This window comes from Scomber japonicus, chromosome 10 (genome assembly GCF_027409825.1).
Source record: "Scomber japonicus isolate fScoJap1 chromosome 10, fScoJap1.pri, whole genome shotgun sequence".
In the NCBI taxonomy this organism is placed as follows: domain Eukaryota; kingdom Metazoa; phylum Chordata; class Actinopteri; order Scombriformes; family Scombridae; genus Scomber; species Scomber japonicus.
In genome coordinates this window covers 29,700,861-29,831,199 of record NC_070587.1, presented here as the reverse complement: position 1 = coordinate 29,831,199, position 130,339 = coordinate 29,700,861, and the positions used below count along the sequence as shown (strand labels likewise).

The window sequence follows — 130,339 nt, the reverse complement described above, 5'->3', positions numbered from 1 at the left end:
CAGTGGAAGAATCTTCACAGCTATTTATCTTCCTTTGATCAATTCAGAACAACTCTGCCTTTGTGTGTTTTACCTTTTTTAGTAGAAAGCTCTGTTTTGGCACTCTTGAAACTGGGACCTCTTCTTTTGACAAGTCTAACAGAAATAAGCAGGAGGCCTCCTCGTTGCATCACAGTGAAATGAAAGACTTTCACGCTGAGTGAAGGCAGCAGTGATCGGATCGGTGCAGGAAACCAGGTATCTTATCCCTTCAGCGCTCGTAAAGTTCCCTCATATGAATGAGCCAAACTTTACAGATATGTCACTCATAATTCACTTCCCGTCGAGAGGGAATAAAAGTTCCGGTAGATTGATAATTCATGCAGAATATCTTTCAGAATAGGAAGCAACGAGTTTGAAATGCAAACGGTGCAGCAAGCTAATTGGTACCACAGGGGAGATAGAGATCAAAGAGCCTCTGTGTTAATAGAGAAGTCTCACTTCTTTTTGTGTGCCACTGAGTGAATGGACACAAAGCCACCATGAAGTCCTTAAAATGGTGATCCTCAGCCGAAGCATCCAAGGCAACAGCAAAGACAAACTTGCATGTATTTCCAATCACCTGTGATAGGTTTGTGTTAATTGGTTCGGACTGAGTCAAATTTAAATGAAACCTATGAAGAGTTGCTTGTCAAGGTGCTTGCCTGTGCACCTGTACGGTAACCTAGCCGACCAATACTGGACTTTTGAGGCCAATGCTGATTTTCGATATTTGGAGTTTCTGAATAGTGTATGTCAGGTAAAAACCCTGGAAACATAAGATAAACAACAGACTTGATACATTTCCCTTTTGTTTTGCTTTTGTTTTGTTTTGTTTTTTTGTTTTGCTTGTTTGTTGTTGTTTTTTAAAATTAACATCAAGATGCATATTAGGCAGGATACTTTACTGACAAATCAACTTGTTAGTGCTCTCTAGTGGACAAATGATGCAATGGTGACATTGTTTATAAATTACACAAAACACAGTTCGTCATCTCTACACTACAATTTCTTGCAAGCCGACATAAACCAATATGATATCTTCAATTAGTTATTAGCAGCTGATATATTGGTCTGGCTGTCTAATTCAATACTGTATGTACTGTTTATCTTATTGGCCAGTGTTGTACAAGTTCAAGCTCATTTCCCTTTGGAGTCTTCGCTGCCTTGTTTTCTCATTTGATGTGGTACCTCTTTTTCTTTCCACTCCATACTCAGGCACCATTAACAGCATCAATAGCATTACAAGCGTCAAACTTGCACTTCAAGGTAACTTATTAGGTCAATGTCCTGTGTTGGCTTTTGGACAACTTTACATCAGGTCTAATTGTTGTTGTCATTCTGTCCAGCCTGGCTGATGTATGAGGTCTCCTTTTTCTTTTTTTTAGCCCAGGATTTATTTTGAGTGGTTTCTGCCTTTTATATTGACAGCTGAATGAGGACTTGCCAAGCCAAGCGTCTAGAAAACCTTATACACAGTGCCTGATCAGACTATTAATTAGGTATATTGCTTAAGTACCACATACATGTGCAGGCACACTTACAAAACCACATCAGATCAAAGGAAGGCAGACAAACCACTTAGCTCTGTGCTCTTCACTTCCCTTGAGTTTGTATCGGCACCTGGGGCGATGCAGGAGACTAACAAACATCGCCAAAGCCTTTAACCACCTGCTTTGCTTTGACTCAGAGCCCAAAACGATAGAAGTGTCTAAGCCTCAGTTTGGTCTTAATGTCCATCTCTTGGCAACAGGGAGGATTCACTTTCTCTCTCCTGCCTTTCCCTACTCAGTATATTATTTTCCCCTCCTATCCTAACTGGTTTTGTTGAAGTATCTGCTAAATATGACTAGCTTGTTCCTGTCTTTGTGCCCTTGTTGGGGTCAGCAGTTCTGTGGGAATCATGATAGACTCAGGCAGCACAATAGTGTGTAAAGCGTGCTGGGACAGGAGATTATATCTGCTCTTTGCTGCTTTATATTAGCCACTTTCTCCATTGTTTTAGTGTCACAGCAGATGAAAGTGTGCAGCATCAGAACTACAGGGTGTTGTTTTTCTATGTTGTGCATACAGAGTGTCAGAGTACAGGGGAGGAAGCTGATTTTAGTTTCAAAATTGTGTCTTGGAAATATCTCTTTACTATATAGTATTAATGCTTTGTAAATATCCTTTCTGATGTTTTTCTTTTAATTCCACAGACTGCTTCTTCCTTCTTTTTTCATGGGCATTAGAGCTGCATGACATGAGATTATGTGATGTTGATTTTAATGTTAGTGTAATCAAGTAAAGTACCATTGCCAATTAATGGAATAATACGGTTGCCCTTTGCTGAGTGATTGCCATTACAACTGCACTCTGTAAAGTTAGGACACTCATTTTCTTACTCACCTCTAAACGTTACTGAGGGATTGTCTTCAAGTCGATAAGTTGGCTGACTTCGACTGTTGGGTCAGATTGGAATCCCTTAAAATAGAAAGGTAAAAATGGAAACACACAAAATACAGAAAACAACAACACTCAGCCTGCTTTCCCCTCTTGCTCTGCATTTCACAGCAGTAGCCTCTGGGGGTATCCAATTATGACGCCCTTGAGGGAATGACAGTGCTTGGATTTCTGTCAATACAGGGTTCAGGTAGTGTTTCTCAATAACATTGTGAATTATTGATGACGGAGAGATTGAGAGGAGAAGGGGGTAGTTAACATTCATTTTTATGTATGAAGAGGAGACAGAGAGATGAGGGAGATGGGTTTGCAGAAATGCCGCCCAGCATATTTTAAACTGATCTGTTTGATTAGGTGACCTGAGGTAAGGCTCGTTTGAAAATGTCATAAAGACCCCAGAAGATTGAAGGTGGATCTTGACTGACAGGGAGCACAGAATAGTCAGGGAATTATAGGCCTTTCTGAAGATGAATCTAAATAATTAACAGCAGACTGAGGGATGAAGAGTATTCCACTGGTGCAAGTCTGATCCCTCTTCCACTGATAGCCCTCTGGGCTTTTTTTCACCCATTGCAAATAGACATGAAGACGATGGATGATGCCTGCAGCAGTTTTTCAGATCGATCAGAGAACTGTCTCACTGTCTGAGTCCTGCATAGATCCCTCTGATGTCTGGCCAACTCGCCCTCTGTGGAAAGAAGTCCTGAGAGTAGGCCCGACTGGAGGCAGTGGTGTTTTATTTTCAGAGAGTGATACCCACAAATCAGTGGGTGTCGAGCAACAATTTCCACTCTAACTGAATTCTAGGTGTTCACAGAGACACCGATATTTGTATCCTTGCTCTCAAAACTGATGGCGTATGTCATATCAGTGCAGTGCTGAATTTCTAATTTCCAGAACTTTTGCTGGCTCTTGCTGTCAGCTTGGTTTTACTTTGACACCGATCCTCTAAAGATTCGCCACGGAAGCTCAAGTATAAACCGAGCTCTAATCTGTGGGGACTCTTTGATGAGGACAGAGTAGAGTAGTCTGACATGGGGTGACAATCGATGGCCTCTGCGACAGGACAACCCGTCAGTTGTCTGAACTCTGTGGGCGCTGAGGTTAAGACAGCATTCCTCTGGGAGCAGGCTGAGTGGCATTGATGGCAAGGAGGTCCCAACCTCCCCTGACAGACAGAACTCATCCTGGATGCCATCTTGCCCTCTCTCTGCTATGGCACAACGCAGCCTCTGTGAGAATCAGAGTACATTATACCAACATACTAATTCAAGAGCTAAAGGACTTTGGGGACCATTGATTTTCTATTCTTGGTCAAAGGGAAGAAGCTAGCCATCACTCCACTTTGACCAGGGATGCTAATGGACTTTTTAAAAATGTTGCCACAGGATCCCCCTGAGCCATGCTGGTTTTTTTGCCACTGCAGGGCCTTTGAAGTATACTGAAATCCCCAGCTCCTTCATCTGAAATGTTTGTATTCAACAGCCCAGCTTCGATGTCTCTCAGCTCTGTCAAGTGTTAATACACAGCATCTGCCCGGTCAGCCACAGGTAAACTGGAAGTCTAAACTCTATCTCTGATTTAAGAATGAAAGTAGAGCACCAAGTAATGTTACGAAGCACTGTTTGTGTATGTGGGTGTAAAAGTGCTCAAGCTCCAATTTGGGTGTGTTGTGCCAGTATCAAACCATGTAATTTTCATACACACAAGCAATGATTTTCTAAACCATATTTTTGTCTTCAGTATACACAAGAAAATCGTCGCTGAAAAGGCCTGAGGCAGTGATTTCAAAGACCATTTCATGGGTATTTTTTTATTAGAGCCTCATCAAGGTAGAAAAGTAAAATTAACTTCTTGATCCAAATGTTGAACCCTTATCATTTCAGTGTACTCTGTACTAAAAAAGCAAAAAGCGCCACAGGCAGCTCTACAGTCTACAGATCTTGATAAACTGTAGTGATCTTTTCTAAAGGCATTCTTAATTGGAGCTCGGTTGTAACTACACTGGAATGAACTCATTTGCGCCACTTGTAACACCCATCTGAAAACTAGCCCACAGAATCCACCTCTGTGTCCTGTGGGGGTTGTTCTCTCAATTATTGCCCAATGCTCCTTGATCCCAATTCCAATTTGCCGCGACGACGTCTACGTGGTTAGCCATTGGAAATCTAATTAGCAAAGTTTCTCCTGTCTGAGAGGGTTTGAGTGCAGAGTTGAAACAACTGCCGGGTAAGGGGGAAGAATTTCAGCAGAGAGACTAAAACATCTTAAGCTGATATTTTTTGTGGAAACAATATTGATGTTCAATATTCACTATCAAATACGTACCTCCCTCTGGAGATTGGGTTTTTTTTACAATGCCTGCTATGATGACTGTTTGTGCAGTGAACTCCGGGAAATGATGTGAGCACTAAGAGAAAAACAGCTCTGTGCAGATGGCAATGTGCTGTGTGATTCGTGTCATGGGACTGCAATGAGACCGGTGGTCTGATGAACCTTCCAAGAAGAGTTTGGGGAGGGACAAAAGGCCTTAACAATGAAATGTTTGTCTCACCGTGCACCGTTCATATCATGTGTTGTTTTGCCTCCTGTCACATTAAAATTCTCATGAGGTTGTTTTGACAAAAACAAAAAGGCAGGTTTTTATATACTAGTCTGGCAAAACAAAGAAAGCTGGGAAACTTGACACACTGATATTATTTCCTGATGTAAATGGAAAATGAAAGTTTAGTGATCAGAATCCTTGTTATTTCAAAGGTAAGAGGTTATGTAAAGAAATCTATACAACACAGCTAGGAAGAGTAATTGTTATTGAAGAGTTGAAGTTGTTTGAGGTATGAAGGGCATTATGGAAACATGTATTTATAAACTACATTAGCACCACCATAATACTCCATATGTTGAATATTATTTTATTCTACAATCAGTTTCTGTCATTTTTGTCCCCTTTTTGCTCATATACTATATCTGTCTCATTAAATACAGTCGCTTTAATAAAGTTGCAGAAAACTTCAATAATGCGTCCTCCTCCCACCTTGTTGTCTTGGTTTCCATCATCATACTGTAATGATGCCGCCAAACAACATAGGAACCTGATTGCCTGCTGAGAGCCAAGAGCTAATGTGGCTAATTGTGTCTGAGATGATGGAGGAGACCGGGGATGTGCTCACTCATTATGCAGGGCCAGTGTGTATCACAAACATGTCAGAGTCGAGTATGGCGGGGCTTAAAAAATGTCCACAGCCCAAGGTGCTTAGAGATATCCAAGTGCACAGAGGTGGGAGGTGAGAAGTATACTCGTCTATTCTATGGCTATCAAAAAATGAGTGGATTAGCCTCACTGCCACTGAAGTACTGGTGAGGTCTGGGAATATTGGAGGGGGTGATTTTGCATTAGGCTTTAGCTCTGCGGTTTAGTTGTTTTCAGCAGGTGTTGGCAGAAAATAGACGTCCCTGGAGTAGACAGGTGCATATAGTGCGATGCAGTTGATTGAGGATAAAATTGAGATTTTAAGAGTGGCTTTTTATGGGACCATTATCTCTGGCCAGGTGGGGACTGTGAAACCTAAAATTTAACTTGTGAGACTTTATGTATGTAATTTAAACGACTCCACGGCTTCATCCTTGCCAACCAATAAAGGCAAAGATTCTCTGATTATTTTAAGTTTCATTTCTGCATCAACACCCAGTTAAAAGGCCTCGAGACTTCTACACAGATGTGGTGCTTGCTGGTTAATTCGAATGAATGGCAGATAATCAATGGAGTGCACTGGTGTCCCAAAACCCCTATCATTCAAAGCGGGCCACCTGCCAATGTCTCTCAGATGGCTTAACAAGTCCAGTTCATTAAAAACAAAATGATCCGAGCCCTTCCGTCTAAACCCCTCGAACACAGAGAGCAAACATGAGATGGGATAATTGAGGGGCTTATTTCCCTTGGACACCTGTGAGCTCATCAGCGGTCCACTACGGTCATCAAGACTTCATAGAAAGTCATTAACTGATTAGACTTTGTGTTGAAGTTCAATTAAGAAAGTTCAGAAATCAACAGGGGAGTTTCATTGTTGATGATTTTACATGGGAGGTAAATATGAGGATCTCAGAGACTGAATATGTGTTCCTGCTGCTTCCATTTGTGCTGAAAAGGTCAAATTGGATACGCAGCCATTTTACTGCGGTTGTCCTCCCAGGACGATGCCAGAGCTGGAACAGAGCCGAATTAGTCTTACTTTTTTTAATATGTGTATTGCAAAGTCTGTCAAACAACTCTATTTATTGCTTATGTGAGCCTAATTAAAATGGTCAATAAGTGTTTTAACAGCAGCTCCAAAACAAGAACAGACCTGATGTTCCTGGGATGTCATGTGACCTTTCTTACTTACTTCATGTCCCTTGTTAGCAATACCTACATAAACCACAGCTAACACAGCTTGAGCACAGATGTTTCATATTTTAGTGCACTAAATAAATGACATTAAAGCAGAATGAATGCATGCAGTTTATTTCAGGTACTCCATGAATTGAGTGAGCCTTTTTTTTGGAGTCTCATTTAATAACCTCCGTCCCTTAAACAGTTTATAAATATAGATTTTGTTTCTGTAAACTGTATTTGGGTCAAACAGGAAGGGATATGATACCGATCAAGCATTTCTCCTCACTGTTAAAGGAATAGAGACTGTAGGCTTGTTAGTTTACATCATTATAGACCTTTATCCTTACTTAGCCAATCCCCCTTTTTTTTCCGTCTGGAAAATTGCTTAAGGCCATGACAGTTCAGACTAACTGGTACTGCATCAACAGGCAGCCAGAGGATGTTTTTTTTTGTTTTTGTTTATAGCATTGCATCAGTGATGGTGTGTACTTCTGTCAGCATCTGTTTAGTGTGCTGCCTACTTGACACAGTTTTCTAAGTGTTGTAATCTATGGCAATCAATTCTTTTAATCCTGAATTTGATATGGCCTAGAGGCAAGGCTGTCCTCTCTCGTCTTTGTCATTGTGCAGTTCCTCACACAGCTTTTTAAGTGCTTTACTTTCACCACTAAATGCGGTAGAAATGTCTCAGCAGCAGCTTCTGGGTAATGATAAAGTCATCAAGTGGCTTCCTGTCTTTTGGTGGAAGTGTTAGTTTGAGTTTCAGCGCATATAGCTGGTCTTTCATAGACTCTGTACTATGGTTGTCTTGTTTTGCATGCATCATCATCACACTCTGCTGGCTGCCTTCCTTTGGCTAAGTACCCTGTAGTTTGTCAATAAATAATGCCTGCCTTCCTTCACTCATCTCAAGAATATAATGTTCCCTCGATGTGCTGCTTATGTTTTTGGGTAACAGTTTGCTCATATTTGTCACAAAAGTGAATAAATGCATGGGGTTGTTTTTCCATCTCTTTCCATTGAGTTTAATAGTAGTTTTGTGGGTAATAAAAGCATTTATATGACCCAGGTTCATTCAAACCTCTTGCTTGCCCTGAATGTTGTTTTTTTTTTTTTTTTTTTACATTGTTAGGGATTTCTCTCATGGATTTGTCTCTTGGAGCTGTACCACTATAACATAATTTGTTCATTCAAATGGCTGTCGTTCTTGGCAGGAAGAAAACTGCCAAATCATGGCATATGAGGCTAATCCATCAGGTATATTGTCCTCGTATATTGCCTAAGGCTGGCCGCACAAGCTGTTGTAATTCACAAAGTAAACACAAGCAGACACCCACCCACTCTGCTCGATTTATGGCATTGTGATCATCGCTTGACCTCATTGCTAAATGCAGCTTTCTCCCCTGCATTTAAATGAAGCAGACTATTATCAATATTGATGACAGTTCATGTTTCTGTTGACTTAATTTTCTTGCTCCCACTTAAAACCATGTGGCCCGAGTCTCATTGCCAAGCGGTGCAGTACATAAACTTAGGAGGGCTTGTAAGAACCCCTGCGGAGGACACATTGTCCTTAATAAGTTGGCGTTCAGCACGGGTCATCACAGTTAGAAATGTGTTTAGACGATTTCCCTGCCATCCATCTGTCTCTGTCGCTTCCCTCAGATATCAAACAGATGTGAAAATTAACATTTCCTGCAGCTTTGTGCTCTTTCCACACCGACTCCAACATTTATCATAACTTTTTGCTTGTTTTCTTCTGCTTTTCTCTGAGATCACTTGTCAAATACAGTCTGCCGTGTTGTTACATGTTTGTCTTTGACGTTTGAGTTGATAAGATGTTTCTTTATTGCTACTAGCCTTTGTATGTATTCAGCTATTGAGTTGCTTTGTCTCAACTCAATCAATTAATCACTTCCTGTTTATCCACCAACCTTTTATTTTTTTCTGTGACTATATTGTGTTGTACATCTGTGTATTTGCCACCAGATGTCAAGAACAACAAATGCAGCAAATATAATTGGTATAATAACGCGTGAAATGATGATGCAGTGTTCTCATATTGTCTTAAATATATTTTATTTTCATGGTCATTAATTGTTTTCTGTCCTGTTTTTGTTGGTTGGTTTGATAGTTGACGGTCATTTCATTATCAGTAATTGAAAGTCTGGCTTTGGTGCAACAAATAAGTGATTCGATTTTGGTGGAGTTTTTTTTTTTTAAATCAGTGGACTCCACTTGCTCGAATTAAAAGAATCTGTTCCACGTGTATCTCATATTATTGCTGTATTTTCATGTGTATTCAGATGCAGATAGAAATAAGCATTTTCTAATATTAAAATAACAAATTAACAGCATGCAGCCTTCTTAGTTTCATTCTTTTTCATTTACCTTTTCTTCATTTCTGTACCTTAGTCTTCAATACTACACTTTCTTCTTCTTTTTCATTGCCAATTTATCACACAGCTAATACATATGGACAGAATAACACATTTCAATGGCCAATTTCCATTTTCCACCTTTACTTGCACGTCTTTGAGCTGTGGGCTGAATTTAAACCCTGAGACTTCTTGCTGTGTGTCGTGAAAGTGCTAACCAGCGAGTCACCTTGTCACCTTTGATTATTTTTGTCAAATTGTTTTGAATGAACTTGGAAAAGTAGCTTGAAAGAAAGGTGCTGGTTAAAGGTAATGCTCAGTGTCAGTGCAGGTTGGAGAGAGAGGTGTTGTCCTTGGCGTAGGCGAAGATTTAATTGTGCTAAGTCACTTGTGAAAGGTGTTGGATGGCAGTAAATGACGCCGCCCCCCCCCCCCCCCCTCCTTTGTGCTCACCCACCACCACCACCACCCCTCATGCCCTCGTTTCCTCCTTGTGTCTTGTCCCCTTCTCTGGCTCCATTTACCTCGTTTTTTAATGTCTGTCTGGAAGGTGTGCAGGGGGACACATGTTTAGCACACACTCCATCACATTGCCGCATTGACGTAAGACACTGAATGCAAATAAGGACTCAGCTGCTTGATGTATAGAGAATATGATTGCACAACGCTGTTATATGCTCAAACTTTCAGTGTTAGTTCCCATTTTTTTGTTCACAGCTGAGATTCATAATGCTAACCCTTTCCTAATCCTGAAAACTTGTCTCATTCTAGGTGGGAAGGTGAATCTGCTGTGGGCCATGTGTTTCTGGTGAGGTCTCATCTTCTGCCAAAATGAGGCTGACGCTCGGCTCGCCTCGACCCGTCCCGCTAGCCGTCCTGGCTCTCACCTTAATCGCCTTCTTACCTCAGCTGTCCTCAGGAGCCACGCCGTTCCCCCAAGACCTGGAACCAATCAGCGTTGTGGGCAGAGAGTGTAAGTAAAAAAAAAACAAAAGGAAAAAATCTGTTGTGTTGCCACGGTGATCTTTTGTTGCAGGAGTACATGTAAAAGTAAAAGGAGGGGTCACTAAGGCATTTTATCTCATCACAGGGAAACACAGCTTAGTGAGATGGGTGTGTTTTTAAGGGCATGTTCACACAAAGCAGATTTGTAGAGGTTTATTCTGCTGCTGGAATATTTATTCCTTTTTAGTTCCTTTCAACTCAGACCCGAGGGGTTCATGGATTGTTAGAAAAGTTGCAATGTAATATGAAGCAATACTGAGAAATCATTCTGACATATATAATTCCTACCTTTTTCAACATATCATTGACTTTTACTCACAGTGGTCATAAGACAGAGGATACAGCAAGAACCTTTTTAATTTGGATCAGAGAAAACAAACAGCGATTCAACAGTGACTCAATTTGTCCACTGACCCCTTTTGGTTCAGTTCAAAGCTACTCTCTATGTGTGTGTTTGCCCATTTGGTTTTAGTTTGCTTGGGCTTGTTTAAGTTTTATAAGCTGTCAATCAAATCCTGCTGCGGGCCAAAGAGTCACAACTACTTTATTTTCTTCTGCGGTGATGATACAAGATGACAGTCACCAAAACTATCAAGAATGAGTTAACTCTGACTTCATATGACTTCACGTGTATTCTTCTCGGTTTGTTGGTAACAAGTCAACGAGAACATGACACGAACCAGAATTAAAAGAGCAGCGATTCATCATTACATCATTTTTTCCTTGGTGTGGACCAACTTAACTCATCAGATATTGATATATAGACCACAAAATGCATCCAAAATGGCTTTTTTTCACTCATGTATAAAACAAGAAACATCAGCAACTAATTTTTGTTAACTTTTAATTATAATTTGGAATAATTCAGAATAATTGATTCAAACAAAATAATTTAGTAAAAAGATAGTTTTGAATATTTTTTTTGGAAAAATTTGTTTATTGGCATAAATGTTCACATTAAACCCCCCCCCCCCCCCACACACACACACACACCCACACACACCACCCCATTGTCCCAAATCCTCTAAGGGAAAAGAAAATACAACCAAGAAAATAGTGCGATAAGGAAGAAAAAATACAAAAAAGAAAAGGGAAAAAAAAGACAGCAATGGTTTAAGTTACCCGTTTTCACCTACATATCCAAAGATATCCTGAATTATACCCAGCCCTCTGCATGTGACTCCGGCACGAGTAAAAGTAAAACCCCGGAGTCGAGCACCAGCTGTTAAGATTAGATTTTGACTGAGAAGGATCCTCAACATCTGTGACACTCTCAAGACACTTCTTCATCGGACCACCCTAGGGACCCATCAATGGCACCCAATCACTGGGGAGGTCTACAGAAGAGGTCCTGTCTGCTAAATGTAATGGCCCATAATTGATTTAAGAGGTGGCTGAGACCATGGCCCACACACTGTAATTGATCTATCTGGAACAGTGTAACGCAACCATTAGCAGAAATAGCTGCGCTAATAGTGCTATATGTGGAGCGCCGTCCCAGGTGTAATGAGAGCAATTTGTCACCTCTGGCTCCAGCAGGTGACAGCATGGCAGAAGGTCTCACACAACTCAGTGCAACGTCCGTTATGAATCTTAATATTTCGTCAGGCTGAAGTCAATGAGATCCTACCAGAGTACTTTTCTTCTTCTTCTTTTTTTTTTCTTTTTTTAAGGGGAAGTGGGCAGCCAGCTTGCCTCAGTGTCTTGTCTTTTTGTATGAAAGGCTGCATGCTGAGGAGAAGGGTTTGTTTGACCAATTTAGAGTTTGAGAGCCCAATTTTAAAATTCAAGCTGCTTATACACAGAGCTGTCACTGTTTTGTTTTTTTTAGCTTATTAACCCTCCTGTCGTCCTCCCGGGTCAAATTGACCCCATCTCTTTTGACTGTTCCTTCTTTCCTTCCCTCTTTCTTTGCTCCCTCCTCCTTCCATCCTCGCTTCCTTCCTTCTTTCCTTCCTCCCTCCCTCCTTACTCCTTTCCTTCCTTTCTTCCTTCCTTTCTCCTTTCCTCCCTCCGTTCTTACTCCTTTCCTTCCTTTCTTCCTTCCTTCCTCCTTTCCTCCCTTCCTCCCTCCCTCCCTCCTTACTCCTTTCTTTCCTTCCTTCCTTCATTCCTCCTTTCCTTCCTCCCTTCCTTCTCTCCTAAATTCCTTCCTTCTTTCCTTCCTCCCTTCCTTTTCTCCTAAATTCATTCCTCTTTTCATCCTTACTCATTCCTTTCTTTCTTTCTTTCTTTCTTTCTTTCCTTCCTTCCTTCCTTCCTTCCTTCCTTCCTTCCTTCCTTCCTTCCTTCCTCTTTTCCTCCTTACTCCTTTCCTTTCTTCCTCCTATCCTTCCTTGACCTGAGGACAACAGGAGGGTTAAAGGCGCTGTATTTAAGGTTTTTTATTGCTAATGCCTGACTTTCTCTGTTACTATAACAGCTTGTGGACTAATTTTTATGCGAAAAGACTCCAAATGATAATGTCATCGTCTTGTCGAGATGCCGTTCACTTCACAAAATCCACTTGCACATATTAGCCAACAAAGTGCAATGCGACATGTTGTTTTCATTATGCATTAAACGGATTGTGTCACATTAAGATAGTTTCAAATTTTGAGCTTTTTGGCCCAAGCACTCATTCAGTATGCAGGGTGTGCCAGTTCAGCGGGCTTAAAATAAATGAAGAGGCTCAGTTTTATGATGTAATGCCAATGCTGGTCTGAATTCAGCCCGAGGATGTAAGAATCTGGTTTCAGCTCTTGGCCCAGCAGCATTACATGTGCTTCTGGAGGCAGAGATCTTCACTAACTCTGCGCATCATCACTTTTTCCTGTTAACAGTCGTGATCTATGGAGCGTTTCGCCCTTAGCCGTGTCCTGACTGCCCCCTCCAACCTTTAAAGGATGTAAAAGTGCTGAAGAGTAATTAGAAATCCTCCTTCGCCCAGGGGGGAGGATAGTGGGGGTGGGCCGTCGAGCCACTGGGAGTCTTCTTCACCAGACAAACACAGCAAGGTCCAGGGCTCAGCTAGACATTAGGCGTTTAAATCTTTAAACAGTCGATTCCAGACGAGCAGTTAGGGGAACGTACGGCTCCCTGCAGAGAGACTCATTTCAAATTGTGGTGTATTTCTAGCGGGGATTGCTAATTCAGCAGCAGCCCAGGTCAGATGGGAGGCTGGAGGGCACTTAATACAGTACTTTAAGGATGCAGAGTGCCGTGGCCTTGAGCTGAATCTTTGCTCGGTTATGAAAAAAAGAAAAAAAAGAAAAAGGAAACAGCCTGGAACGTCTCTGATGTGGAAAACAGTCCGGTGTCAGTATTGAGCAGGCTAATTTTATATCTGCCAGGAGAGTCCTCTTTTATCAAGCGCTTGGAGGGCACGTCCATCCACTGACTGACTGTCATTCTGTTATTTAATGTACTGGACACCAGCTCTCATTGTTTAAATTAAAGTATCTCTCTGGTGACTTATTGCAGCGGGGGGGGGGGGTGGAATTAAAAAGCAGAAGATGCAGAGTGGATATTACAATTACACTCCTTCTCTTTGCACCACTTCTCTCAGTTCATCTTATCTTGCAGTTTTTGTGCCACTGCATGCTGCACGAACTAATCTTTTATTATGCATGAATAGACTTGATTTCCATTGAATTGTATACTTAATGTATATACTCCCCTGCAGTGTCACAGATTCTATATTTTTAAACCTAAGCCTTTTTTTTTAAGCCACATGATATCATCTTCTTATCTAAAAGGGCAGCGTGGGGAGTTGGAGTCTTTTAAAAGGCACTCATGACAACGCTAACCTTGCCTTTTGTGATCTCTGAGACGGGTGAATGCCATTTGAATGTGTTGACCAGACAAGACAGACTGAGCACTGCAGTTGCTTTTGATTTATTTCCTCGTCCTCACTTGGCACCGTCTTCAGACATGTCTGTTAAGAAATGCTTACCAGAAGCCATTTATTTAAATCAGTCCGACTTCTATGACTCCACCATCTCATTTGCAACTTAAGATGCTGTTTTTTTTCTCTCCTGCTCGTCCACCTCCACAAGTACAAATTAGCATACAGGGTATTCTTTGAGTTTTCAGCACAATAGGCCAAATTGTTACCTCGGTTTAGTGTTTCTTAAACTGTAACCGTTTAAAGATACTTTGCGGTGAATAAATGCCTCGCTGTGTTTGTCCTACGGTCTCTTCACAGCTGTTAAACTGATGAACTGAGCTGTTTGACATACTGACAACTCAAATTGAATTACATTTATTGGAAACCTGGTGGAACTTTATTATTTCTCACTGAACTCATTTCAGCATCTGAGTTTTGGAACATGAAAAGCTTTTTTTTTTCTTGTTTTTTTTTATCTCGTCCTTTCAAAGCTGCAGAAATATTGGTCTTTACATTCAGCAAGCAAAACTTTTCTTATATATAAGTTTGAAGTTTTATTCTTTTTTGCTTTGGGATATCTGTTATATGTGTGTTTTCTAGCCTTTTCTGAGAAGACAGTAGCTGATATCTTCCAGTATTACAAGTACATAAACATCTTCTCTGTCTGTATCATTCCTCCAAACAGCCTCCTACCTCTACCCCAGCTTCCAGGGACTTATGTCGGACAATGACACCGTCCGTCTGGGCCTGGACTTCCAGAGGATGCTGAGGATCAACCACATGCTCTACATCGCTGCTCGGTCAGTCAAACCTTTTATCTATGGAGCTTTACATAACTTGATCAGAACCCAGAATAATTTTAAATATTTGAAAGAAAGCCTGCAGTCTTTTGTTTCACATATATATTAGCAAGGTCAACTGAGCATATGGTAATTTCAATCCTTATTTAAACTGATAGCTGCGTGAGAGGCAAATGGGCTTTTAAAGGGAGACAAACTGACAAAATGTCCAACAGCATAATTAGGGAGGTAAAAAATGAAAGAAGTCAAGACAGTTAGCATAACGTCAACATAGATCTTTAAAAAATATACAGTATTCAGAGGCATTGCAAGCAAAAGGAAGAAGGAAGAGGAACACCAACACCAAGTAATTTCCAATAAAAACCTGTGACAGCGTTGACAGTGAAATTAGTACTTTCACTGAGAAGCGTTTCTATGAGTTATGTGTAAGTGATGGGCCTTGAAGAAAGAGTGAATTTAGTCAGTCATTTCGGAATCTAAAGCTTCCAGAAGGCTCGACAGGAAAGGCTCAGCAGAAATCATTTTTATTGTTGTGAGCAGTTCACACCTGAATCTACCCAAACTTAAACTTTTATGAGTGTGTAACACATCCCAGGCACAACCTCCGCACCATGCCGCTTTCATGTTTGCAGTTTTGGCAGCGCATCCTCTGTTTTTCTAGTGCATCTCTCAGCCTAATTACACGTTCCTCCCCTCTTGATCAAGATGTCGTAGGTTAATTATCTAAAGAGTATGAGGTTGTACCTCCTCTGCCGGTTTTCATTGTGCAGAATAAATTGTGCTCCAGTTTTTGGCTCTGTCCCAAAACGCAGTACTGTCACTGCCAAGAACCCCATCCAAAAAGGTATGGAAAATCTTAATGTACCTAAATGGATTTATATTTTCCACAGCTGCATACAACAAAGTGCATGCCTCACTTCACAAAGTGATTCATATGGGTAGTGTCGATACTTGGGAAAACTCCTTGGTGTTGGAAAGTTTTTTTTTTCTGAAGTTGAAAAGCCAATAAACTTTTGCCTGGTAATCCACCTCACACACTCTCAGTTGCTGAACAGTTTCAATCGATCCTATTTGAACGAAATAGAAGTTTCGTATTTTGGAAAGCAGGTTTTGGTGAAATGGTTGAGTCAGATCCTTCTGGAGTCTTGAATTAGCAGAAACTTTAAAGGCTGACAAGTAGAGACGGCTCCACTAATGGTGTCTTGACTCTTTATCTCTTGCAGGGACCATGTGTTTGCCATCAATCTTGCCTCTTCATCGGAGCAGATAATCCCACAACAGGTAAGAAAGTCTACCTGCAGTGTTGACTGAGTATCTTCACAGTCTAACATATAACCTTTCTTTATACATGTTTGAGTCAATGTCCATTTATTTAATGTGTGGCTTGTACATGCCATCTGCTCTCAGAACTGCACCATAGTCTGTTGATTTCCTCAATTCAAAGACTCACATCCAGGATGAATTCTTACTCTAAGAGTCTGGCGTTTAAGGAGTTTTTGATTCCTCTTGATCCTTTGAAATCAATACCAATAATCTGTAAGTTACCAGCAGAGATTTTAAAGTACCCAGTCTTGACATTTCTCTGCGATTAAGGCTGAAATAGGTTCTAGGATTTGGTGGTCATTAAATATACGCTATGAGAAAATGATCAAATCTTTCACATAACGGGTCGGGGCTTTGCATGTCAACAGTGATATTCTGGATAATATATCACTAGTACCAATAGGCCTGTACCTGCTCTAAAGAAGGGTTAAATGCATGGCAGTGCTGTCTAGACTTTAGATGGCAATTCTGTCCTCTTTTTTTTTTTTTTTTTAAGTACCCTGCCTGCTTTTACAGAAAAAAATCTCTTGAAATGTTTCTATCTCATTATTTTCCTCTCTTACCCTTTGTCTGTCTTTCCATTCAAGGATTAAGCAATCTCTCTTTGTCACATATCCAATAGAAGTGGAACTGGGCTCTTGTGGCTTTTGAAGTGCTATGCTCCCTCCTATCTGAATCTCATTTGTCAAACATGATTGCACTTAAATAACAGCCCTCAGGGGCCTGGACTTTTGTTTGTTTGTATTTAGATTAGCTGCAAATACGGATATTCATTCTGATAAGGCCACCACTCCATGTCGAGGAGATCTAAACTTATTGATTTGTGTAGAATGTGCTGCAAAGAAATGAAAACTTCTGAGCACTACAATGCTAGTCCATCTTTTTTCCCTCAGTTATGTTCTGTGAGAACTTGGATATTGAATGTTTGTATATGATGCATTTTTTAGTCATTCAGCCAAAACTCTGCCGCCTCCAGTGTGACAGCGGGAGCTGAGTGCAAAATTATTGAAGGCTGTACTCTTATTCTGCTATCGCATTCTCACTCCCCTTATTCCTGTTATCCATCTGAGCGTGATCGTTAGTGTGCGACTGCCTCATATCACTAGAAAATGATGCGTCCTGATCATCACAGATCCGTTCCTTCACTCTGATTCATTTTTAACGCAGCTTCATTTTTCACACCGCGCGCTCATTCACATTCTCCCCTTCACTGATCTCCCTGGGCCTGGGTGGCTATAAGTAATTATTAGTAAACCAAATTGAGCGTGGACAAGGCAGGGGCTATTACCATAATGCTGACTCCTGCTGAATCATGTCAGATCTTCACGAAATTGCACCAGAGACGTCCTACGCAAGGACCTGTGCTGGCTTTAAAGTCAGAGACGACACATCATTGATACATTCTTCCTAAGCATTCGGCAGAAGCTTATTGAAAGTAATATGTTTGCATGATCAGAATATGACCATCAAACAGACAGTGGATTTGCAAAACTAAAGCCACCCCCCCCCCCTTAAAGGACAAAGCAATATTCCAAAAGACCAAAAACTTGTTACAACAATGTAACAAGTATTACAGCCTCATATAGCTGATGTCTCTGTTCCATACAGCTGCATCACTGTCCAAAAATATCCCAAACACAGTGAGCCACACTGTTACACTGGCTGACGTGAACCTTCATTACCATGAACACGCACACTGTAGTGTTTGAATCATTCCCACTGCTGAAAATAGTCTCTAACAAATGTACTACTCACTGTTTGAGTAATTTTGACCATAAAACTAAATGTCCAACTGTTCAGTCACTCATTTTTAAAAATGAGACCATACATGTGTGACCTGGTTTCAGAGACAGCTGCTCACAGTAAGAACCATCGGCCAATTTGAGGCTAAGAGCCACAGACAAGTTAACGAAGTCCGAAATTTTTGAGAAAGGACTAATCTCCTTTCATGGGATTTGTTGATAATAAAAAAACAATAAAAATACAGAATAACACCAACCTATATTACTGTGTCTCTAGATATAAAGCAGAAGGGCCTTTAGCAGGTAGAATGTATTCACCTGTCTCTGATTTAACTGCTAGACATAAAGTTAACCAACACATTGGAAAATCAGCAGAGTACAAGAGCATCCGGCTGGACAAATTGTATTTCAGGGACCTTTGGTCCAAGAGGAGAGACTCCTCAACTCTAATGAGGGATCAAAATGTATTACAGCACAAGGTGGCTTATTTTATTTTTTTTCTATTTTGTGGTAACGGAGAGGCCTCGAGAATAAAGGAGAGAGAAGTTACAGCACATTCAGAATTAAATATCTCATTATCATTTACAAAAAGTGCAAATATCTTGGATTTGGTTTCTCTATGGACCCAGTGTCCCGAAAATAAATAAAAATACGCTTAGCCTTTTACCTATTGCACATTTATAATTAAAAACAAAAAAAAACAAAAGTGGTTTGTCTGAAGAAAAGTCTTCAGGTGTATTTGAAACTCTTTAGCTATACAGGAGAAACTCGAGTCAATATTCAAAACTGTCTAAAAGCAAGACCTGTCTGAGATGCACTCGGCGTTACGGCACGATGAGCCTGAAACATCAGAGGAGTCGCCTCCAGCTCAGACTACAGACTAAAAAACAAAGAGCAGATAAGTCTGCTGCATTGGTTTTGCTTGAAGAGGCCGACATAGACGGACCGACATCAAGCTCCTGTCTGCTCACACACAAAAACGATCTTCTGAACGACTTGGAACCGAAACAGGAGTGTAGAGGAACGTCCTCAGTGGTATTGATGAGCTCTGAGAAAATTTGGGTCAGTAAATTATCTGACTGCAGATGAGAGCGTATTAAACCTTCAGCTGCAGAGCTTGTTAACAAATTGATGGATCATTTTGGCCGGACTGCAGGGACCAGTCCTATAAACACCAATGTCTGTCCCTGAGTCACTGACTGAGAGATGAAGTTATACCTCTGGTTGGCCGAAGCTCGGGACAGCCAAATATCCCAGAATGCAATTCGCTCCAACCAACAGCGATGGTGCAGATATCGAGCCAGGCTAAAAACTGCTGTAATCTCTGATATAGGACTGGTAATGTCACTTTATCAACTTGTATTAGATTTTATTTTAGATGTGAAAGTTATCATTTACAGTAGATTCAGTTTATCCAAATAATGCTTGTTTGTGAATCTGCTGAGAGATCTTTTTTAGAGATGTGAGCAGCTGGCGGCCGGCTGGTCATACCAGGTTTTGTTAATGTTTGTCAAACACTGAAGACGACTGAGTGCACACACACATTCATATAGAGCATGCGAGGGCAGGACTGGTACTGACATACAGGCACATTTCTTTATTATCATGCTCTCATTGATCGACTGTTTTATTAGAATAAAAAATGATTTACAATAAAGTAGCCGGCTGGACTTGAATGAGTAGTCGGCTCTTTGTCCTGCAGCCGCCGGTGCTAATGGAAAGCTCTGTACATGAAATCTAACAACTGTAGCTGCTACATTAGTTAGAGTGAATGTCAGGTGAAGCTTCATGTCTTCTCTGGGGCTCTATATGTACAGATATCACCACATTTACATCAACACAAATGTATTAAAATGAGAATATCAATCTATATTAAATGTTGCCTTGTCTTATTAAGCTGCATAACAGTCTGGATGTTTGGATTTATAGCAACATTACAGACTGAAGAACATCATCTACTGCATCTCTCATTGTGATTAGACGTTTTGTGAGAAGCTCTGAGTTGAGATTTTGTCACATTACAGTCGGAAGTTGTGTTAAAGCTGAGCTGCTGCTGGCCGTATAGCATCCTCCTGAAATTTGTACTACTCTATCGCCAGAGTCAAACTTGAGCTAGGATGTACGTAAGGTTGCAAAGGGGTGGAACATTTCCGGAAAGTTTCCGGTAAATTTCCATGGGAAGTTAAGCTGGGGAATTTTGGAAATATTCCAAATTGGAAACTTTCCATGGGAATTACGGGAATTAAATGGGAAACAAACAAAACAACAAAAACAACTGGCAGTCCACAGGCTCAAAAGTCTGGCTTCAAGTTGTGTGCTCTGGGCTCAAAAGTGTGGTCCAGAACTGTAGAAATCATCTGTTCATGTGATGGAGGAATGCACAGTGCATGTAGGGGGCGTGGTCTCAGTATGCACAGTGCATGTAGGGGGCGTGGTCTCAGTATGCACAGTGCATGTAGGGGGCGTGGCCTCAGTATGCACAGTGCATGTGGGGGCATGTGCAGTAAACAGTGTGCTATGTGAGCATGTGATAGCATAGATATTCAACTGTACTGCATGATATCTGGTTGTTTTAGTCAGGATTATGCTAAAATATTATTTTACACAACTATATTTAAGTTCCCTAATAAGAAGATACCTTCAGTTTAGTAAATTCCCGGTGTATTCCCGTTAATTCCCGTTAATTCCCATGGAAAGTTTCCAAGTTTGAAAATTCCCAGAATTTTGCAAACCTAGATGTACATAAACCCAAACTTGGAGTACTTGGTATTGATAGAGGCTCTAATTGGAGTCACAGCCCGATGCACCTCTCTGACAAGGCTCGGACATTTTGACCTAGTCTTGTTCTGTAACAGCTCAGTGGACAACTAGATTGCCGATTGACTTCTTGTCATATAGACAACGAAGCAACGCAAACAATCTTTATGGCTCTTTGATTCCCGTGTCTGTGTTCACAAATCCAGACTTATCTTTCAGTGATTTTATTTTTTGTTTGTTTTTTTTTTTTAAATCATTGGAACCACTTTTTTTTTGCTGCCCTCTGCTGAAGGCTTTCCTGATATTTCTCTATTTATTTGTTTTTCTCCACGGCAGTTTATTGAAGTTAATGAGATTTTCATCACAGCTGTCTCGTAATAGTACTTGACCGATTTGGAGCAACAAAAGCTGCGATGGTGAGAAACAGCTTGTCTTTGAGCTGACAGTTGGCTGTCTGTTCATTTTTCAGAAATTGACTTGGAAGACGAAGGATGTGGAGAAGTGCACTGTGAGAGGAAAAAACAGCGTGAGTATTATCTTACAGACACATACACATCTCTCTCTTTCTGTTTTTACTCTTGGTTTTTACTTCTCTCCCCGTCCCCCACTCTCTTCTTTTGCCTCTCCTCTATTTAGTTTCCTGCACAGTGAAGTTTTGTAATAAGCGAAGGTGGCGTGCAGGTAGCTTATCAGAATCAGTGACACAGCCATCAGGGGACAATAGACGATAGCTTTTTTTTTTTTTTTGCAACATTTTCCTCCCCAGAGCCACAGCGAAGCCACAAGAATCAGCCTGGGGATTACGATAATGAGTGTAAAACAGAGAAAATGTGTGTTTCTGTTTGTCAGCTGGTAAAACATATTGCATTCCTGCTTTGATTGTGTCGCTAGCGTGCCAGGAGCCAACACGGACCTTGTCCCTGATGCACAATAACATCAAGCTGTTTTCCTCCTGACAGGACGAATGTTACAACTACATCAAAGTGCTGGTGCCACGCAATGACGAGACACTGTTCGCCTGCGGCACCAACGCCTTCAACCCCACCTGCCGTAACTATAAGGTAAGATACTATGCTGCCGTTTCCCTTCTGGCCTCAATTACAGATAAGGGATATTATCTGTGTCCCTATCATCCATATCCCACTGTCCATATTACAGTTATTATGAGATGTGTTTGGCCTTGTCCTTGTGTGCCGTTTCAGTTGTACCCCATTATTTAAGTCGCTAATGGAAATGACAAACTGCAGACAAAACTGGTATCACATTAGCACCACGCTGGCTTTATGTGAAGTGAAAGTGCCATCGCCAGGGATATCATGTCATAAACACACACATAAACACAGGTCACAGACGTTGACACAGAACAGATGTTTTATATATCAGTGAAAACAGCTAAATGCTGCATGAAGTCACAGTTTTACACTTTCAGTCAGGGCCAGATGCCCTGCAAGACAGACATGCAACCTGCAGGGGTGCAGACTGTGGAGCCAGAGGGATACCAGAATTTTGAGGCCGATATTGGTTTTGAGAAGGCAAGACAAGGTAGTTTTATTTATATAGCGCATTTCATACACAATGGCAACTCAATATGCTTTACATAAAACAGGAAAACATGTAATTTGAGAAACATTAAAACATACAATTAACCCCCCCCCCCCACCCTAATAATAAAAACAAAGTACAGAAAAATAGAAAGAGAGAAATAAAATGCTAGAATAGAGCATTAAATATAAGATTGCAGCATAAAATTATAAATTAGCTTTAAAATCATTAAAAGGACAGAGTGCAAATGAAAGATTAAAATGTATGTGACGTCCTCCCGGGTCAAATTGACCCTGTCTGTTTTGACTGTTCCTTCCTTCCTTCCTTCCTTCCTTCTTTTCCTTCTTTTCCTTCCTTTCCTTCTTTTCCTTCCTTTCCTTCCTTTCCTTCCTTCCTTCCTTCCTTCCCTTCCTTCTTTCCTTCCTTCCTTCCTTCCTTGACTCAAGGACAACAGGAGGGTTAAAAGAGCTCAATCATAAGCACAGGAGAAGAGAAGTGTTTTTAACCTGGATTTAAAAATGATTTCAGTTCTGCTGCTAGTTTGTTCCAGTTGTGTAAAAGCTGCTTCACCATGTTTAGTTTGAACTCTGGGCTCAACTATCTGACCTGAGTCAGTAGATCTCAGAGCTCTACTGGGTTTATATTCTACTAACATGTCATTCATGTATTCTGGACCTAAACCATTCAGTGATTTGTAGACCAGTAGCAGAACTTTAAAATCTATTCTATAGCTGACTGGGAGCCAGTGTAAAGACTTTAGAACTGAAGTTATGTGCTGAGAATATAAAAAAAAATCACATAATCATTCTTATGTGGCAACGATGCCTTTTAAGTTGTTTTTATAAAGGTTATGCTGATTTTTTCACAATATTACAATAAAACGATGGGCGTTAAATGTCATTTTTAACCAGAAAAAAACAGGTTAGAAAAGCATGAAATAAAACTTGATGTTGCAATGTCTCAGTACTCTCAATACAGTACATAAGTGATAGGTTACTAGAGCCTGACAATAGATGACATAATGTTAACACCACTTGGGAAAGGACATCCACTATGAATAACACCTACACAAGCTCTGCTACAAAGAAAGGGTCATACCAGGTTGAATGCAGCATTTGTCAGCTATAAAAGAAGTCTGGCAGCCAGCACTCCTGTTTGTGTTTTCAATGATGACACGACACAAGCTAAGCTGTCTGAGTTTAAACTGCAGGTGGCCATGTGGAAAAATAAAATACATCAAAGGGGGACAGTTTAAAAAGTCGTGAGAATATCGACCAAAGTCAGAAACAGTGGAACTTTAATACATGTAATATACTTTATTGACCTATAACAGACATGTGTAGTATTTTGGACTGTGTGAATCTGATATGTTAAATCCTTGACTAGACATCAGGCAAATATCCAGATAATCAGATATGAGCAGCTGACCTGTCCTGAGCACATACTGTACTGTTCGCTATTTGTTTTATCGCCTGAACAGCTGACTTCAAATGCTTAAATGTTGGTTGGAATAAAACGTTGGCTGGAGGAGACAGGCAGGGAGCAATCTGTTGACAGAGCATGCGATAATGCTGATAATAGCAGTAACACCAACAGCTCCTTTCACATGTCTGAATGAAAAATAAAGAGAAATCTGAGGGAGGAGATGGAATGAGAGGAAGTGGGAAGGTGAGGAAGACGATGAAGGGGGGGGGGGGGCGGGGGGGGTAGACCAGACCACAGTCAAGAGTCAAGAGACGAATCAACACCAGTAGACCAGGTTCACATCTGTACCTCGTCTCCATGGTTATCCCATTGCTCTTGTCATAAATAACGGCGCGGACAGAGAGATGCCTGCCAAGTGAAAACATTATACTCGATAAAAACACATAAGACACTGCACAGATAGGAAAAGCTCCCACAGTTTGAAGCCTGTCAAGTAAAACCTGACATGACGTTGCGGTGGAGCCTCATAGGTGACATCACAGGTTTGGACTGTGATTCACAGCAGGCCATTAGAGGAGGAGGAAGAGGAGGAAGGGGGTTCAGAGCCCACGGCACAGACTGTAAATCTAACAGTGGTGGTGTGGGGGGGGGGGGGGGTTTGAAGTCCAAAGGGAAGCTGAATAACTCAAGACTTTATATTTCAATGGAATTTGCTTTTTCCAGCGTACTGACCTATGAATAAATCCAATGGTCAATATCAAGGGGTCAAAGTAGGTTAGAACTCAGGATCCTTCGGGGGGTTTAATATTAAGTACATAGAGCAAAATTTGGAAATTATTTTAAAGGTTTAAAAGTGAAGCCAATGCAGAAGTGACTTAAACATGCATTTTTTCTCCACTGGCTCCAAAAAGAAGTCTGATTACATGGTACTGTAGTCTTTAAGAGAAATGATGCTACTTCTCACTTGATTTATTACCTCAGTAAATGGTTTTCTAATGAGTTTATGGCCTCAATCGATAGTTGCAAGTCTTCTTTAATTCAGCAAATTGTGGTCCTATTTAGAGTCAAAGAAACAATAAAAGCAGGGTACAGTATGCTTCAGGGTGTGGCTGTTTTGTTATTGGCAAAGTCGCTACCACGGTAACCATTACGTAACATACTGTAACCATGGCCTAACCTTTAACATTTTGGTCACCTAAAGTCTTGTTCAGTGTTCAGTTTCATTAAAAGACTTTTGTTGAATGTTCAGTTTTTCTATTAAGTACATTTTGTTGCAATGGTTTTGAGCCAGTTTTTCACTAGCAACAATTAGCTTTAGCATTATTCCAGTTAATCATAGGCCGTAAGTGGATTGTGCTAAAAAAGCTAGCAGCTAGTGTTATGGTTAGCCTCACCTTCTTGTCCAAATATGGTCCCTTCTGGCTCCAAAAGGCCCAAGATGGTGACGGTCAAAACGCTGAGCTTAAGGCTTCAAAACAGGAGTTCACAAACCAATGGCTGACATCTAGGCTTGAGCAGTATCAAGGTATTACAGTATAAATCATGAAAGCATTGTTTACAATACCACCAAAAATATGAATGCTCCTCTTTCTATAAAACTGATACAGAGATCCAAGCCATGTATTTTGAATTTAGTCCTGATGATAAAGATGAACCAAAAGCAGTTTTTTAGTCACATGATTTTATTCTATTACCAATCTGCCTCCGCCACAGTCACACATCGTCTCTGCTCAGCCCACAGATGTGTCGGTATGCACTGCAGCAACAAATATCATCGGGTCCTTCAGTGAATATTAGACACATAACAATGTCATACATGCTATAATGACTTCAATCACCAGCAGCTCAGCTTTTACTTGTTTTCTTGTGGTGGTTTTTAAACACTAATAACATCATATACCGTATACCCAGTGAAATGTCATTGTGTTTTTGAGCTTGAGGTAGAACCAGATTGTTTCTATAATATTACACACATATATGAGTGATATCAGAATGTAAAATTGAACTAAAAGCTGCTTTGCTTTGAGTAATATTTAACTATTGCCCTAAATTATTACATATTAGGATCAAATCATTTAGACAGGTGTTGTTAAAGGACCCATACAGTATCATTAGTCATCTACACAGTAAGTCTGTCCTAGTGTGAATATAGTAAGGTTTGTGTAAAATGTCCAGAGGAACTGTACACTGACGCACATCACGCTCATGTCATTGCTTCCCTTTGGTAGAGAGTGGCTGATTTCATCAAAATACATCTATACACATTTTATTCTCTCTGTATCCTCCCAGCTGTGTACCCCCCCCCCCCCCCTTCCTCCTCCTCCTCCTCCTCTTCCTCCTCCAACCCTCCCCTCATCTCTCCCCAGTCTGGAAAAAAAAATACAAGCGATGACTATCCAGACAGCTGGGGAGAGAGGGAGCAAGTGTAAATCATATCAAGGAATCTGTCTCTTGGACTCCACAAAAAAATTCTGTGGAGGACAAGGGAGGATTGAGAAAGTGTGTGTGTGTGTGTCTGTCTGTGTGTGTCTGTCTGTGTGTGTCTGTCTGTCTGTGTGTCTGTATGTTGGTCGTAGACATGAATGGATGCCCAGACTGCTGAGACAGCTGGTCTGTAGACAACAGAGAGGGCTGTCTTCAACACACGTTTGCGATACAACAAAAAACCTTGAAGCGTCAAATCCATCTGTCTTCATCTGCCCGCTGGGGTAACGATCCTGCAGTCACCACCCAGCTTTGTTCAATCCTCAATTCCCTCCGACATCTGAGGTCTGTTTCTGTGATTAACAGACCGCTGTTTCACTTCAAATCATGTCACTCTGTAGGCGAGAAGTTTGGTCAATACCGTTGATTTCTAATCAGATTAGGAGCAGAATTTAATTTTATTTGAAGAGCACACATCTTGTGGTTACTGATTAGAGACTGAACGGTTTATTTAACCATGTTTATTTCTGTTTCTAGGGACGCTGCTGATTATATCATGTATTTTCATTTGTCACTTAAATCTACCTAACTTTTCTGGGTACAAAAATACTTCTCCTCCTGTCGTCCTCCCGGGTCAAATTGACCCCGTCTCTTTTGACTGTTCCTTCTTTCCTTCCTTCTTCCCTCTTTAATTTTTCCTTCCTTCTTCCTTTCCTCCCTCCCTCCCTCCTTCCCTCCTTACTCCTTTACTTCCTTCCTTCCTTCCTTCTCTCCTAAATTCGTTCCTCTTTTCATCCTTACTCCTGTCCTTCCTTCCTCCCTCCCTCCCTCCTTCCTTCCCTCCTTACTCCTTTCCTTCCTTCCTTCCTTCCTTCCTTCGCTCCTAAATTCCTTCCTCTTTTCATCCTTACTCCTTTCCTTCCTCCCACCCTCCTTCCTTCCTTCCATCCTAAATTCCTTCCTCTTTTCATCCTTACTCCTTTCCTTCCTCCCACCCTCCTTCCTTCCTTCCATCCTAAATTCCTTCCTCTTTTCATCCTTACTCCTTTCCTTCCTTCCTTCCTCCTGTCCTTCCTTGACCTGAGGACAACAGGAGGGTTAATACATAACAAACAAGCTTTCTAGTTAGCAGAAGGCACGTAGCATCTTGCGAACGTTGATATGGGGGAAAAAATCTGACTTTTTGGCCTTTTTGCAGTGGTTTGTTTTTTTAAGGAAAACAGCAAGACACAAAAAATGGAGTAAAAAATGACAACCATTCAGAATTGGTGGGTGTCCCATTGAAATAAAAAAAAAAAACTTTTGGGACTTAAATCTGAGTGAATTCCCTGCTGTCCTATAGACTCTTGGTCACATGTTGTTTTTCTTCTTTTGGACAAGTTCCCTTTCTCTGCTTCTTGCTGTGTATCTGCTCAATGTGGTAAAAGCAAACCTGGAAAAGCACTTAGTCAGTGCCACTATGTGAACTTATCCATTTTTTTGTGTGAAATGTAATTTTTTTTCACGAAATCCAACTAAAGCTAACATTTGATGCAGAGGTGCGGATATGATTCAGGGGGAAAAAATGCAATTGTTCCTTTTTATATATTGCAAATCATTACAACAACAATATCAACACAACCTGGAGGCTCAGTCTGAACAATAAGTGAACTCTTCAAACCTTGCAGGCGTGATATTTAGGACAGTGCTGTTGTGTTGGATTGCATCAGGTTCAGGGGTGTAACGGAGTATAAACATGTCCCGCCTGCACAATCTGACATGTGTGTGTGTGTGTATATATACGGATCCCTCGAGGCATCTATGCCAAGTTTATGTGCCAAACTTCTATTTTAAGGTCCTGAATTGAATTATTTTCTCCTCCAGAGGGAAGATCGTATTGTCATAAACAGATAGAGCAGAGCGGCCATTAACCAAGCACTCACTTTGGGCCAGGTGGAAATAAAAAACAAATAAATCCCCCTCTCGACACTGACATGTGACTCGTCTGTCTCTGCTGTAGGACTGACTTAAACATCAGACACTATTTAAAACATGTGGCCTCAAAATACTAATTAGCTGAATATCACTCCTCATTTGTTACTAAAGTTTCCCACCCAATGTTGTTTCATCTCATCAACTTCTGAACAGTAACAAGTAAGAAACCAAAACTAATTAAAACAGCTGCTCGGAGGCTTTTTTTGTTGTACTTATTGGAGCGTGTGAGACAAACTGGCGGTTTTAAGATATATGATTTTAGCTTTACTTGATGTATTAAAATAGAGAACTTAATGTACTATGCATATAAATAAATGTAAATGTTTCCATTTGATGTATTTTGTAATAAAGTTAGACATTTTAACGGGAGGAGATAATGGTATTACGAAACCTTTTTGGAAGATTAATTTGACATTTGATGCTGCAGCAGTGGTAGCTATGGATTTTTTCTCAACCCACATGGATTTATGACACAAACGACACAACTCACACTCCTTATATAAAACATTACATTACATTACAAACAAAGAACGCCTCTCTCCCAAGCTCAGCAAATACAATCTGCGAGGCTCCACACTGGTAATTTAAGTCTGAATTCTTTCCGTCTTACATAAAGAACTATTTGACAAATATAAATAATAGAGATTTCACAATAAAAGTCCAGCAATGTCCGATGTACAAAATGTCCCACCAATTAAAAAATCTGCCTTGTGATTGTTGTTTAAAAAAGCTCCAATCATCTCGTGTTTATGTCTGACATTTGGAGATTCCCGTCCCACATTACAGCTAAATAAACAGGACAGGACTGACACAAGATTACGACCATCGTGGACAAACTGCCAACAATAATAACAAGATTAGTGATAATCCTCATTTTGAAATAATTAACTCTGTGGAACTTCTTTTTACTTTTTTTTTTTACCGCTGCAGCAATGATTAGGCGTTTGCATTGAAGGTGCAGAATGAGTTTTCTAACAGAATAACAACTGAGCAGCAGCTACACACACACACACACACACACACGCACACACACACACACACACAGAAGAGGCGATGCAACTGTGTGTGTGTGTGTGTGTGTGTGTGTGTGTGTGTGTGTGTGTCTTTGCCTTGCATTGTGTCTTTGTTGATACAGTGTGTTGAAGCTGCTCTGCATGCATTCGACCTCCATTCCCCCCATATACACACACACACACACGCAGGTATACACACCACTGGAGCAATGATTAGGCGTTTGCATTGAAGGTGCAGAATGAGTTTTCTAACAGAATAACAACTGAGCAGCAGTTACTTACACACACATACACACACAGAAGAGGCGATGCAGCGTGTGTGTGTGTGTCTTTGACTTACATTGACTTAACATTGTGTCTTTGTTGATACAGTGTGTTGAAGCTGCTCTGCATGCGTTCGACCTCCATTCCCCACACACACTCACACACACACACACACACACACACATACGCAGGTATATACACACCGCTGGGTTTTGTTTATTGTTGTATCTGAGCTTTACAACCTTGTTAACAGCAGGTTGGAAAATAGCAGCTAAATATCTGCGGCGGAGAGATAAACTGTCTTCTCTCGGTCCTGACTGCACGACTCCAAACTTCACACACATCTTTTTATGGACATGACGCACACACACAATTCATCAAATAAAACTAATCTTTATTATGCATGTGTGTGTTTCCTTTCATTATCACAGACTGATTCGGTGTGCCATCCTCTGCATTTGACCGTAATACTTACATTAAAGACTTCTGTAGGTTTGAGGCGGATTGATTTAGCAGTTGGAGAAGCGCCGACCTTGTGGGTTTACAAGTGTAAACAATAAAGCTGGGTTTTTGTGTGTGTGTGTGTTTACAGTCGTAACTCTGTCCTTTTATATTCTATTTGTTTCTGTTGGGTTAGCATTACAGTTGTTGTAAATGGTCTTTTTAAAGCTTGTTTTTGTTTCCATGTCTTTTTCAGATGTCGACACTGGAGCAGGAAGGGGAGGAGGTGGTGGGACAGGCTCGCTGCCCCTTCGAGTCCCGCCAGTCCAACGTTGGGCTTTTTGCAGGTGAGTAAAGTAGAACGAACCAGTAGCTGTAGAGACGATAAACAAAAACGTACATGTTCCTGAAGTTGCAGCATTTTGAATCTATAACCTATTTAACCTTCGTGTTGTCCTCCCGGGTCAAATTGACCCCGTCTGTTTTGACTGTTCCTTCTTTCCTTCCTTCCTCTGTCCTTCTTTCCTTCCTACTTTCCTCTGTCCTTCCTTCCTTTCCTTCCTCCCTTCCCTTCCTCCCTTCCTTCATTCCTCCCTTCCTTCATTCCTCCTTTCCTTATTTTTTCCTCCCTTCCTCCTTTTCTTCCTTCTTCCTCCCTTCCTTCCTTCCTTCCTTCCTTCCTTCATTCCTCCTTTCCTTCTTCTCCCTTCCTTCCTTCTGTCCTTCCATCCATCCTTCCTCCTTCTTTTCTTCTTTCCTTCCTTCCTCCTTTCCTTCTTTCTTCCTCCCTTCCATCCTTCATTCCTTACTTCCTTCCTTCCTTCCGTGACTCGAGGACAACAGGAGGGTTAAGTATGGGTGTCTAACTGAAAAGTACAATTTGATCAGTTCTTCCACCGCAAACATAATGCCTCCTCCAGCTATTTATTTATTTATGTATTTATTTATTTATTTGGGTTTTTTTTTTTTTTTTTTTTTTTTTGTATGACCCTACAAACATGCTGTCTGTTTAGATTGATGAAAACGTATTACCATTTTTAGGTTTATATGCAGTGATGATAAAACATTATGAGAAATTCTCCAATAAAACTTTCTCTTCCCACAGAGTTAATTTATTGTATGATTAAAATATGTAAACATGTAAGATTTTTACTTAAGAAATCCTAGTATTCAGTGAATCTTAATTACAATATAGAATCAGTTAATCTAGCATACTTTACAAAACCAAAAAGTTTGTTTATTGAGTGTGTCATATACTGATAATTATAAGTAAAGGATCATTTTAACATACAACAATAGAATAAAATAATGGTTGATTTGCAATCATTATATACATAATATATAATAAAATATGCTAAAAAATATATTTATTTTTATTATACAATGTGAACTGTGGTATTAAAACATTACTATTATTAAACATTGTGCAGAACTATATGATAACTGTGTTTAGTGTAATTTTCAACCAGTTATCAGTCACTTGGGTGCAAAGTGTCCGCTTAGTCCAACGTTGTGACAGAGAAGGGAGGAGTTGTGAAACTGACGGCCGGCAGCAGAAATGACCATCTGTGTGTTTCAGTGGACCATTTTGGGGTGGCATGCTAGTGTTTTAGTAGCATTTAGAGCATTTTTTAAAGTACTTGTACTGCTCCAGGTAGTAATTGGTTCCCTTTTATTTTATTTTTATTTAATCCTCCTGTTGTCCTCAAGTCAAGGAAGGAAGGGAGGAAGGAGGAAGAAGGAAGGAAGGGAGGAAAGAAAGAAAGGAGGGAGGAAGGAAGGAAGGTAGGAAGGAGGGAGGGAGGGAGAAAGGAAAAGAGGAAGGGAGGAAGGAAGGGAGGAAGGAAGGAGGGAAGGAAACAAGGATGAAAGAGAGAAGGATGGAGGAAGAACAGAAGGAAGGAAGAAGGGAGGATGGAGGAAGGAAGGAAGGGACCGTTATAACATATTGGGTCAATATGACCCGGGAGGACGACAGGAGGGTTAACCAAGTAGAATCCCTTTGAGGTCAGCTTCCTCTTTTTTCAAGGTTGACTCCAGACAGAAAAGCAGCATTATAAGTTCCAGACAGGACAACACATCATTAATTTTCTTACATTGTGAAAATCAATCAAGCACACTGTTGAAACCGTCCTGAGTTATGGATCCATCACAGTGAACACCAAGTCAATGTTACATTATTCTTAAGTAGTAATACTGTTTAGTGAAGGTCTGACATTATTTGTAACTTTGACAAAGAACACTTGCTCAAGTTGTGTAATCAATTACAGTAAAAAACTAAGTTTCATAAAGTTGGAAATGATTGGAAACCAATGGTTGCCAAAATGGTTTCCAAGATAGTTTGTGAATGAGATTAAACATGCAAAACTATTGGCCATGATCCTTTTTAGGAAACCTCTGCCAGCATTGTAGTTCAGTTTGATTTATCTCAGCAGACATAAGGCATAAAAATGAGATTCTTATAGAGACTAAAATCCTCCTTATGTTTACTAACCTGAGTCTTTCTGGATAATAACTAAAATATAATTCAGTATTAAAAGAGTGGATCAACACAGGTGGTAGTCTGAATTTTGCCTCCCGATAGATTCTGACTCAACATTACCTTTCCAACTTCTTTTACTAATGATAGCAAGTGAAGGAAACCGATACTTTGCGAACACATTTGGGTCAAGTTCAGGGAACAGTGAAGGGGGGAGCCAGAAATGCACTCAATCCTGCCAGGTTTCCACTGACATTTATGCAAAGTTCACACGGGCTGTTATTAAAAGTGAAACGTTCTCCTACATCTGTTCTCCTCTGCCTCTTTTTAAAGGGCAATAAAAGTCACCTGTGACCAAAATAGACACTTAAGAGAAGTGGGTTGTTCTTGGGAATTGTGATGTCTGAATATAAATCTCAATTACTCTCCTTTTTTCTTTTTTTTTCTTCTTTTGTCTGTCTCTCAGGTGGAGATTTCTACTCAGCCACCATGACTGACTTCTTGGCAAGCGATGCAGTGATTTATCGCAGCCTAGGAGAGAGTAGCCCCGTTCTTCGTACAGTCAAGTATGACTCCAAGTGGCTGCGAGGTGAGGAGCCAATGTGTTATAACACATTAATGTATGCTTGTGGCATTGTAGTGGGGTCGTTGTTGGGACAGATGTAGAGCAGGGTTATTATATTTAAGGAAAACTAAGACTAAAACTACAAATGAACATACTACAATGAACAATGTAAAACTAACTAAAACTAAACTGAATTGCAGATAAATTCAGCTTCGTAGCCGCTATGCTGCTACCCCTAACCCCTCCAGAGGGGGGCAGCATAGCAGATATCATCTGCCGCATACTGCAAGAAGAAGGTGCTTAGCAGGCGTTTTATGATTTGCTAGAAATGACTAAAGCTGCAGGATGAAAACACCACAGCCCAATATGGGACTGCTTGGAGTACGAGCTACTGATAGATGAGAGTAAATGTATAGTGATGAGGACCTATGGGAACATTTGTGGGATAAAACTAAAAAGGGAAAAATCTCCAAAATTTGAAAAGTTCATCTTCGTGGTTAAAGCATGAAATTAAAAAGGACTTGATGATAAACCATATTTTCAGCTTCTACAAGTCAAGGCTTTCTCTTAATACCTGAAAAACTAAGATTAAATAAAAACTAAACTGAAGCTACTAAATCACTTGTTGAATGAACTAAAACTAAACTGAAATAAAAAAGCAAACTGAAAAACTAAAGAAAAATAAAAACTAAAGAAAATTTCAAAACTATAATAACCTTGATGTGGAGGCTGTGGTTCCTCCTCTTCCTCCTCCTCTTGGGACATCTCAGTGACTTGGATCGGGTTCTAGTCTGATTCTATATGTGCAAAAAAACACAAATATGCTGATTTTTTTTTTTTTGGGCTAACAAATATCTTCCCAGCATTCTTTTTATCTTCCTCTTATCACTTGTTTTTTATGAGCTAAGAGCAATGTAGACATTATTCAAGTAGGAAAAGGGTGGAGGTTCTCTAGCACAACTCCACCTACTTCCAAGGTGAATGGAGAAAGAAGTCAAAGCTGCAGCAACTCTTGTAGTATAGAACATCTTTATTAATAGGCCAATCTGTTTTAGCTCTTGGCCTTCCTCAGAGTCATCTTCAACACACATTACAAGCAGTATTTAAATAGGTTATTGAAAAAGCAGAAAAAAATATACCAATTATGTGCAACCAGATAAATATCAGTCAGTGGTTAATCTACCAAGGTGAGTTTGTGATTTCAGGCCAATTATCATCCCAGACAGGCAGGGAGGCAAGAAGAGCATCCAATAAGAACATGAGGGGAAAATATTGTTCTCATGTTTAGCTGGCTCTAGCTCTAGCTGTAGCAGGGAGCACATTAAACCAAATTTCACATTTATTTCACAACTTTCACAAAGTCCAAAATATATAACTTGGCTAATATCTCTTCACTGAGCTTTCTCTAAGCTTGGTGTCTATACTTGGCCACAGATAATTTGTTAGAGAAAGACTCCTCACTCTCTAACACCACTCCATAGTCGCAAGCGGGGAAACAATCTGATCACGTCATTTTCAGTAGCTGCAATCTCTCTCTCACACACACACACACACACACACACACACACACACACACACACACACACACACACACACACACACACACAGAGAGAGAGAGAGAGCAGCAATACTGTGAACCGTAACATATCAGTAATTTAAGCATATCCACTTTAATGGTTCAGAATCAGGACATGCAGTATTTGGAGGAAGTAGGTCACGACAAATAAGGTGTGTGAGACTAAGTAGGCTACAAGCTGCAGTGCTTCAGCCTTTTCAAACCAACAAAAAGTTGATTACAGAGCTAAATAAGTCTTTTTTGAGTTTTAGTTATTTATAAGTTTTAGTGGCATAAAAAGGTTACAATCTAAACCATGAATGCATTCAATGATATGAAACCTCAACCCCATGACTTCTGCCGTCAGCTGATAGTGGTTTTATCAGCACTAATGCAGCACTAGCTCTATTTAAAAAAAAACATAACTGAGTATTATCTCTGTGACTGTAAGAATGTTTCTACTTATTTTTCCATCCTACAGTAATATTCAAATGTGCAAATTTAGAACACACTCATCCTGCATTTCCCTTGGACCCATTTTCCAAATTGAGCATCTGTGTTTACCCACTCTACTCCCTGCCTCTTCACAATGCACCGTCATGTTGGAAATAAGGCATCAGAGCGCCAGCATGTTTGTCACACGGCTCTTCTTCTTCTTGTCTCCCACAGAGCCCCATTTCCTCCACGCTATTGAGTACGGGAACTACGTGTACTTCTTCTTCAGCGAAATCGCAGTGGAGTACACCACTCTTGGCAAGGTGAGAGGCTCGTAGTGTTTCTTTAACGGGCCAGACGCTCGGGTTTGGTGAGTGTCTGGTTGCTGAGTGGAATCAAGTTGAACAACATTATTTGTCATTAAGGTTGCACCGAATGCTTCGAAGCTTCCTTTGTTGCCTTTGTGTTCAAACTGCAAAATCTGGATTTGTATTTATTTGGCAGTGGTCCTCCGATAGAAAGGAGGGGGTGAGGAAAGAGAAAGGGAGAGTGAGTCACGGTGCAAGTACCTCTTCCTCTTCTCTGCCCAGCTGGCCGCCTCAGTGATGCTCGTTGTCTGTAGTTTTTGTCAATCTGCGTCCAGCTCGGGCTGAAGCTGCTGCTGTTCCTGGCAAGTTGGACGTAGACTGATAAAACACAGGAAGCACAACTGACATGAGGCTGCCAGCTGGGGAGAGAGGAGGAAGAGGAGGAGGAGGAGAAACCTGCACCATGACTCACTGTTCCCCACTGCCTCCTTTACTTCTTCCTCTCTCGTTGTTCTCCTCACCTCCTCGCTCCTATCCAACCATCACCACCATTTCCTTGAGTCCCCCATTAAACCAGACCAAAACAGCATGATTTATGAGTCACATTTCTGCTTCTCGTGCCCTCCAGGTGGTTTTCTCCAGAGTCGCACGCGTTTGTAAGAACGACAACGGCGGTTCCCCGAGGGTGCTGGAACGTTACTGGACGTCATTCCTCAAAGCTCGGCTGAACTGCTCCGTCCCCGGCGATTCCTTCTTCTACTTTGACGTGCTGCAGTCGCTGACCAACGTGCTGCAGATCAACCACAGGCCGGCCGTGCTCGGAGTCTTCACCACACAGGCCAACAGGTCAGTGAGGCCAGACTGGTGTCAGGTTTGTTTTGTTTTTGAGGTGGAGTGAGGAAATGTAGTAATACTCGTTGGTTTGGTATGTACCTCAGTTTTTGGGGTCATGATTCAGGACGATTTTAATACAGCAAAGAAAAGAAAGGTAGAAAATAAGATGTTGAATCATATTTTAACAATAATGTTGCACTTAATCAGTGCAACTTAATCACTGATTACTTAATCATTCTGATGGCAGCAACATTACAGGGTAACCGGGGGCAACCAGGGTGACCAGGCTACCATGCCTAAGCCAGCTAGCATATATATCCACAGGCAGTTAATGTAGATGTTAAAATGAGGGTCGGTATGTAACTACGGTTCTAGGTATTCTGGTAATGTCGTCTTTGTGGCTCCTTCAACAGCATCACCGGCTCAGCAGTCTGTGCTTTCTACATGGACGACATAGAGAAGGCCTTCAGTGGCAAATTCAAAGAGCAGAGGAACAGTGAGTCAGCGTGGACACCCGTTCCAGAGGAGCAGGTCCCAAAACCGAGGTATGAGACGCATCTTTAAATAGCAAACTGTCACTTTCTATGAACGTTTTTTTTTCTGCTTTTGACAATGAGGTTTTTTTTTGTTCCAGCTGCTGGTGTTATTGTTATGCACAGACATCTCCTAACACAAGAAAAAAAAACCAGCAGCCAAACAAGACACCTGTTTTTCCTTCTTGATCATCCCCAAAAACAAACAGCTGCCATTGTTTTTTTACATCTCTACCCATGGAACTCAATTCAGTCCTTTTTTTTCTCTTAACTGCTGCTGCTGCTGTAACAAGAGCATTTCCCCAGTGTGGGATTAATAAAGTCTTTGTTATCTCATCTTACAGGCCGGGCTGCTGCGCTGGCGAAGGCTCAGCATCCGCCTACAAGTCGTCCACCACCTTCCCTGACGACACGCTGACTTTCATCAAGTCGTACCCGCTCATGGACGAGTCGGTCCCCTCGGTCAACGACAGACCTTACTTCACCCGCACCACCAGCAGGTACGGGGTTTATTTATTTAATGAAAGGATAGATGATGAAATTATTGGGATGCATTTAGCTTTTACAGTACTGCAGAAATCCTTACTGATGGATCTTTTGAAGTTTTGAGAAGGAACCAAAAAATCAGCTCATTGTGTGTTTTGGTCCTGAATCTTTCATCAGTTAAACCTTATTTATAGGAACATAGACACTCCAATTTAAGCTTAAGTTTGACTGGAGTAACTTAGTTCTGTCAAAAATGTCCCTCCGTCTATGGCAGAATTTTTTTTTATGTATAGTTGATGAACTATCAATGCTGAGCTTGCACGTCCAACATAGATGCTGCAGCAACTTGTGTACCACTTCATTCACAAAATGTGGAAGTACTACTAATATAGTATCAGTATTAGGACAAGAGGTGGATGGAACATTTCTCACTTTTGTTAAACCTCACAGGCAGCTATGAGACAGAAAGAATTTACCAGGGCCATTTTTTAGGTTTTTTTTTTTTTTGGTTGGTATTATTTTCTTTTTTGTATTGCAACATAATCTACCGGCAGTGTTCCCACACTCTGAGCTGTGATTGGTATTGAAGAGTGAGCTCAGGTGGAACACACAACCTTGTCCCTCATTAAAACCCATCGGATTTATTCAATGGTCGATTCACAAGCCACATCAAAGGCAAGCCGCCGCACGGGGACGGCATCTTCCTCAAGCACTGCCTCGACCTACAGATGCTCCTCCACAGTCACTGGTGTGTGTGTGTGAATGTGTGTGTATGTGTTGTGACATTTGAGAATCTACTGATATCAAATGATGATGGGGTGAATATTGAATCTGTGATAAGTGTCACAAGTGTTTCAGACAGCAGAGCATAAACCTCAGACACGGATATACACATAGAAGATAAACATCAGCCTGAGACACACATACATACACACACACACACACACACACACACACACACACACACATACACACACACACACACATGTTTGGGGACATTTACATAGACTTACATTCATTTTACCACTATATCGTAAAAATCAGCTTTTTCCATATATCACTGCTTTTGTCCTCAATTGGACAAGCCGCCCCCAATTAACTGGTCTGAAATCTGAAATGTGTCCCCAGAAGTAGCCTACAACAGCCCACACACACACACACACACACACACACACACACACACACACACACACACACACACTCAGCATACTGGAGCCTCCTCCATGCCTCCTGAAGCAGAGCCAGGCTGACAGCCAGCCAGACACTGCAGTGGCTCCACACTGGGGAAACAAGCGCCGCTACACATCTGGCGCCAAAAACATCACATCTGTCTCGTCTTTCCCCAGAGAGGGGCTAGATAAATGAAATCGAACCAGAAGTGCATCACGCAATACTGCTCGAGCCTGTGTAGGGACGTGCCAGTCGAGTCCATGTGGGTAAACACACCAGCTTCTGTGGGACAATCTGGAGGGGACCGAGGGAGAAGCGAGGGCACAGGAGGCTCTGCTGGTGTCCTTTGTAGGAGAAACTAAGAAGGAATGCGATGCCAAAAAACCATACTGGGCTTATTTAAGTGAGTCTGTTTGTTTAAATCTCAGGGTCAAAGTTGCAGGCAGGGAAAATGAATAAGTAAAGCTTATCCTTCTGTCAACAACCACTGGACTCAAGGTGCCCTTCAGCACAGCTCTTAATCCGCAGCTGCTCCAGTGGAGCTCGCATTAGACAACTGTGGTGATACTGGGCAGCTCCCAGGTGTGACTGTGTAGAGCTGGATGAATATTAAGCCAGCATGATGCTCAAAATAAAGCAGCAGTTCACTGGATGTCCACATAATTACAAAGAGGAAATAGAAAACATGATTTAAAAAGAGACGGCCGTCGCTAAACAACCATGGGGGAGAATTTAATGTCATTTGAAAGGTGAATTTTGAAACTGCAGTGTTTTTGAAAGCTTGAAATCTAATGAAAAAGATGTTTGCAAATTGAAATTAAAGCTTGCATAATGTTGTGATAGGCTGGAAAAAATGCCTGCAAACATATTTTGAGTTTTCCTTCTTCACAGTTTCAGCTCTCTCAGTTTTCAGAGTTTCAAATGTGGGGCGGCGGGGAGGGACAAAAGTTTTAAAATGTTGAGACTTGAGTTATCGAAAAATCTTTATTTTGCACATTTGCAGACTTGTTATTTCAGAGCTTGAGTTTTCAACACCTACCGTTCATTGATCTGCCCACACAGGTGCGAGCTTGTGAGTCAGGTGATTTCTGGAAGCTCTGGTCTGAAACCCCTGAAACAGACTGTCTGAGGAAAAAAAGGAAAAAATGAAGGAAGGATCCTGGATGTAGGGCATTTGCCTATTGTTGTTAACCTATTGTTTGCTTCCTGCTGAAGTAAAGTCCAATCAAGTATCATATGTACAGCATTAGACTAACATGCACAAGATACAAAACAGGAAGTACGAATGTCTTTGCTGTCTGGTTGTCTCTTAGCAGCACCTCTGGCAGCCATGGACATTAACCTTCCTGTCGTCCTCCCAGGTCAAATTGACCCCGTCTGTTTTGACTGTTCCTTCTTTCCTCCCTTCCTTCCTTCTTTCCTCCCTCCCTCCTACCTTCCTTCCTTATTTCCTACCTTCCTCCCTTCCTTATTTCCTCCCTTCCTTCCTTCCTTCCTTTCTTCCTTCTTTCCTTCCTTTCTCCCTCCCTCCCTCCCTCCTCCATTTCTTCCTATACCTTCCCTCTTTCCTCTGTCCTTCTTTCCTTCCTTTCTCCCTCCCTCCCTCCCTCCCTCCCTCCTTCTTTCCTTCCCCCATTCTCCTCCCTTCTTCCTCCCTTCCTTCCTTGACTCGAGGACAACAGGAGGGTTAAATAAAATCTACAGTAGACAAGATAAAGCTAGCTAGTTAGTCCACTAAGTTAACAGCTTAGCATAGTTAACTATAACTGTCACAGCAGCAGCGTTTTCTCTCCTGTTAGCTGCTGAACAAACACCTGCATGTATTTATACTGTGTCCTGCTCAGAGGCATTACTCCTGGCACTATGCCGTTATATTATTTAGTAATTATTTGCCTCTGAATCTATTGATATTCTGATTGTGAATTCATTATTGAATAACTCAGAATATGGTTAGGTTGCTTTTTGAACACTGGAAATTATTCATTAGTGTAAATGTTTCAGGGAAAATGTAAATTATGTAATTTATATCAAACCTGACGCTCAGGAACAAATGATATATTATGTGAAATATAAATGTGTTTCTCGCTGACAGACAGAATAAAAGTTAACAGGGGAAATAACAGATAGTGAATAGAGATTATTTTTCTTTTTTTTCCAATAAATAAAGGAAGTTGTTTATGGTTGTTTTGGTGATCAGATGCAATTAGCAGATTTTTAACTAGATGGAGAATTAGAAAAAAAAAATAAAACATGGGAAGTGATGCTTGAGTTTAATATGTAATCAGTTTACATGTAATGCTGTGTTGTATTGAATCAGCTGCAGCATCTAATCAATATCTGATATCCAGTGAGGAGGCATGCCGACTGCTCTCATGTATCCTCGCTCATAGCTTCTCAGAGATTCCTCCTTGTTCCTCGATATTCGCTGTTCAGAGCAGAAATAAGAGCTTTGGACAAAAAAAAATAATAATTCAATTCTCAACATTTCCAAACTTTTTCCCAACCTGGAATACAAACTAAATGTAACAAATTTGAAACTGTAAAAAAAGAGCTGCAACGATTTAGGAACGAATTAGGAAAACTCAAATACAAAATAATGTTGAGTTAGAGATTGGAAATGTTCTTTCAGCCTATCAAAACATTATGCAAGCCATCAAAAGAAGCTATTTTATCAGATTTCAAGCTTTCAAAGCTTTTTTTCACTTTAAAAATATGACACGATATTCATCCCGTAAACAACATGAAGGATGGATCAATTGAATGGCTGTGGGTGGATGGATGAATTTTAAAGGATGAAGGGATTAAAGGATGTAGGCGATGGAGGGAAGGGACTGGTGGGTTGCTAGATGAAGTGATTGATTGCACACTGATGCTTTATACAATGAGCTCAACGTTCGCCCACTGTTTGTTTTGTTTACCGTGGGAAATTGACTTTGACAAAACAAAACAATGTTAACATGCTAACTAGCGCATTTGGCACCATCAGCCCCCGTCTTAAGTTACGGCAGTTTTTTGAAGAGAACTGTCGGCTTTGTTTTAGCAGATCTTTATTGGAAATGAGATTTTTTAAGTCAGAGTGTTTCTCTACTTTCTTTTCCACAAACTCAATCCAAAAAATCCAAAAAATCAATTTATTTGGCATTGTTGTATTTCTAATTTCATTTCCTTCCTTACCTTTCTCTTTTTCTTTAAATATATTGCAGGTTTAAGTTGACCCAGATAGCAGTGGACACCTCAGCAGGGCCGTACAAGAACTACACCATGGTTTTCCTGGGTTCAGATAACGGTCATGTGTTGAAGATCCTTGCTAGCACCGAGGGAACCAACGCTTCCTTCAGCACCCAACTTCTGGAGGACATCGACGTCTACAACCCCAACAAGTCAGACAATCTCTCTTCTTTTTTTATATTTGCTGTGTTTGCATCTGTTTTAAACTCTCCCATCTTTTTCCTTTTAATTGTATTTCTTTAGCCTTTTTTTTGTTGTTGTTCATTCTCATTTTCTTTCTTTCCGTCTGTTTACTTTTTGTCTTTGTATCTTTCGCTCACTTTTTCTCTGATCTTTGCAATTTTTTATTTTTTTTTTATCGCCTTCCTTGCTTTTTCTCCTCATCTCTGTGTTCTGCCTTGATCTGTCCTGCCCACCCATTCTTTGGTCTATTGTAACACTTTGCATCACCCTGTACAGCTCAAGGGTATGGGTTTTGTTTTTTTTTTCTTCCCAGTGTCTTCTTTTGTTTTCTGACTGCACAGCTTGAAATGTGTATCTGCATGGAGTTGGATTCACAGCTGGCTCTCTCTATATTTTTTAGACTGTGCCAGCCATCTGTAAGGCTTTATTTAAAAAATGAAACAAAATGTGTGATTGTGACAGTCGGTGTTGTTCTGTGTTCCTAGATGCAACGTGCGGGGCGAGGACAGGAGGGTGCTGGGTCTCGAGCTGGATCGGGATCATCATGCGTTGTTCGTTGCCTTCTCCAGCTGTGTGATCCGTGTGCCGCTCAGCCGCTGCTCGGACTACACCACCTGCAAAAAGTGAGTGTATTAAAACAAGGAGTTGATTAGCAATTTAACACCTACTGTACACATCGGGGCGGCTGTGCTCAGGAGGTGGAGCGGTCGTCCTCCAATTGGAAGATTGGCGGTTCGATTCCCGGCTCCTCCAGTCCACATGTCGATGTGTCCTTCGGCAGGACACTTTACCCCAACGGTGTATGAATGAGAATGAATGATTAACTTCCTCCTGATGTGCAGGTTGGCACCCTGCGTGGTAGCCCCTGCCATCAATGTATGAATGTGTGTGAATGGGTGAATGAGATGTGATGTAAAGCACTTTGAGTGGTCGTAAAGACAAGAAAGGCGCTATATAAGTACAGTCCATTTACCATCGGTGACCATTAGTGCTGGTCGACAACAGCATATTGTTTACAGTTGGGTTACTCCAAATTCCCAAGTTACTCTCCCAAGTAAAGAAGTTTTAAGTGTTCATTCATTTGTCCAGAGTCGGTGTGTAGGTGCGGTTGTTTTTCATTTCTCCATTTTTAACAGTTTATCTACTTGCCAACGTTCAACTATGGTCATGAGCTTTGGGTAGGGCTTTAAAAACTTAGGATACCAGTACAAATCCAAGTACCCTTAATGTGATGCTGATACCAACTGAGTACTTCATTCAATACCTATTACACATTTAGTGCTCTGTCTTTTATCCAGTGTAACAGGCATGTAGTGTCGCCACTACAGGTGACATATTGGCTGCTGAACTGCTAAGCACGCTAACTCAAATTCACCATGACTTCACCACCACAGACGGGTCGTAGCTGCTGTGGCAGTGGACCTATTACATGTCAATCAACACTTGGCTGTGAATGGCTGTGAGAGAGTCCATACAAATTTTCTAGCATTATTTAGCATTTTTTAGCATATTAACTAGCATATTTTCTTGGTGCAAAAAGGGTCGATTGCAGGTATAATTAGACGGGAGATGTTACGATACTACATTTATGACAGTCGATACCTTTTAAGGGATCCAATACCGATACCCAGTCCTAGCTTTTGGTTGTTGGATATGGCCGAAATGAGTTTGTTTCAAGGGAGGCTGGGCTCACCTTTAGAGATATGATGAGGATTTGTACATCCAAAAGGAAGTCCAAGTGGAACGGTCCGCCGCTATGTCTCATTTAGATAAGTCAGCTGAGATGGTTCAGTGTCTGATCATGATGTCTCCTGGATGTCGGAGACCTCAGGCAAACCCACAGTACGCTGGAGGAATACTTACTTTGCTTGCTGCCACCGCACCCTGAACTCAGATAAGCCTCCAAAAAAAGAAGGAGAGATAAAATGGATTTATTTAAAACTTTAGGACTTTGGGACTGCTGGTAGCATGGCAATTTAAAGATGTCAATATGGGCTCTGTGAACTCGAGATCTTCTCTATTTTCTGACAATACAATGAAATTATTGTTAGAAAAATCAATATATATATATATTAGTTAAAATAATAGGTTACTGTCCTAAGCATGGCAAACACTAGTCTTCTATTTCAAGATCGGAAATTTAATTCAAATCCAATCAAAACCTAGAAAAATGGAGCAAATGGAGTTTTATTCAGTATAATAAAGAGTCTAAAGACATTGTCACAATTGAAAGAAATCAAAACTTCAAGTAGATTTTCTTGCAGCCTTTAGAAGGAAATAGGTAAAAAATTATACAGTTGAAAATAAATGAATCTTTAAAAAACATTTTAAATATGCAGACAAATTGTCAAAAGTCACAAAAACACAATTCAAATATTGAAAGAGAAACCTTGAAGAGTGAGACAGCCCAGAAACACGACATAGTTTAAGAGTTTCACTATCAGGTTTACTCCGTTTTCGGTAGAATCATTTTCCACTGCAGCCACCAATTTAAGAAATGTGTCCTCTCACGACACTGTTAGAGGCTTTTGGACAAAGGCACATGCCAAATAGCAGATGTTATGCTGTTATCTGCCTGGTTCACAGAGTTGGTTGGGGCCCACTCCCCCCCCCAAAAAAAACCACTCTGAGGTTATTTGTGGTGTTGGCAGGTCAGTGAGAGTAAGACGAAGCGTTGCAGTGGGGATGTATGGTGTGCCTGCCGCATAAGAAACGCTGTGGTTACAAGCAAGGTTGAACATTTTTATTGGCGGATTCTGATCTGATTCCTGCCTGACATTCATGTTTAAATGTAAGTGATCCCATGTTTTTAATACAACTTTAATAAGAGGTATTTAAGTGTGCAATTTTGAGAATTATAGTTTTATATCCCAGGGGTTTATAGTTGGCATGATAGATGATGCTAACTGCTACCTGGCTAAGGCTGAAATTGGAATAAGAAGGTTTTTTAAGTAATGGAGTACTCACAATTATTGTTCCTTGTTCTCAAATGTGAAAGTTAGCTACTTTTTTTGTTTATATCATTCAGTATTTTTGCAATAAACCAGGTCACATTTCTCCCTAACTCCAAGCCCAACAAATTTTGGAAGCACAATATATTTATCTTAAAGGTTCCCTGTAGAGTTTTAAACCTCTAGTGCAGCTATGGAGCAAGATTTTTAAGATTGGGTTCCCATTTCTGTGTGCATTGTACAAGATGAAGCACATGCACACATATGCACACATCGACACAATACAGTCATTTCAATAGTATCACACTATCCCACTCATCTAAAGGTGACTGTAATACACAGAGAAACACATCTGTGCACCAGCAAAGGCAGAGCAGAAGAAAGCTTAGTCATCATGAATATAAATAAAATACTTTCAAAAAATCTGTTTGGCAAATGTTTTATGAGGACGGAAATGGATTCAACACATTTGTGTACAGTTGTGTTGGAGGTTTGATGGCTGGTTTGATTGTTGGAGGACAGGATCTGTAGAGAGAATGCACAATTCTTCTTTTCGCTCTTTCTTAAAGATTGAGAGAGACTCTGAGGATTGATTGGGTCTTGGTTCCTTCACTGGGGAACTACAGAAGAGAAGAGTCTGGTTTGCAATTTAAGGCCTTGTTGTGTTGGTGGTGCCAGGTGCTAGGGCTAGGCGATTATGGCAAAAATCAAAATCATGATTAATTGAACTTTTAACCTTGATTACGATTAATGAATGATTATCTCCACCCTTGATGAACAATTATGTATTTTCACAATTTCTTTAGTTTAGTATTTTCCACTGCTGCCCTCACACATGAGGATCTTTAGGGAGTGAAAATAAAGATGTTTTAAGGTGTGACGCTGTGGTTAATGTCTAGTTTACTTGATTACAACTATGTGAAGATCATGGTTTGGGTTAACCCTCCTGTTGTCATCGAGTCAAGGAAGGAAGGTAGGAAGAAGGGATGGAGGGAGGATGGAAGGAGGGAAGGAAAGGAGGGGGGAAGGAGGGAAGAAAGTAAGGAAAGAAGGAAAGAAAGGAGGGCCGAGAGAGGGAGAAAGGAAAAGAGGAAGGAAGGGAGGAAGTTTGGGGGGAGGAAAGAAAGAGAGAAGGAAGGAAGGAAGGAAGGAGGACAGATGAAAGGAAGGAAGGGAGGAAAGAAGGAACAGTTAAAACAGACGGGTTCAATTTGACCCGGGAGGACGACACAAAGGTTAAAATGATCACTGGAGACAAGTTTTCAAATTCCTTAAAGATATGCAACCTTTGCTGTCATGGCAACAGTGAACACCACGATTAATTGACATGAGCAAGATTAGGTCGATTAGAGTTTCTAAATGTCGGTTTCGATTATTATTCCCCAGCCCTACCAGGTGCCTTTTTCATTGGTAGAGTGTAGTGAGCGCAAGGGAGTGTTGATCTGAATGGGGGAGTCCAGGTAGGCAGGAGCCATTTTTGTTGCGGGGAGTGACTTATCTGTTTTGGGGTAGTTGAAGATCAGATGTGCCACTTTGTTCTGGATCATCTGCAGAAGCCAGTAACGAGTTCCAATACTTAATACGTGTTAATAAAAGAGCTTGTACCAGAAGTTGTGCTGCAAGCTCAGACAGTCAGGGTCTAATCTTCCTGATGTTGTACAAGGAAAACCGACACGACCGAGCAATCATCACCATGAACCTTAAAGGTTAGCTGGTCATCAATCAAGACACCCAGAAATTTCTGGTATAGACCTGGTGGGCATGAGTTGGGACAGATTTGAGCTGGATATTGATCTGTTGTTTTTTTTTGTATGGAGTGACTGACTGGTGGCTGGGATGACGAGGAGCTCAGTCTTAGGAAGGTTAAGCTGAAGGTTGCGTTCCTTTATTACCAACAGGAGAGCAGTCTTCGTAGAGTGACCCCGCTTAAAGCCACACTGATTTGGACCCAACAGTTTGTTCTCAGAAAGGGATTCACGCACTTGGTTTTGTAGATTGTGGGCTCAAGTGTTTTTGATAGGAAGGGTAGGAGTAAAAACCAGCCAGCTTGCTTAAATATAGTAGAGGAACCCATTCTCCCATTGTGAGAAAGGAATTGATGATGTGTTGGAGTGCGAGGTTAAATGCAGACAACATGGTTTATGGGAGGTTCGATGGTATTCGGTCCAACAGATAAATGGGAAAATAATCAGAGGTGGTAACGCACTTATTTAGGGGTCTGGAGGCTACTTTATGTTGCGGTTAAGTTTCAGCTGGACCTTGGATGAAATTACGTTGAAAACAAGGATACATCTAACCACCTTTCCCAGTATTTACTCCAAGAAACTGCTGGAGAGGAGAAGCTGAGAAAGTCATGGTTCTTTAATATTTTACTGAGTAGGGAGAGTAGTGCTCATTTACATGAAATTGTCGCTGCAAAAGCCAAATGTAAGCTGGTAACTTATTGTCCATGTGAAAATATTTACTGTTAATTTAACACCCTTTGGTTTTCTACTGTTGGTTGGACACAGTAAAGTAAAATTCTTAACCAATGACTTTAGAAAACAACCCTTTAAAGTAATTAAAAGATTATGAAAATAATCATTAGTTAAAGGCCTACAAACAATTACGTGTAATCATCAACTTGACACCACTGTTGTGTGTAAATTATGTAAATGGTGCAAAATAAACCTTCTAAAGAACTGCTGTCAAGAGGTTGAAATTGCTTTTAAAGCAAGTTTATGAGCAGAGAGCAGCAGAGCCTTCAACCATCTCTCTTTGTCTACAGCCTTTTGTTTGCAGGCGATGTTTTACCTCCAGCTAACGTACTTACTCCCCAGCTTCTGATTCTATTTTTGGGTCTGTGAGGAACGCTTGGCCCCATGCATCTCCCCCCTTTTCTAAATGTCCTCCAACCCCGCAACCAGAGGAAGGATTTCTCTTCAGCGCCACCAGGGAATATATATACACCCATAGCATGCTAACCCCTCATTGCAGAGGCCTGGAGAAGCTCTCAACATTGTTTAGTCATAAATTGGATCCAGCTGATTGGCCAACAGCCAGCAGTAGTGGCCGCCATCGCTCTTCTTTTTTTTCTGAAGCTGGAGGAGAGAGAGGAGAAAAAGGAGGAATAGGAGAAAATGGTTAGGGTCTGTCTTACCTAAGCTTACAGGCTTCTACATCCCCAGAACCTTTTCTAGAGACTAGGACTACAGCACACCTCATCCTGGGATTAGGGGCCCCGTAAGCCTCATCAGCACTGGCCAGGAGGTCAGGTTTCAGCCGCCATATCCTCCTTTGCCACACCAATGAATCCGTCTCCCTCCAAATGAGATTTACTCTGTTGTCTGTCTCCATTTTCTCAGTTTTTGCATGTCTCTCACTCTTGGCTTGTTTATCTCCTGCTGCTCCCTACCTGTATCCTGCATCGTCAGGTTTCTTCTTTTTTTTTTTTTTACTGGAGGCCCTTCTGCCAATATTAGGTTTCAGAAAATGTTATTTTTTGAATGGCCATGAGGAAATGTAAGAAGTGAGAGTTTTAATAAAAAAAATACAATAAAAGGGCAGAAGAGGCCCCCAAACACTGACACTCTGTAGAGCCAGGGATTTTTAAACCCCTAGTTTCAGGTGAACAACATGTCTAAAGATGAATTTATATTTTATTGACTGTCACCTACTTTATTAAACATTTCTCACTCAGTTTAAGATTACACATCATCAATGGCTTAACGGATCATTTTAGTTTATTATGACACTTGCTTCATCATAATATGGTACTCATCAAGAAAACTGCTGTTAATTTGGAAACTTGGTGAAACACAGAGTCACAAAGATCAAACCTCTGTGTTTGGAGGTAAAACCAGGTTCATTGTTTATATGTTTAAGTCACTGCAAAAGTCGACTGTAAGCTGGTAACTTAAGTGCATGTAAACACAATAACTGTAAATGTATTATTACCCTTCAGTTTAGACCTGTTTGGTTGGAGAGATCAACATTTTAAAGATGTCATTATGGAGAATTTGTGACATTTCAGAGTTCATTCTAAATATCTTGAGGGGGGAAAAAACCTTTAAAAGTAACAAGTCTATTATGAAAATAATGATTAGTTGCAGCCTTAAAAAAACAGTTGTGTAATCATCAATTTAACACCACTGTTGTGTATTAAATCTGTAAATGGTACAAAGTCAACCCTGAAAAGAACTGTTGTCAAGAGGCTGAAATGACTTTTAAAAGCAAGTTTATGAGCAAACAGAAAGCCCCCAGGAAGAGTGCTCAGCTTTGAAAGCAATTTGACATAGTGGGCCAAACTGTGTAATTACATCACATGATGCTATTGGGCTTAGAAAGACTTTTCCCCATAGTTTTTACATGGTGAAAGAGATGTCTGTAAACCAGTGGACACATTTGTTTGAGTGCTTCAACTCCTGCAAAATGACTCATTACTAGAATTCGATCTCTTAAGTCCAAGTTTTATCTCCATTCAAGTTATTTAGATAAACAGGAAGTTTCTACTGAGCATGCTCCATAGACTCATTGGGCAAATAAAGCATGCACAATATGTTTTCATCTGAGTATTCCTTTACAGCAGGAAGTGGCTTTTCTGGCTTCATGCACCACTGCACCCAACTTTCATAGGACTGAGCGGAGTCCCGCCTCCAACACTGTATCCAATTCTCATTATACATCCATCCTTTTGTTTGCAGGCAATGTTTTCCAGCTAACGTACTTACTCCCCAGCTTCTGATTCTATTTTTGGGTCTGTGAGGAACGCTTGGCCCCATGCATCTTCCTACCTTTTCTAAATGTCCTCCAACCCCTTTAACCAGAGGAAGGATTTCTCTTCAGCTCCACCAGGGAATATATATACACCCATAGCATGCTAACCCCTCATTGCAAAGACCTGGAGAACATCGTTTACTCATAAATTGAATCCAGCTGTATTGGCCAACAGCCAGCAGTAGTGGCCGCCATCTTTTTTCTTTTTTTTTTTTTTTGAAGCTGGAGGAGAGAGAGGAGAAAAAGAAGAAACAGGAATTAAAAGGATAGGTTCTGTCTTATGTAAACATACAGGCTTCTACATCCCCAGAACCTTTTCTAGAGACTAGAACTACAGCACACCTCATCCTGGGATTAGGGGCCCCGTAAGCTTCATCAGCACTGGCCAGGAGGTCAGGTTTCAGCCACCATATCCTCTCTCTCTCTCTCTCTCTCTCTCTCTCTCTCTCTCTCTCTCTCTCTCTCTCTCTCTCTCTCTCTCTCTCTCTCTCTCTCTCTCTCTCTCTCTCTCTCTCCCTCTCCCTCTCCCTCTCCCTCTCCCTCTCCCTCTCCCTCTCCCTCTCCCTCTCCCTCTCCCCTGCTCCCTACCTGTATCCTGCATCGTCAGGTTTCTTTTTTTTTTACTGGAGGCCCTTCTGCCAATATTAGGTTTCAGAAAATGTTCTTTTTTTTTAAACAGAGTTTTAATAAAAAAAAAAAATACAATAAAAGGGTAGAAGAGGCCCCCAAACCCTGAAAATCTGTAGAGCCAGGGATTTTCAACTCTTTTTCTTCCTCACATGAACAGTTTCAGATGCATAACATGTCTAGGATACATTAATTTATATTATTTTGACTGTCACCTACTTTATTAAGCCATTCTTTCTCATTTTAAGATTACACACCATCAATCACATCGTCGACACGACAAGAAACACTACCAGTCACGATGATCACTTAAGTTTTAAGCAACACCAGATTCTATTAATCTCTTTATTTGGATGTAATACTGAAGCTAAATCATCTCTCATTGTGCAGGCAATATGTGCACACTGAACTAAACTGTGATGGACAGTTTGAATATTAATATATAGAAATGATGGCCACCAGTATGAAAATAAGATCCAGTTTCTCATAAACACAAAGACACTTTCTCATTTGTGTGTGAATAACTAAAAGATTGATGATAAATCTCTTTACAGCAAATGTAGCATAACAACAAACATCTGCCTCAATCAAAGCTGTGATATTCATTTCTAATTTCTTAAAATAGCAACTTTGTGTTTAGTTGTTTCACCAGCATGAGTTTAAACATCTCCACTCCCTCCAGTCAGTGTTGTGTTTTTCTCCCGATGTTTGCTATAAATGACAACTGGAAATTATGAGCCTGGGCCTCCAGAAGCTGGATAAATCTCAGCTCCCCTCAGAAGCTAATGGATCTTCCTTACACAGTGCGGCCGCAGTCGAACATATACACAGCCATGTGTTCATCATAGCATGACAAAATACGAGCAAGATGGCGGATTAGAAGTCTGCAGGTTTGAAGAATGATGAGGGAAACGCATAAACATGTCGTATATAAACTCCACATATGAGGAAAAACGTCAAACAAAGATGAAATGACTTCACTTTGGATCTCTTACCAAAACCACACCTAGACCTGACTGCCCCCCCAAAGTGCTTTAGTCAAGGAAAAGAGAGGCCGACTGCAGAGAGAGAGATGCATATATACCTTTATGGCTATTGTATGAATAATTTTGGCAGCCACACACAGCAGTGAGAGTCATTTTAGGGTCTTTCAGCCAGTCTACAATGCTTTTAGAGAGGGAAAAAAAACAGTTCATAAGTTTTTATTCAGCACAATAGTCCAGCAGTAAAAACCCAGTGTGGTGTAGCTCACAGTAGTTTTTGATTGATTGTTGTAACACATGACAGAGTTTTTCTGAATTTCACAGACTTTCAAATCGCAAAGTCTGACAACTTTTAGACTGAACTTCACAGACTTGGAAAAAGCCTCGAAAAGCTTTTACCTTAACACAAGTAACTTTCGCCTTTTGACACGACCTGACTTGATCCCTTCACTTTTTTGTCTCCAGTTTCTTGGTAGATCTGGTGCGTCTCTGATGTGCTTGGGTCTTGAGTCGTTGTAATTGCGCCTTTTAACCTTTGTGTCGTCCTCCCGGGTCAAATTGACCCCGTCGGTTTTGACTGTTTCTTCTTTCCTCCCTTCCTTCCGTCTGTCCTTCCTCCCTCCCTCCCTCCTTCTCTTTCTTTCCTCCCTCTCTCTTTCCTCCCTTCCTTCTTTCCTTCCTCATCCCCCTTTTTTCCTTCCCTCCCTCCTTCTTTCCTTGCCTCCTTCCTCCTTCCTTTCCTTCTTCCTCCCTTCTTCCCTTTCCTTTCCTTGCCTCCTTCCTTCCTTCCTTCCTTCCTTTCCTTCCTCCTTCCTTTCCTTCTTCCCTCCTTTCCTTCCTTTTTCCTCCCTTCCTTCCTTGACTCGAGGACAACAGGAGGGTTAAAGAGTGAATCAACCAAGAAACTCATAGATCAAGCCACAAGTTGAATCATCACCTTTTTGACAGTCAGAAAGTATCTGAGCTTCACCACTGAATGACTTTTACATCATTATTATTATTATTACAAATCATGACTATTATTATCATTCTTGTCTTCCCAAGAAAACTGACAGCGCTGTTCATTTGTGAAAAGGTCCAAAACAACTTCCTGCATGCTAGTGTTTACTAGGCAAGGTGTTGTGAATCATGACTCGTCCGTCAGGAGCAAAGGAAGATGTTGTTGTAGACGTTATTAGAGAGCCTCAAACTGAGCATGAGTTTGGGAGATCGTAGTGTAACGGGGCGGGTAGACAAAGTGTCAGACTTTGACACAGAAATCACAGTTTTGGAAGACGCCGACAAATTACGTTCTGCCAGTAGAGGAGCGTATTGTGTCATTTTGGTCGACTTGTGCGCCCCAGGAAGTCAGTCTGGATTGGTTACATATGTCAGTAGCTCACAGTTGAGGACTTGGTGGGTGTTTTTCTTATTTCCATAAAATAACAATTGGCAGAAGAAAACTATGTTAAAATAAAATAGAGAGATCTTGCCTGCTGTAAGTTTATTCATAAATACTTACCTCTGGAGTGTGTGGTTGATACTTTGACACATAGACAAACGTGTGCATTTAAATACAGTTCTCTAACTGCAGACGTAGGACGACGAATAGTTCCTCTTGATTTCTCTGTGTACTGTAAGAATGACACGCTGATCTGCTCTCAGTGGGATTTCTCTCTAATGTTTACAGACTGAGGGTGAAGGTGATGTAACACCTGCTCACCCAGTTTAGACAGTAAATAATTTTACATATTTAAAACAGATCACAGGGGTCCTCATTAAAACTCCATAAAACTTGTTCCTTGACTGCCATAAAGGGGTTTTGTTTGACACCGAGCTGCACCCAGCTGTACTGCCAGCAATCCGCAGACGATTTTGTTTGTTTGCTTTTATTTCCGATGGTGATATCTGAAAAACCGAGCTAAAACTCTTATGTAACTGTAGTACGACCGCAGGTAAATACTTGTAGTCTTTCTTTGTGTCCTGTGTGTTTTATGCTCATTATGTCGGTGCCGGGTGAATAGCGCTGACCTGGAAAACATACGAAAAAACTCATCTTAATTCTCTGTCTGACACCAGTGTTGTTTTGCAGCTGTACAGTCTTAGGATAAAGGCCACAAGGATCACGCAACTCATTTCAGAGTGAAAGGATTTAAAACCACAGACTTTAAATCCAACATGAGGCAGAGACACTGACAGCAGATCAGTGGAGAAGTTTAATCAACAAAACAGACATTTACTGAGTCTCAAAGTACCGACAGTTGTGAATCAGCTGGGAATTTAAACTGTAGGGAAGGAAGGTGACTTGTGATGGTAGATGGTGGTTGATGCTGACTTCCTTAAAAGGAGGAAGTAAATAGTCTCAAGTACAGTTAATAGGAGCAGGTGATCGACTCGTCTGCTCACTGCTAACATGAGACTGGTGCATAAACTCAAAGAAAGGTCATTTACAGTGTATCAGCATGTTGACAGCACTATGATGGCTTTAGTAGTTCTCACTTAAAGGTGCAGTCCATATTTAAAGACTTTGGTCAGGAGTCAAAACCAGGTGGGGAGTTCCAGTCCTCTGAAATGAGGCCAACGTGGAAGTAACTTAGAACTGCATTCTATCAAAAGGCCACCAGGGGGCGACCGTTGTGGTGTCAAAAGGACTTCCGTCTCAATTCATCAACTTCTCACTTGATTTCTAACCTCAGTAAACGTTTTCAAAATGTGTTTATGATCTCAATCGCTAGTTTAAAGCCTTCTTCAATGCAGTATGATGTTCATTTGTGAAATTTTGGCCTCCCTGATTTTATATGTGACGATAAAGCAGGGTATGCATTAGGGCGTGGCTACGTCCTGATTGACAGGTTGATTGCCCAATGTCCTCGAGATCCAGCCCTCGCAACCATAGCAACCTCCCCGCTCCGCCCATGACTCCATCTCATGCCCATATAAGTAGAATCTGTGACGTCACGGATGTTACGTCCATTTCTTTTATACAGTCTATCGGTGAAACAGAAGATTGGAAGCTGCTACAATTCACTGATTGACAGATCTTAGAGAGGATCAGACTAGTCGGAGTTATTCTCTGTTAGTTATCATCATTAAATACCATGAAAAGACCAAAACCAACGTCCATATCTGTGACATTCATCTCATCAAAAAGTACTAACATGCACATATATATATTTATTTATAATAAAATGGCTCAGTAATTTACTGAAACAACTCAGGATTAAGGTTTAATCAAATGCTTCTCAAACAGAGGTAATGGCTGCAATTTGTTGGATCATTTTCCGACACTAGAGACTAGACTAGAGATTAAGACCACAATAAATTGATATTGCATGATAAAGAGAGTTCACATAATTTAATAACTTTAAAAAGCGGATTTAGTTAAGTTTATTCTTCTGTTTTCTCAGGCTGATGAAAGTTTGTTTACTTCAGTATTTACTTTCTAGACACAAAAGACCGACTTTTTTCCCCTGATTATATTCAATTGAGAAAATGCTGATTTTTCATCTACAAGTTAAACTCTTCAATTATATGGGAGTAAATGTTGTTGTTTTAAATTTATATGGTCAAAACAATTATTGGATTGGCACTTTAAAGCCTGTAAAAGAGTTTTTAATCCTTTCAAGACATTCGATTCAAGTTCGAAAACAAAACAAGTCCACAGTCTTATCTCTAATCAAAAACTAATCTAATTGTGATCTTGCCTCTGTCTCCTTATATAATCATCTGCATTCATCTCTGTTATGAAGACTGCAGCAGTGTTGGGATACTTGTTAGTCAGTGTTTGCAAACTGTGTTAGCAAATGTTGGTAATTACATTTTTTTTTTCATCGAGTCTTGCAGAAGCAATAATGTGAATTGTAAAAAAAAATAAGTGTAAAATGTCCAATATGTATTAAGTCATAAAAAGGATGTAGCTACGCAGTATTTAAATACCACACGTCCGTGCTGCTGCAGATACTGTCAACTAATCACTTTATGTGCATAAAAACAAGATTATAGGAGTCGGATGAAGAGTCGCAGTTAAGATATAAAGATTAATTCTGCAAGTTCACAATGATGCCGCTTTTGTTTTGTCAATTAGAAACGCTTGGTAAATAAGTCTAATCACACTTTAATGATATAATGTGATGGGAGTTCTTCTCTTGTTTGTTTGTGTGTTTGACCTCTCTGTCTGAAGCTCATGAAGAAACTCATTTTCACATATGATTCACACTAGAGATTTGTTTCTCACCCTCATGTTAATGCCACAGTATGTGGTAATGTGGAGAAATGCAGCCTCATCTTTACTCTATCTGCTCTCTATAGACTTCCTTCTATCACTGATCACCTTCCTGTCTCTCCGTTTGTCTCTCTATCGCAGGAGCTGTTTGTCTTCACGGGACCCTTACTGCATTTGGCTCAAGTCGGGTAGCTGTGCCACAGTCTCTCCTGGATTCAAGTAAGTCACACGCTAACACACAGTGGGTAATAAAGTCGGGCTATTCTCTTCTTTTGAGGAGAGTTAAATGTCATCACTTTGAAATTGGTAAAAGGGTCAGTGACAAATAAGGGTTGGAAAGATGAATAATTCAAAAACCATTTCTTAACCAAAAGTAAGACTGAATGCTCCTGGAAATGTCAAATGGTGTAACCACAAACAAATGATAAATATTAAATATTTTATCCGTCTACAGTGTATTTAAGTGGATTTATACAAGTAATTACTTCATTTAGAGAGAGAGAGAGAGAGAGAGAGAATAATGTAAGATCATGTCAAACTAGTTGATATGGTGTTTTATTGAGAATTTAGTGTTTTTAAGCAAGTTGAATTATGTAGTAGAAAGTTTTTTATGGTTACACCACTTAGACATTTTTGCCATAATCCTCTAATATATTCTCCCAAAATGGATTAAAAGCAGAAATGTGATGCTGGATCCATTAAAAAAAGTTATTTTTACATTTATTTTCAAATGTTAACACTTTTAAATTGGACTAAACCACAAGGGCACAAAAAAGCATCCTCACTGCTTTGCTGTTATTATGTGTATCTGTGTTCTTCTTCCCTCTAAAAAACCTACATGAAAGGTAGAAAATCACTTATTCATCTAAATGTGGTGCTCTGAAGCGCTGAGAATTATTATATTTGATGTTTTTAGTGTTAGGAGAAAAATCTTACCATGAATAGCAATCCACATCTGGGCTATAAACATTTCCCCTTTTTCAACATTTATTTTTAAATTGACATATGTTTTTCAAACCAGAATTACGCTGGTGTTTTATTTCAGGACAGTTGTTATTGTATTTGTTTACGTACGGGGAACAATAACAGTGTTTTTACAGCGACTTCATCACCTGCCTGTCTTACAAAATCAAAGCATTCTGTGGAGCAGCTACAACACAACACACTTGACAGCAAAACAGCAAATGTTGGGCGGGTTTTTTAATGCCCAGTGAAAGGTACCGAAGCTCACATAAAGTCAGATTAGTGTCTGACAGCTAAGTATCAGCATTTCCACTTGACTGAGTCGCAACTGCCATACTCTTTTTTTTTTTTTTTTTGCATTACACAAGGTCATTGTCAGCTGTTAAGTGAGCGATAAACTAATTTCCATGTAAGCTTCAGGTGCATGATGAGAATGATTGCAGATATAAAAAGAGTTTTTAGACATGCTAAGTTAAAGATGGGTGATTGTTTATGAAGCGGTAATTATGTTAGACTTGTTGTTGGAGATGATGACATTTAGGTGTGAAGTTTTTTGACGAGACATACATATTTTGACACATCTTAAACCTTGACTGTCATTCTAAAGTCATTACATGCAGGAAAACATTGCTCAACCTCACAGAACTTAACCCTCCTGTTGTCCTCGAGTCAAGGGAGGGAGGGAGAGTGGGAGGGTGGGAGGGAAGGAAGGAAATGAGGGACGAAGGAAGGAAGGAAGGAAGGAAATGAGGGCCAAAGGAAGGAAGGAAGGAAGGAAGGAAATGAGGGACGAAAGGAGGGAAGGAAGGAAATGAGGGACGGAAAGAAGGACGGACGGACGGACGAAACAAGGACAGAGGGAAGGAAGGACAGACGAAGGAAGGACAGAGGAAGGAAGGACAGAGGGAGAGACTGAGGAAGGAGGGAAGGAAGGAAAGAAGGAGGGAAGAAAGGAGGGTGGAGGAAGTAAGGAAGGAAGGAAGGGAGGAAAGAAGACGGGGTCAATTTGACCCGGGAGGACGACACAAGGGTTAAAGTCTTGCAGAGATCTCAGTGTTTTCATAGATACCAGATGTGTTAGACTAGATTCCTGGAAAATGTCTTTAAAATGATCCATAAGACATCTAGTATAAGAGTTCAATCAATAGAACGGTGCTGCCAAGAAAAATAATGTCTTTCGGTTTGAATATTTCAGTTTCAGTGAGTTTCAGAGTTGGAGCCAATAAGAATGAACATATGATACTATTGGACTGGGTAAAGTGGGAAATGAGGAAATAACTGTGTGTCAGGAGATTATGATCTGGTGAGATCCAATCGTGTTAGGATAGAAAACTGTTGCTGCCCTTCTCTCTGTTTTGACATTTTAAAGATGTTACACATGTGGCCACACCTGAGCCACCAACATCACAGCATGAATTTGACCTTTCTCAACTCGTGGTTTAAAAAAAAAACATGTTTCAACATCACTGATCCAGTTGTAGCCAGAGGTAAAAACACACTTCAAACATTTAGGCCTATTAACTGTGCATCAGTGATTTTCTGCCCCAATGCGATTCATTGTTGATTCACCCTTTTAACTGAGAAGTCTCTATTCATGAACCACCAAGGGACAAAAAGTATGCAGATTTGCTTTCTAATCAAACACTCCAGCAGGAGGTTTCAGTTGTTTGGTCCCCTCTGGATGAAGTTGAGCTAATTAGCGAGATCAGCCGGTTGTGTTGTGTTTGGTCAATCAGAATTAATTCTCTGATTAGTTCTCGAACTCACAGTCGCGGCGGACAGATTTGTAACTTAGTCAATAATGTGTTTCCAAGCAGGAAACAGAAGCAATAATTTTCATATCACCTCTCGCTCCTCCAGTGAGTTGTTGAAGGCCGTGCAGATCAACTGGACCTGCGTTCACTGCTCAGGCAACGCACTGTTGATAATCGATAACTAATCTAGATTTAGACATGGCATCAACGGCAGCATGATTAATATCTGACTTACAGTTTTTTTAATAAAACACCACTTCGCCTGCTCTCTTTTGGGACCTATAACTTAAATCGATCCTGTTTATTCACAGGGTGGGTGGGTGGGTGTGTGTGTGTGTGTGGGTGTGGGTGTGTGTGTGTGTGTGTGTGTGTGTGTGTGTGTGTGTGTGTGTGTGTGTGTGTGTGTGTGTGTGTGTGTGTGTGTGTGTGTGTGTGTGTGTGTGTGTGTGTGTGTGTGTGTGTGTGTGAGATATCAATGGGGGAAGAGGAGACAGTCAATCAGAAAATTAAAAACAATTATCAATTTCTGTAAACTGACAGGGAGCCATTTGGCAATAAGGTATTGACCCTGAACCTGTAATATCAGATGAAGAGTTTCTGTTTGTGTCTGTAAAAGTCCGACTGAAAAGAAGAAAATAAAGGACTGTACTCATATATCAGGAATTCTCCTTTACTTCAGGCCTCTGATTGGTTTTCCCAGCTGAGGCAACAGGTCACCGAAAAACAATTTAAACAAAATGAAGCACTGTGTTAGTTCACGCAGGACACGGAAGTCATAGAACCCGAGCTGTAATCAGCTGACAGCCGCTGATTGAATCAGCATTCCTTATCAGTCACACACCAATCACAGCCTTTCTCACAACACGGTGGTCCCTTTTAAATACGACTCCCACCTACACCGATCTTGCTACTTCAATACTGTCACTCACACAAAGCTTGGCTCCACTTTTCTGGTTCTTGGTCCCATCATGGCTCAAGGATCTTTGCTTTTGGCCCAGTCTGAATAGCGTGCTATGGCTAATCTCAGAGTCAGCCTTCAGCACCAAGTAAAACTGTATTTCCATTTGTCTCAATAAATGGTTTCATCTATGCTGGTAACTATAACTTACAACCTAAGAAACTCCATCATTTTGTTAGCAGTGATACTGAAGAGAAAGAACCACAACATTTAGGATCCAAACCAGCAGATTTTTACATTTGCAAGTAAGATTTTAAGCTGTTTGGCTTGAACATCTAATTGGTGATGTAGCCTGTAAATTGGTGTTAGCAGAGTACTTTCCTCTAGCAGAGGTTTGTTGGGTCACTGGTTCAACAAGCCAAGGAGTGTGTCCATTTTCATAGATAAGAACACATTAGTTAGAGGACCAGTGTGATGTGGGCTGAAGTTAAAACTGGACATACTGTATCTCAGTGTGTAACAGGGTTGTTTAAAGCTCTCAGGCACCAATCCTGAGCAGTTTTAAATTCGTATAATACTTAATTCAATATATTGTGAACATTTCCTCCTGGACAGTTTTCTTGCTTTAATCCCTAAAAATAGGGTTGACATGAAAGGGGAAGAAAAAGCAAGGGGGGGGGGGGGGGGGGGGGGGGTAATAGCTACTGCTTTAAGCAAAAAGAAAAGATTTAATTGAATTTTATTGGTTGAAAAATGCTTTTTTTTAGGCCCTGTAGTCAGAGAAACAACAGCTTTCTGACTGGTGAATTTCTTTCTTCTTCTCTAAGCTGAGCAGAGAAATTTGTATTTACTAAGCAGGTCTGATTGCTAAAGTAAAAAATCACGAAGATTCCTTTCATTTTTGACTTTTGGGTTGTGATTGGTAACTTTAATGCAAGAACCAATCTCCCACTCTCTCTTAAAGCCTGTGTGTTATAAAATCAGAAGTGATGTTCTGCTGCATGTGTTTCAATCACACAGCAGTGGACTGCACCGTCTGTGAAAATGGGGAAGAAAGATGGATGGGTGGTCGGATGGACAGATGAATAGATGAATAGGTAGACAGATAGATGGATGCAGTAAAGGGTAAAGGAAGTGGTGGAGGAGGAGTAGAGGCAGTTAAAGGTACTATTTTCTCCTTCTATGTGCTTCCTGACAGTCAAGGACCTTGCTCGGTCCTGTGTGGTTGACGTACAACCTGCTGCTAAATCACCTGACTGCCTGGGGTTTTTTTCTCTTACCTTTATGTACATTGGTTGTAAAGTGTGTGTGTGGACATCCCATACTTACCTTGCCCCTTCATCACACGCACACACACATACATATACAGCCCCACTTCCACTGTCGACTGGCTTCCAATAGATTATTTTGACGGCTGAAAATGTGCCGAGCTGGAATTATTGCATATGCTTTGCTTGGCCACCCAGACATTACTTCCTCTGCCCTCACACGGACAGAGGATAGTGGGATTTCTTTCCTCTACATGTAGGTTTTAAACATATTTGCTCCTATTTGTGTATTTGAGAGCGTTGAGAACTATTTGGATTATTGTAATTTTATTCAATCATTCAATGTGTTTGTTTTATACTTTTATAGTTCAGGTTTTTTAATTAAAAGAAATACTTCCACATCTTAGGAAACACACTAATATGCTTCCTTGCTAAGAGTTAGACAATTGATACCACTCATATATGTACAGCTTATTTAATATAAACTGTATTGGTTTTATAGGATTTTTGTGTTAACCTGTATCTTGGCCAGCTGCTGTTTTTCAGGCAACCTCACACTGATAACAAAACTCCAGGAAGTCACTGCACCCAGTCAAGAAATAGTCCTGCACAAAACCCTCCCAATAAAACTATAAGTTGTAGTTTTAACACTTTAGCTTTTGTATGCATTATGCAAATGAAATATAAAGTGTTGATCCATGAGCTTTAGAGGTGCTGGTATGCAGATTTTGTTACCTCTGGACTGTGCCAGGTTACCTGTTTCTCCCAGTTTTCAGTTTCTAATGCAAAGCTAGGGCAGCAGCTCGGTGGTAAGCACTGTTGCCTCACAGCCTTTCTGTTTTGAGTTTGCATGTTCTCTCCGAGCTTGCATGGGGTTTTTTTCCATGTATGATAGGAAGAGCTGGACAATATTATATCGATTGTGATATGAGACTAGATGGTCTTAGAATTTGGATTTCATGATATTGTGATTCGACAGAAGTGTCTTTTCCTGGTTTTAAAGGCTTACCAGACTGTTGTAGCTGTTTCATTATTTATCTTTACCCACTCTTTGTTATTATATCCAGATTACTGATGATTATTTATAAAAAACTTATTGTGTAAATATTTTGTGAAAGCACCAATAGTCACTCCTTGTTGCAAAATCAATATCGAGGTATTTCGTCAAAAATATTGATATTATATCGATATTGTGAGAGTAGATGTCGTCTTAGAATTTAGACATTGTGATACGGTAGATGTGTCTTTTCCTGGTTTTAAAGGCTGCATTACACTAAAATTATGTCATTTTCTGAACATATCAGACTGTTCTAGCTGTTCTATTATTTACCTTTAACCACTTTGTCATTGTATCTGAATTACTAAATATTTTGTGAAAGCACCAATAGTCATCCCTACAATATTGTTGTGATATCAATATCGAGGTATTTCCTCAAAAATATCATGATTTTATCGATATTGCCCAGCCCTAATGATAGGTTATTTCTCCTGTTAGTACCAATGACGAGAGCACTGACATGGATCTGGAGTTGGTCCCCTGACACAATGCACAACGGCTGCACACACAGAGACTGAATTTGTACAACTGTATGCGTGACAAATAAAGTACCTTTACCTTTTAGGCTAAGCTAACCAGAAATGCCACAAGTTGGCCTTTTGAGTGGAGCTTTTTATGTTCTGTGATACTTTTCAAAAAGGTTTTTGCATATAAAGTGATGAAGTGGTTAAGTTGGTTCTGTACTTCCTATTGAGATGGAATAATGTGAAATAATGTGAAGTGAGAGGTCATTTAATCATTTCAAAACAAGCAGGATGTCGAGTAGTAAGAGAGTTTAATTTGCGAGAGGCAGCATCGTTGGGTTGGAACTTTTTTATTTATGCCTCCTGGTGCACACTGAGATAATCATTAAAGATTCACTGCTTTCAAGCAAGTAAAAGTAATGAGATTTTGTTAGAAAATGTGTTTTTGTTTATTAAAAATGTGTGTGTGTAATAAGGCATAAAAAAACTGGTGAGCAAGATGAAAAAGTTGTTTTTTAATTTTGTTGTGGCTTGAAGGGATGGATTTAAGCATTAGAATTAAGTCTTAGGATAGGGTGCAGGTTGTAATTAAGATGAGGGGTTTGGTTTGTGAGGTTCAGTGGATGCTGGTGACTTAAAAAATTGGGGAAGAAAGGATGAACACCAACCACAGAGTCATGTTATTTCACACTAGTTGGTTACTTATCTTTACTTTCTTATGTTAAAGTTATGATATGCTCTCCTGTTCAGATGAATGCTGTGCAGAGACCTTTAGAGGTGTTTAAATTTAAGAACAAGATATTAAAACACTGCACACAAACATCATTTATAATATAATCTGTTTAATTTAATAATCACTGAATGGCATATAAAACAATTCACTTTCAAAAGTATGAACCCCTGAGTGAAGAAAAAGTTGCTGCTTCTTGATTCATGTTCTCATGTATGTGAATGTGTTATAATCTCTTGTGTGATATGTTGCTGTATGAATCTATGAATGAATCACTTTACTTCACACAGTGGAAGAGATTTAAAGATGAAATTTGGAAGCTGACAGGATGTAAATATTTCATTCTGGTTGTTGATTGGTTAGAGAGGACATTCTCCCTTGCAGCATTATTTTACATATTTTCATATATATACTGTATCATAGATCAGCATGAAAAAAAGATTAAATGCTAAACTGATATAGATCTCGCCTTAACCCTCCTGTTGTTATCGAAGGACGGAAGGAAGGTAGGAAGGAAGGAGAGAATGAAGGAAAAGAGGAAGGAAGTAAGGAGAGAAGGAAGGAAAAGAGTAAGGAGGAAAGGAGTAAGGAAGGAAGGAAGGAGAGAATGAAGGAAAGGAGTAAGGAGGAAAAGAGGAAGGAAGTAAGGAGAGAAGGAAGGAAAAGAGTAAGGAGGAAGGAAGGAAGGGAGGAAAGGAGTATGGAAGGAAGAGGGCGCAAAGAAAGAGGGAAGGAGGGGAAGAACAAAGGAAAAAAAGAAAAAGGAAGGAAGGAAGGAAAGAAGGAATAGTCAAAACAGACGGGGTCAATTTGACCCGGGAGGACGACAGGAGGGTTAAGTCCGTCTCTTCTCTTCACTGCCCTGCAGGTGTCGTTATTTAAGCCTTTTAACCAGAATTTCAATCATGTTTTTTTTCCAAAGAAGATAGAAAAATATTTATAAATGATACTAAGATTTAGTTATGGTTTTTTCTATTTCTTACCCCTCTTGCTTCTTAAATATCCTCCTCTTCCTCTATGGACGAGGCTCCTTTGGTGAGGTTTGTGGTCTGGAGTCAGCAGCTGTCACTGGAACATCGTCACAAGTACATTAAGACCTGCTCGGGATGGAGAGAGATGAAGTGCCGATGTGGCCTCACGCTGGCGAGTTGCTCCGAGCAATTCACTGAGGTTTGATTTATGAGCCGGTGTTTAGCGTTCAGGACCAAGCCACGCTGGAAATCAATAGACCAGAACCTTTAGAGAGTTCGGCCAAAATATCCTGTCCAGACTCAACTATCAGGCCCCTGCCAGAAACGGAGAGGAGTATGGATGGACGAAAGAACAAAAAGAAACAAGAGTAAAGGAGGAAAATAGAGAGAGAAGGAATCTAAGAGAGGAGGTGAAAAGAGAAAGACAGACAAAAGGAAACAAGGGGTGAAAGGAGAAAGAGTGGGAGGAAGGGGAGAGTGAATTTTATCAGTCTGATTCCAAAGTACAGAACATCTGCTTTTCATTTAGATTTCTCTTTTCAAGAAAAGGTCTGCTTTAGGCCATCTCTCTGCGGCTCTGAAGTAACATCGGATTTTAAACCTGCATTAAATGATACCTTTTATGTATGCATATATCATTGAAAAGAGGTGATGAATAGATGTTGAAAGACTAGAAAGGAAGGTGGATGAGAAAAAAGGATGGAGAAGAATGGATGAAATGATGTGAATCGAGCTTCAGAAAAGAGCCTGACCAGAGTTTGAGATGAGGCGGCTCAAAAGTCATACACCTCCTGGGACTTCCTCCTCTCTTTCTGTCTCTTTTTCAATGTCTCCTCTCTCACATCACTCTTTTCATGGACTATCAGTCTCTCTCTTTTTTTTCCTCCAGCCCTTTCTTATTCAGCGGTGGCATAAATTTTAATGACTGATTTGTGGCTGATCCAGCGGATAGGAGAGAGGATTCACAGCCCTCTTTTTTTTTTCTCTCTCCCTCTCTCTCTCTTTTTTTTGTCTCTTGCACATAAAAGCCGTTTGCTCGTATCAACTCTTGAAAATATCCGGAGAATCAGGTCAATCAGATTCATCCCTGTCTAGTCGTATATATCAATCATATTTTAAAAAATCACAGTACGTATGACTTTTAACTCCCAGCTCTCTCTGCATTAACTGAATCGGATCGTAGAGGACACAGTTCGACTTGGTCCGATTAGTCACGGTGCCACATCATCATTATAATCATCCCTACAGTTGTAACATGATTGTAGCTGTGTGTGATGTTGTGTGTGTGATCTGGTCATTTTCTTCATTTTCTATCTTTTAAAAAACACTTTAAATCTTGACTTTGAAAAGCGTTACATAGCTAAAGCCATAATTTTCATTTTTTTGATGGTTTTATAGTTAAAGAGCGTCGAACCCAACATATTTATAGCCATCTAGATTTTATGTATTTTCCAACTACTATCTAAGTATGTGCCTGCATTTTATCTTGTTTATGGACTCATCTGCAGGTCAGTTCATTGTGCAGATACTCACCTTGAATGCATTTTTGTGCCGTGTTATTTGAGGTAAAGCCAACAGCATTCATTAAAATTTAAGGCCATGCAGCAAAACTTTTTTTTTTTTTTTCTCCGTCTGATCTGTGGAGTAAAATCTGTGTTGCCACTAAGCACAAGTGCTCTGTAATTATCAATGCCAAGATAAAAATAATCACACACCAAAAACTATCAAACCAGGTGCAAGGGCCGCATTTATTTCAGTTTGTTTGAGAACAAGGCCGTTATTAGTCAGATGGCATCCTAATGGCACCCAAAAATCTCATTTGAGTAAGAGTTTAACAAACCAGCTACAGCACATGAACTCAAGCTGAAAGGGTTTTTTTGGGGGTAAAAGCGGACAGATGTTCATATCTGACAGCCAGCAGTTCCTCGTGTTTGCAAAGTCGAGCAGAACAAAATGAATTGTGGCCCGATGGTCGTGTTCAGCTGTTTATTCATGTGCAAGAAAGCCAGAGAAGGTCAATTATGGTGAGAATGCAGAAAAAGTCTGGCATGCTCTTTCAAACGTAAAGGTGACCTGTCATCCCACTTGTTAACTAAACTCTAGTTCACTTCCAGCACACAGTCAGTTTAAAGTCGCCTCTCACTCAGAAATGTGTTTTTCTTATTGTTACTTCACCTGGATGGTTAGAAAGTAGTTTCCACATGAATCTGCTGAAGACTGAGAGCTTCTCTGTGCAGCACATGTACACACGAGCATGAAGTGTAACATCACAGCTAGTTTGAAAGCTATCATCCGTCCAATAAGCAATTCTAACAAGTGTGATGTGGAAACCTGAAGCCATCGGTCACATACGCTGAGAATTGACTTTTTAGTGAAATAGAAGATATTCTGTGTTCAGTAATTAAACTTTTGAAACTAAAACTAGTCGCATATTCATATCACACACATTCTAGATTTATTTTTAAATGTCTTAAAACATGTCTGGAGGCGATCTTTAAAAAATAGATTTGGGTTATTTGTATTACTAAAACCAACAACCGTTATCCTGCTATCAAATATGTAGGCACGGCTTGAAATCATTAATGCCTTCATGCTGTGGATTTCCAGAAATACACAGTTGAATTAGGCCGTGTATTCCCTCTCTGCTATCAACTCAAAAACTGAATTACCAATCTGAGAGTCCCACCACATCTGGCAGACATCACTGAGCATGCTCGGGCAAAAACGTCCATGTTTACAGTCGTCTGCTAGTTTTATGTGCTGAGAGGAACCAACTATAACCACAGTGTTAATCACAATGAAGGAATATGTCACTCATTGTGTTTAGTAGTTATGTTTCAGGTAATTGTTTCATACTTAAAGCAGAATGCTGATCATGTACACACGACTGCTGAAGATATTACAGACGACATGACAAGTTGACATAGCTAATTGAGTGGCAGTAAGTAAGTGGCAGACATGAGAACGCTGCTGCTGCTGCCGCCGACCAGATTGTCTCTTGTGGTCCACTTGGTGTTTTTATCAGTTGCTATGGTGATAAAGAAGAGGGTGACATGCAACAAACATGCATGTATTGAGAGAAGTCAATACAGCGCCAATGCTCAGCCTTGTTGCCAATTCCTCCTAGTGGCCACTCGCTGTATTGCAGCTCAGAAAGCTTTTTGCCCTGAAGCGCTTTTTAAGTCAAATGCTTTTTGTACTTATATATTGATTTCTTTTGTAAAAGAGATATCTAACATCCCTGATCCCTTCATCTTTCATTTCTGGTGGAGTATAGTTAAGTATCATCTCTCTCAATGTGACAACTTTTCTACCTCGCCTAAACTTTTGTGATTTTTTTGGCCTCTGCAGTGTTTCTATTCAGTTATTTTTGAAATACAAGTAAATTGAATTCACTTAAATACAGGTGGATGAAAACACATCTTTCATGGCTCTTTTATGTGTTTTCAGTAGTTTCTGGACAAAAGTATTCATATGGCATGAGAACACCAGCGATTTTATATCATACTGCAGCCAAGCTTGTTTTTGGGTTGAATCATTGTTAGGTTAACCTCCTTCCCTCCTTCCTTCATTCCTTCCTTCTTTCCTTCCCTCCTTCCTTCCTTCCTTCCTCCCTCCCTTCCTTCCTTCCTCCCTTCCTTCCTTCCTCCTTCTCTCTTTCTTTCCTTCCACCTTCCCTCCTTCCTTCTTTCATTTCCTTCCCTCCTTCTTTCCTCCCTCCCCCTACCTTCCTTCTTTCCTCTGTCCTTCTTTCCTTCCTTCCTCCCTTCTTTCCTTCCTTCCTTCTTCCCTCCTTTCCTTCTTTCTTCCTCCCTTCCATCTTTCTTTTCCTACCTTCCTTCTTCCCTCCTTTCCTTCTTTCTTCCTCCCTTCCATCTTTCCTTCCTTCCTTCCTTGACTCGAGGACAACAGGAGGGTTAAAGCTTTGAGCTTTGAGAGATATAGTTTATGGTATAAACAAAAGTAATGCCAGCCATTTTCAGCGGTTTGGGATCATTCTTTATTTTTTCAGCCACTTTTCTTATGAGTCACAGGTTAGTTTTATCTCTCTAGTCGTAGAAAAAGTATTCGATGAAATCACGTAAGAGGGAATTGTCTCTCTTTGTCTGAACTGGTCGCAACCTTTAGACTGTAACGATGGATCACAAGTAAGACCTAACATTGTTTTAAAGAGTCACAAGCCAAAAGGTTAGGAACCCAAATATAAACTTGACAAAAACAAAACTTTTCCCTGTGATTCATACCAAAGAAAACGATCTGTGAAGTCAAGCTCACAAACTGCTCTCAGGCTGTAAAAACACATCCTCTGAAGATAAAATTAAATTATTTTTTAAAGTCTCTTCTCCCCCAGACTCCTTCAGTGTTGACACGAACACTGAGCCTGACTTTCTTTGATTTGATAATCACCTCCTGTCTTACACTGATCCCTCCCCCCTCAGGAAACGTAAAGGAACTCAGTAGAAGAGAGCCAGGGTTTTAGGGAGTAACGCAGGGTGTAATTTACTGCGCCAGGTGTGTATTTGAGCACCAACCGGCTTCATCGTAGCTTTTACTAACACGCATTTCCAAACCTGACAGTCGACGGCAGAATTTCTGCTTTAACACACACTAAAGAAATTGAGGTGATTAATTATTCGAGCTGATCCTCCTTCCAGCTGAGTTCGGTGTTCTCAGTCTGGTCTAATTTACACTATTGTTTCTCTGAGAGGCTGAAAAGCATGTTTATTCGGGCATTGTATTGTATTGTATGCCTCCACAATGAAGTCCAAACATTTTTGTGCAAAATCATGTGTTTGATTGAAGTTTTTGTGCATCTGTTTGTTTTTTTTGTGTGTCTGTGAGACAAGTTTCCTAATTATAGATGGCTGCTGGAAGTCTGTGTGTTTGTATATAATCTGTGTGAGATGTAGGTTTGTGTTCAGGTTATATAAGGAACTAATTAGTTTGGTATAGAGTAGGCGTGCATGCATGCTTATACAAAGTGTTTCTGCGTGGATACTGGATCATTACGCTTGTGCTTGTGCTTGTGTGCAGTATGTTGAACCCATGTCTATTTTATTTGGTTCATTACAACACGTGGGAGGATTGTTGGCGTCGACGCAAAAAAAAGCCACCGCTCGTCTAGAAGGGGCTTCCGCTTCGCCGTGTGTTGGCTCGATCTCATTACTCAGCCGTCGAAAACGGATGCGACTGGAAGAGCCTTGATTTCCGGTTGAGTCGGAGGTGAAAGAGGGATGCGTAAATTGGAAAGAGAACCATGTATTAATCATAGCCACATTTTCACGAGAGCAGCAGGAAATCAATAATTGTCAGATTGGCATTCATGTCAGTTTGGAGGAGTGGTTCAAAAGGTGAATTCAGAGGATTCGGAGGATTGGGAGGATTGGGATGGCACGGCAACAAGCCCAGAATGACAGAAACTACACAGTAAAAAACACTTTTTGAACGATTCATTTAAACATGATTGAGCTTTTCTTTCCCTTTTCGCTGTCTTAAGTCTCACTTTTTATGTTGATTTAATTAGATTTAATTACATTTACTCACATATGGCAAAACAAGCAACACATCCAAACATACAGGTGTAGGGAGCAACAATAATAATATATCTGCAAATATCCATTCACTATTCAGCCACTACATACTTGAGACTGTAAAGTAGTGAAAAGTGTTTTCAACAAGACTTCATGCTCCTTTATTCAATCTGTACCTCTTCTCCTCTTGTCCTCTTGAAAATCTGCACAAAAACACTTCAGTGCTGCTTTTAAAAATATGACTTGCAACTCCAGGTTCAGTTTCTTTATTATATTTTTCTTATTCCTGCAGAAAGCAAAATTAAGTTTCTGTTTCCATTAGCAGTGCGTAGAGTTCAACAGCAGGAAAATATCATCTGCAAGTGACTGTTGGATGCTTTGGTTCAGATTATCAGCATTGACATTCAACAATAATACAGTGGGACATTCATTGTATACGTACCAGTTTCAACAGCAGTATCTTCAGTAGACTAAATATAGTAGAGTGTCAGAAAATGTTATGTATGGAGATAAGAAGCCCAGGTCTTGAACGTGTAGGAGGATTACTTACTGAAGTTCAAGCAGAGGAGGCAGATTGAGGGAAAGTAAGGACACACACACACACACAAAAGTAACAACATATAAACTCCAAGAATCTGCTGAATACCACAAAAGTGATGATATAAACAACCTTTTGTAAGAAGATCCAAAGGTGGATTTTCACTTCTGGTTTCGACCACCACTCGTGTCCCAAGTCCCAATACCAAATACCAGACATGGACACTCTGACCTCGACCAGACACAGAACAAATTAAATTTTCTTACCGTGCACTTACCGTCTCCATTTCCAAGCAGTCCTCCTCAATAAAACCAATTTTGGAAAAGATTCACAGAAGTGCTTTTGCTAGAAATGTACAGTCAGTGGAGTGGATTAATGCAAATTTACTAATGTGTCTGTTTCTTTGTTGTTTTTGTGTGTGTGTGTGTGTGTGTGTGTGTGTGTGTGTGTGTGTGTGTGTGTGTGTGTGTGTCTTTGTTTGACTCTCTTCAGGGGCGGGTTTGAACAGGATGTAGAGAACGGCTACCATCAGCTCCCCGATACCTGCCACGGTAAGATGGAACCATTTTTATTATCCTCAGTCAATTTGCATAAGCAATAAAGAAGACAAAAAAACTAAACTATTGACTATCAGATCTTGGCAGAACGACAGCAGGCACAAGTGACTGCAGATCTAACGAATTATATTAGAACATTACGATGTATTTATTTCAACAAGGGTAGCAATTCAGTTCATGTCGAAGGAGCAGTTTGTCCGCCCCCGTGCACAATCCCTGCTGGAATACTGTTCTCAATCTTTCTATGTTAATTAAGCATTTGCTCATGGATGTGGTTTTTATGTAAGACAAAGTGGGTTGTTTATAGCTCTTTTGCATGAGTCTGGGATGTGATCAGAAGCACAAACAGGACAACAATACTTATCTCCTATTAGAAATTGATGAATTGTAGCCCAGAAAACAGCAATCTTATCAAGTAATCACCACTGATTCTGTTTTTTTTTTTTTTTTTGTATTTCTCATCTGCAGATGTCCTGGCGACCACTCGCAAGCAAAACACGGCACTAGATTCAGCGTATGGTCAGTGGACACGTCTTTTTATATTTTATTTTAATCCAGCTGATTTAACTGGTCACCAGCAAACTGACCCAATAAGCAGCTTAATATAAATTGGATTTTAATAAAACTAGTGTGACCCGCTGCTTTATGTTCGTTAACAGCCACCATTCACATGAAATGAGAACGTAGGCATTTACTGTGTTGGGATTGGTTTTGTTTTGCAGCCTGGGGGCTTAATTGAGTGGTTTTGGCCACCCGTCCTAGTTAATTGTTGTAATTAATCAAAGTAGTTAATTATGGGTAAAATGGGGGAACTGTCATCACTATATAACAAAGTACACCAGCAGTCAGACACAAACATACTTCTCTACAAAATTGAAATTCTAAACAAACCCAAAGTTTATCTAACCCACTTTATTTGGTGGTGAAACTTAAAGCCAGCGAACCTGAAATGTAATCTATAGTCCCCTCTTGTGTAGATAAATAATGAGCTTGAAGGTACAGTAACAGTGCAGTAGAGCAAAGTTGAAACAGGAAGTGATCTATATAAAGTCAAAGAAATTGGACCTTTACCAGAGCCCTGTTTGGTTTGTTTGCTTACGACCATCTTTAGTAGGATTGATGGTCCAAACCACATAAAAAAAATACTGAAATGTATCTCCTCAACATTGAGTTCAAATTTCTGCCCTGTTTCTTGTTGATGTCGATGAAGTGAGTAAAATTGTCATCTTTTAGTAGGATTGATGGTCCAAACCACATAAAACAAAAATCAACCTTGAGCCTTGACCTCCAGTGCTTCCTCCCTGTTCCTTTAACTGGATGTGTTTTATTCACTTGTATGCCTGAAATGTAAATGTTTCTGCACACATGGGAAGTTACAGAATCTCTTATTGAGGTAGCTGAATGGCCATTGCCACCTCTCTCTCTCTCTCTCAGCCAGTCTGACAGCTTAAACATTGAAGCCATTGTCTGAAGCATCACTCCTTTGATGGGCCAGGAGCTACGCTGGCCAGGCTGCCTAATGCCCTGTATCAAGAGGGATCATCATCCCTGTCACGTCCCATTACTCCCCAGCCGGCCACAGCGCACTGCCCCTGGCATGGCCGGAATAGAAATAGAAATGCCGCCAAGCTGGCTAGCTCTCAGATAAGATTGAGGAGGTGGTGTTAGAACAATTTTCTAACGCTGCAACATTCAAAACTAGTCATTTTCAATCAGATAGCTGTTGGCCAGCCTCGTCCGCTTTCATCCACACAACCCGCCTCAACTTTTTGAGAAGTTTTTTAAGACTCGAGCAAAGTCGGATACCCATTGTCACTGAACAAATTGGGACACGGGGGAGCTAATGGTGGTGGTTGATCCAACACAGTGATTAGTATCAGCACTGAGCCCATCATGCTGGAAGATGTCGGCCATTACGACTCAGCAGAGCCATCCATCCTGCATCTCTCTGTCTCTTTCCCAGAACAAAGGCCACTTTGTCTGCCAGAGGCTTCGGCCCGGACCTCCACAGTCTCACAGTGCCTCAGTAGTCTGTAAAGCCTCCCTGCTGGAGGAATTACCACTCAGTTCGTAGCAAGACTTGATGAGCAACCCTGCTGCTTAATCCTCCGGGGTTCTCACCAGCCCAATGCTTCACTGCACTGTTTGAAGTTCTCAACACGCAGTCAGATTCTGTCTCTGTTGTTTTTTGGTGTCTATTTTTTTTTTTTAGTTGATTCACACAAAAAGCCTTTTAAGTCTCTGCACTGAGGATCAATTATCAGCTTTCCTAGACAATAAAACACCCCATATGCCGAACAAAGCTGTTGTCACACGGGGGCTCCATTCCCTGTTCGAAAGCACACCAAAGGCACGGACGTTTTCTTTCTTCCATTTCCCTGTCACCCAAACAATCGCAGCCAGAAGAGGGAAGGGCGTGAGACAAACGCTTGGCTGCATAGGTAATCAAATGTTCCTCTGGTGTATAACCTTTTTTTTTTGTACTATAGCAACTGTAAAGGAGGACAAACAATGCGATCCTGCCTGCACAGTCGGAATTACACAATTGTGATAAATTAAAGTAATGATGAAGTCCTGGAGCTATTGTCCAAGGTGCCAGGGCCAAACACCCCCTGGTGTACAGTTTTAATTTGCCCAGCACAGATGGTGAACTGACGGGGCACCTCATTCAGAGTGAACGCTGTCAACTGGCTCGCAGTGAGAGAGAGAGAGAACAAGCCCCTTTTTCCTTCAGCCTGGGTGTGAGCTCTGCAGAATGCTAACATTATGGCTGGCTTATTAGTGCGGAAGCCCAAGCCAATAGCAGCATGCTGCTCACAAGACCTCAAGGACAACAGAGAGCTAATAATGCAATCAAGATGTGGAGTGTGTCATCAAGATAAATGTTTGATAATACAAGGCCCGTGGCAGCAAATGCCCAGCATGTTTCTTGGCATGTTTGGAATGATGGCCATCATAATGTTTGCTGCTCTGCCTCAAGGTGACGGAGAGTTTCCTGTGAAGCAGCTTGGGTGAGGTAGTGGAAAAGAGCTGTGGTGAAAAGAAGCATTACCTAGCCAGCCACCAGTATCTATTTCTAACGTATCTGTGAAAACACTTAGCAGAGAGGATGCAGAGGAGTTTTAACAGTGGTCAGAGTTCAAGGCCATGTAAGAAAAAAGGAAAAAAGGGGGGATTTTCTTCTGTAAAATAAACTGGAGAACCCGGATTAAATGCTTAATGTGTGATTCAGAGGCAGAACTGTAAAGTCTGTAAAGTGAAAGCCAGTGGTTCACTCTAATCCTGATGGTTATGAATTCAAATGAGTTTACTCAGGAGTTTAATATTAAAGTGCTCAAAACCTTTGCTGCAATTCGTAAATATACAAATATCACTAAATATCAGTATACTTTATCTGTCTAGTCTGCAAGCTAAGATGAAAAACTGCCTGATAGCTGTTTTAAAATGTTTAAACAGTCACAAAATGTGCAATGAGATTTTTGTATAAACTATGTTGGTTATTTTTGAGTGAGACGACAGCAGCACAGCAAGAATTATTCTGAGCAGTGGTGGATATGTCTTCGCAAATGTTCTGATGCCAAAATTACAATATACTTGCGAGATTGAATGTGGATATTAAGCAGCTGGTAAAGTACACTGCAGCACTTTAAATCATTGTTATCTCTGTGGGGAATTTAGCGGAAGGATTGAGGATGGATGAATTAACTCACGCTTGTGTGCTCATCATGTTGCTCACGATCATCACAGGCGCCTTTATGTTAAAGGGTGACGGTTCTCCTTCCACTCAGGACTCACCCTCATTTCTCTGAAGTTGATTCTCCAGTCTGATTCAAGTTTCACATTTCACTAATCACTCACTCTGTTCCCCCACCTTCCTCCTCCTCCTCCTCCTCCACCTTCCTCCTCCTCCCTCCTTCGCTACAACCACAGGGAAGACCACACCCACAAGCGCCAGCACAACCTATCATGGGGCAGCATTCCCAAAGGAGGCAGGTGACCCTGAAAGAGGTACAGGTCCTGATGGCCCTCCCTCCGTGGGGGAACAAGGGTCACCTGACTCGGAGCCAATCAGTGTGGAGATGGAGGGTAAGGGGGAGGGATGTCCGTCCTCAGTGAACTCTGACCTGCAGGGGATTGCACTGTTGGGCCCCAAACGCCTCACTGTACACTCTAACCAGACTGACCACTAACAAAAACTGATGTTTCACTCTGGAAAACCAGTTTGCCGCTTTCAGCATGCCTGCCTGCCTTTCTTATAGCAATGACTCTCATCTCAAACAGCTAAGAAAAATGACATGAAATCCAAATCAGCTATTCTTGCCCTTTTATATCCAATATTGTAGCTTATTGTTATTTCTGACAATAACTGATTCAAATAGGTGATGAGAAGATGAGTCCAGACCAGTAAAATGTCCCGACCATTAAATAACTGTGTGTTGGTTTGCATGCTAATGTGTGTAAATGTTCTTCCAGGGTGAAATATCACTTTCATTAGCTCACTAACACTTAACTCTCTAGTTAAACCAATCTCTTAGTGAAAGTCAGAAAGCATTACTAATTGATTTTTTCTTTTTCTTTTTTTTTAAATCCATACACTCAATTAGTCTCAGCGTTACATGACATGATGCATAATTTCCCAGGCAGCTTCACTTAATGTTTCCACTGACGATGAGCTCAGTGTGGTAAGATGGAGAGCGTTGAATTATACGTGTTTAATATGAGATAAAACCACAGCGTTTATTATTATTCACTAAACAGAGATAAACACGGACTGGATAGAGGAGAGAACGAGTCTAAATAAGATTTTGCTGTCCCGTTATGTTCAGCCATACATCTCGATTGTACTTGGCACAGCAGCCATCAATGTGAAAGATTTAATCTATTAAATAGATACCGCATTGGCTTTAATTAACTCCTCAAATCAAGTGGAGAACCTGTCTAAGTCTAAACAACACATGCTCCCACAGTCCCTGCCCTCATCTTTTATTTAGCTCTTCAACACACACAAATATTCCCTTAATGTTTTCCAGCATGCTAAAAAAATGCAAAGTATAAACCAGGTCTCTCTCTGAGCCCATTTATTTTACATTTATAATTATATTTTTATTATGAAGAATATTGCAATAGTGTTTTACCCAAGCAGCCAACATGGACATAACGTCCACCTCCAGACTAGCAGCTGTTCTAATAGTTTCTGTAATTACTTATTATTACAAGAAAACTAAATGGACCCCTGAGGATTACAATCCATAATCTAAAATAGATTACTATAAAACAGAACTTGTATTATATAATTTGGGTTTGTGGAGGTGTTAAAAAAAAGCCACTAAACACATGCATATTAAAAAAGCTTCAATATTAAATGTTAGCTATAGATTTTTATTGATGATTTACCTTTTTCTAAACATATACAGTGAACCACATGACATAATACTGAGCAAAGTTGGTCTTTTATTGTGAAATCGCTCCAAGCAGATTCCATTTAAGACAACAAAATCCAGCAAATCTTCAAATCTTCAGAGGGTGTAACCATCTATAAACGTGCATTTCGCTTTCTGTTCACTCATTGCATCAAACCTCTAAATCTTCCAGTAACACCGCATACTCTTTGACAATTACACCACGCCATCCAGCTGCCCAAATAAATGACATGACCTATAAAATCCCAACCAGTTCTTGAATATTTAATTAGATCTTGATCCTCATAGGCTTTACTCTCATTATTTCTTACATTTTTAATATGACAGCACTCATACTGATTAACAAGAATCCAAGAGTAGGAAATGCAAGTCAAACAGCTAAATAAGCGTAGCGGGGGAAGTGCAACAAAAATGTCTCGATGATCCTCAAGTGATCAGTAGAAACAACAGCTGCACAGTAAGAGAGATATTGTTTGAGGGGTTTTTTTCCCCCACTTGAGTACTAGATCATATTCCTGCTAGTTTAGGAAGAAGATGTGGCTGATTTGGATGTGATTCAGGGAGGACAAGGCAGCATGAAGCAGAGTTTTTTGTCCTCTCCTTGCTGCTTGCTTGCTCAGGCACCATGTCAGAAGTCCATAAATCCTCAGCGAGTGAAAGAGGCTTCCTTTCACGCAGACAGACTCTGTGGCTGCAATGATGAGCTACTCAGGCTCAAATGAAAAAAGCCCATAACAAATAAATAACCAGCAGGGGTCTGAGCCAGGGAGTCAGACAACAGGGGGGGAAGAGGAGGAGGAGGGAAGGCAGTGGTAGAGGATGTAATAGAAACAGCAACGCAATCTATTTCAGCCAGAGTCTGTGACCCTGCTGGTTCAATCAGAAGAGCGGGGCGGGCGCGTTGATAAGGCAGAAGAGGAGCGGGTTTGGAACTAACGGCATCAAAGTTCCAAGAGGGGCCTCCAATCTCTCTCACTTCCTGTCCGTTTCTCACCAGATATCTTCCTTTTCTGTCCGTGCCGTCTGCAGCAGCTTTGCTTTCCGTGTCACAAATCTCCCAGCAGCCACAAGGTGGGCCAGTAAGACAACGGCGTACAGATAGGGGCACCGAATATAGAACAAAGACTAGAAACAAAGATACCTGGGCAGAGTTAATAACACTAAATTAAACTGGACACATGCAATGTTTCCATCGGTCAGTGTAAAGGTGAATTATTCTCCATCCTAGTCTTTTTTCAAAAGGATGCTAAAATGCAGCTCTGGCCTGCTGGTGAAAACACATGCACCTCTGTCTGTCCCTGTTTCCACCATTAAACAAAGTATAATCTTAAAAATAAAAACCACCAAGTTGCTTTTATAAAGAGTTAGCTCACCAAATAGCCATGGGGTGGAAGTTGCCAGAGAAACAAGAGTTAATGTAAACCGACAAGCATCTCTTAAGATCAGACGTGCAGATTTGAGACGTGAGTCAGTCTTATGAAGCAATAATTACTTCAGACTAGGAAGCATAAAACACTGGAATAATATATAAATTTAGAAAAGTTTGTACCTGGAACAATATAATACATTGTTATTTTCAGACCAGTTGACCTAAACAGGACTTTAAATGTTATCAGTCATGTAAAAACTTTTGATATCTTAAAAGAAAGTTGTTGCCATGTCAACATAATGGTGAGCATTCAGACCTGAAATACTACATTTGGCTGTTTGCTAATGCAGACTTGTGATTTTAACTCACCGTAAAGAACTGGAGACTTTACTGGACACTTAAACACAGTCAACACTGGAAGTGTTTCAGCCATGGTTTCCAGTCTTCTGTCTTATGTTTGCAGAGCTGATCCTTTTAAAGGAGTTTAGACCTGACTTGGACTTGCCCCTTAAATGTTTTGAAATGACTCTGCTGCTCAGAAAAAGCTCTCCAAGGATTATTTCTCTTTTGGCAAACATCTCTTAAAGAACATTTGAGTAGAAACAAACCATATGTAAATCCACTTTATAAATGCCACTGAGATATAAATGCTATAAGCTGTGAATAAAAGGTACAAAGAAGGTCTTTCACTCAACACGTAAGCCCTGTTAATCCTAAGCACATTTGTTTTTATGTTTAATGTAACAGTTATGGACAGATAAAAACTATGAGGTGAAATATTCACTCAGATGTGGGTTGGTGCATTACATTATGTAAACAGCAGGAAAGACTAAAAGGCACGGGCAGGAACCTGTTGACCTGCTGCTATTTAGAAAAATACCAGCAGTCAGGTTTCCACTAGAGCGCTTTCTGGCGGGGGAATACGCCCACCTCTCCATTGTGTATGAACACACAGAAACCTGTGCGTTAGCAAAAAAAAAAAACGTGTTGCACTGGACTCCTGGATCTAGACCTCTCCGGTTTGTTTTCTCCCCCTGTCCTGCCCCCTCTATTGTGATTTGACCTTTTCCTTGACTCTGTAGATGAACCAGCGTGGGATGGACTAAAAAGCCAGGCTAGCAGCTAATTTAGCTGACAAGCACAGGGAGATAGCTCAGATAATAGAATCAAGTGAAGCGGGCGTTTTCAAACTCATTAAAACACGACGGGAGGAAAGCAGAGAGTGAACTCGGGCTGAACCTTTTCCATGAAGGAGGGCTGGCGTCCTGGGGGGGAACATCGATGCCAGCTAGTTTTTCTAAAGAGTTATTTATAGTTCTGAAGACCATGGCAACAGACACCCCCTGTATCATCCAGTCACTGATAGAGCTGTGACTGCGTGTCCCCTTTAACCACCGTCACAATAGCTGCTCCTCACACAGGTCTCATATCACATCACTACTTTTTATTAGGAATATTTGAATCCTTTTTTTTTTACCTGTAAAGTAATAAAATATTGATTTCACAAAGAAACAAGAAGCAAAAGTAAAGTGACAGCATCAAATATTCAGTTTCATGTCTGACCAGTCTGAAAAATAAACATCATCTGTTCCTCAGTAGTGTTAAAAAATGACCAACACTTCACCACATCTCCCCGAAGCTTTACTTTTCATGTAAGCAATACTTTTGCGAGCAGCTGTCACTTCTTTTAAAAACAGCATGCGAAGTTGAACATTAAAATATACTGTGAATACATTCTTAGATCTTACAGTGTCAGATTGCAGCTGCATATCTAAAACGTACTAATTGTGACGCTTAAATAGAACTTCAAGCGGCTGAAAATTCATTGAGCTCGTTCAACTTTTTGTGACCCGACCGGCTACTTTTACATGATTTATCACAAGTCAAGCCGTGATCTGCACACACACACGCACACACACACATTTAATTGAGCTTTTGAAATGTTACTGCCAATGTAGTCTCCCTGAGTCATAGTCGTGGTGTAATGGCACTCATTAAAGGTCATACAGAACTGGGCCATTTTTCCTTCAACTCGACTCACATGCATTTTATGGCGATTATGAGTGACATCATGTTTTACTCCAAAAACACACTCTCTGCAGTACGCTGTAAAAACTAACCTTAAAGGCATTACACATAGCGAATACATCACTTTCCATAACCAGCACTTCTTTAATGGATTTTTATTCCGTGATGGCTATTAAAGCTCAGCTCAATGTCAGGATGGAGAATCGTCAGTTTTTAGCATCACAGCAACCACGGGGGGCCCACAGTGATCAAATCCACCCACGCAGTTGTCCCAGATATTAGCCCTAACCCCTTTACCCTTTTAATCTCTCTCATTGACCTCTGGGGAGCATTTCTCCCATTTTACCTGCCTGTTTTCTTTTTCTTTCTTCTTTTTGATTTTCAGTTGGACTAACCCTTTTAGCTGTTAGCTGTACCTGCCTCCTTTGTTGAATTCTCTCTCACTGACCCTTTTCACCGTCTCTCTTTATGATCTGCATTTCTGGTTTTTACGGCCGATGGTTGAAACTGTGCGCAGGTGTTTTTAGTGGCCTGCAAGCAGTTTCTCCATCTCTTAAAGCAGCAGTTCACTCCAAAGACAGAGCGATGTGACACAGTGATAGATATATGTTACACTTATGAACAGCCTTCTGATAAGTGTCTGCAAAAGGCCTTTACTATTAAGGGACGGTTTGGTGCATGTCCATGTATTGTCAGATATTAAGCTACAGCACCAGCATGAATTTTTGGGGGGAAAATCACAGAGAACTTACTTTGGTGTGGACTGCCTCTTTAAGTTAGTTAGTAAAGATAAGATTCTTCCAGTGCTGCCTTTCCTTCTCAAGTTGTTTATCATCACAGGACCAGTTGAAAGTTTGCATTGGAACCATTTTGCTTTACCAGTAACTGAATGGCTAGTAAACAGCTCCTCTTTTTTAAGATTCTAATGCAACTGCATGTAAAAGAAAAATACATATGAATAAAAAATAGATGCATGTGCTCTGCCTGGTTTTAAAGAGCTGTAAGAAGTTAATCAGAAGCTACTTTAAAGGGTCCGATCACCCAAATTACAAACTAACATATTTTCCTACTTGCCATGCAGATAGTTTAATTCAGATTTTATGATATTTTGAGATATCTGCCTTTTGAAAATGTTGCCTCCAACAAAATACAGTTAAGACGAATGGAAATGTGTACGCACTAGTCAAATTAGTGTATAATTGCAGTGTGTCTCCCAAAAACAGTTTTCTTTAGGACAATATTATCGGTAGAGAGTAGTTCCAATGGAAACTGGCCACAGTAAGGTTTCTTCATTATCCAAAGTGCTTAGGGCATTTGAATTTTTCATATGATTTGTGATGTCAAAGAGAACATGATTCACCTTTTGTATGTATTGGAGTGGCAGCATACATTTCAAAGATAGATATCTTAAAATCTGGATGAATAACACAAAACTATCTGCATGAGAAGTGTATGAAAATGTTTTTTTTTTTTGTAATTTGGGTTAGCAGACTCTTAACCACCAAACTATGTGAGTGTTTGAAACAAATTGTGTACTTCTACTTGCAAACTTGACATTCCCTTCAAAGCACAGGTGTAAATATTGAAGGACTTCATACAGACAGTGTGGTTCTGATTGCCAGATGCCGCAGCACGCTTAATTTACTAGTATTCAATCAAAACTGTGGTGAAATCTATGCTCTGTATGCATCAGCACACCTGGAATGAAACGCGATGCTCATTACCACTACTTTTCAATTGGAATGGATCTGTTACATTACACCATATCACCTTAGCTCGTGTGCATATATTAAACTGCATCCAATTGGCTGAGCACTGAGGTGGAATATTATGCAAATTCCTAATAACAAGTGTACATGATTGAATTCACTCAGTCAGCAGCCAGAGCTCTGCACACATACAGCACATATACTCAAAATGTGTGTTTGCGCGTGTGTGTGCACATGTGCACTGACGCACACAATCCACGCTCTGTTTGCTAACCATGTCTGTCAGTGCACAGACATCAGGTATTAAAACTGTCAAATTACTAAAGCTCACAGCAACAGGGCCGAGCTGCTCTGCTTTTTACCGGGATTTGAAGGGGGAAATAATTCATTTGTTCCGATCTTCAACCTCAGGCTGTCTTTCAAGAGTTAAATTGTTATTTTTAGTGTAGAAGAAATAAATCTTAAGCATAAAGGGACGGGGGGGGGCAGGGGGGGGGGGGGGGTAATGCTTGCCAACAAAGCCTGGGGCCATTTTGTCTCGTTGGCTTCTCACAGGGATGGAGTAGCCATTAAGGGAACAATTACATGCACTTGTAAGCTTGCAGAAGCAGAAACTAATTAGGGCTATTTTGGAACGTCTTCACTTGATGCACAAAAATAGTACACAAGTAGTTCTCCAGGTTACAAAGTATTTAAATGAACCCTAGAGAAAAGCAGGATACAATGGAAAAGTTAAGAGGGAAGGACAAAGTTGCTCCTCACTCTAAATAATTTTGTATCTGACCTTGAAAACATTGTCTGAAATCAAAGTAGCTTGTCGTGGCAATATTTCAACTTCCAGTTTTGTAGAGTTCTCATATAAAATGAATTCTTACACAATTGAGCAAGTATGAAACTTCAGAGTGTTCAGATTACCAGTAATTGGTGTCATGGAAAAGCTTATGAGCGCTGTATTGTTAATGAAGTTGATTTAAAATGTCTGCAAGAACTTGCAAAGACAGCCGCCATTTACTTAATCACTTACATGCTTAAGAGAAATTGTAACTTCCATTGTAATTTGTTTTCAGACTCAACTTAATCACCTGCAGGACAAAAAAAAAGCACCTCACGCATACAAACAGCCAGCCCCGCTTACTTTATTTCCCTTATGCACAAACCATCGCCAATTAGTTCAACGCAGCACAGGCATCACTGTACAAAACCTGGCTGTTTACATAACCTACCACGCTGTCTATTTTTAACAATATGGATGTAATCATAGAGTGCTTCTCTTCCTACGGCGCTGTGGAGGAGCATGAGGGTTGTTCTCCAAACCATATCACAGCTGCCACAGAGCACCAGGCTTCAAAACCCAGCAGAGTGACGGTCTGTCACTCACCCCATCACGTCTGTCTGTCACTCTGCATCTCTCCCCATCCTCCTCCTCCTTCAAATCTGCTCATCGCTCATAGATTCACTCATTCTCTCCATCTCCCTTTTTCTTTTTTTTCTTAGCTCTCTGGCTTTCATCCCCACTCCTTTTCTTTGCTTTCTTTGAGTTCCCTCACATTCACTCCCCTCTTCATTGCCAGTTTGTCAGCAAGGTTGAATTTCATCCCTTCATGTCCCTCTTCGTTTTTTTTCCCCCTGGCTGTCACCATCCCTCTCTCTCTCCTTCACTCTCTTCCCTCCCTTGCCTCCACTCATGCAGCCCATCTGTCTTTTTTACCTTTTGGCAGACTTGGGTATCTCTATATTAAGCCTCCGCTGAGTTTAGAGCGTGTTGAGTTGACACAGAAATATAATGTGACAAGTTAGAGACGAATACTGGCTCTGAAGTTACGTATGTAAACATTGAAGGGAAGATGTGAAACGAGTGTAAAGCGGCGTTAATTAGCACCTCCACTTGAGGGGACGATTTCTGCCCATTAATAGACTTTTTCTAATTAAGAGTGATTTTTTTTGTTTTTTTTATAGATGTAAATACCAGTTTTTAGTATCCAGGCGCTCATAACGCTCTGCAAAGAAAGCCATTCATGCTGTTGACCAACACCTCCTGTGCGCCACCTAGCTGCTCGCCAGACTGTCGGTATGATTCACAGGGTATTAATTTCACTGTGACCGGTGGCACCATATGTCCCACATACCCAGTTATTGAGTCATCCAGCCCGCTCCTGAGACATGTTGTGACAGGTTGTTTGTAGGCTCTGGTTTTGTTTACCTCAGCTGCACGTTTCACCTCCTATTGTGCCACTTGACTCATACCCCCTTAACCAGGAGGCACCCTTCAATGGACCTGTGGCCACAGTGAGAGGGAGGGGAGAAGGGGCGGGAGGGGGGTTGTCGCAGTCGCAGTCCAGGGGGAGTGGATGACTCACAGGTACCAGGGCACCACAGGGGTGACAAGAAGCAGAAAGCACTGAGATGAGAAGAGCCTTTCACCTCTCATTTACAAAAGCTGCACACCACTGCCACCGTAAGGACACTGATCAGTTAGAACCCAAAAAACTTGAATCCTCGTGACCATGCCGCAGAGCTGATTGGCGGCCTGTGTAATGAGACCCCCCCCCCAAAAAAAACTGTCTCAAGATTAAAAGAAGAGGTATTAACAGGCTCACTGCGGCATCACTTATGATTGCCTCTCCCACTGGAATTGCAATTATGATTTATGACTTTTTAATGTGGTCATAAGTCGAGGCAATCACAAGAATAAATGGCTGAAAATTGAGGATTGTTAATTGGAAGTTCCATTCAAAGCACTATTTCCAGATTATAGTGTACCACAGTATCTCTGTCTTTGTTGGGAAAATGGTTGCAAAGAAATCCTTGAAAACGAATGTAGTGATACATGACAGAGAGATGATACGGCTCTACAAGCACACCTGCTAAAGGTCTGGCTACAGATAATGAAAAGCAACATAAAAACTAGACTTTCACAGCAGCTTCATGACCTAAATAATAAACTCTTTTGAAAAATGATTGGCCAGAAACTGTGTACATACAGATCAGTCATGACACGTCAGATAAACCGTGTTTGATTCTAATTTTACTGTAACTGACCCCATTTGTAACAAGATACTGTCATATTAAAGGTTTATGACGACATGAGGTAAATGAATTGTCTTTCCATATCATGGGTTGTGTAGTTATCGTGGTGTCAGATGCCTTTGGAGGATTAAGACAATGAGTTTGGATTGCACTCATGTGGATCACTGATAAGATTTGACTGAACTCTATCAAGCCTTTCATCAGGTTTTCTACCTCTGTGATATCCTTTTATATTTCCCTCCATTGGCATACAGTGTAGAAGACCTTATTGGTCCTAACACACACACACACACACACACACACACACACACACACACACACACACACACACACACACACACATTACCTTTAATATCACTGTCTCAGGAGTTTATGTAGGAGGTTTATTTGCATCTTCCAATTCAACTAAAAATAAGATCATTTCAAGTCTCAAAAGGACTGTAGAAATTCATAACTTTTGGCAAATTTGGATTTTGTTCAGGTTTCATCGTAACGCTAACTGAAAAATCTTGACACGCCAGGGAGGGTTGGACAATAAGATAATATTGTGCATATCTTTAGACACTTAAGATTTTTCTACATTGTTTCTCCAGAGATCACTTTTCCTTCAGTTTCTCTGGTTGTATGAGGCCATGCGGACAATATTACAAATCAAAGGTTATAACCGCTTAGTTGCAATGTTGAATTGATAGGATTTTTTACTACAGTGTGATGAAGTAGCTGATATCTGGTTATATTATCAGTGAACAGTATCTCCCTGAAAATTTACCACATCAGGATATACTTTATATCACCACCAATATACATAAAATATTCATCCAGAAGAGCATTTTCATGAATTTCTATAAATATCTTCGCATGAATAGTTTTCTGGAGCAAAGACTCTTCATTCTCTCACGTTTGGGTGACTTATTTCAGAGAAAAGATTAATGCAGACCTAATTATTGAAATGGTCTCCCTTCTACTCCTCCACCAATCACCATCCTCATCATCATTCTGAACATCTCATAAACTATCATTAAGCCTGATTTAGACATCATCATTTTCTATTTTCATTCCTCAACTAAGCTTTAATTAGCTGTTGAATTTAACGCATTTGGAACACCTGCATTTTTTCCCTCCTTGGTGCAGCTCAGCCATCCCCCTCCGCAGACTAATCAGTTTCACAGAAACTGTCATTAAGGGCGGAGAGAAGGGTCTGACACCACAGATGGCAGCAGCCTCTTGCAAATGAGCTCTGATTACGAGAGGTGGCAGGTTTCACTCCTGTTATCATCGCTGTCTTTCACGCCATTAGGCTAACACAGTGCTAGGGTCACATCACCCAAGGACATTTACATGGTAGATTTACCTTAGCTAAATAACCTTGTGTTTTCAGTGCACTGTTGCACAGATTGTCCCCTCTGCTTCATTTTGAAAGAATTTGACAACCTCATTTGACTCTGTGTTGGCAAAGGCATTACAATTGGTAAGCTATTTGATAGACCTGTTATTTTTGGCTCGTTCATCGTACCAGGTGCTCTTGCCCCTGATCCTCACATTGGAAAGCAAAGTCTGTGAAAATGACATCAGGTTCCTGCTGCTGTCCTCCCATCAATATTTAAAGCTTCAACTCATTTCAAAGTTGATTTCTCACTGACTGGGGAGCTCTTGGCCTCTGCCAGTCTGAAGGGAAAGCATAGGTCCTGGAAAGAAAGGCTGTATTGATCTATTAACAGTGGAAGGAAAGGAAGCCAAGAGCGTAGTTCAAACAACTCTCCCATGCTGTTTCTCCACATAGTGAAGCCCCTGTAAACACAACCTGTCTGTCCCAGCTGCTACTTGACCTATATTAGCTCTTGAAAATGAATGTTTTTTTCTTCTGTCTCAGTCAGAAAAGCTCTAACTCAAGTACCTTTTTCTCAATATTTTTCTGTTTTAAAGGTGTGAGACGGCCACCGGAGCTGGACAAGACCCATCACAGCGTCCATTATACGCTCCTGATCGCTTGTGTTTTGGTGGCCTTCGTCCTTGGCGCCTTCCTCTCTGGCTTCCTGGTCTCCTGCTACTGTAATCACACGGGCCACAAGACCAAGAAATTAACAAAAGATCCTGAGGCCCCGATTCCACACGCCCTATCACTCCGCAGCCTGGCGAAACTCAACGGTCTCTTGGACAGCCAAAGCAAGGATGACAAGCTGGAAGTGTCATCTCCAAAGATCTACAACTCTTTCTTTGCCAACGGCAAGGAGCATCACCAACCGAAGAGAAATGGACATCATGGAATGACCATGGGAGATCTGGTCCATCCTCACCATCACCACCTCCATCATTCCTCTGAGCTCTCAGGTCTGCCTACACCTGACTCGACCCCAGAACTGCCCATCAAGAGCATGAAAGCGTTCAAGAACCAGTGGGAGAAGAACCAGAATTGCAACAATGCCAAGGAGCCAAAGTCTCACAATACTGGCTCCAGGCCCAGCTCTGCACTGCTTCCCCAACAAGTATTCCCCTACTCCCATAGCCTGTCCAATGGGCAGCCTCTGGTAGGTCACCTCCATCCAGAGGAACGCAAAATCCACAACGTTGAACGCGTATTATCTCAGCAGCCTTACCCTGGTTACTCTCAGAAGGTGATGGAGGTTACCTCACTGGATGAGCTCCTGAAGCACATCCACGAGGCAAGCAGCAGCAAGAACTCACAGTTAATAAGCCCATCCGGTCTGATGGCCAGTGGTGGATGCCAGCTAGCCTTTGCCAACCGCATTCAACCTCAGATCCCTGAGACAGAATCAGCACCCTACTACAGCTCATCCACTTTACCCCGAGACAGCCTTACCCGACGCATGGATGTTCCTCCAGATATCCCCCCACACCACCAGTCCACCCTGGAGAGGAGGCACTCCTCCCAGAGGCACTCGCTGATTGCTGCAGCCACAAAGATGCCCAATGGAGGTGGAGGAGGGGTCGTCGGAGGAATGATCCCTCGCCAGCACAGCTTCAGCCAACGAAATGGCGGGCCCCACCAGCCACCTCCCCTCCTAGCACGGATGAACTCAACGGGAAGTGCCTGTGAGGTTCACTACCCCCTCATCCCCAATGGGTACCTGACACGCCAGCACAGCTACAATGGAGATCAGCAGGAGATCCAACACAGGGGCGCTATTGTTCGCCGGGCCGCCTCTCTCAAACCCGACGTCCCACCCAAGCCCTTGTTCATACCTGCCACGTCCCCCGTTAACCAACAGGGAAAGTTCAACTACTGAGGAGGTAAACTCCTGGACTAAAGAGGGAGTCTCCCTCATTGTGTCTTCTTAAAGGAACTTCCCTTAGAAGAAATGCAGTGGGTTCGAGGTTGCAGACCTTCACCAGAAAACACAACCAATCGTGTGGCAGCCAGTGTCACTGTGGACAAAAGCCTCAACCAAACATGTTTTTTCCCCTTCTTTTTGTCCAACGAATATCTTTGTACCATATTGGTATTGCTCAGCTACTTGCTTATTATAGAACCGCTGACTTGGGTGACGTGACGCCACCTCCTTATATTAGGCTGCCAATGTCCTCAGTGTGGATTTACAATGCAACTTAGTTTTTGGACGCATTGATGTTGGAAGAACTACACATCAGTCATCTTGAAGACTTGTAAGCCAGAGGCTTCTGCGATGCTTAGATTCATGCTTTTGCTTAACCTTTTCTGATGTAGTGTTGGTAACCAGTCCCCGCCCGCCCCACCCTCGAATGTGTTTATATTATGCATGTGTGTGTATATATATGTGTGTTTATATCCACACCGTATATGTATACATATACATATGCAGTATATGTAACCTGTGGTGAAAAGTCAGCAAATTCCCCTGAAAGTAGTTATGTCTTTGCCTTACTATACTCTTTCATCTTTGGGCATATTAAACGATCCCCTACCCTAGGAAATATCTTAGGGACACCAAATCATGCACTTCATCAACACAACTCATTGTCAGTTGGCTAAAAACAATTAACCACATTTATTTGTGTTGACAAGAGAAAGGAAACACTTCAACAATGCAGCTATACTCGTTATTTTCTCTTTTCTTCTCCCGTCCCAGCATATGTCAGGTGATTTAATCGGGTCCATTAAAGTTCCTTGAGAATGTTTCTATAAGATTGGTGCTCCACAAATCTAGTGGGTCTAACGTCCTCTGAAATGGAAATTAACTATACCGTGTCAGCTAAAATATTTTGGACCCAAAGAGGACAAGACAAACATGCCATGCCATGCCATGCCATCTGAGAGAATGAACATAAAATATAGAACAGACTGCAGTTATTATAATTATTAACTTTGTGGCTATTGGTTGTAAATAAAGGAATAATTACTAGCCAAATTTTAACTGTATGTGTAAATGTGTGCCTTATTTAATAATAGTGTGTGACATGGGGAGTAGGGGTTAATGCAAGGGGCTCAGATGGCTACTATGCTACAGTATATTGTAGTTGTTTCATTTTCTATGGTCGTCAGTATGTGTCATACAGTATCTATTGTATATTTGAAGAGTTTCATTCCAGAAAGAGATATTTGTCATTTAAAATTTTGTCACCTGTTCTGATAAATTGATAACTGCGAGTATGATTGTAAAACTCACTAATGAGTAGTATTTTATGTTATATCTTGTATACTGAGCCTTTTTTTTTTTTTTTTCACAAATTAGCATCTAATTTTTGGAAACATTGAACACCAGATTATTCTTGAATTGATAGTGTTTTGGAATGAAACCCTTCATTTCTATTTGTCTTTTTTTGTTGTTGTTGTTTTTTTTTATCCCAGAAGTGTGAGCCTGCAGATTTTTTGGGGGAGTGTTGGGCAAAGCAAGTAGATATAGCCACAGACTGCAGATATTCAGGTTTGACTGCCTCCGTATTATGTCACTTTCCACTGGGTTTCATTGGGTGCCACTGTTGACTTCATACTTTATTTTTCTCTTAGCAGTAGCATTAGCATATCTTTGGTTTTCTAAAGGAGCAGTTCAGTTACTCCTAAGTTATCAACTACAGACTTGAAGCCATTGTAGAAGTCAGATTTTACTGATGGATGGAGCAAATACATCCATCAGTACTTCATGTTCAAAAAATTCAAAAAATATTTTCTAGCTCTTATTTACAAGATATAGTTGAGAAAAATGAAATGAAAATGAAAATCTCCTGTTGTTGGATGATGTTTAGAAACTGGACTTCTACAATGGTTACTGCTGTAGATTTTGACTTACCCGGGTGTCACCAGGTGTCAACTTCAATAAAGAAAGCAAACAAACTAGAGTGGAGATAACGTTTCTGTTTCGGAAATGTGTGGACACATGAAGAAGTGCAATGATCCCTGATCCGACAAGCTGAGATTGTCTCTTGGATCGATTCTTGGGAAGCAATCGTGGAACGGGTCGCCGCCGAACACCTGCTGAGGGTTGTCCTCAGAGATGGTGTTGCCAGTTGGCTCTGCCTCAGAAATAACACACCTTCAAAACTCTCCCTGTTGCACTTTTCAGCAGAGTCACTTTGGCCACGGTTGACTGGAACCCTGATCAATTTTGTGTAAACAACACTACGCTATTTACTGTAGCCTATATGAAAATGGTGTTTATTGATTGAAATTTCCCAGAGCTCATTTGACCCAATGAAAAGTTTTCTATTCATACTCCAACTCCAGTAAATGAAGGAAAATACGGCCAACCACATTTGTCGAGAGGAAGGAAAAAAAAAAAAAAGTTGATTTAGGAATTAACAGGCAGCAGAGCATTAAATAGCCTTTCGAACAGCAGATACAAAACATCCAACTTGATTTAAGGTCGTGACCATAATGTGTCAGAAGAGGAATTGTTGCAGCTACAGTGTTTGATGAGTGGAAGTGTGTTTTGTTTTTTTAATCTGCCGGTGACAGATTGTATAGGAGAGGGAACGGTCTCCCCTCTAATAGCTCTATCAGTATTTGATTTGGTGTAAATACATTTTATCTGGGCGGGGTCTCATTGATTCAGTATTATGTTCTCTTCTGTTTGATTTCCAGGCTTCGCCTCTTGAATTACTATGAATTTGGTCTCACAGAATACCATTGTACGTCTGTTATACTAGGAATAAAATAAAAATATGATGCAAGTGTCTCACTGGTGAATGTGTCAAAATAATCCTGTATAATTGACTGCAATTCAATACAGTAGCCCTGTGCTGCCTTTTGATATGTGCAGTTTTTGTTGAGGCTCGGCCAAGTGTTGATTTCAAGTCTGTGGTCAATTGTGCGTTTGCACTTAGTGTTACATTGGATTGCATTACCTCCACCAAAGATTTTAAATCTTCAGTTCCACTTGTCTGTCAGGATCTTTCACATTTCAATAGATAGGAGCAAGGGTTTCATTTTATTGTTGCAATTTTCTTTAAAGATTTCTTAAAGAAATACTTGTTTGCTGTCTGAATTACATAAAAGGATCAGTTTAAAATATGCAAGGTCTAAAAAGTGTCTGTCCAGTGGGGGTAAAAACCCTCATTGCAGTCTTAAGAAAGTGCTAATACCCATTGTTTTAATACACAGGGGGCAGCAATGAGCCTGTAACAGCTAAGCACAGCAGCATGAGACAACAAAGGCAGCCACACTCCACATGCTTGAACAAGCTACAGAAGTCAGTTTTATGCTTTATCACATGTATTCAGACAAGCTGTCTCTTTTGGAGGCTTTGAGTGTTTCAAACAGATGTCAGTTAAAGTTCAAGAGCAGCACAAAGCCGCAACTGTATTATACACTCTTCTATTATAGTTATTCAGATTTGGCTTCCAGGGAGTATCCCAATCCTGTTGTGACTTAACCCCTAATAAAGCAAACAAGGCATTTCCCAAGATGTTGAACTATAACATTAGATATGTTCACACCCCAATGTTTGTATGCACATTATCAATCTGTGCATAAAAAACACTAAGATTCATAGAAAAAAGCCAAAATATCTCGGAAAAAAAAGTTTGGCCGACACAAAAAAAGATACAATGCAATAATTGGTATTTGGATGTGATAGTTTGCCTGCGTCTTCTATTGTAGACAAAGTGGTCATGACATTTTCTGTTACTGAAATATAACATTGAGCCACTTTACTGGCGGTATCCCCTCTCTGAGTGCTTTCCACTATCTCACAGGTGTTTCTTTTTTCCACCTTCTGTACAAACTACAGCACATTTTCTAGGACAGACACTCAGTACGGTACATGTTAATGCTATGTGAATATAATGAATTGATAGAGTTCTTCCATGTTCACATTATGGAGCACCTTGCTGCACAAACTGTAATTTAATCCTTTAAGATTTGCTGTTTATTTTAACAGCATCCATGTGAAGGTGAGTATGAGGACACAGAATGATTCACTGCCTCAGGTTTACCAAATTAGCATAATTGATTAGTGCATCATGAAGAGCCTCTTGGTCACGACAGCCTCTTTTTCTCTGCTGAGAGTCTTTATTTTTCAAAAAGGAAAAGACAGGATTGTATTAACAAAATGACAAGAAGTCAACACCACGTCTGTGCATAGAAAGAGCTTCCCGTTTGTGTGAAGCATCATGTAGCTTTAAAACTTTGATGCATGCTGTGTGCTTTGAGGTTTTATACACTGCCTCATTACAGCAGGGACAAGTCATAGAAATCAGGAATTTATCTGAATAAAAATGGACTCGAGTTAAAAGAGCTCTTAGAGATTTGACTTACCAGCTATGATCTGGGCCTCTATGAAAGTGAAATACACTCAAAAACGGCTCAGTTGTTGGACATAGTTTTTGGTGAAGTGGAGCATCCATCTCCATTGTTATTAGACTCCACCACAGAGCGAATATCGTCATTTCCACTCCGAACAAACCAAACTCTGGAGTGTTTACAGGGGTAATTTTGAATTTAACTGCTGAGTCACATTGACTAATAGACTCCCTGCAGTCTGTTACATAAGAGATAATAAACAGTCCTGGTGTGAACACAACCCTAGAGTGAGTAAACATCCAGGAGGTTCATAGGGAGACATTTCATCATTTTGAGAAACATTTCTGTAGGGTTTATGTCGGTTGATGCAAACACCATGTAGACATTTTGGTTTAAGGATAATCATTCTAACAAGCAGCAAGCAGATTAATTTTACTGTTCGCACATACCATTTAAATAGGTTTGGTTTTATTTGCCCAGGTATTAAGATTTTTGTGCTATTACTCCATTAAAAAGTAGTTCAGACAGACTTTTCAGTGGATTATCCGGACTAACAGGGATGTTTAAATGTTATCTCAAAATTCCTTTAATCTCCATTGTTTTACGATGGTAAAGTCTAAAAGCTGAGTAAATACAAGCAAAAGTCCCTTCATGGCTGGATACTGCATAGGCAAATGAAAAATGTGGGTTACTTCCCCCGTAATTTGAATGAGCCACACATAACGGTGCTCATTTCAAGGAAATAAATCAGCACAGATTTATCCTTGAAACATTACAAGAAAAGCACGTTTTTCAATCATCCTCATATTGTGTTTGTGACTGAACTCTCCACAGGTTCCTCTGTTCAGGGTTTTTGTGCTGGTTGATTACAAATGAGCTGAGATGATCTTGGATAAACCTATTTTGGTGATAAAGCAAAATCATTTTTTTCCCCTTTTTAATATATGCAGTCAAATGACTCTGATGGGTAGTGAGGTTGACCTTTTAGCCGAAACAGTTCTCCTAATGAGGTGGTATCGATTAGTTTATGCAATTATCCTCCCAGCAGTCTATTAGATAATCATGTCTGTGTTTGTGAGTGTGTTCTCTGGCTGTGTATTACGGGGGAGAAGAGGTGACTGGAAGATAGTGGTGTTTGTTGCAGCCGGAAATTGAACCCAGGCTGGATAATGGACAGCGATTAGCCGCTGCATAATTATTGGATTCCGACAAAACGCCAGTCGATGGCCCACAGTCTCAGAGAGGTCAGGCTTTTCTCAAGCCTGTTTTGCACGTTTCTACTCAGATGGCTGTTGATGATGAATGAGTGCTGATGGAAATAAGCCTACGCTGAAGTCATCATTCGACTCTCGTCAGGAAGCCTGATCACTGCACAGATTGCTTCAGTAATTTCACGTGCAGCGTTCCCATTTGAATATTTGTGTTCAGGTGGGACATAACATAAGGTGGGTTGTCCTTCGGAGCTGGGTGTCTCGAGTCCCGATGAATATCTGTAATAATAAAATAATAATTTATACTTCTTTTAGTGCTTACTTAGATGTTTATCACGTTCTGTCCTGCTCATTATTGTCTGTCTGTGTGTCAATCAATGTGTCGTCTTCAAGGCTGTTGCTTGCCTATGATGCTTGCAGCTCTTCTGACAGAACCAATTAGTATGCTAACAGTTAGCTGTCATGCTGAAGACAGAGTGAGTCGATCTTTTCTAAAGAGCTCCAGGAGGCTTACTTCTTCCTTCGTAAAGTACCCAGCAACCAAAATGCTGCGTATGAGTACGTATCTGGTTGCACACAGTGGAATTACTGCTATAAAAGATCATATTAAGACGGCCAAACATGAGCAGTGGTTTTCCCTGAGAAAGAAAGACTTGAATTGAATTCAGAATATTACACATCATACATTTATTTAAAAAAGAAACACAAAAAAACCCAGAATAATCATTCAAATGGAAATTTGGCCATTAAGATTAATTATTATTTTTTCATTTCATTGGCTTTTTTTTCTTCCCAGGAATTTTGTGCATCACTGACTGAGATTTAACAACGTTTGAACCGGTCTCTCAGTTAGCCTGGAGCTACGTCCAAATCCCTGATTCAAAAATCCCAAACTTGCAAGCAAGTCTGACATTTAAACATTTTTTGTATTTTTTGCTTTGTTTTGTGTTGTGAATATGAATGTGGTCGAAGTCCTCCCGAGATGCTCTACTGCACACAATTTTAATCTCTAACGATTTTGATCTCTAATCCTTTAACCTTGTCTGCTCTTTAGATGTCCAAAAAAAAAGGAAAACTGTGTATGAAAACACCATGGTGTGATTGACAGTGAAAAAACATTTTCCAATTACAGTACATGGTCCCCTACCTCCCTTAATCTGTCTGACCAGTGACTCTTTGGATTTTTTTTACCCCTTTAAAATGGGTTTCTGTGTTGTCAGCCATTTCAGCGTGACCTACCGCACCTTCCCCACACCCCTCCGGCCTTCCAAAAAAATACATTTCCTGTGGAAACGTGGTATATGCACCTAGAAATGACTTTTTTTCCCCCCATGTCTGCACCCTGGCAGCAGCACGCTGACAGCTGGCATTACAATTCATTATGTCTCTGCCAGAAAAGGCTGCAAAGAGCCAGGGAGAAGCTCTCACCATATTTCACTATCGAGATCTGTCAGTGAAATCATTATAGACACTGACAAGTTCCCAGTGAGTTATTTTTTTATTTTCATTCATATAAAACAGGCTGATGTTTGGAAAACACAGATGCTGGTTGCGGGAGACACAAACTGGTTCCTGGTCCCCTGCTTGAGGTCATGCTCCTGCACTCCGTCAGCATTTCGTGGGTTTTTCCAAGGCCCCTCTTCATATTTTCTCATTCATCACTGTCACCAGTTTCAAAGTATAACCTTAGAGTACTTTTCTGCCATCCAGCAAATACTGAAGCTGTGCTGAACCCATCCCCTCTGGATGGGGAGGGGTGTTTATAAACTATGTAGCCCAAGAGGTGTAAAACTTAAGCTAGCTCACAGCTTGATTACAGGATTTTGTTTCCGTAAAACAGCCATGATTGATATATTCAATATTAACACCTTATACAAATGTGTTATGTCAGAAGCGTTGCTCATAGTGATGAACCTCCAGAGAGTTCACCTGCTCGTCTCAGCGTTATATTTGTTTTTTATTTAATTAGCACTAATATAAAAATAGAGGAAAGCTGCAAATCGTCCCATTGGAACATGAAACCTGCAAATGTCTGTTAGTTGGCTAGTTGATTATAGTATTTGTTTAAAGCACCAATAATTAATATTCTTATAGTAACAGTATATCAAATCTCAGTATGTAATGTGTTGGTAGTGGCTCATAGTGATGAACCTACAGAGAATTATCTGTTCAGCTTTACAGCGAGTTTAAGCTAATTGTTTAGCTGTCCGGCTACAACTTTACTGTTGTGGTTCACTTTCAGAGCTCTCATAGTGTTGTTGTTCCAGAGAAAAAGCTTTAAAAAGCCACTGTACACCACCTGCTCAGCACCAAACAGCAGACAGACACAGTTAGCTGTAGGCTAGCTGGTGAACACAGTGGAGCATTTAGCAGCTAAAGCTAAACAGCTAGATAGTTTGATAGAGAGCAAAAAGAGAGTGAATATTGGACTTACATCAACCAGGTGGACAGAAACACAACTCCAACTCCGTAACTGCTGGATGTGAAAAATTGCTTGCTAGCTAGTTCACTATATCAACTTCAAAGGTGTTGTTACTATGTTCTTCTTGCTTCCCCCAAGTGGCCAGAAAGTGTTATTGCAGGTTTAAACAAACATTGCAGCTAAAAGCACAAGTTACTTTACTATAATTTACTAATAAATTGAGCCATATTCCTACAATGTACTTCTCGATTATAACTCCTGCATATTATTTATTCTGTGTATACATAGTTATACTTATTTTGACTTAGAAGGACAGATGATTACTGTGTTTTAAAGTCAAGAAAATTGTGGTTATTTTGTTTGCACTAAGAAAGAAAACACCTTAGTTTTACACCTTAACCATCCTATACACTCTTTATGTAAAGATTAACAGGTAACAAGTAAGCCAGACATAACATAACATAACATAACATAACATAACATAAAAACTAGTACATTTACTTTATTATTTAAAAGGCCCAAGTGAAGCATTACCTGCTGCTTATTCTCCCTAAACTCATCAAATTTTGTATTGTGTTTTTTAGTTTTGCACTTTTTAATCAACCTCCAAAAAAAAGTGATCTCCAAAGTTAAAACTTTGGAGGTCACTTCATCTGTTATGATGTCTTTCTTTTTTGTTTGTTGCGTCCGAACAGGTACTGCAATAGTTGCTAATTTATCGACAATAATAATAATAATAGTAATAGTAATACATTGTATTTAAAGGCGCCTTTCTTGGCACTCAGACACACAGTACAGAATTACTGAAATTAAAAACACATTAAAAAGAAGCAACAATACAAATAAAATATAAAAATAAAGACAATATAAAAGTGACAGAACAATTGACATCAGATGGAATGGACAATTTTAAACAGATGTGTTTTTATTTTAATTATTTATTTTATTTAAGATGCCTGTTACTTAATTTTCCAAATTTAAGCTTGAGGACTGAATTTCTCTTTGTTGTACCAAGTACGAAGTAACATACTTTGTATATATAGTGGTATAGTTGTTGAAATATTTCACACTGCACCAAATCCGACTACCAATCGGAGTGTGTCTCTGATGACTGTCACCTTTGTCATCCATAATGTCATCTTGGATCAATGGACAATTTTTCTCTTTTAAATTATCATTTAACTGAGTGACTGAAGTCTTTGGTTGGGTCACCTTAGCTTTTTCTTGGGATTGTATGCAAAGGCTGCATTCCTGCTCACCAACGAGACTCGATTTAAAAGATCTGACAAAGTGCCTCATTAAAGTGAGCATTAATTTGAGCTGGTTAAACACCCCGGCACGACTTTCATCTCATTTTGTGACAGAAACCACTTGCTGAAGTTGACAGTAAAGGAAGTTCTCAGTTTTAAGTCGGCAGCTGGATCTTTTCCTGTCAGGATGAATTGTGAAAGAAGGGTGAAGGAGTCGGGCAGAACTTATCTGAAGTCCCTTTTTCTAATTAACTTCTCAAGGCTTTGAAGTATCTTGTGTGTTAACGCCTGAGAGGAGGACGGGTGTTAAAATGTCTGCAGTTGCCCAGTGGGATGGATGTCATCATGGTGTCGAGGTTGAGCATTTTGGGGTCATTATGCTTATTACCAGTGGTCAAATATAACAGTGTATTATGTAGCTGAAATGCTCCACAGGGCTGAAGCTTTAGTCAGACAATTTATCTGTTGTTTTGTCAAGCAAAACTGCTCACATTACACTTAATATCCATTGTCAGTATAAGAAAATTGATTCAAGCATTTTGAAGTAAATTTCACTAATAATACAAGCATTAAGTTAGATTTTCAATGGAAGACTGTTGCTTGGAAATTGTTGGAAAGTGTTTTTACAGTGTGGTGTTGCTAAAGGATCTGAATACTTGGACTTATTTCTGGCGTCCACGATGTCCTGTGCTGTTTTTCATTTTCTGCATAGCCAATGTTAGGTGACTCACAGTTGAACCACTTTTAAGGCTTGGATGGGCATGAAACTCTCCTCGTTAGACAGATATTTTTAATCATTCCTGTAGTCACATATTTGTAAAACAAAGTCATGGTTCTAACAATTTAACCTACAAGAAGCATCCCATGTGATGACACGGAAGAAAGAAACACCTAGACAAAATAATATAAGGTCACAACCCTTATGTTTTCACTTTGATTACATCCCATTTTTCAGGAAGCAGACCTTTGTTGAAGAGCAAGTAGGAAAACAACAAGATAGGAGCAAAGGCATACAACATGGAAATGGTCTTAACTGGAGAGTACTGGACATAAACACCATCCCATCCTCAAGAGTGCATCCTGAGAAGTGGAGGACTACTGGTAGCCCTGTTGATGGCTCTCCACAGTCACAGTCAACGGTCTTGACACTGAGGCCACCAGCCAACTCATAACAAGTCCGTAACCACAAGGAGATGCTGACGAAGAGGACGCAGATGAAGAGAGGCAAGATTAAGATGTACACCACTTCAGTACCAAAGATCCTCAACATCAGGATGCTGTTTCTCAGGTTGGTGAATGTCATAGCAACCGGGCCTACAACAACCACAGCAACACAGACGACCCACTTAAGTTTTCCTTTATGTTGCCTTATCTTATTCCTCTGTGCTGTAGACCTTTGTTGTTGTTTATTAAAAACACATCAATGAGGCACCCTGCTGAACATATCTTCTTTGGAGCCATTTCTAAGTAAGCTATGATGACCACCATATCCAGGAATAAATTAACATGTCATGCAGTGCAGCAGTCAGGTTCATTGACATATTTTAATAGCTTTTTAACAACAAAGGTCAACATCACAGAAGAATAACAGAATAGGCTTTGGATACACACACACACACACACACATACAAAATACTTACTTAAAGACCGTGTAAAGTGAATTCAGACATTTTCTTCTAAACACTTTAAATATGTCATAAATGTATTTCTAAAAAAGGTGTAAAAAGCATTTCAACCATTTAGATTTGAATTGTGGAGCTAGGCTTCACAAACTGTGTTTCAAGATTTCTGTATTCAGGTTTCTGTACTATCCTTTTCTGTACTATTCTGTACTACCAGTGACGTGCGGTCAGGGGAGGCAGGTGAGGCCGTGCCTCACCTGTTATCATGGAAAAAGACTTTAAAATGAAAAAAATAATAAATGGTTATATTTGTCCAGTGATTTGCACTATAACGTTATTTTCTATCTAACTTTACCAGTTTCGGATTATTTTTAATTCAAAATCGCTGAATTTTCACATGTACTGATCAAACCACTATGGATTGCGCAATGACTCGGCTTACTGCGCTGGTATGCTATGCAGTGAGACAGTACAGCTGTACAGCTGTCTCTCTGTATGTCGCTATTAACATGTTCAAACACTTTTACTATATGAACTAAATTTCCAAAGTTTAGCTGATGATATAATGTACAGTGTTTGTAGCGTGTTTCGTGTGCTGAGCAGCATAAAACGGCTGCAAAAAGTCACTAAGTGAGGCACGCAGTTCTCCGGCCTCATGGCAGGGGGCGCTCCTGATCCCAGTGATTCTTATTACGACTCATTAGCTGCAGAATAAGTGACACAGTAAGCTACAACTACAGTGAGCAAGTCTGCAAGTGTATGTGTAAAGAAAGCTGATATGAGATTTTAAACATAACCTGTTAACTGCTGCCAATCAAATGGTGAATAAGCTACTCTGTAGGGTTCATATGTTTGTAAATCTGATTGTGATGAAGTCAGTGCCTCACCAGACATGAACCTCACCGCACGTCACTGACTACTACAGTCTACAGTTAGCCAGTTAGCTGAGTTAGCCACTAAGCTAGCCGTCGGGCTAGCAGCTGAGTTAGCAGCAGAAAGCTGTCAGACGTAGCGTCCATGTTGCTGGTAGAGGTGGTGACTTTGATTGACAGGTGACACTTGGAGAAAGAGGCTGATTTTTACACAACTTTGAAGCCTAATTTCATATATTTGGCGATTTTTTTTAATCATTCAAATTTGGAAGGGTTGTTAACAACACACTTTTCTGTGGTATGTCAAATTCAGAACACATATTTATTCTTTCTTTACACAGACTTTAATACGCAAGTCGGATTACTTTTTTCATTGCCAGTTTAGCTCTGCACATGAGATTAGTGGACAATAAGAAACATCTAGAAAATTGCCAGTCAAATCTTTTTTTAATGTGCATATTTATTAATGTTAGTAAAGGTGACCATGCATGAACTAGACAGGTTACAATAGCTAACGTTGCTTAAATTTGAAAAAATAAAATAATCGTAAAGTAAAGTTGTATTTTACTCTTTGGGAATTAAAGCCACACATGCACAAGCTACACATTCCTAACACCTGTGAACGCTGCCACTGCCCCAATCAATAAGGAAGGTATCCCAAATAACAAAGCTACAGAAATTCGCAACAAACCCTGTCTTCTGGTAGTAAACTTAAAATCCCAGATTACCCAGCACTGTAAAAACAGACCTTTATGTTCAGATGGTTCAACCTATACACAAATAATAGAATATTTTGATATCTGTGGGAAAAGCTTTTCTATGTTTGTTTGACTGATGTTTCAAGAAACTGAGGCCTCTCACATGAAATGATAGAAGTGGCTAGTATGGCCAATAATAAGGTATCATCAGCAAACCTTCATACTTAATAATATAATATTCCTGCAGTGATCACAAGAGCACCTGTCGCAACCAAAACATATTACTGCAAACAGGCGTATTATGACCACACATGTCGATAGCAAAATAAGAAAAAATAGAGATTGTCCAATTTAACATGATAGCATCTCAATAGTCCCCCAACAGTCTCTCTAATGTCATAACATGTGATGCATCAGCTTCCTCTAGAGACTAGAGTGAAATGCACTTGACAAATGGCTTGTTAGTCCCTCATCTTACCAAAAAATAAGAAATAATCAATCACCCTCCAGGCCATATTTGCTTCCAGTTTACCGATCCAGGGAGCATGGAGGTGTTGTTTATGGCTCTCTGGGTAAATGGGGCTCATCATAACAAAGAGGACACAACCCCATTGCAGAAACACGGAGCATGTGAATCATATATATATATATATATATATTCTTCCTTTTGAATTTTACTATATTACATCAATCACTTGCTCCCTAGACTAGAGAAGAACATCAAATACGCTTCACTGTTAAACTATGTGAAACCGGACATTTATAGTCAGAAATTAACGTATTGAAAACTCATCAGGCTGAATAATATGAGGATGAGCTGTATAATATATGTGTAGGCCACATAATAGAGAGCTCCCTGCAGTGTGTAGATAATCACCACAGCAGCAGAGACCCTGATGCTCGATGCTCACATTATAGGGCAAATCCAAAATCACACGCATGGTCACACTTATCAAACACATCGCATCAGTGAATACCAGAATTGTATTGAGTCCCTTTATGTATGGTTTGCATACTTTTATACATTAATTTAACTTAGTAGAGGAAGGAATTCTGAATCTAAAAATGTCATTGAAATCATTGTAAGTGATCAGTTTTCTCTTCTAATATAGTATATTGTATATTAGCATTGCAATGTGCAGTGTATACATTTATTGCTATCTGTATTGTAAAATGTGTTTTCTGTAGCTAAACCCATGAGTGTCAAAGAAGCCCATAACATCAACTACAAGTGGAGCCAATAACTGAATGGCTGTTAGTGCATTTCAATATCTGACCAGAAAAGAGTCCAACATCATCTCCTCTTCCTCTCTCATATCTGAGCCACTTGGCAAAGACAAGACAAGCTATATGATGAAAAACAGCACCAGTTTTTGATTGAAGCAATTTTTCCGACACATGCAGGTATCATTTCTGTAACTCTTACCTAAAATAAAAGACGTGGTGTACGCTAAAAAAAACATGATTGTCCTTTATAGTGCTGTAGCGGGGGTGTACACCACCTCTCTTGTGCTAGCAATGAAGGATGAATAAACACATGCAGAACAATTACGATAGGGAAGCAATTTGGACAGTGACTCATACATAATAATGTTACACTGCCGCAAATAAATCTAATTCATACAGTTAAGAAATATACTTGTATGAAAAGTGCATAAACTCTGAAACACTGTCTTATCTTGTTGTGGCCATGTAAAGATGATACATTTCCATATTCCTCTGCTTGCAGCTCTATGACCGTGTGCACTAATATAATCTTGTCTTTTCAGAGACTATCTTGTTATTCAGCACCTGTTCACCAGCTGTCTTTTTTAGGATTTAACACCCTGGTCATCACCTGACCTCTCTCTATTCCTCAGTAGTACCTTTCCATACACCCATTGTCAATTCTGCTTAACACTCACATCAAGATTTTGACTATTTATTGCAACATTTTTGCATTTGTGTGATAATCTGGAACAAAGTCTGCTGTACATTCACCTGACATGCTGAAGATGCCCACCACCTAATTGATGTTTCGGTTTGCCAAAAGGGCCTTTTCTTTTCTGCTGGCTGCAGTCTTCCTCCTGTTGCCTTCGGGACATGAAGGAAGCCCAGATTCTGGTCCCAAGGATCAGCTGGTAGAAAAACAGCATCGCTATAATTTGTCAAAAACACATTTTTACATGCTCACTCTTCACTATGAAAATAATCCCAAATATGACTGAAAAAATGAAGTGAATGTTATGACACAAGCAAAGTTTCACATATGGAAACAGCAGGTTCAACAGATTTACTGTATTCAAGCAGTCCATGCATTGTTCACATATTTTTAGCTTTAAATGTGACTCATGCATGACTCATATAATAGGCCTACAATTAATAATGTTACATTCAACATAGTATACTAATACAGAAACATGAGACTTTATTAAAAAATCACAAATTATCATAATACAAAAAATAAGCTAAAAACAGACAGGTTTGCAATACAGAGGCCAAATAACCTAAATTTAGTACAATTTACAAACTGCCCTGAATGATTACAGACAATCATGATTAAAAACAGAATGTATCTCAAAGTCCCAAAAGTTTACTAGAGTCAGGGAGCGTATGATGTTGATGTAATGAGAGTTCATGTTATAATACAAACACACATTCCCACAGTTTATAGTTATGGTCAAACATGTTTTAGAAACTGTTTCTCTCTCATTTGACTCCACCATTTGAAAGGACTCATTTTTTAAAATTCAGCCCCTGCCCTTAACCAGCTCGCTTACTGCACAGTGTCCAGTACTTGCATCATAAATTGGTGCAATCGTGATACTGAAATCTGTCCAATCAGGCCAGTTTCCAGTGTTTAAAGTGAAAAGAGTCCATTCAGCAGGTTTTCTTCTTTCAATTAGAGAAGGTGCTGCTGTCAGATAGTCAGTGTCAAGCATTCTGCTCAGCCTTCAAATTCATCCAATAAATACCCTTTTAATTAAACTAAATTGACTTGCAAAATTATGGAGAACCCCCCCCCCCCCCCACCCAAATGAGCCAATGTGCATTTGAAAACAAACCCACGAAAACCCAAACAGACCATTTAGTAGGTCCATCATCATAACAAACTCATATTTAGTGTTGTTGCCAAAATGACACTTTTGATTAGAAAGTTTAGCACAATCACTGCCCTCAAATACAAATGATAATGTGACTCGCACCAAAAATAGAGCCAACGAATAATTTGTTGCAATGAATTACAGTCCATTTTCATGCCCATTTGAAATAAATGGAACCTCTGGATGTAAGAAAGGAGAGTCAAATTGAAAAGCCTTTCTTACTTGGCAATAATGTATTTTTTAACAGTATATAAAAATGTTAGCTCATGGGATAAAATATGTAAGAAAACATTCCCACCTGGTTAAATTTGGGGACATTCATGGTCATGCTTTTTTTGTTTTATTAGTCAGTTGTTAGTCAATTAATTAATTAACTGTTTCGATAATCAATTATTAAAGCGATTATTAGAGTTGTTTTTTGTTTTTTATGAAAACATGTCCAAATTCTCCTATCCAAGCTTGTCAAATACAAATGCTTTCTGGTTTCTTTAGTCATCTATGATTGTAAAGTGAATATTTTTGGATTTTGGACTGTTGGTCAAGACAAAAGAAGACATATGAGGACCAAAAACAAATCCATTAATAAGGAAAATTATCAACAGATTAATCAATAGTAAGAATAAATGTTTGGTGCAGTCCTATAAAACTATTACCATTGTTTTTTTTGTTTTTTACCGATCACCTTTGTATGTCACGCAAATTGTGAAAGAGAGCAAACTATGATTGGTCAGGGTCCCACGTGTGCATATCCAGTATGTATCTCTGCAAAGTCACAGCAATAATTTATGACCCTTTGATCAACGGATGTCGGACAACCCCTGACCCATCATAGCTTGCAGTCTTTCACACCCAGCAAGATGTGCAAAGGTGTTCAGACAGGGGTGAACAGAGGCAGACTTCCGGGATCAGGAATGTCAAGGTCCAATGTGTCACGTATATCCTGTTGCAGATGTTGTCAAACTAGACTAGCGAGAAGGAGAAAAATGGGTTGTTTTCCTTTGACACACTACACAGGGTTGTCTGTATGGGTTCATCTGATATCTAGTCCCAGCATGATAAAATGTAGAGAGTAATGATATATATTTACAAAGTGGGACTTCAACCATGAGGAGTAGCAACAGGAATCAACCTCCAGGATCTGCCCACTTAAGAGTGCTCATTCAAGCTCATTCAAACACAGTCTGCAAATTGACGGACCACATGCCCTACTATGAAACAGTTTGAGCCCTTTTAAATTTAGCTCATTCACTCCAGAAAGTGGAGGCTAAATAAGGATTTGTGAGTCTTATAAACATATTTTGGAAATTGCCCTAATATTTACATGGAAATACAACCAAAGAAAAGTGGTTAGATTTCCTACATACTCTTTATCACTCAGATAAAAATAAAATAATTGAAGAAGTAGTTATTTCACAAGCCAAGAACAGATTCTGCAACTCACTCTCTGCTGCAAACCCCCCTGCAAGTCTCACTCCACTGTGTCTGTGCTGTTTATTTTAACTGTAAGCCCGCGTTGGCAGCTCGCCCGGAGGTTTTGGGGAGGACTTGTAGGCCACAAACCGCAGCACATTTGGAGGCTTTTAAATGCCCCATAAACACTGGTGCAGAAACACACAGAGCTCTTGCACACAGTGACAAGACGTCCATCCACTGCCTCCCCCCTCTAACACCCCCCAACCGAGCAAATACCAGCTTCTTTTTCCCGAAAATGGCTTCAGTGAAAACTATTACATTTCTCAATCTGATACGCCTTCGCTGCCTTTTCATAAGCATTTCCATGAAAGAGCCTTTTATGCCGAGGCGAACAAGAGGAGAAATTACAGTTGTTATACGATGTCTGGGCTGCCAGGGACATCACAGGGTGCAGTCCTTCTTATGAAATCCTTCCTAACTGATCGAATGGAGCAGACTGAGCCAGAGTGGATAAACAATTAAAAACCTTCTGGCTACTGTGGGGCAGGCGTCTCAGAAGTAGCTGATTAAACCTCCATTTTTGTTAGTTTTACACAAAATCACTTGCTTTACCAAGTCGTAGCTTAGCATTGATTCTGAACTGACCTACATCTCTCAGCAGATCCTGGCTGCTCCTGTCCTCCCCTGGCCTTTGTCTTACCTCCATCCGGCAGTCAGCGATAGCCATTTCACAAACTATCGGTTTACCAGACCACCTCTTTTGCAGCACATTTTATAGAGGATCTTGTGGCAGGCTCAATAAGGAGCAGTCTGTGCTGTGTTTGGCTAAAATCTACTCAGGCTTGGATGTAGGCCTATTTGTGACCTCAGCGCTCAACTCAGCAAAAAGTATAAGTGTCTCTTTTCTTTACCAAGGGGTTACTCTGGGTCTGAATTGTGAAGCCAAAGCAGAAGTGACTTAAACCTGCATTCTCTATCATGGCCATCAGGGGGCGACTCCACTGGTTCCAAAAAATAAATCTGATTGTAATACAAGTGTATGAGAATATGATGCTAATTCACACTTCTCCTAATGGGTTTATGGTCTCCATCACTAGTTTCAAGTCAATTAAGCATGACGTTCATTTTGTAAATAATGGTCCTGCTTGCAGTAAAATAGACAATAAAGTAGGGTATGGCAACAATGTTGGTTAGATACCCGAATTAATTCCAGTAGACATAGCTGTAGCCATCACTATTTCAGTGAAAGTCTTGTTCTGTGTTATGTTGCACTAAAAGACCCACACACGTTTTTCTATATATTTTGCTTTGAAGCATGTTCTTCACTAGCAAAATTTGTATTAGCATTAGTGTTATCACAGTTAGCCATACACTGTAAATGCACTGTGTTGACCAAGCTAGCAGCTATTGTTAGGGTCAGTTTCAACCTCTCATCTAAATATGGTCACTTCTGGCTCCAAAAATCCAAGATGGCAACCATCCATAAACCAATCTGTGACTTCACAGTGACTACATCCTTTTTCCTTCTGTTTTTTTATCTGTTGTCCAGCAGCAGTTTATGTCTTGAAAAGCATGTTCATGATCTCACAGATAAAATGTTTGCCTGTTTTTTTCACATTTTCAATCCAATATTTCCCCAAACTGCACCACTTCACTTTTCCTGCTGAAAGATACTTTAAGTCCACCGCTCAGGCTGCAACAGTAGCAGGTAGAGTCTACAGAAATATTACATTTAAAGAATTTGGCTGGCAATTTTCTATTTAATTTTTTTCTTATTAAAATTGTGTGTCATATCATGTATCTTATTCTGTCTCTGTGCTGTAGGCCTCCATTGTTGTGGTCAAAAATTATTAACACTGCACTGGTGTTCCTTAATTACACATATTTTGGAAATGGCTCCAAGGACTAAAGATAACAATCAGATTTTCAGTGTTAGGAGAGTAGTTATGTGTACGGCAGACTCCACTGAGCAAGCATGCAAATTAATTACCATGTACAGTGCTTTGCTTAGTTTAGCTAAAGGACCATAATCTTTGTGGCTAATTGCATTTTTTTTTAATTAATTTTAAAATTTTAACAGTAAATAGTACTTTTGCTCGTCGCGAGTCAAAATCCAGGGCTTCGACCCAAGACTGCATTAGTAACCCCAGAGGCTCCTGGGCAAAGAAGTTCATGTCCCCGAAACAACTTTTATTTTATTTTGATTGGATAAGGCTGCTGTTGAAACTCCATATTTTGTTTTCAACATACTACGACTGCCCATAATTATCAACCTCAAGAAAATGGGTAAAGCCATGTGTCATATTTGTTGTAAGTCATATTTCTGTGCCCGTCAAAATAAATAAATAAATAACTTTTTTTTCTCTCCCATCATTGGTCCCTTTGTGCTCAAGGGCCCCTGGGCACTTGTCCAGATTGCCCGTATAGTAGATCCAACCATACTTCAGCCTATCCCGAAAGCTTCATTAGCAACATTTCTTCTGGCTAGAACATGTACAGATGTATTAGAAAAGTTGACATTTCAAGTAAAGGACAAGAAAAATAAGTGAAATAATACTACTATAATTTGTTTCATGGTTTGCCGATGTAGCCTCCCAAGTAGCTGGAAGTCATCCACAACTTGGTTTCAGAAGCTAACCAATGAAAACATTGTGGGCTCCCTGGGAGGAGAGGAGGGTGGGGGGCAAAAAGAGAAAGGGACTAAAGAGGCCTGCTTCACAGTGGGGCTGAACTGACAGGCGGCATAAAGAGCTAGTATAAGATAAATAAGGAGTCATCCAAAGATATTCCAGTAGAGAGCCCCAGAGTAAAAATGTAGACCTAGAAATATGTATGATATACTTCCTTTAACGGAGGTCTACAGCACTGAGGAATAAGACGTGTCAGGCTTTGGATATACATATAATACTTGTAAGTAGATCAGATCATTGTTGGTTAGGCTCTGAACGTATGATTTGTTAACAGTAAGAAAAATATAGAAATTTGGCAGCCTTATCCTTATAAATGTTTGTGTCACCATGTGCAAACATTTTGTCTTTCTGGACAGAAAGAAGATATTGTATCTGCCAGATCGCAAAAATACCATTGAAGATACAAACCGCAGTTGGATAACAAGTCCCTAAGGTTTTCTTTTGGACGACTATGTGACAGTATAACAGATTAACATACAGAGTGCTGAGGTCACACTCTGATCCTCTTTGTATGCTGTGGGATTACAACCCTCTGTATTGGCAAAAGTAAAGTTCAGATGCTGTGTGTAACTTTGAGTTGATTTCAAGCTCAGTGTAGAGAAAGTCTGGAAAAAGGTGTTAGTAAAAATACATCGATAAACAGTTTTTTTCATACCTTGATGAAATGAAATTTCATTTTCTCAAATTGGACTTCCCCTTTTGTCTTTTCTCTTCTGTCTCTTCAAATCTGTTCTAGTGTCATTTTCTTTCAAAAGCACTAAGAAGAGGCGAGGTAATACAACTTCACTTTGGCATAATAAAACAAACCTTAATGCAGACAAATCACAAACTGACTACTCATATCCACTTCATGTTGCCTTCTCTTACTTCTCCTTTCTTTCTTTTTTTTTTAGTGTATTTCCAAACTTTAAATTACCTCTTGAATAGTCCAATGTGCAAACTGTTTTCTCATCCCTGTGTGTGTATTATATTCACATTGTGATGACTTCATTATGTAAACAGTATAAGTTGATGCAGTCATTTGGCACCATGACAGATTGTATGACAGTATGAGACAGATGGGACTTTTATGAGGCAGGTTTCTGTATTTTGAGTGAGCTGACCATTTACACTCACAGACACATTGGATGCTCTTCTCCAGTGTATAGTGTTACTAACAGCAGCTTTAAGGTTTAAGCTGTAAGACTATACAGTGTATGTTGTGGCTGAGATGTTTTATTTTTTGCCACATGCTGCCCTGTATTTTTGTGCCACTTCCCTTCCCCACAATATGAGCTGAGGTCAGTAGGCAGTTATGCGGTATGGCTGGCATGCTGGGCACTCGTGGCCTGATGTCTCAGACACCCCCATTGCCCCAGTAGTGTGTCTGCATGTGTGTGTGTGTGTGTGTGTATTTCTGGTTCAATCCAGTACGGTCAAGCGAAGCAGAGGTCTTGACTCAGCAGATCAGACACTTTCACCCGGAGACAAGGACCCACCTGTGCTTGTCTGTTCCATGAGCACTCTGATTTCACACGCAGCCTCATCTGTGCTCACACTCTCGCTGCCTGTCATAACCTGTTCTTCCTGCACCTGTTGTCACCAGTCCCCCCACTTCACCTCTCCTCTGCAGCCCTTTATCACTCCCTGCTTTTACATGGACCCAAATAGTCCACTAATAATCGGTGTAATAGCCCGATCAGAATAAAAAAACGCTTTATTTTACCACCTCAATCAGAGGACTGGCCCAATTAGAAGGAATTTTCAATCCAGTTGAGATGTTTGGTTTAAAACTTTGATAATCTGTTCTGTATTAACATATTAGCATCTAATAACCATGCAAATCCTTAATACAATTGTTTCTCTTTGGTTGGAATAAATATACTCTTCTGCGCATGTTTGCCGCAGCTGGAAGTAACATTAGGTGACGTGAGCAAGTTTCCAGGAGGGACAAAAACAAAACTGGTCTGTTCTTTCTCTCACACTGTTTGAAGTTTGCAGGAGAAGTAAGTGCTGCTGAGATTGCTATTTAATTAGAAAGAACAGCAGAAAACACAAATACTGTTCCCAGGACACAATGTGGGTCCAATCTTGAAACCTGTAGTGACAGGTGGAACCACTTCTACTACTTCTTCTTGGGACATGTAAACACATGGGATCACTTTATTTAGTATCCATGTAAACATTCAAGTTGGAATTTATACTCAGAAATATTGTCCCTGTAACTGCAGCTACTGGGCTGTTGGAGCCAGCTGGAAATCCCCCAGCACAACCAGTTCAGGGCACACCCGTCCATTCCTCAGATAAGCATCATATCCAATAGCTCAGTCTGCAGAAATCTGTCCCGCCAGACCAACTGTGTCCTTATGAAAGGTGAAAAACAGGGCTATGAAAGGTCAAAAGTGCCACTGATACATGTTAATAATATATTTATTATTATTATATTCTTTATGAGCAGTGGTGGGCAGTAATTAGTTACTTTCTACCATATCACATGTTAGTAATGTGATTACTTGTTTCAGTAACTGGTGGTGTAAAGGAGTACAATTTGAAATACAGTAATTATAACACAGACAAACCTTGATTATAAGATAAATCCTCTTTATCAATACTTCTTGAATATACATCAATGTTTTGTCACATACTCACACACTCTCCTACCAGCCTCTAGGCTTTTCGAACTCCTTGTCAACAAAAGAATATCAGATGTTGTGAACATATTAATGTCTAGTCTTTGAATATAGGACAACCCCAACTTTTCAAATGTAATTTCCAGAAAATATATGATTTTATTTTGGGCCAATATGGTCTCTTACTTCGACAACTTGGGAGTTGACTTGTTTGCCCTCTTTCCAGTAGTTGGATGGTGGCTTGATATTGACCAATTATAAGATATATCCTCTTTATCAACACCTGTTTTATGAATACAGATTTCCTGAATGCATCATTGTTTAGTCACATACTCACACACTCTCCTACCAAGCTCTTGGAAGTGGTCAGAATTATTTTCCCTGTCAATTAGCATTTTTCAGAGCGTCTGTTTGGCTTTTTGAGCTCCTTATCAACAAAAGAATATCAGATAAATGTTTGGTCCCATAAGATAGAAAAACATAATTTTATATTCAGGCTAATAAAGTACGGTCTAATACTTTGACAATTCAGGGATCGACTTGTTTGCCTTCTTTTCAGTACTTTGACGGAGGGTCCGGTACATGCTAGCTCAGTTCAGGGGCTGGAGGTATGGTGACATGATTAGCCAGACCCGGCCCTAACCAATGTGGCGCCCTAGGCAAGATTTTAGGTGGCGCCCCCCTTGCATCGCAGTAAATTCCACTGCTGGTGTACATACTCACAAGAAACTGAATAGCTTTATCTTGGACATTCTTTTATTTAAAGAAAGAAATTGCCCAATCAAAATACTTAGAACAAATTAGAAAGAAATACAAAAACATATGAAATTAATATATGAAATACAATATAAATAGCTTACATAAAGTATAAGATTTAAATACCCACAAAATAAAAAGTGTAAACAAGTGACATGCTGCTGCATCACTGCTGGGTTGTGCTGCTGAGGTGGAGGCAACAGGAGGAGCGCTTGATGCTGTAGGTGGCCCAAGATTTGCAGGGGTGGGACTGAGAAACCTCAACAGCGCATCTGAAGAGAGAAGAGGAGTATGTGACACCAGTCTAATAATAAATATATGATACATAATAGGATTTCAAGAATAAAATGAAATGAAATAATATAAATGAAAAATCTAAGAGATACATGCATGATGTTCACTATACTGTACATGTATAATATACAATGTACTTTTTCTGATATGCAAACTATATAAGATTCAATGTTATTGTCATTACAAGCAAATGCTGATTAGCAGAATGCAAAGAAGTAGTAAACTGCAGTATAATATAGAATGTGGGAATGCTAGTTATGCTATAACATGAATGATGTGCACTTTAACACTGATGTAATGTTTAACACTATAAACACACTTTAGACAATATGAACTGTAACACAACATACAGCTAGGCTTACAACTATAATTAAAGGGTGGAAAAGGAATAGCATTTTGATTGACTATTACAAGCTAAGAAAACCTTAGCTAACCAGATGTTAATAAAAATGCTGAATAGATCTAATATTTACACATTTCCCTGAGGAAACCCAGTGAGCACAAACCCTAATTTCATCGTTTGATTTCCGGTTAAAAACAGGTTGATATGAGGACTGAACGTCTTTTCAACCGTCTGAAAACGGTTACATCAACGTGTCACGAAACATACATTAGTTTGATGTCGGTTGATAATTACCTCAGTTGTAGCTCTATTGATTATTTTGACGTTTTTTTCTATAAATGAGAGGAGGTGAAATGACGTCTAAACAAAACGTAATTTCAAAGCATTTAATGTTGAATAAAATATCATAAATATGAAACTATAGCCTATAGGCTATGTCTGCACACTAAATAAGCTGGGACTTTTCTATACAGCAATTCCCGGTGAAATATGTTTTCTATGTGAAAGTTGAATAAACGTCTCCATAATATAGCCGGAAAAAACTTTCACTTTTCAACCAATTTTCAGCGTCTTTTCACCGGTTACCATAGATACACGTCTTTTAGACGTCTTTTCAACCAAAATGTGCTTGCTGGGAAGTAAGGTGGGAGTAGTTACATTACTATTTTCCATAACAACTTAGGCTCTTCCATAACATTAACTGGCGTTAAAACAGTTTAACAACAAACCATGTTATGCTAATGCTTAACGACGTTAGTCGTTCAGCAACAGACACATAATGTCATGACGACATCATCTGTATTGTTACCTCTGTCTTTGTCTCGTTTTTCCTCCTCTTCTTTTCTTTTTTTCCTCCCCTGGGCACCAGACAGTTTAGGGCGTTTTGACATGTTGTTGTCGAGCTAGCCTTGGGGTCACGTTAAAAAACGACCATCCTCCCCCAGGTAGCAGGTACAGTCTAATTAGTGGGGGGGGGGGCGTCTTAGGAAAGTAATGTGTCATCATTATTATTATTAGTATTCCTATTTAACAGACTTGGCTATGCAGTTAAATTAATGTGGGTTTATTATCTTCCTATTAAGACATGATACCAAGTGTTAAGAATAGTGGAAGTTGCATTTTTTTTTCTTCCCCCATTTGTGGCGCCCCCTGGATCGACGGCGCCCTTAGCATTTGCCTATACTGCCTATGCCACGGGCCGGCCCTGTGATTAGCCTCCATCAACAGAGGAGAAATGTTACTTCATGTAACTCCAAAATTCTTTTATTTACATGTAGTGTCTTCTTAGCTGGTTTGCTAATGTTAATATAGGCTGCCTCCTACAGTTTTGAGGTCTCCTTTTCCTTTCTACACATGTTAAAGGGGACATATTATGTTTGTTGTGATTTTCTATTATTGTTCTGATGTTTGGTATATTTGATGGTCAATGTTCCAAAATTTGAGATTAATATATGTATAAAATCACCTTGCAAGTGAAAAGCCAGGGCTCCAGCCTGCTCTGAACTCTTTATTTATGACATTTTCTCTACCTTACAGATCGTTGGCAAGGTAGAAAAAACTTACCCATGAGCCTTTGTTGCAAAGGTTGTTGCTAAGGGTTTTCCATTTATTGTTTGCATTTTCTACTCATATTTCAGACTTGATTTAATGTACAGTATGGATGTATTTAAGAAGTTGATATTTTGAGTAAAGAAAGAGAAAAAGTAGTGAAATCCTGCTATAATTTGTTGCATGGTTTGTTTACATAGCCCTTCGTAGCCGTAGGAAGCTTCCTGTCGCTGACCAATCAGAATAGAGAAGCAGCCTGTTTCAGGCTGAACTGAAGTGATTATATTCTGTAAGTTACTTTTCTAACATTATTTATATATATTAACCTCCTCTGATGTTTGAAAACACTAAAAACCAACATTGAGTTTCTACTGTCTGCTATCAGAGTTCAGCTTTTTACACAGTATTTTTAGATTGTGTCCTCAGATAAACTCAGAGTTCCTGCATGTCTTTCACCGCCGGGTGAAGGAGCCACAATCAATGGCCAGACTCTCACAGATGCTGCTGGATCAACTTTCCTTGGCAGGTTGTGAGCTCACAGTGTTTCACCGTCTTGTAAACAGTTGTCACTTACATTAGCTGACAATGCAGTACGTGTAGTTGGATCTGACCATAAAAAGTCATTGCCCAGAGGTGTAAGAGAGAGGCAGAGGTTTACACTATGATTTAGTTTATGCAGGTACATGCCTATATACTATATATACAAGCATAGATACAGAAAGGGTTTTCACACATTTTCAAAACTTATCACACAACCTTACAGCTGCATTCGGTGAAAATTTGGTCACTTTAGGAATATTGGGCAGCATCACTACTGGAGAAGATCACAACTCTTGGCAGTGTTATTATCTGGCCAACACCTTTAATGCCTCTGAGCAATATAGAGCCTGACTCAGAGGGGGGAATGGATGTAGACAGAAAATCATATTGCTAGACGGAAAAAAAACTGGGCAGAAGTTGAAAAACACACAAAAAGATAAAGTGAATACATATTTCTTGCCCCAAAACAAATCCCTGTTGTCTGTATTGGAGCAACGTGTTCACACATCCAGATTTAAGCATTAATTTGGATTCCCTCATGTTTCTATCCACCCCATGAGTCCAAGTCCAACAGCACATGCTCCTTTTAGCTCTGTTTTGGTGTCTACCATTTTCCCAAGCGTTATCTGCCACTTTAGCTGCAAAATGTTTATTTACTTTCTTCACCACTTTAGTCTCTAACTTTGTTTGTTTGCCATTTTGGTGCTGAGCAGGTAGCGTACAGCGAGTTTATCAGCTGAAAACAGCTGCCTGCTACTGCTGCTGGAAACAGGGTTGATGAGAGTCCTGAGACTGAACCAGAACAGTGAATGTGCTGTAAAACCAAAACTATGAGTTAAAAGAGGCTTAAAAAAAAGCTCTGTGTTGCTGCAGATTTGCTGATAATTGTCTGTGAGTTCATTCCAATAAGCAGCTGATTTGAAAGTGAAATGGATGCAAGTGAAAAGAGGTTTCATTTGTTCGGTTGTTAATGTATTTTAAAATAAGATTAAATTTGCTTTGAACATGATCCATTGTAGCTGTTGACCATTTGTGGATCAACCTGTGACCTGAGCATGTATCATATAAACCTGTATATTTATACTGATTGGACTTTCAAACAAGTATTTTATCTCTGGAGAGTTCATTTCTTTAATTCTACTATTTTGTACTCATATGACATCAAAGAACCACAGAGAGACAGTCAAAATGTAAGTATGGTATCTGCAGGCTAACAAGATAACTGCAGTGCGGTTTCTAAAGGAGTGAGAAGATAATCCTGAACAAATACAGTAAACGACCCAAAATCCAAGGGTTTATGAGTACAAGGAGACAGATGTTGGCATTTGATATCCAGCCATTCCTTATGCTTGGAGAGCTGAGCTGAGCATAACAAAAAATGAACTAAAGGCAAACATGGAGCCAAGATGAGGTGAAATTCCAAGGTCTAAATTTCTCAGCTACTTAAAAAAAAAAAAGGAGGGTAAAAGTCAAAGAGTGCAGCGAAGTCCGTCATGCTTAGCTTAAATTACAAACATTTGATTTAGATTCTGACATGCATGAAAACACAGTGTAAATCGTGCTTAATGAGAACGGCGCGGAACAGAAATGTAAAAAAAGGAATAAAGTTTGACTTTGTGCTAAACAAACCTCTCGCTGAAGGTTCAACCTCGTCTAAAGTGACTTTGGATAGATTTTTGACTCTCAATCGATGCAGCGTTGATGGTGTGTCATTGGATTTTCATTTATTACTGCTTTGAAAACAGTGTTGTCCTGAGATCTAGTTCATAGTTGATGAAATGTAAAGTAGTACAGAGCTGATGCGGTTCTGTGATACTCTGATATTTAAAGAAATCAAACACTAATTAGATATTAAGATGTTATTATTATATTATATGTTTCCCTGTACAATCTTTATTCTGATTGATAATTCACGAAACCAGCTGTTACTCCCCATATGAAATATTATGGTCACAACCTTAATTTAAGTCTGATGTGTTTTTCATTCTGATCACACTCTTATTTTTTACTTTATTGGGGTTATAGCTACTCCCATAAACTCATCATTTCCCTCTCAACTCTTTTTCTAATCACTGTGAGTGAAGATTAGAGGCCAGTTTCTGCCGCTTTCCTTGCAGGAAGAGGAAAATTGTCTCTCTCAGTATTCTGCATCTCCTGAGTGGTGGTAGCAGAGCTGATTACTCTGCAGGTCATAAGTTAATTGTTTATGTGACTCGCATGTCACAGACAAATATGTCACCCAGTTCCCTAAGAGAGGAATAAAAACCTTGACACTGTTTTTGGCATTAGAGAGCGAAGACGGCAGGAAGTAAAAAAAAAAAAAAAGAGGAAAATATAGATCATGACAATAAACTCAGTCTTCTGTATATGTTGTAAAAGTGTCAGGTCAACCTATAAATCTCAGTAATCACCGTCAATAAAATGCTTCTTCTCACAAGGTTATAGGTAAACTACACATTTCAACCGACTTACACAGATGTTTACAGCCCATAAACAGCCAAAAGCAGAATAATAGAGGCTGTTGGGTCTTGTACATTATATGTTTATGTACAGTATATATGGTTTTAGCATTGTTTAACTTGATAAGAATCAGACAAGAAAGTTAAAAAAAGTCCTCTATCTTTCCTCCCGGGTCAAATTGACCCCGTATAATTCTTCCTCCATCCCCCTTTCTTCCCTCCTTCTTTCCTTCCCTCCTCCCTCCATCCTTTCCTTATTTCTTCCTTCTTTCCTTTCCTCCCTTCCTTCCTTCCTCCCTCCCTCCTTTCCTTCATTCCCTCCTTTCCTTCCTTCTTCCTTCCTCCCTTCCTTCTTTCCTCCCTCCCTCCTTCTCTCTTTCTTTCCTCTGTCCTTCTTTCCTACCTTCCTCCCTTCCTTCTTTCCTCTGTCCTTCCTTCCTTCTTCCTTTGCTCCCTCCTTCTTTCTCTTTTTTTCCTCTGTCCTTCTTTCCTACCCTCCTCCCTCCTTTCCTTCCTTCTTCCTTCCTCCATCCTTCCTTCCTCCCTTCCTTCCTTGACTCGAAGACAACAGGAGGGTTAATGGTGAATTAATAAATGAATCTACTCTGTTTAACACTGTCATAATTTAACATATAAATATAACATATTAATGAACTGTAGCATCACTTTTTTAGTGTCACACACTCAAAACAAAACCAATGACATGGCATATTTTAAATGAAGGCAACTGAAACTGTTTTTAGCTGTGGTAAACATAAAAACGAGTGGAAAAAGAGTCGATTTTAATAAGTTTTCTTCCAATTTTCCATCCAATTTAACCATAAAAATCTTTGAACCAACAAGAAAAGTCTTATTTATTTTTGCTTTTTAAAAGCTGGTTTTAGGGATAAAAAAAAAAAATGTAATCAAAGCTCAAATTTAATGGTGAGCAAACAACCTACTCGAGAGGTTTAACACTGACCTGGATTAGAAAATTCAATATAAGACAATTGAATGCAGTTACACAGTGGAAATATAAAAAGCATTGCAACATTAAAGCTGCACTAATCAATATTTTTATAACAAAAATAAATAAAACGCCCATATGTAATGTGAAAGCATACACTCGTAATGCTGAACAAGAAAATTATCAACCAGTGGAACATTTTAGCATCTTCCAGCTCAGTGTTTTGGTCTAGTCAGATAAACTAACTGTACTCTACTTGCTCAGCACCAAATAATAGACAAAGAAAGCTAGCAACAAGCTGGTGATCATTTAGCAGATACTACAGAACCAGATGTTGAAAGTTATTAACCCTCCTGTTGTCCTCGAGTCAAGGAAGGAAGGGAGGAAAGAAAAGAAGGAAGGGAGGAAGGAAAGGAAGGAAAGGAGGGAGGAAAGGAGGGACGACAGAAGGAAAGAAGGAAATGAGGGAAAGAGAAAGAAAGGGAGGAAGAAGGAAGGAAAGTAGGGAGGAAGGAAGGAAGGAAAGAAGGAACAGTCAAAACAGACTGGGTCAATTTGGACGACACAAAGGTTAGACCAGTCCAGTTCTAACAGGAGAATAAATGTTAGACTAACATCAGGTGGACAGAAACAGACTCCAAATGAATGCTAATGTTGCTCATTGTCTGCAGCCTGCTACATGTGAACATAACTGTGCTAACTCATTTGGTAACAACAATATTACTGTGTAGGGTGATAATATGTCAGTCTTGTGGTTACAGCATATTCCATTGCCCTGAAGTGGCCAAATAAATCTAATATTAACCTTTGTGTCGTTCTCCCGGGTCTGTTTTGACTGTTCCTTCTTTCCTTCCTTCCTTGCTTCCTTCCTTCCATCTGTCCTTCCTCCCTCCCTCCCTCCTTCTCTCTTTCCTTCCTTCCTTCCTTCCTCCCTCCCTCCTTCCTTCCTTCCTCCCTACTTCTTTCCTTCCTCCCTGCTTCTTTCCTTCCTCCCTGCCTCCTTCTTTCCTTCCCTCCTTCCTTCTTTCCTTCCCTCCTTCCTTCCTTCCTTCCTTCCTCCCTCCCTCCCTCCCTCCTTCTTCCCTTCCCTCCTACCTTCCCTCCTACCTTCCTTCCTTCCTTCCTTCCTCCCTCCTTCTTTCCTTCCTTCCTTCCTTCCTTCCTTCCTTCCTTCCTCCCTCCTTCTCTCTTTCATTCCTTCCTTCCTTCCTTTCCTTCATCCCTTCCTTTTTTCCTTTCTCCCTCTGTCCTTCCTTTCTTCTTTCCTTTCCTCCCTTCCTTCCTTGACTCGAGGACAACATAAGAGCTCCATTCACTTCAGCATGGTCGTAATTTCAATATAGGTTTTTACCTAAAAATTGCAGTTTTGCTGGTAATTAAAAGTGCTGTTTGTAAAATTTAGTGGCCATCTAGCCATAATGGAATGGAATGGAATATGTAAAATGTTTTAATTAGTGTATAATCACCTGTTTTCGTTATTTTTAAAACAAGCTCTTTATATCTACATTGGGTTTCTACACTAACCAAGAACTTTTTTCACAAGTTTCACAGCCACCATAGATTCTCCTACATGCTGGGATGGGGAGGGATTGTGTGAGGGGTATTCAGTTCACTGCAATCTCCAACCTCACCACTAGATTTCACTAAATTTGACACACTTGTCCTTCAAGGGTAGTAGTGAGAAATTTAATCAAAACAAGCTTATCTAGAAGGTTAACAATCTCCTTACTACAATACATATTAGCAATGTATGAAATGTCCGACATTATGACATCAGACACTTGAGGAGGCAATATTGAAGTTAATAACATTAATAACATCACATAAGATATGATTGACATTAAATCAGCCAAACAACAATGAGTCACTGGTGTAAAGCTGACATTTTGTATTTTAACTCTCTGCACCTCTTCAGTCCACATTGACTGAATATCAATAGGAAGGAAAGGAACTACAGAGCCTGAGGCGACAGAAAGGTGAAATCTGTTTCTCTGAAGGGTAAAACTGAATATTTACCATCTTTTTTTTTCCTCAGATGATTGTACATCATTAATTTAGGGATATAGAGGGTTGAACCTTTCACAGCAGGGGGGGCGGCCCGTGGCGTAGACGACATAGGCGGTTGCAAAATGTCATGGATGCGCCACAAGATAAAGATTTTATTGAAAGGGAATGATTATACGAGTCTGACCTGTTTTAAACTGTTATGTTGTGTTTAGTTTTTACAATTGGGCACATAGGGGGGAAATCAAGCGGGGGGTGCTAATCTAAAATCTTGCCTAGGGCTGTTACACTGTCAGAGCCTCCATAGTTCTTTGAAATGTCCATCAGCTTGTCCACTGAGGTCTTCAAAGCTGTCTTGTTAAACTTTAGGGATTCCCGTGTAGCTTCAGTTTTTTTTGCTACCTTCACCTCTCACAGCCGCCCACCTGCTCATGCTGACGACAGCAGCTTTAAGGCCGTCCCGCCCATGGCTCACGCTGATACTCAATTAGTCCTGGAACAGCGGTGCTCTCATGGAACTAATGATTCAGAGCAAAAACCTCTCCACTCTCTCTCTCTCTCTCTCCCTCTCCCCACTTTCTCTCTATCTCTCTCTCTCTCTCCTTACTCTGAGACATTTCTTCTCCTCCATGATCTCATTTTTTCTTTAAATTGCACTTCTCAAAATGGCGCCTACTCAGGATCATTACTGTCAGCATAAGATGGAAGAGATGACAATTTTGAAGAATTCAGATTTCTTTTTGCAGGCGGTAATGTGTTTAGTCTTTGTCACCCTAAATGAGTTTGGGGTCATGTGGAGCGTGTGTGTGTGTGTATATGTGTGTGTATATATGTGTGTGTGTGTGTGTGGGGGGAGAAAATGGAAGCCATGAGCGCAACCGCAGGATTGATCTCGAAGACTCACCTCATTGATTTCACTCCTCACCACCCATTTGTTTTCTTGTTCGATGAATCAACAGACATGCTTCATATGAGTCACGTCGCGCTCACATGGGGTAAGAGGTGCAAACTGTTTTGTTTATGAATTTGTAATCAATCCTGTTCATTTGTGCTCAACACATGCGACACAGTTGGCATCATTGTTGTGCTTTATTACCATATAGCTTCGTCAGTTTGTAAAAAAATGAGCTTTTCATAGTGACGGAATTCAAGTCAATTTTATTCATATTGTGCCAAATCATATTTGTTATCTCAGGGTACTTTGCACACAGAGTGGGTCTAGACTGTACCCTTTAATTCACATAGACCCAATATTCACCCATGAGATGACAGTGGCCAGGAAAAACTCCCCTTTAACAGGAAGAAACCTCAAGCAGAACCAGGCTCTGGGTGGGCGGCCATCTGCCTTGACTAGTTGGGTTGAGAGAGAGAGAAAGAGAGAGAGTAGGAGGAAAGAGAGCATAGCACAATGTAAGATCCACATAGAGATTTACAGTAATACTAATGCTAATAATTATAATAACAATAATAATATGACTAATAATAATACATGTAGCTGTGGGTGTTGAGCAGGATCACAGGAGTAGTGGGTGGCTTGCTCAGATCCAGATTCTACAGCTATGGAGGCAGAAATACCTGCAGAAAGCACGAGGAGGAGAGGGGAAAGAAACCAGAAAGCACAAAGCTGCAGGAGAGAGAAGATGCCGAGTTAGTAACATGCATTAATGAGACATGAGTGCATACAGATGGAGAGAGGGAGAGGAAGAGAGAGGAGCTCAGCGCATCATGGGAAATCTCCCGGCAGTCTAAGCTTATAGCAGCATAACTAGGGTCTGGTCCGAGGCAAGCCTGGCCGGCCCTAACTATAAGCTTTATCAAAAAAGGAAAGTTTTAAGCCTACTCTTAAAGGTAGAGAGGGTGTCTGCCTCCTGGATAGAAATTGGAAGATAGTTCCACAGGAGAGGAGTCTGATAGATAAAGGTTCTGCCTCTGTCTACTTTTGGAGGCTCTCTATGAATCACAAGCCTACCTGCTGGGAGCACAGTGCTCTACTGGGGTAATAGGGTACTATGAGCTCTTTAAAATATGATGGTGCCTGATCGTTAAGGGCTTTGTAAGTGAGGGGAAGGATTTTATATTCTGCTCTGGATTTTACAGGAAGCCAGTGCAGTGAAGCTAAAATTGGAGAAATATGATCCCTTTTCCTAGTTTCTGTCAGTACACGTGCAGCTGCATTCTGGATCAGCTGGAAGGTTTTTAGAGCATGGACTAGTTTTTCTGCACCTTTTTAATACAGGATGTGTCTGATCTTTGCAGTACTTGAAGTAGTGCAGAAGAACAAGTCACAGATTTTTGTCGTAGCAGGACATCAACCTTGATAGACCCACAACAGGCTCCTTTTCACTTGTTAAGCTCCACTGATAAATATTATTTATATTTGGAACATCCAGCTGTTTTTCTTAGGACTTGGTGGAGACCAAACCAGAGCTAAAGAGACAGAAGTGTGATCTAAGATTAATGCCTATGCATATTTGTAAGTTATTATTTGCAAATAACTCATATTATAAGGTGGTCATGTGGTGGCTGCATATCAGTGTATCTGCTTGGATATTTTTTTGCTCCCCTAGTGGCCAAAATCAATTATTTATTATAAAAAATGATAACTACAGTACTACAGTTGTACAGTAATTGATTCATTTCAATATTGAATATTGAACTAACTGAATGTTAGTGTTGATTTGTGTCTTGCTGAATATGTAACAGGCAAAGTTTTTTAGCCATTTATTTTATTTATTGCATAAGCCAAAACAACTTCATCAGGAAATACTATGCAGACGTATGCCCTTTTCAATTTATTCCTTCGTCCCCAAGTGGCCAAAATAAAGAGAACAGCTTTAAACCTGCAGTGTGGGTGTTCACATTTAAATAAACGTCCATTTCATTCAAGCCTTTGCTAAATGAGTTCACATAATACTGATTAAGCCTATCACTGCTAGATAAATCTCTCTGTATTTCACAGTATACTGGAGTTTTTGAGTCTGGTTTCAGAGGTTACATTCCCGTGCTGGCCAGATGAATGCATATTGCCCAAGCTCTATGTGCACACTAGAGACTTCTGCCAGCCAAGCAGCTAACCTCCAGTTAGCCCTCTGCTAGCATGAATAGGGATAAAACAATTTAATCATGCAGCGCTTGTAGGCTTTCCAAATGTTATCAGACCGAATGGATCCAATTCCGATAGGGAAACGATTCATTTCACAGGGGTTGCATGACACTCAAAAACAATTCACCCACCTTTTTGCGGCCACAGTAGACTAAGAAATAGTATATCTCCAAATTTTGCAACAATATTGTTATTTTTGATCTTTATTCAGGCAAGAAATCTTGTTGAAATCAATCTTTTTTGCAAGAGAGACATAAGAACAGGATACATATACACAGGAACACAATAAGATGGTTCTTTCATGTCACAATATCAAAACAAACATGATCCACACTCAGACACACTCCTTGAAACAATCACAAACATTATGGTCCAGACAGAGATTAAGACTAATCCTAGAATAAAGACAAGATTCTGTGAAAATATCCATGGAGAAACAAGTCCAGTCTTGGACTAAATTTAATCTCTGTCCAGGAAATCGGCCCTACAAAGCACAGCAGCTATTCAATTTTGAAGTCCGCCAGAGGAGCAAGTAACGAAAGCTGTTATGCAGGTCATTCGAGTAGTAAGGTGACCAGTTCATTAGTAAGTAAACTAGTCTGTACCAGTTCAGAGGAACTTTTAATGCCAGCCTGTGTTGCGATCTGGTGTCATGTTTATTTGATCTGAGCTCAACTAAGGATGATAATATAACTTGGCAATCTAGATAGGAATGGCCTTAGAAATGAGGACACAGGTGTGCTGGTGCCCACTAGATATCAGTGACGACCTCTGACCTTTTCACATAACTCACAGTGGTGAGTTCAATTGCTGTCTTGTGTAATGAATCGAATGGCACTGTAGTAGAAAAGTGCCTAGGGGTTTAAGGGAGCTGTAACAGCATGGGCATACTGGATATTTCTATAATCCAATGTGGATATGGTACATTTTATCATGTGTTTTCTATTTTGAAAAAGAGAAAGTTTATATTTAGTTTTTGAGCAAGATGTTTAACCTGACTTTTAGAGGACAATCTGCTCTCTAGGTGTAGTACAGTACTGTGTGGATAGGTGTGGCAACGATTGTGCTCTTAAGAAATGCACACTGTTTGTCTTTTTGAGTTGAATGTAAGAAAAGTACTGAAAATTTTACATTCATTTGTCCACCAGTTATAATTAAGTGATAGTAATATAGAGGTCCAAAAAAAATGAGGCTGAGTGGATCATCACAGTTTGCCCTCCTCCCAAGCTGGACCAAAATATCACAGAACAGCATGGTTATATCCTGTTGTGACAGCTCGGCATGCCGCAGCATTGTTGAAGATTATTAAGTTTCTTATTAAAGATTAGGCTGATGTGTGCTGGTTGAAAAAGGGTCACTTGAGTTAATTTACATTCAACCTGTATACACTTATTATAAGTCTTGGAAATGCACAAATCTCAAAAGTCTCTTATTAAGCTTCCCAGTTGGAAGCCAATACTTTGAAGTGTTGAAGTTATTTTGCTAACAACAGTTATTACGATGATAATTGTATTGAGATTATATTTTTTCAAGCCTGTTTTTGTGGTTTTAGGCAGATAACCAAGTGCCCTTGTTGTTGTGATTGTGCTCAATTATTGTCAGAAATGATTTGCCTTCTTTCTTGCTGGAAGAATCTTTTATTGGCATTCAGTTTCAAATCTTAAAGAAGATGCAGTTCTTGAACAGATTGACTGGAAATCAATTATGTTAATTTTAAAGTCACAGAAGTGAAGAAGTTCAAGCTGTCAATGTGATTGACAGGGCTGCAAAATGTCATCCTGACTCACTCTGCCTGTGCTCCAACTTTAGGGCTGCAAAATCTTGTAAATCCACCAGCAAAAAATTCTTGATTTTGATGAACCACAGACACCAAATCAAGGTGATCCATCCGGCAGACAGTAAAAAGTGAGGGGAAATGACTCGAGGCGTATTCGTAAAAACTGAAGGGAAATGAGGCATATTCATCATCGTCTGGTGTGAACTCCAGCTCCATCAGTTCAGGTTTCTCATCAGTTTGCCTCATTAATTCAAATGATGTGACACACAAAATCCTTGTTGTGGCAATCAGAAGGTTAGTTAATCCAGCTAATTAGCCTGCAAGTGGCCATGGACTGATCGCAGTCTTTGAAAGGGCTTCTGATCCCTCCCATTTGCACAGTAAACAACTAGATGAAGACAAAAGCATTGAGCCATTTTATGAGTCAAACGACGGGGAGCTGGAGAAGAGGCTGTACAGTGATTACTATTTCTGCTCACAAGGGCAGAAGTCAGACAAGATGTAATATCCCCAAAACACAAAAGGTTGTGTGGTTGTGTGTGTGTGTGTGTGTGTGTGTGGTTGTGTGTGGTGTGTGTGTGTGTGTGTGTGTGTGTGTGTGTGTGTGTGTGTGTGTGTGTAGGGAGGTGAGCTAGACAGCTGAACATAGAGTATAGAGTTGATTTTCTGCAGCACAGTGTAAGTGAAGGGCCCACAATTCTTCCAGACAGTCACTTTAGTAAATTAAACACTCCTTGGCCAAAGCTTATTTGTGCCAGCTTTCTTAGTGTACAGTATACCATCAGTTTGTACCAACCTCCTCCAGATTCCCATCCAAACAATGTTTTACCACAGCCATTAATTCCTCAAACACACAGGACATCTCAGTTGAAAAACGCTGGTCAGAAGAGGTTGTTTGTTGTTGTGGCAGATTCGTAGCTACATACTGACACCCTGTGGCCATGTACTGGTGGTGCAGGAGGTCCTCATGCAATGTGATTTGCTTTGTCAACTCAGTGCAGTTTTTTTTCTTTCTTTTTAATCTTTCAAGGGTGTGCTTTTTTTTAAAAAACACAATTTTACTCAAGCTCAACACAGTGTTCTGTGACATTTGAAAATGAAGGGGGTTTTGTTTGTTTAGCTACTATGTGTTGATTTCTTAAAAACAGGAGTCATTTTAGCAAAAGCAAATTACTTTTTTTTTAATACAAAGGCATAACAACTCTTCATTTTCATTTATGCCAGGTCAGTTAATTTAATGACTACTGTAGCTTTAAAAAAAACACTACATACTACGACACCACATGTACCTTACATTACATATAACTTGTGATCCTGCACACTGTAACTACATCATTGTGTAGTGGTAAAAAGGGGGCACCTGGTCAGATTTGGATTGAAATGTGTTGGAATTAGTTGCAATACAAAGCAGAAAGAAGTCTTGGATTCTCTGCTAGTTGCAATACAAGATGTACAGAAGACTGTTTTGTGTCAAGTGTGTCAAAAACAAGAAATGAGTGATTCTGTGCAGTATTAAGACCACATACTTCACTAAAGACAAAAAGTAAAATATGCATCAAGGAAACAATGTGGGTCTTTATTTTAAACAAACATCGTCACTAACTGGCATGAGAAAAATGTCACAAGTATTTCTCCACAACATTAAATATAAATTGAAGCCATGAACAAAATTGTCTTCAGGTATTATTTATGAAACCTGCAATTTTTCATTTTTTGGTATCTTGGGGCAATGGAAACAAGCCTTGAACACAACACTGACATATTATCACCTTATAAAACTAATATAGTGACCTTGTTAGACAGAAGTTTGTCATTTACACATCCAGTATTTACAGATCAACATTGGCCTTCACTTGAAATTGTGTTTCTGGCCACCAAGATACAAGAAGTCCAATGTTCACTCTTCTTTTTTTTCTATTTTCAGCAACTCCTGAGAGAAATATCTGGCTCTTTAGTTGCTAAATGGTCCAATATGTTCACCAGCTAGTCGCTAACTCTGTCTGCCAGGGCTTAGCAGCTTGTGTACAGTGGGTTTTTGTGGCTTATTTGCTGAAAACAGGTGCCTACTAGAAAGCTCATCGGAGCTGGCGGAAACTGCTGATTTTCCGTGGGCTCTTCACTATAAGTGAGCCCTTTCACATGCACATCACCATTTGATCCGTCATTTATGTATAAATATTGATTATAGCCGCTTAAAGTGTTTAACACAACAAAAATGAGGACTTCAGGACTGTGTGGGTGTGTTTTTTTTTTAAGATTTGATTGACAGATTTGATTGACAGTCAGGCATCGTTAGCAACCCCACAACTGACATTTTTATTCAAATGTTGCTAAATCTTAATTTGAGTAAGGAAGTACATCACATACCCACAAACTAAAGAGAAGAACACACATAATAACATACACAAATACAGAAATGTCTTGTGAAAAATAGACTAAACTATTCTATCTTTGGCAGAAAATGATGTGTTCATGCAACACCTCATTTCTCATACTGAGAAGCTGTTTGACAAAAATGTTTCAGGGCTTTAAATTATGTTGTTATGTCAAAACGCTGCACCTTTAAATTAAAAAACGCTATAAAAAGACAACAAGACCTCAGATGCAGAGCAGGTCCATTCAGTCAGCGTGATGTACAGTAAGGCTTTATCTGTAAATGAGGATATCCAACCTCAAAAGCAGGATATTATTTTCTAAGATCAGATGAATGAAATATGCACACAGTAGTTATTGGTCCTGCAGGTTCCCACAAATACTCAATAATGCCCGAGACGCTCCTGGAGATTATTCAGGGCTCCAAATTGGATTAGCAGAGATGCTTCTGCCGGCAATTAGTCTGAGGAAATAGATGAGCTGAAGGAAGCACAAAGCTATTAATTAAAGCTGTGGGGAGATGTGCCACTGAGTTCATACAGTAGCGATGAAGACAAGCCACAGAGGGAGAAGAAGTGTCAAGCAAAGTAGCCCATCAGAGGAAAAGCCTTGAGAGGAGCGAGGAAATCAATAATGCCCTCAGCTGTGCTTTTAGTACCCTTGATGGCTGACTTGGGCGTGAGTTTGCTTGCAAGAGAGTCTCGGGGAACTCCAGAACTGCAAAAGTTTGTGAAGTGTACGGTTGACGTGTTTTCTCACACATAGCGGCCTCATTAGAAAACTTAATTTGAGGACTCTGTAAGCCAAGCAGGCAACATGAAAGGCACCCATCGCGAAGATAGGGCAAGGCCACAGGCTCCCAGAAATTGTCTCATCAGTCCACATATGCAACTCCCGAGTGTTCCCCAGAGTCTAGTGCACTCAAGTTGAATGTGAACTGCCTGCAAGTGTTGGACATACCTTTTTAAATGCAAATGCTTGGTTACATAACTCTTGCATGAGTCTAAGTGATATGGTCAAATTACTTTTCCTAGTTTCTGGAAATTCTCAACAAAAGAGAGCTACGAGCAATTATTCCTGCAGAAGCCTGACATCTGTAAAGGTCTACCTCTCTGACTTCAGTTATTCATTATCTCTTATTTATTTAGCATTCACGGTGTCAGGATTGCTTTTCGTATTTGTGATATTTCTATTTTTTCTGTTATTACAAAAAAGGCTTGTCAGCACTATGTGTTGACTCTTTGAAACAAAGTGATAATTCATTGGTGTGTTGTTTCTTTGAAATGGGTTTTATATGAAGTATGAGCTAAGCAGGCGACATATAAAGCACCTGTCAGGGGAATAAAGGGAGATTTGGAGAATTTCTTTCCATTTGTGCATTTCTAGCAGACTGAAGCCCCCGTTCTGCAAATGGCTTTTATTTAATATGACAAAGAAAACAAGACTTTTTCTCACTGCAACAGGGATTAGACTGCCAGTCATATTTTTCTTTGAGCAGAAGTAGTGTAAGCACTGTTAGCCATTCTTACATACTGTACAAATTCTCTCTGTACTGATGCTGGTGGCAAAACTCCCTCACTTTACTCACTTACTTTGAATACTAATTTGAACTGATCCTGTTGCTCTTTTATAAAGAGAATGACACAAACAAGGACTCCTTCACTTCACTTGTGCATGTATGTGCTTCATGTAATCAGCTCCTCAGATCATTTGGTGATGTTTTAAATGAATTTTTGACTCAGTTTGACTAATATGCAACAACAAGATCATTGAAAACTAAATGAAAAACTGCCTAAAGCTGGGATCAAATGTCATTTATGGATTAATTTAAGTCATAGTTTTAGCACATTTTTAGATTTTATGGCTGCTTAAGAGAACATTTGACATTTGCAGTGTTTCTCTTGTTAAATTTAATAACTGGTTTTGTAGGACAACGTGCATAGTCCTCAGAGTAAGTTACTGAGTTATTGAATAAAGAATCATTTTGATGTCTGTACTGAAAATCAGGCATCAAATTACGGAGTAATCAGCCACACTGGGGAGTGAACTGAGGAAGTTTACAGGGATAAATACATCACTGTTATCAGCCTTATTCTTATATTTAAAATCAGTTGGAGATCTTTCACCACCTTCAGTATCAGCAGGCTTCATTTGTGACTCTCTGCTTGTCATCTTCCAGTGTTTACATCAAATCAGCGCCTCCCTGGGTTCCCAGCCTGTTTCCTCTGATTCCTGAGGCACATTTTCTGCTGTGCAGCACATCAAATCCTTTGCTGCTAGCCGTTCCCGGAGTCATCCAGTCCAGTCAGTCAACTCCTCACTTTCCAAGTTGGTTGCTAACTGTGCTTGTTCATGATCCAGCCAGTCTGCTCCCTGGTCAGATACTGTCTCTTTCCTTTTATCAACCAGCTGCTCTGCTGCAGTTCCTTTTATAAAAGACTCATCTCCTGCCTCAACTAGCCTGCCCTCTGCCTCTCAGATGGCTAACTTTCCTTCAGTCTTTCTCTTGTCTAAGCATTCTCCGTCAGTCTCCCTAATCGAGTTGTTCTCCAGTTTCCCAGTTTCAAGGTACTCTAGGTGTCCCCGTTGCCTCTCTGTCAGACCCTGAACCTATTTATCTGTCTGTCAAGTCCGAGGTCAAGGTAAACTTTTCTATCCCACTAAGGGAAATACATGTAGTCCCAGATGTCTCAAATAAAACACGGAAGTACAGACACACACTCACAATATACTCCGGGAAAGGCATGCATTATAAAAAAACATGTCATATTCAATATTCAGTCTAAATATATAATATAAGTCTTTGACATAAGCCTACACAATCTGAGCCATTGTCTAACTTGTCCGTTTGTCCGAGCATGAGCCTAAATCTGTCTCTCTGTCAGAGCCTGAGTCTCAAATAGTTTTTGTGTGTGAGCCTAAATCTTTTTCTCTGTACAGGACGGAGTCTGAATACATTTCTTTGCCTGAGCTTTAGGCTGAAATTGCATGTTTGTCTTAGCTTAAGCTTGAACCTGGACAAATCCTTTCCAAGCTTGAATCTCTCTGTCTGCACCTGAAATTGTGTTTTTTTGGGGGGGGTTTTATCCGAGCCTGAACTTGTCTCTTTCTGTGAGTTTGAACCTGTTTCTTTTCTGTTCCTGGTTTAAAAACAGATGCGTGCTCAACCTGAGTTCACACCTGCTTGAGTCTACAGAGCCTACATGTGTTCACTTTTTCTTCTTTCCTTTAGTTTGAGTTCCAGTGTGTCTCTACCAGTCAGTCTCCATTAGCTCTCTGTCCAGCTCTGCTTCCCTTGCTTCTCTTCTTCAGTCTGTTTCTCTTTATTTTCCCTTTAATCACCACTGTGATCAGCTGCTAGAATCTGCCCTTTACTGTGTCTGAAATTTCCTTAACCCCAAATTTGACCCATTTTTACATTTGAGAGCTGTAAAATATAATATTTATTTTAACCAGACTTTTCCTAATGTGACCCACAGTATGCAAAAACTGAAATAAAATGCAACATTTTTTTAGATTTTTGTGCAGCTGATGGATCATAAAACAGTGACTGTAAATGTATTTTTTTCAGTAAGATCAAATATTTATTAATGACTGATGGGGAATTTATAAATGTGAATTGGTGTAGAGACTAATTATCATTGGTGTAGACTATTATAACACAGTATGTGAGGATTAACCTTATCCTGCTTCACCTGCTTTCTCATCAAATCACCCAATCACCATCCGAGCCAGCTGCTACTCATTCACAAACATACAGGCCAGTTTTTAGACAGATTTTCGATGTTTTAAATGTTTCACCTTTATCTGCCCACCTGTTAGCTGCTTGTTATCGGTTCCCTCCCTGACTGCTGGCTGTCTGCCTGATGACCGACCCTCCTGCCACGGCTCTCTTTGGAAACGTTTGCCAGATTCGATGATACCTGCCTACAGCCAAATTTGAGTCTTTCTTTTTTAAATCTTTTTGCCTAAGTAAAAATGTGTTTAAGCATATTTGCAGTGCTTGTGATTGAATTCGGGCCAATTTATTTGAATCTGATGGGTGTTATGACGTTTGTCAGGTTTGGTATGTTGGGTAGTTGCCTCTTTCTAACTTAACCCTCGTGTCGTCCTCCCAGGTCAAATTGACCCTGTCTAATTCTTCCTCCATCCCCCTTTCTTCCCTCCTTCATTCCCTCCTGTCCTTCCTTCTTCCTTTCCTTCTTTCCTCCCTCCCTCCTTCTCTCTTTCCTTCCTTTGTCCTTCTTTCCTACCTTCCTCCCTTCCTTCTTTCCTCTGTCCTTCCTTCCTTCTTCCCTTTCCTCCTTCCTTCCTTCCTTCACTCCTTCCTCCTTTCCTCCCTCCTTCCTTCCCTCCTCCCTCCTCCTTCCTCCTTTCCTTCCTTCTTCCTTCTTTCCTTTCCTTTCCTTTCCTTTCCTTCCTCCCTTCCTTCCTTCTTCCTTTCCTCCCTCCTTCATTCTCTCTTTTTTCCTCTGTCCTTCTTTCCTAACTTCCTCCCTCCTTTCCTTCCTCCTTCCTTCCTCCATCCTACCTTCCTCCCTTCCTTCCTTGACTCGAGGACAACAGGAGGGTTAAATTCGCTTTGGGTGAGGTTATGACCCCTTTTTTCTGCATGAAAATTGGAATTAAAACACAGGAAAAGCAGACAAGCATTTGCTGTAATTGTCTCACAGACTCCAAAAAAATGTTCACATTAGACAAACCTGGTAAAAGCAGCTGGGAAAAATATCTGAAAGTGAGGCAGAATCTGTGTATATTATAATTTATTTTTTGAAGTTTACTGAGTTTTGTGGGGCAAAATCAGGCTTCTCTGCCGGGGTCAGTCAGAGTTTGTGTACTTGATGAAGTTTTCCTCTTGATTCCCAGCCAGTGTGACACAAGCCAGGTAGGATTTACAAAATAAAAGGATAACTGAGCTGCTGAGAGGTATCGAGAGCTGATGAGCCGGTTTGAACTCAGCAGCTGCCAAGTTGTTGGCATCACATCATGCAGCATATGTTTGCTATGAGTTTTGGCTCCATGTTTTTTGTTTTTTTTTTCTCTCTCCAGGCTGCTGAGATGATAATTTGTGTGATGTTTGGGTGTTTTAAGATTACTGAAGCCCCTGTCGGCCTTGTTGGCCAGATAGAGATGTCGACAGTCAAAATGACAAGAAATCTGATTTTACTGAAGCAGTGTCAAGCTGCTGGCTGATAAGGATAAATGTCTTGGTTCAAACTGGATTATATTTGTTTGAAAAGTGAAGTACACTCATTATAATTTCTCAGAGCTCAATGTGATGTCTCCTAA

At 40.2% G+C, this 130,339-nt stretch overlaps 1 protein-coding gene across 1 annotated transcript; it reads left to right on the top strand.

The window, feature by feature from the left end:
• Nucleotides 1-10,013: 10,013 nt before the first annotated feature.
• On the top strand, nucleotides 10,014-87,776 carry sema6e (sema domain, transmembrane domain (TM), and cytoplasmic domain, (semaphorin) 6E). The gene is made up of 17 exons (XM_053327306.1): nucleotides 10,014-10,183; nucleotides 14,769-14,883; nucleotides 16,107-16,164; nucleotides 21,175-21,231; nucleotides 21,665-21,766; nucleotides 30,045-30,135; nucleotides 32,734-32,856; nucleotides 35,057-35,145; nucleotides 35,759-35,976; nucleotides 36,378-36,509; nucleotides 36,842-36,997; nucleotides 41,357-41,533; nucleotides 42,050-42,187; nucleotides 55,223-55,300; nucleotides 69,748-69,806; nucleotides 70,281-70,331; nucleotides 85,289-87,776. Exons 1-17 carry the CDS (start codon nucleotides 10,042-10,044, stop codon nucleotides 86,608-86,610), a joined length of 3,108 nt encoding a protein of 1,035 aa, XP_053183281.1. The 5' UTR covers nucleotides 10,014-10,041; the 3' UTR covers nucleotides 86,611-87,776.
• Nucleotides 87,777-130,339: the final 42,563 nt, after the last annotated feature.

What these genes read in the sequence shown, in the direction of transcription:
- sema6e (XM_053327306.1), top strand. Translation starts at nt 10,042, where the DNA reads ATGAGGCTGACGCTCGGCTCGCCTCGACCCGTCCCGCTAGCCGTCCTG. An exon ending in GACGTCTACAACCCCAACAA is followed by an intron (nt 41,534 to 42,049) that starts GTCAGACAATCT and finishes CTGTGTTCCTAG; the next exon opens with ATGCAACGTGCGGGGCGAGG. An exon ending in GACTACACCACCTGCAAAAA is followed by an intron (nt 42,188 to 55,222) that starts GTGAGTGTATTA and finishes TCTCTATCGCAG; the next exon opens with GAGCTGTTTGTCTTCACGGG.